Below are 127,015 nucleotides of genomic sequence, written 5' to 3'. Positions count from 1 at the left end.
TGCATATGGCTCCCATTGCATCTTAATCTACAATCAATTGAATTCATGTTGTTAAGCCCTTGTCCTATTGCATCATTGGCGATGTGTTATGACTAATTGCATGGTCTTACACCAGGGATAAATTAGTCAAAATTTTCCCAACTAAATCTTAGGTCCCATTTGGTTCACAGGAATAGGGGTCTGGAATCAGAATCGGAACGGACTATTCCAATTCCAACTGTTTGGTTGGACGGAATCGGAATCCCATTCCCATTCCTGCTAGAATGGCATTTTGAGGGGGAATAGCCATTCCGACCCGTACCCCTCCCTTGGGAATGAAATCTTATTCCTGCTTATTCCAATTCTTATTCTCATTCCTGTCTGAACCAAATAGACTATGTGAATAGGTCATTCCGATTCCGATTCTGAAAGATTGTCACTCCGACTCCGATTCCAACTACGAACCAAACAGACCCTTAAATGTGTTTAGAATTAATTTAAATCTTCTTTTGGATACTTAGAATACTTGAAAAATTGTTATATGGTGTCGTCCCATGTTGCATCCCTACAGTTTTAGCCTTTTGGGAGTCGAGTCATTGGTCTGGTTTTAAAACCAATTTTAAAATGTTAGAATGTGAGCTGAGCTGGCCGAATCTAATTGGCTAACCTAACAAGAGTTTAAAATAGACTTGCTGACCTGGTCTAAAATAGAAATGCCTATGATTTAATTTGAAATAAAAGAAACAGAAGATGAAAAATGAGGGAAATTAGAAAAAAGAGTTGTCCTTTGAACTAGAACAGAGAAGAACTTAGAAAAAACTTTAGAGAAAATAAAGAAACTATCAATGCTGAAAAGTGAAAAAACTTTTGAAGAATAAAAATCTTTCTATTGAAAATCATTTGAAGAAAAACATTAGTTGAAAAATACAAGAAAGATATTCCATTTATGGGTTTGATCTTGAGCTTTGGACTTGCAATCAATTTTAGACCATTCTTTATGGGCTTTTCGATATCTTACTGAACTCAAGGGGTTACTTCTTTAGTTTATGAAGAGATATTTTTAAGAGCTTTCTAAACTATTTGTGTTATAGATTTTAATATTTCTTTCTGGAAATAACCCTAGTGCTTTAATTGAGTTAAAATAATCCGAAGGACCTTGAAAGACTTATGATTGAACGTTGTTCTAATTGTTATATTGATTGAACGTTGTTCTTGCTATTTATTCACATAGCTTTGTGCTTGTATTTTCACTTCCATTTGCACCTGTTAATATATCATCAAGTGGTTTTAAACAAGAGTACTGATGTCGCACAATCTGGATGCTCCCTGTGTATAGTGACTTTGATTCTGACTAGATGTCTATCTGGCTAGGCCAAGCTGTTAGGGCCGAGCTAATGTATACTGCAAGGGGAAGAAGGTGAGAGTGTCTGGGTGTCTTTTACCCAGGGAGGGAACTCCGATGCTTAAGTCAGTAGGTGTTCGAGAGTTCCTTAAGAGATTGAGAGAGATCTAGAATGTTTAGTATGCGTACCTTTTTGAATGGGATTGGGTGCCTTTTATAGGTCCCAGGGCTCAGGGTCTTTTGGGTAACGGTCCTAAGATCCCTATGGGGCCGTTTCCATTTTACCTGGTGCGTTAATGTGTCAGTTATGAGGTCTCCATGGAGGTTACGGTCTGCCTGAATAAAGTCGAGGCGGGCGACACCGTGGACTGTCCTAACAGTCGAGGCATTGGTGCTCTTGGTGGCACATTGCATGGGGTGGTCAACGATTTCTCCCTCGTAGGTCGTTCCGAGTCTCTATAGTTCGCCCAACTCTTAGGACAGCTCTCCATAATCTTGCGGGGTCTGCTAGTTTGGTCTTGCCAAGATGGAGGTCGGCTTGGGTGAGATGGTTCGAGTTAATTTTGCTGAGCTGGTTCATTGATTCAATGCCGAGATATCAACCGGAGGCCTCGTGCTGCTATTTGATTAGGAGGATTAAGTTACCCCTCATCAAGTACCTAAGTCTTTTGAGCTTCTACTCTTTAGTGGATTGGCACTATATCACTAGTCGGGTGTGGCCATCAATTTGTCAAACAACCACTGGTGTGACTACCATTGTATCAACCCGATGAGGTGTAGCTAGCACCGTATCAACCAGCTAAGTGTGGCTTGGCAATCTATCAGCTAGTCAAAGTGGGTTGGTATCGTATCATTTTGATGGAATGTAACTAGAATTGTATCAAACAATCATTGTACAGGTTTGACTAATACAATAAAACTAGTTGGAATTAGTGGATTCAAATTCCTAAGCTGTGCTTGAAGAGTAGATGTAAGCTTGTGATTGATCGAACCACTACAAATCTGTTGGCTTGTGCTCTCTCTATTCAATTGCTTATATTTGATGTGTTTTTAGTTGAATACACTCACATAGCACACACTTGAAACTTGGATAAATAAGCAACAAGTTGATTTAACATACACTTGTTATACAATTCAATAAAGTTGATTTGTAATTGATGTAGGCGCACATGGCCTGGGCCAATAAGCACACCCACACGTGGCAGATAGCGGCACTTGGGACGGACCCAATGAGGGTGTGCACAGAATAGAGGTCAGCGCACGATGCGAGGCCAATAGTGCGGCTGCACGTGGCGGCCTTGGTTGGCCGTGCTCCTTAGGGCCAGACCGCATCTTGACTGTCTGAGCCCACCTATCTCTAGGTGGCCTCAATTATAAATTGGGGGCAACCTTCTCAAGGTAAATACTTAGACTTTGGGCTACTAAGAACTCTCTAGCTTCTCGTGTGGCCTTGTCTGAGCACTCCATAATCAGGCCTCGTTCACCTCCTATTACCCCTATACTAATTTGACTGTCAGAGTCTCTACCTCAGGTTAGCACCCGGGGCCTCTGGCGTCCTCTCTCTCTTCGCAGGTCTACGTACCAGCCCTCGGCCACAACAAACCTTAGACTCTTCAGGTAGTCCTTGGCTTGGAAGTTAAATTACCTTGTTGCCCTCGACCCATCATAGGCAGCAACACTAATTAACTTGAATTAATCAATTGAACCATTATTGTGTGTTGAAAATTCATTAATATATTAATTGAGACTATGGGTAAGTCGGTTGATCAAGTTCCAAACTAAGAGGTTTAAATTTTATATCATTAAGCATCCGGTTAATACATTTTTTTTCTTTTCTTTATTTTTTTTTATAAAACCAATAGGGGCTATACAAGACGGGGGTTAGCACGAACCCACAAATCACACCAGAAAATTGAACCAAGACCCCAAGGGGGATTGCAGTGATTAAAAGAAATATATCCATTGTTAGTTGAATGAGTTTCCCTAGCAATCCAGTCCGCCGCTTGATTCACCTCTCTGAAAACAATATAACAATGTTACTAAGGGTCTAAGGTGGATACATTTGACCCTTAAAGGAAGAAATAACTAAGCTAAGTCCCTTCAATAATAATTGCTTGATCCACAAATTTCGCAGCCAAATTACGGGCCTCCCATGCTACCCATGCTTCAGCAACATTGAGGGTCGAAATACCAAGATTGTAGCCTTTGAAATCCATGATACTGCCCAGGTGATTTCTAACCACCTCTGCAATGGAGCACACACCAAAGCTCGAATACTGAAGTTGATTTTGATTGTACCTGGTTTCGGGGGAAGCCAAGCAACATCCAACCATCTCTTCGCTCTATTAGCACTGAAAACCTACAAACAAATAGAATACTCACTCCAGTTTCTGGAGGCACTATCAACAACTTGGGGAGGGGCAGTAGCATTGAAAAATGTCTTCTGATTTCTGTTTTTCCACAATTGCCACAAGATGTAAATACTCTTTTCTAATACATTATTATTATTCTTCTTATTGGTCTCATACATTATTATTCGGTTAATTTGGTCAAACCTCAAATTAGTACTCAATTTCCTCTAAAGAAAATTAGTAGGCAATTAAGGCTTAAACCCAATTCACCATGCACCTTCTTGGACTAAATAAACTCAGGAAACAGGAGATAGTTGGGAAGTGGAAAGGAAGGAGAGAGAAGGGAGTTAACGGGATGGCTGGTTAGGTGAAAGGGAGGAATGAGAGATGTACTTCAGTAAAAAAAAGTTAGACTTCAATCTTACTCAGAAATATGTCATAATAGAAGCTTTACCTCAATTTTACATCTTTACATACTTGAAAAACTGCTGCCATGATTTTATGAGTTTTTGATAGGGATTTAAGGTTAGAGATATGGGAGATGATTTAAAGAGGTGTGGCTATTTGCGAAGTGGAGTTAAACATGTAGAAGATAATGTATTAACATCTGAATTGTATGATGATTTTGGTTCTTTGTTTTGTGTTGCAGAGGGCCTGGGCATAGCATTCCTTTTGCAGTTTTTTGTGCCTTTTCCCCAATTAGATTGTGGGGATTTTAGATCTCCTGAAAGTAAAAACTCTGACGGTATGGCATCTAACGGCAAATTGAAAATATCTCCCATGTATGTTAAATTCTTGGGAAAAAGTTACATGATTATAAAAATCTGTTGATAAGGCTCGGTTTGAAAAAAGTACAAATACAAATATGTACAGTATAAATATATAAAAAATAATATAAAATACAAGAGCCTAGTTTGGAAGAGTACAAATACAAATATGTACATTGCAAATGTTAGACAGTTTTGTATGCCCTTAGCTTCAATCAGAATGATGTACTTTATGAGTTTATTGTAAATGAATAAAGATACATATTTGATTCATGTTCCATTGTTATGTTTCTGTGTAATACCCTTAAACTGGACACTTAATGAGACTCGTGTTAGTTTAGAATGTTCACAGCCAGTGGGTTGGTCTGGGGAGACCTATCCTGACAAGGCTGACACTGTGGTGCCACCAAGTCGGTTGGGGTGGCCTGTCTCAGCTGCCAGGGTGAGACCCTAGGCACATACAGTGTAGGATTAATTGAATCTTTGAACTGGACCAGATTTCCAGTATTGCCCTGGACCTTGGAGATTGATGGGCAAAACTGGAAAGTTACACTCGACCCCTAGACTCGATTATGATACTGCACTAGGTGTCAGATTGGGCTATCTTTGATGTACCAATCAGTGAGATCCTTAGCGGGGGTCAAAACCTGGGTATGTTGGGACAGTCCGAGAATTCATCTGAGTGGGTGATCATAGTGACAAGATCAGCCCCTTTGTCGGACAAAGGTAATGATCAGGGATGCACTCTCACTGATGGAAACCAAGACTGCCGGCAGCCGATTTCAACCGTTGAGATTTGTTTTGCAAAATATATATTTTATATAAGATATAAAAGTATATATATTATGGTTTCTAAAATGTTTGCAAGAAGGTTTTAATTCCCGGGATCCATATGAGTGGAGAGTGCAACACTGTTCCTTGCAGCCGAGGGAGAGGTCCTCTCTTGTCGGGCAGTGTATGATCATTATGGGCTGAGAGGTTAAGTATAAGACCATTGAGGATAACACCTGATGGGATAATCTTGCATCTGCTCACAGTCCCTGGGTGTTACAAGGTGGCTTGGCCCAGGGACCACTTAGTGTAAGTGTTGGGCCCATAGAGCCCATTTGATGGGTTTCAGGGGGTACACTGTCTTCAGCAGTGCATTCGGCCAGGGCCTTGTAACAAAGGCTGGGCTGAACCCATGTGGCTGATGTGTAGATCAATGCTTGGGTCCCACGCCATACAAGGAAGACCAACTGGGCAGCAGTTTGGAAGGCTTTTTGAGTACATAACCTTAAATGGGCCTTAAGCCCATTTCGAACTGGGCTGATTTGATCAGTCATTTAAATGGGGCGAATTCTGAAGTGGGTCAGCTAAAAGGATTGGGCTTAGACCCTATCCACTCAGAGAGTTCAAGATCTAAATGAGATTTAGATCTGGAAACCTCCTAATTATATTAGGAGATAGCTGATCTGATCTGCAGATAAGATAAGGATTATCCCTTATCACTAAGGGACTTCTAACCCAAATATGATTTGGATTAGCAACTCCTAAGCTGATTAGGAGCTGATCCCTTTGAGAGATTTCCTGCATAATGCGAATTCTCTCCTGCCGCCACCTTCTTGCCATTGCCATTCCTTCAGTTCGATCTCCAGTTCTTGGAAGCAATCAAGATTTGATCTTGATCTCAATCTTTTGGGAAAAGATTGGTTGGAGCTGTACTCACAAGCCGTCCAGTTGATTCTTGCGAAGGGTCAAGTTCTTTTGAAGAACGTTGTTGATTCTGCTCCATCCTTCACTGCGCCATCTTCAGTGGAAGCAGATTTTGGATCCTTCCTTGGGTGTGAACACCTCCATTGGGAGATAGTATTTCTCCGTATCAGGTATAATCCTCTCCCACTCCTTTTGGTTCAGATCTGGTTCAGTTTATGGTTCAAGATTGATACTTGAAAATATGATTTTCTAAATAGGAAATACGATTCCCAGTTGAAGGGAGAGATAAATTTTTTGAAATTCGCCCCTTATTCCGCAATCTTTGAGCGTCCATAGGATGGATCTCTCATCCCTTCAGCAAATACATACAAAATAATACAAAATATATGATTTTAATTACACTCTACATATTTGTGAAGAAATGCATAGAAATTGTAGAGTATGGCACCTAGAGACAAAATTTCTCTATTAATTTCACTTAATCAAGGACGATTAATGCAAAAAGAAGTTGTATTATACTAGTTTTATTTACATTTCTGCTTGATGAAGGGAAATTTGGCCCGACCTCGCGATCGCCCGACACGTGGCAAAAGCAAGCAGCTCGGGACAGTAGAGCACCCAAAACGAACATCGGAAGCAAGTCCAAACTCACTACCGAGCCCGAACTCCAGACCGCTGTACTTGGTCCGAGCTCCTTGATAAAGAGCTATCTCCTTGTCAAAGGTCCGAGCTCCCTAAAACCTGAGCTCCCCAAGTCCGAGCTCGGTATTAGGAACCCGAGCTCCCTGTTAAGAGCGAGCTCCCTGTTAAGGGTCCGAGCTCCCCAAGAACCCGAGCTCCCTAAAAACCGAGCTCCCTATTAAGAACACTCCCTACTGGGAGTCCGAGCTCGCTATTAAGAGCGAACTCCCTACTGAGAACCCGAGCTCCCTGCAAGGAGCACGAACTATACTGGGCCCCAAGCCTCACAAACCTGACCCGAGCTGACCCGTGGCAGCTCGGAATACTCCAAACCGAACTCAAGGCACCTCGCTCGCCACTCCAACACCTCACTTCCAAAGCACCAGGCCAGCCAAACGTACCCGACACCAAGGACGTCTTTACCCAAGGGCGGCGTACTTGACTGATTTGGGATTTGACGCCTGACAGCCGCATTTCAAACGACTTCCTGCCACCGCCACCTGCAACTGTCGTCACTAGCCGCAGAGACGGCTCCGACAAAAGGAACAGTGGCGGTTCTGTCCGACCAGAGGAAATGACACCCTGGCAGGAGTTCAGAAGTAATCATGCCCGACCTGACGGAGGCCTGGAAATGAGTGCGCGAGGTGGTTATAAAAGGCTTCTACCCCCCCCCCCCAAGGGAGGAGGTATGTTAACTTTCGCGCTATCTGGTTATTCTTGCCTTTGAAGGATTCTAACTTGAGCTTCGGAGCCCTTACGCCGGGTTCTCCCCGGAGCTTCTCTTCCCCTCCCGTTTCAGGTCCCTGTTGCTCATTTCAGAGGCAAGAACATCAACAGCTAAGACTGGCCAGATTGTGCATCATCAATTGGCGCCATCTGTGGGAAATACGCTTCAAAAAGCCCCCCTCCAAAACTTTCATACCCTTTCCTTTTTCTCTGAAAAACTCATTATTTATGGCCTCATCTAGCAACGCCGGACGCGGCACAGAGACACACCACCGGGGAACAGCTCCAAGTCCCCGTAGTGTGTGTTGGGCTGTTCACCATCCCCCTCACGGTGGATGGAATCCCCAACCTGACTACGCCACAAACAGTGGCACCTGTAAGCCTGCCCTCCGCAAACATCTCCTTCCCTCTTCCCATCGAGACTACCTTCACTGAACCGATCGCCGTCCCCCTGGCAGCTAGCCAAAATCGGTTGGACGACTTAATGCAATGCATGCGGGCAATGCAAGCCCAGATGCAGCAGTTCCAGCAACACCAGCTTCACCAACACCAAGTGTTGCACAACCTCTCCCAATACCACTATCCGCAGCAATTTCCCCAACTGACACCGGACCAACTACTGCTCCCACCTCGCCACCCTGCCCCGAAGCCAGTAAAGGCCTCTCCGCAGGATGGGCGCCTTCACCAAGGAAAGGCCTGCAGGCCCCAGAATCCCCCAAACAGCCAGGCCTCGTCCCTAGGCCGGAGAGAAAGAAAAGTCATCCCCGCCTCGTGGCTCGCAGGCGGATCAGGAACCTCGCCCGCGAGGTCAGCACCTCGGGTCTCAAAACCGGAGTCCCCACTGGTGGGAAACCGATTCGGCGCACTGGCAACAGTGGACTACCAGAACTCCGAGCCCATCGAGCTCGGCAACACGGAGGCCAGCAGCGCCAGCACAAGGCCCACTCAGCAACGAAGACACCGTCGAAGTCGACGAACCGCCACCCGCGTCTTATCCGAGCTCAGAGGCAAAGGCGAGACGAGCTCGGACGAGGTAGGAGTCGCCCCGATTCTCTCAGTTCCTTCCCCCCTCGCTTCAGAACTCCTGGCAGTCCCCTTGCCTAGAGATTTCAAGCTCCCACCCCTAGACAAGTACGACGGATCCTTCGACCCCAACGACCACGTGGACGCTTTCCAGTCCCAAATGCACCTCGCCAGGGCCAGCGAATCATGCATGTGCATGGCCTTCACCACCACCCTCAAGGGGGTAGCCCGCACTTGGTACAGGAACCTGGCCCCCGGATCGATAAAGTGTTGGGCTCAGTTCGTGCAGGTCTTCACTGCACACTTTGTTACCAGCAAACGGTGCCCCAGAGCAGAGGAAAGCATCTTCGGAGTAGTCCAAAGGGAAGGAGAAGCCATACGGGGCTACATCAAACGATTCAACGAGGCATGCTTGCAGATACCTCGGTTAGACCCCGCGGTACAGCTCGCTGCAGCAAAAAGAGGGGTGACGCACAAGGAATTCAAGTGGCACATGGTAGCTAACCAGCCCGCGACCGTGGCCGAGTTCCTCAAGCTCGCGGACAAGTTCATGAGGACGGAGGAGGAAATCAACCAAAGAACCGAGGGCAGAAACGAGAAAAGAAAGAGGGACGGCAAGCCCTCTAGCTCGGCCGACCGGAAAAACCCGACCCGGGACCCAAAACCAAACCAGTCATTCCGAGCTCCCCTGCCAGCTCGGACGGATTACACGCCACTAAACACAAGGCGGACCGAGATCCTAATGACGATCAAGGACGCCCCCTTCATGAAATGGCCACCTCGCCTAAAGGGAAATCCGAACAAAAGAAACAAGAATTTGTATTGTAGTTTCCATAGGGACCATGGTCATAGTACCGAACTGTGTAATAACCTCCGAGACGAGATAGAGGGGCTCATCCGTCGCGGATACTTAAGAAACTTTGTACAGCACAACAATAATAGCAATAAAGCGGATCAGCCGGGTGAACACTTAAAAGACGCCCCGGAGATTAGCAGCAGGCCTGCCGAACCGATGCAGCGACAGCCTCCGGCAGAAAGGCCAGTTCGGGGAACCATCCATGTAATTGTGGGAGGTTCAGTGGTGGCGGGGTGCACTTCAGTGGCAGCTCGAACCTCAGTTCGCGAAGCGGTCCTCGAGGAGCGGAACCCCCCGAAGAGGCCGAAGACCGAGGAGCCGATCCTCTTCACAGAAGACGACGCGCGGGGAGTTCACTACCCTCACGACGACGCACTCGTCATTAAACTCAGGATCAACGACTTCGAAGTTAGGCGCGTTCTCGTAGATTCAGGCAGCTCGGCGGACATCCTATTCAAGTCGGCATTTGATCGGCTACAACTGCCAAGGAGCGAACTAAAACCTGCAAGCACTCCCCTGGTGGGCTTCAGCGGGGAGGAAGTCAAGCCCCTTGGAAAGATAACGGTACCCGTGGAAGTCGGCACCTGGCCTTGTGCGGTCAGACTCAACCACGATTTTCTGGTGGTCGCGACCCCCTCCCCATACAACGCCATAATAGGACGGCCAATCACGCATATCCTGTGGGCGGTGGTCTCTACCTATTATTTGGCAATGAAGTTCCCTACGGACTTCGGTGTGGGGGTAGTACGGGGCGACCAGCTCGAGTCCCGCAAGTGCTACGTCGCCGCCCTAAAGGGCAAGTCCAAGCCGGCCGGCGACCTCGACCTGGAGCGGCCTACGGAGCAAGGCGAAGAACGAGCCTCGCCGATAGAAGAGACAGTCGCGATCCCGACCTCACCTATGGACCCATCTCACGCACTCCAGATTGGTGCTTCTGTCAAGGAACCCCTACGGACCGAACTGACCCGTTAGACAGAAGAAACGGAACTTAGCCCCGGAGCGCTGGAAAGCGGTCGACGGCAGACTTCATAAGGGAAGTCGAAAAGCTCCTCGCGGCAGACTTAGCCCCGGACCGAACTGACCCGTTAGACAGTCGAAAAGCTCCTCGCGGCAGACTTCATAAGGGAAGTCCATTACCCGAGCGGGGTGGCCAACCCTGTGCTGGTGAAAAAGGCGAACGGCAAGTGGCGCATGTGCGTCGACTACACCGACCTGAACCGAGCTTGCCCGAAAGACTGCTTCCCCCTTCCTAGGATCGACCGCCTAGTGGACGCGACCTCGGGACACGACCTGCTAAGTTTCCTGGATGCCTACTCAGGCTACAACCAAATCCGGATGGACCAGTCCGACGAGGAAAAAACCAGCTTCATAACCGAATTCGGTTTATACTGTTACAAGGTCATGCCCTTCGGGTTAAAAAACGCCGGGGCGACCTTCCAAAGACTTGTAAATAGGCTGTTTCGGCCCTTGATCGGCACAAAGATAGAGTGCTATGTGGACGACATGGTCGTCAAAACACAGTTTTCGCGAGAATTAGTACAAGACTTAGATTCTGTCTTCCAAATCCTGCGTCAGTATAACATGAAATTAAATCCCAACAAATGTGTCTTTGGCATCACCTCGGGCAAGTTCCTGGGCTACGTTGTCAATCGGCGTGGCATCGAGGCCAACCCAGAAAAAATACAAGCCATCCTAGATATGAGACCACCTCGGAAAGTAAAAGAAGTCCAAAGGCTAAACGGCCGCATAGCTGCCCTAAGCCGCTTCATGTCCAAATCGGCAGACCGCTGCCTTCCCTTCTTCAAAGCAATCAAAGGCAAAGGGTTCGAATGGACCCAAGACTGTCAGCTCGCGTTTGACAAGCTAAAAGGCTACCTCACCAAAGTGCCAACCTTAGCTCGGCCCGAGGAAGGCGAAGTCTTAGAGCTATACCTCTCGGCCAGCGATGAGGTGGTCAGTTCGGTACTAGTAAAGGAGGCAGATCAGGTCCAGCGACCCGTATATTATGTTAGTAAAATCTTGCAGGGAGCAGAGACAAGGTACCTGCATATAGAAAAGCTAGCGTATGCCCTGGTGGTAGCAGCACGGAAACTCCGCCCGTACTTCCAGGCCCACACCGTCATCGTCCTGACCGACAAACCTCTGAGGCAAGTTTTACTCAAACCCGAGGTTTCCGGCCGGCTGACGAAGTGGTCCATCGAGCTCAGTGAGTACGATCTCCAGTACAAGCCAAGAACTGCCATCAAGGCCCAAGGCTTGGCAGATTTTATCGCAGAGTGCACATTCAACCCCGAAGCCCCTGAGCCGGTCGAGCCCAAGGTCCCCAGTTCGGGCGAACTCAGAGCTCTCAAGCCAAACGAGTCCGAGCCCCGTGAAGTTGCAACCAGCGTGGCTTCCCTCCTGGTTAGACCAAGCGCAAACTGGGAGGAGGAGCCCTGGATCCTTCACGTAGATGGCTCCTCGAACCAACAAGGCAGCGGGGCTGGAATAGTGCTACGCGGCCCGGGCGGAACAAAACTGGAATACGCACTACGCTTTGAGTTCGCGGCATCCAACAACGAGGCGGAGTACGAGGCACTGATAGCCGGGCTAAACCTAGCGCGCAAGGTCGGGGCAAAGCACATGGTTATCTGCAGTGATTCCCAGCTCGTGGTCAACCAAGTTACAGGCGAGTACGAAGCACGCGAACTCACTATGGTTGCGTACTTAGCAAAAGTAAAGGAAGCTCTGCTCAACTTCCTATCACACTTCATCAAGCAAATCCCGAGATCAGAGAACGCTAAGGCCGACTCCCTGTCCCGACTAGCTAGCACGAGCCACAACGCCAGGAGAACCGTGTACGTAGAAGACTTGCCTCGGCCCTGCATTCTCGGTGGGGCAAGAGAGGTCGCTCCCGTCCCCGAAGCGGAGCAGAGCTAGATCGACCCACTCGCGAGCTTCCTGTTGGACGGAACCCTCCCCGCGGACCGCAGCACAGCCAAGAGGGTGCAGCGGCAGGCAGCCAAATACGTCAGGATAGACGAACGGTTGTACCGACGATCCTACACGCTCCCCTATCTGCGATGCTTGCGCCCAGCCGAAGCCGAGCTAGTACTCCGCGACATCCATGAAGGCTTGTGTGGCGGACACCTGGGGGGCAGAACCCTCGCCCAAAAGGCACTTCGACAAGGATACTACTGGCCAACGATGAAGACAGAGGCAATCGAGCTCGTCAGAAAATGCAGCAAGTGTCAGAAGCATGCCAGCATCCACCACCAGCCCGCTGCCGACCTCAAATACCTCACCAGTCCATGGCCCTTCGCCCAATGGGGCATCGACCTCCTGGGGCCATTCCCACCAGCGACAGGCGGGAGAAAATTCCTAGTGGTGGCAGTAGACTATTTCACAAAGTGGATAGAAGCCGAACCCCTGGCAATAGTTACGGCCCGAAACATACAAAACTTCTTTTGGAAGAACATCGTATGTCGCTTCGGGCTACCTCGGGTACAGATCTCCGACAATGGCAAACAGTTCGAAGACATCAAGTTCCAAGAATGGTGCCGAAGTATGGGAATTAGCCAGAACTTCACATCGGTCGCACACCCGCAGGCAAATGGCCAAACAGAAGTAATGAACAGAGCCATCCTCCGCGGACTAAAAGAGCGATTGGACCGAGCCAAAGGGTTGTGGGCAGACGGACTACCAAGTGTTTTATGGGCACACCGAACCACGGAAAAGACTGCCACAGGTGAGACCCCCTTTAACCTCACATATGGCACCGAAGCAGTGATCCCGGCGGAAATCGAAGTGCCTACGTTACGACTAGAAGCGTACGACGAACGGACAAACGAGGGCGAGCTGCGCACCAACCTCGACCTACTGGACGAAATGAGAGACCTCGCGCACATCCGAACTGCAGCTTACCAACAAAAGGTAGCTCGGTACTACAACGCGCGAGTAAAAAAGAGGAACTTCCGCGTCGGTGACCTGGTTCTCCGTAAGGTCATGGTGCCCGAACCCGGCGTAGGGAAACTTGGACCGAACTGGGAAGGACCCTACAGAGTAATGAAAACACTCGGTGGGGGAGCGTACGAGCTCGGAACCCTAGAAGGGAAACAAGTACCCCGAGCATGGAACGTTGTCAACTTGAGAAGGTACTATCTGTAGGCCACCAAAGCAAGTACGCCGAGGTCATTTCATAAAACGAACTGAGGGACCGAAATGGTCAGTTCGGCAAAAAATATAGCTCGGAGACACCAGTACATGAACAAAAGGACATTTCATTTCAAAACAGATGTGTACATTTCATTTCATTACATCTCACAAGCCCGGGGCTACTTCATCGTCATCAGAAGCCTCTCCGACAACACCCGAAGGACCTGCCTCCCCCTCGGAGTCTGGTTCGGCATCCGCGGCATTAGCCATCTCCGGAGTGATGCGCGAAGGGGATATGGCGCTAGTATCGAGGTCGGGGTACGTATTCCGGATCATCCACCGACTTAGCTTGAAACCCCTACTGTAGGAGTCTACCATCAGGTCATCGAAATCCGGCGAAGCAATGTAATCGCTGACAGCCTTCTTCTTCGCGTCTTCGATGCCTTGAGAGAAGATCTGAGTCCTCTCCCTGATATCCTCCTGAAGATATTCGACCTGGTGCTCCAGGTCCAGCTTCATTTCCGCCATGCGCTGCACCACCACCCCCATGGCCTCGGCATCCCTCTGAGACCTCGCCTGCCTAGACCGCGCACGGCGAGCAGCAGCATCAGTAGCACGAGCATTCTCCTCAGCAGTCCGAGCAGCCTCCTCGGCAGCTCGCGCCTGCCGCGAGCACTTCTCCACCTGGTTTGCCAAGGCGTGAATGGAGGAGTTCACCTATCAAAGGAAAACGAGGTCAGAGAAACGAATGAAAAAATAGAAACCGAGCTCTAAAGAAGGGATCACTTACCACCATGGCATGAGTAACGGCACGGCAGGCCACTTGGTGCAGAGGGAGCTCAGTCCACGCCGCAACTTCCTCAGGAAACATCGCCTCCTTACTCCATTGAAGAGCATGCACAAGCGACAGCACGCTCCTGAAGTCCCCCGGGGCCTCCGGGCCCGACGGACCAGCTCGCGTATGAGCGGACTCGGAATAGGCGGGAGCCCCCGTGTGTGTGGTTTCGGCATAAGGAGCCCCCGCCAGCCCCTGCATAAGAGGAACCATCTCGAGCTCCTCTGCCGGACAATCCGGCACCTCGGGCTCCGCAGCTCGGGACGGCTCGGCGCGAGCTCGCTTGGCCACCCGCTTTCTCCTCTTCATCCCCTCGAACAAGTGCGCACCTCGGGACCCTCGAGAATCCATTGTACCTGCGAAAAGGAGTTCGGCATCAGTAAGACGTAAGCGAAGAGCAAGACAAGATCACTAGGGAAAGAACCTACCCGAACTCAGGCCCGCAGCAATAAGCTTGGCCTCCGTCAGATACCATTGGCAATCTAGCCTAAGCCGCGCCCATTGCCGGAGGCCCCTCGCCGTCTCCTCATCAAGTGTGATGCCGGAATCAAGAGCGGCCACCCCCAGCCGGTCTGAAACGGCCACCCCATCGCACTTCGCACCCCGAAATAGTCCCGCTTCCACGCCGGGACCTTATTGGGGAGTCCGTGTAAGAGCTTGAAGCCCGGGCGAGGGGACAGGTAGTATGCCCGCCTACGCCCAGGAAGGGGACCCACTTGTTTTTTCAACATTAAGATAGAAGAAAAAATCTCCAGATCCAGAGGGAAGTTCTCGTCGCAAAATAAAGAGATCGTTCCCACTAAGTTCCTAATAGAGTTCGGGTGAAGCTGGCCAACCGTCACACCGAAGTGGTTTAGGACCTCGACAAGAAGAGAGTGGAAGGGCAGTCGCAGCCCCGCGGCGAGCTGTTCCCGGAAAATCACCATCTCATCAGGACCGTGTTCCCAAGGAAAGCTCCCCGTATGGATAAAATAACCGTACTCACTGGGCAAATTATAGTAGTCTACGAGGGTTTGAAGTTCCTCAAGCGTCATAGTCGAAGGGCTGAACTGATCTACAACCCGGCCACGGCGGGAGGTGGATGCCGACCTACCCGAAGCACCTCGGTTGGTAGGCCCGACCCCTTCCCTAGGACCTACGTCGGGCTCACTTGAACTACCGTGGGACGCAAACTGGTTCGTAGAACCCACATCAGACCTGCTTGAACAGTCTGAACCCTCCAAACCAGACATCGTGGAACGGAACGGAATTCCAAAGAACACTCACCCGGGAAGAAGACTGAAGCAGATCGCGAGAACTCGAACAAGCAAGAAGCCCTGGAACGCGAGCTGAAAAGCCCTGGGACGCGAGCTGAAAAAGCCTAGACGCGAGCTGAAACTTAAGGCGCGAGCTCAAGATATACAACAACAGCAAGGATGCCCCCCCCCCCCCCGCGCGCTATTTATATCCACAGCGTACGGAGAGCGACGGCCCAGATCGAAGCCAATCCAACGGCCTACAGCCGCGCTAAGCCGCACGTCTTCCAAGACCAATCGGCGCACGTCTTTCCGAAACTGATGGAACGTCGCGCACGTCTTGTTAGAGGACAGGTGTCGGCACGCGTCTTCCCGAAACTGACAGGGTAACGGCGCACGTCTCCTCTCGATAAAAGCGTCTGCAGCGCAACTCCTGAACAACTGCCGTCACGACTCCCAAACGCGCGCCCTTTTTTGAAAATCAAATTAGAGCAAGCGTGCTCAGCACGGACCAAAACCCTCCTGCTACCTCGCAAACTCCCTGCGCCAAGACGGAACCGTTGTCGCAGGGAGTGGGGGGCAATTGATGAAGGGAAATTTGGCCCGACCTCGCGATCGCCCGACACATGGCAAAAGCAAGCAGCTCGGGACAGTAGAGCACCCAAAGCGAACATCGGAAGCAAGTCCAAACTCACTACCGAGCCCGAACTCCAGACCGCTGTACTTGGTCCGAGCTCCTTGATAAAGAGCGAGCTCCCTGTCAAAGGTCCGAGCTCCCTAAAACCTGAGTTCCCCAAGTCCGAGCTCGGTATTAGGAACCCGAGCTCCCTGTTAAGGGTCCGAGCTCCCCAAGAACCCGAGCTCCCTAAAAACCGAGCTCCCTATTAAGAACACTCCCTACTGGGAGTCCGAGCTCGCTATTAAGAGTGAACTCCCTACTGAGAACCCGAGCTCCCTGCAAGGAGCACGAACTATACTGGGCCCCAAGCCTCACAAAGCTGACCCGAGCTGACCCGTGGCAGCTCGGAATACTCCAAACCGAACTCAAGGCACCTCGCTCGCCACTCCAACACCTCACTTCCAAAGCACCAGGCCAGCCAAACATACCCGACACCAAGGACGTCTTTACCCAAGGGCGGCGTACCTGACTGATTTGGGATCTGACGCCTGACAGCCGCATTTCAAACGACTTCCTGCCACCGCCACCTGCAACTGTCGTCACTAGCCGCAGAGACGGCTCCGACGAAAGGAACAGTGGCGGTTCTGTCCGACTAGAGGAAATGACACCCTGGCAGGAGTTCAGAAGTAATCATGCCCGACCTGACGGAGGCCTGGAAATGAGTGCGCGAGGTGGTTATAAAAGGCTTCTACCCCCCCCCCCCCCAGGGAGGAGGTATGTTAACTTTCGCGCTATCTGGTTATTCTTGCCTTTGAAGGATTCTAACTTGAGCTTTGGAGCCCTTACGCCGGGTTCTCCCCGGAGCTTCTCTTCCCCTCCCGTTTCAGGTCCCTGTTGCTCATTTCAGAGGCAAGAACATCAACAGCTAAGACCGGCCAGATTGTGCATCATCACTGCTATTGTTATTTATTCAGTTTTTTTATCTTTTGGTAGTTTATACTTTATACATGCCCAAGTACTTCATCTAATTTACGATATAAAAGAAATAACAAAAGAAACTAAATAACCAGATTCCTGAAAATGTTTCAATCTCTTCTAATTTCACTTATTCAAGGACGATTAATGCAAACAGAAGTTGTATCATACTAGTTTTACTTTCATTTCTGCTATTATTGTTTATTTAATTTTTTGATTTTTTGGTAGTTTAAACTTTATACATATTCAAATACTAAATCTAATTTACGATATAAAAGAAACAACAAAAGAAACTAAAGAACCAGATTCCTGAAAATGTTTCACTCTCTTCTAGCCACACATATTGAAACTCCAGCAAAATTCCAAGGACTGCAACGCAAACGCCAATCCAGATCTTCGATACTCCCTCTGCCCCCGAAATCTGCTCCTTTCTGGCTTCTTGGCGCTGCAAACCGTGATGATGATGGACCATGAGAAGAAGATGAAACGGGAGACATTAGGTATGAAGCATTTGAGTGGCGAGGTGATGCGATTGAATCAGTGTCTGAACTGTAAGACTCCAACTTTTCAACCCAATCAGAGCCTGAAGAATCAGAAATAACTTCTCTTAATACTGTTTGAGTTTTGTTTGGAGGTTGGCTTCTTCTGGTTTTCTTCCAAAACCAGACCTTTGACCATAGCAGTCCCTTGGCCGGTTCAACTGGATCGATGCATGGCCGTCCTAGACCTGCACTCTGAATTGCCGGCGGGGGACTGAGCGGTGGAATTGACTCTGTTTCCGGTTGGCTTTTCGCTTTCCCGGGCTGTACTTCCCATTTGAATGGAATCCCTTCGCCACTCCGGAAATAAATACGTGAAGAGAAGCCATTTGAAGCATCCCTTGAAATGATTCTATTGAAGAACTGCTCGTCTCCTTGAAGTAGAGAAAGGGTGTGACAGCTCTTCTCTGTCGGCTTCTCCATATCAGCTGTCTTCTCTTGATCTTTGCACTCCATTTTTTAAATAAAGAACTTGATCGATATCAGTACAGTTATCTATGGCTGTCTTGGGTTTCTGTTAGGTTCCGAGGTGAGGATACAATAAATAGCTATTCTTGTTATCCGTGTATCCAAGGCCAAAAGGTCATCTTTGAGTCCTGCAAATCTGATGGTTTGGGTTCATTTCTCTGATTGGTTTATTAACTTATATAATCTATATTTCTCGGGTAATCTTCAATTTGAGCAACTTAGTTACCACGTTAATCAAAGGGAGCTGTGCTGACAGGCTTATACATGTGCAATTACCAAATCTATAAGATTCAGTTAACTTCTCTTCCAATTTTCTTCCTTCTATATGAAAAAGGAGATTCAAACAAACCTTGCTGAAAAAGCAGTTCACCTTCTAATACTTTTGCATTTTATACACCATCCATTAGTCTTAAATTGATGTCTTCTTCTGTATTTTAAATATCAGTTGCATTGTTAGTAAGAAAAGGTGCGATTATATTGGTAAGAGAAATAAGAAGTTGTTGAACTACTCAAGGAAAAAACAAATGAACCTCCACTTATTTTACAACCATGATGCATGGAAGCATGACCCCCTCAAAGTCTTTTTTTTTTATTATTATTTTTAAAATTTTATAAGGCTTCTTTAATTTGCAAACCAAGGGCCGGTCTCCATTATAAAACTCAATTCTCCTGTTTCTTCAAGCAAAAGTTCAATTAATTTCAGACTAAACAGCACCAAGTAATACCCTAAATTAGTGTTCGAAGACGGTTGCTATATATAGATGCATGGTTTATAGTGATGCCGTGAGATAGCTGCTGTTTTGTTGTCAGGAGGCACTTTAATTTGTACTATGTTCTAACTACAGCTCTTAATTAATTAAACAAGACTAATAAATCAGTGTTGTCTCTTCACAGAAGTTTGATTACAGCTGAAGTGGCTGAACTGATAAGGTTAAGTCTTATAGTGAATAAGTTTTAAGGAAGTTAATTAATTTTAAGTTTTTTCATGGCTAAAGCTAAAGTTGGGTCACTCTGGGTGGATTATTGTAGGAGCACTTGAATATTTTATTCTATATTATTTTTACAAATAACCAATAGATAAAGAAAGAGAGATTTATTTTTCTGATATCTAGCCACTTGGCACCACTATCCCTTTTACTAAAATCTCACTCCAATTCCCCTCTATTCTCTCCTCCACTTTCCCATGAAAAAGGGTATTGTTTTAAGAAATTGTATCTCCGAAAAAACACACCCAGTATTATCTCCTAAATTATCTCTATTTCTTATTTATCCCCCTCCCCTACTTTTTCATCTATTTCTATCTAAAGAAAGCCTGAAAAACTTAACAATTATTTAAATATTATAAAAAATTATGTAATGACCATAAATTGTTTATTAAAAAACAGAAATAATTATACTAGAACTAAGAATATTTAGATTATTAGTAATTTTATATTTTTAAAAATTCATCATGAAATTATGTAATAACAATATAAATTTTATTTTAGGGAATATTAAAATTAATAACTAAAAATAAAAAACAAATTTTTAAATTTTATTAGAGTAATAAAATCTTAAAAAATTTAAAATATTATTTAAATAGTTCAATAAAAATATTTTAAATAACAGAACACTAAACATAAAAATATTTAATATTATGAAATAATTTTAAAATACTAACATAAATATTTTAATATTAAAATAATATTAAGTAGCCAAATATTTTAAATAATAAAATATTTAACATGAATAAAATTTAAATATCCAAAATAATGAAATTATATAATAAATTTAAAATATTTCTTAAAAATAGAGAAATAAATATAAAAGAATTCATAGTATTTGAATTAATAATAAATTTACATTTTACAAACTTAATAACGAAATTATGTAATAATATTATAAATTATAATTTAAGGATCATTAAATTTCGTAGATATATAATATTTTAAAATTTTAAATAAAAAAATTATTTGACTATTTAAATAACGGTTTAAATAACTAAATTTTTAATATTTTAAATATTAAAAATTTTCATAATTAAATCTTGTTTTAAATATTATTCATATGACAAGAAATAGGTTACATAACGAAATTATGAAATAACTTTAAAAAATTATTTCATAATATTTGATAATAAGAATATATAATAGAAATAATTCAAAAATTTTAAATATTACTGAAATAATGAAAACTGGATTAAATACTTTAGAAGTATTGAAGCTTCCAAATAACAAAAATATGTAATAATTTCAATACAGTTTTAATTAGTATTAAAAATTAGAATAATAATTGAAATTATAATTATAGTAGCAATAAAAATATTATTTCAGTTTTATCAATTACAAAAATATAGAAAACGATTTTCAAAAATATTAATATTTATTAATAATAGTTATATATATATTATATTTATATATACAAATTAATATTTATTGTATTTTAGTAATTATTTATTGTATTTGCTTGATAAATATATTTTCTATAAATATATATGAATATATTTTTGTTTTGTTTTTTAATAGTAAGTTTTCAAAAATTATTAGATATTAAATTATTAGCTTTTATTAAAGATTAGACTATTAATTTAGCTGAAATTAAATATTGTTATTTTTGTATTGTAAAAAATAGTTAAAAGTAGTATATAAAACATAAAAATTATTAATTATTTAAAAGTTAAAATATAAAAAAGTTATCTACTTTTATGTTTTTTTGTTGTTTTCACTTAACAAAACACGTACGTCGCAAGGGTCCCATTAGTTATCTATTAAAATTGGACCACTTGGACAACCCTTGAATTTTTTATTATATAACTATCTAGGGAAAATCTATGGTGAGAAAAAGATATCGTATGGAAAGAGTAATAAGTCTTTCAGTTTAACGGGTTCAACTATGATATCGGAAAGATACAATATCTCAATTTTTTTTGACCAATCAAATGATCACAAAACGTGGTAATCAATTATATATTATTTATCAAAATTCATAGGTGGATTTTGATTGGTCAAAACTCTTTTTATACCATATTTTTCCTGTATCATAAATTTCCCCAGTTTAACCACTCCAGCCGTGATCAAACGGCCCCTACTGACGGTCAACGTCCACCACTCCATCAGCCGTTAGTTTGACAGATTTTCTTGTACTGTTTGTCCATCTAGTATTGCTGTCAATATATTTGTTACGATGTAAACTTCATTGTGTCATATATCGATGTCATCCCTGCATCATACAACTTTATTTTAAATCATTTTCAGTACCAAATTCAAATGAAGCAATGTATAATCATGCATGGTTTTGTGCCAAACCATGTATATATTTTAATACTATAGAATTTACAAAACAGAAAACAAGAAAACAAAGATTCTTGCTTAGCTATTTCAAAATTCTAAAAATGAGTGGATGATTCATTGCCACTTACCTTAAATTCAATAAAGGATCCATAGGTGTACAATCCAGTCTCTGCTCATGAGTTGCCTAGTTTGTAAGTTTTAATTTTCTATATTTTTTTTTTTATTTGGGGTAGTAATACCTAAAGGCGTCAACTTTCAATTACGATAATTGTGTAGCTGTAATTTCAAAAATTAACACTCTTAGTTATTAGCATTTGATTGGTGGTTATCTAGAGCAACATCTTAATTAAAACATTTTAAAATGCGAGAATCATCATTTACATATTTTACTAGTGGGACCTATGTGATGTACGAGATTTTTTAAATTAAAGATAAATAATAGAAACATATAAGAGTATATAATTCTTTTATATAATAATTAATAATTATTTATATTTTATACACTATTTTTAATACTTTTTATAATACAAAAAATAACAATAATTAATTTTTGATACAGTTGCTTATCAAATTTAAGGATGGCAATTTTCCCCACTTCCCCAATCCCCATGGGGATCCGCCTTGAATGGGGCAGGGATGGGGATGATTTTCCCTTGCGGTAACAGAGATGGGGAAATTTTCATCCCTATTGGCGGAGATGGCACGGGGACAAGGAGAGCACTCCTTGCCCCATGAGGACCCCGATCCTTGTCCCATGGGATTCCTGCCAATATATGTATATATGTATACATACCTAACTGGACCTAGAACGTCAACCGGTTCCCAACGTTCAACCATTCGGTCTGGTATGATTTTCAAAACACTGATTTCCTTTTTTCTTTTTCAGTTGGAGAGAGGGTAGTGGTAAAAAAATCCCAAATATCTTTCACACGTTAGAAGGAATTTCTTATAATTTAACTTTTTTTATTGCAAAGATGAAAAAGTCTTTCTAAATAATAATAATAATAATAATAATAATGATGATGATGATGATGTGATAAATATATAATATTAGAAATATGTCTAATTTTTCTATAACTGTTCTGTATTTATCAGCATTGTTATCTATTTTTATATTTTATTATATATTATTTAATTTTAACATAATGAACTAACCCATTTGATCCAGATGGTTAAATCGCGGACCCACCACAATACCACCTGAAGAGAAAAGTGATTTTAACTTCCATTTCCATATCTATAAAATATTGATCCAAATGGTCATTGATTACCATTATTGTTGAAATCTCCATCTGTGGACACTGGTGAGAATGGTCTAGGTTCTAAGAGTGAAAAGTAGAGAAGAAGGTGAAACGGGGAGGAAAAGGACTAGGGTTTGGTGAGCTAAGCTTCTCAAAGTTATCCAAGAATAACAAGATGGGAGATGGACAAAAGATCTGATCCCCTGAGTTCTATCATGGGAAAGGATTCTAGAGTCTTCTTTGGCCCTAGCTTCAAAGGTTATGTTTGGTTTGAAGGAAAAGGTAGAGAAGGGAAGGAAAATGTAGGGAAACTTTTACAAACTTTGTATAGATTTCCCTATCTTTTTCCCTTCCCTTTCCTACCTTTTCCTTCAAACCAAACACAGCCTAAGTTGATCTGAAAAGGGGACACGCATTAGACTGTGGAGTGGGAACCAATTTACGACTTAATTTCCACTCTCACAAGATCCTCTCACATATTGCTTCAGGGTATAAACTATAAAGTCTCAAATCATACAGGCCTGAGTGATTTTCATTTTCTCTTATCACGGTTCCACTCGTGCTTTTGTCTTGGCTCAGAGTTTGGGAATTGCAGTCTTGACTTTCATGAGAAAAGGTAGTCCACGGTGCATTTTGTTGAGAGAGAATCTACATGTCCTCTTTGTTATAGCAAGATAAGTGTCCATGACTGCGGTTGGTTTATCACGAATCAGTGGTGTTATATTAGTTTGTCCCCATATATTAACCCCCTATTCAATAAGGACCTTGCTCATTATTAAACAAAAAATGGGTTTGGTACTTTTGCAAGGAATCAGCCCCCAAAATTTTGAGAAAAATTTTAATAGAAATTAGCTCCCAAAATTTTAAGGAATTTTTGAAAGAAATTAGGCCTCAAAATTCTGAGGAAATTTTAGAAGAAATTAGCCCCCAAAATTCTAAGGAATTTTTAAAAGAAACTATGTGACAAAAATTTTGAAGAATTTTTATAAGTATCTAGCCCCCAAATTTCCGAGGAATTTTTTGAAAGAATAGCCTCCAAAACTCTAAAAAATATTTAAAAGAAATTCGCTACTCAAAATCCCGAGGATTTTTTTTTAAAGAAATTAGCCCCTAAAATTCTAAGGAGTTTTTTTATATAAATTAGCTCCTAAGATTCTAAGGAATTTTTGAAAGAAACTAATTCCCAGAATTATGAGAAATTTTGAAATAAGTTGGCCCCCAGAATTCTAGCAAGCCTTTTGAAGAAATTAGCCCCCAAAATTCTAGCAAACCTCGTTGTATATTCGAAGAGGTTTTCCTCAATATTTTTGGTGGGTTTCACAGGCTAAGGCAAATGTTTGATCCTCGGAGTTTTAGGGAACGTCATAGTTGTGGTTAGGACGATTGTTCCCCCCTTGGAGTGTTGAAAAAGTTTTGCGGGGAGGTAAAGTTGTTCTTCAATCTTTTTATATTCCTAATCCACACAGGCATATTTTTGAATTCTCCACAGAAGAACAACTTCTGTGGAGGATTTTCGGAGAATGTAATGACATCTAGCAGGTGTCATTATATCAACAACAGAGGCACCATTGAATTCTCCACAGAATATATGCTAGCAGCAAACCTAGACCATAACAAGTAGACCTGTTCATGGGCCGGGTAGCCCAATGGCCTGGCCTGGCCCGGCCTGCACCCCGGTCAGGCTTGGTCATATAATTAGGCCCGCAGGCCTGACCTCGGGCCTAATACAGTAAGCCCAACTGTGTTTTGGGCCGGGCTCGGGATTTGTCAAAAAAGCCCGGCCCGACTCAATATTATATATTTTATAAAATACATAATATGTATTTTATATATCATATAAAATATATAAATAATATAATATTTATAATTTAATATATATATATATATATTTTTTTCTTTATAATTTCTCTCTCTCTCTATCTCTATTCAACCACTTCAGCAATAGTAATGCATGGGCTAAATTTCGAGCTCGGGCCTAGGCCCCAGGCTTCAGGCCTTTTATAAAGACCGGGCTCGGACCCAAGTTGTAGGCCCGATGATCGGACCGGACTCGGGCTCGAGCCTTAGAAAAATTTATTAATACAGAGTGAAAACCCGGCCCGAACCCGACCCAACCCGACCCATAAACAAGTCTAATAACAAGCCACTTTACCTCACAACAAAGATTAGGGGATTCCATGTAGGGGAGTTCAATGAATTTGATATCCATACTCAAACTACAATTGATGGGCTTGGCCGATGAGTTAGTAACTGGCCTACCCATGGAATTGACAAATTTAAGTGGAAATATCTCAGCCACTAAAGGTTCCATCGTGCAACCTCTCATAATTAAGTGGAAATATCTCAGCCACTAAAGGTACCATGTTCTCAATAGACCTTTGATACACCATTTTTGCATTGTATTATTCACTTATCATAAATGCATCAAAGCACGACACAATGAGAGAGTAGTGAGAATACCAATAACAAGGGTCCTGTTTCAGAAGTCTGAAAATGCATCCTGACGGTAGATAGAGAGGGCCTAATTTCGTTTTGGTCTTCCAACTTTAAAATATGTCAATTTAATACCTAAATTTCCAAAAGATGCAAATTTAGTTCTTGTCATTAGCATTTATCACGTGATGACATTTACATCTTAAAACTTTTGAAAAAGTCAAAACTACCCAACAAAATAAGACACCATTGAACATATTCTTTCTCGAGAATCTATTGAACAAAAGCAATAATGAACAATCCCAAACCAACCACCAACCTTTTCGGTGAAGAATCATTGTCACGGTTAGGGGCAATATATAAATCATAATTATAAACAAATTTTATATCACATAAGAGTATACATCATAATTACAAAATAAGTGATGCAAAATTTGTATTTAATTCAATTAGCTTTACACAGAACCTCCCTCAGAGTGAAACCACCCACCAAATTTCGTTTCCATTAAACACTAGAGTCACAACGATACTTGCTATATAATTTGTGTTTGTTTTTATGCAGCTTTTGTTAGAAGGACAGTCTTAACAAAACATTGATTAAAGGGAAGATCGTGGTGTGCGATCATATTAGCACAAGAACAGATATATCAGGGGAAAGCATAAGACGGGGTGGCGGTGTAGGGATGATATTCGTTGTCAGCATTCGATTTTTTCTTGGTCTGCCGTCTGAACCCCCAATTTACTTCAGACATCCAATGAAGTCCTTTCAATCTCTCTGAAACACCTAAAATCCCAAAAAACTCGAATCTTGCCCCAAGAGCGCTCAGATCCACTATTAAACCTATCCGATACTAATTCGATGGCCCCGATCAACACCCATTTACACCTCAACCCTTAGATCAGACACCACCATCGGACTCAAGACCTCCCAAAATACTTACCCAACAAACCTCAACTCAAAATTCTTCTGTTTACCCTCTCATCAAGCAAAAATTTCATTTCTATCCCTTTCGTTAGCTTAAAGCACCCACAACCTAGATCCCCTTGATCCAAACACATCTAAGCCAATCAAACCATATGATTAAGTCCTAAACACACCAAAACACTTGTCTTTTTTTTCTTCTTAATTTAGCGGGGGCTGTGTAGTCCCCTCCTCTGCCACTATCTCTCCAACCGAACCGCCGCTGCAACTCCTAGCAGCGGCGGTATTCTTCACTCGATCTCTCTTCTCTCTTACTCTCTCCATTTTCTATTCTCTTGTCATTTTCCCTCACTCTCATATTGATCGAATCCGTCTGCCACAGTAATTTCCACCATCGTTGCTGCATTGCTCACTTCCGATCACAACTGATCTAACCGACTATAGTGGACGCCACTCATATTCGTTCTCTTTTAGTCTCAAGTGAAGCCTAGACCATAGGTGATGGTTTCTGAGTGATCTCAACAAGCTCCTATCCACGAGCATCAACCATTGCAGTAGTTCGAAGAGGGAGAAACCAAGGATAGTATGATACTGAAGTTTCCCCTGCTCCATCGATTTTGTTCAGGCCAACATTCAACCAGGTAAACTCTTCTCTATGTTTCGTTTTTCCTCTTTTATTGTTTTCATGCCGATCGTTATAGGAGATAGGGATTTAGAAGAGAAAGAACTGGCATAGCTGGTTTTCCAAACCGACTCCTTTAAGTTCTCAGTATCGACCCAGTCCAGCCGTGTTTTTCTCCTGTTCTCTTTTTAACCAATGCATAAATTTGATTTGAACTCTTAGATCGAACCTTATTATCTTTGTTCATTTCTTCTCTTAGTTTTTGAAATCGTTTTTAGGTTATAATGGTGGTTTTATATTGTCCTATTTTCATCTAATTTAGGATTGACCTCCATGTGAATAAAAAAAAAGCCATAGTCAGATCTCTGTTCTTTTTTCTTATTCTTCCCATCGATCTGCTAATCAGTTGTTCGCCTTGTTTTCAATCTTTTATAATGATATTAATATGTTTTGCTATATCTTTAGTTAGTGATTAATTAGTAGTTTGAATCATTCTTTATCCTTGTTTAAGTTATCTGTGTTTAATCATAGTTATCTATTTGATTAATAGATAGTTTCATTAAATTCATGCCAAGAAACATGTTTTTTTTTTTTTTTTGTTTATTGCTCATTTTGTCTTGACACTAGAGTCGGAGAGAGTGATCAACCTAAACGCTCCCATGAACAGGTGGATTTTCTACAATAGTCAAGAACAGAAATAAGTAGTAAAGAGAAAATATGTGATGAAAGCATAAATAAATAAATAAGTGGGGTTTGATTTTCTGAGGTTGGTGTATTCTTGTTTTGTCTTTACTTGTTAATGCCTTAGTAGTTTTTTAGCTCCTTTTTTATGTTCATTGTCTACGTGGAATTCTATATGGGCCCTACCTATTGGATTTATGAGAGGGGTGCCGAACTCCTTCCCTCTCCCATTCGAATCTTACATACACGTCCTTGAATTTTCCAAAGAAATACTCTGATAGTTTGAAATCCCAGCACTAAATTAGTGTTGAACAATCACAAGTACTACAAGCATATCTGGCTACTGATAAAGTAAGTAGCCTAATTTGCTCCACTTTCACTGAATGAATTTGGATGAATTGTGAATGACCCTTAAAAAAGTAAAATTACTTTTAATTTAGTTTGGATTTTTGAAAATTATGGCTACGGATAAAGTAAGTAGCCTAATTTGCTCTACTTTCACGGAATGAATTTGGATGAATTGTGAATGACCCTTAAAAAAGTAAAATTACTTTTAATTTAGTTTGGATTTTTGAAAATTATGGAAATTGATTCTCTTTTTGGGCTTAGAATTGATTCTAAGTATTGATTAATTCTTTGTGCTTAACACATCACCTTATAAGATTGGATTCCTCAAATTCGGTATTTTATCCAGCATCAAACCTTCCTTGAAAGCCAACGCCTCTATTTCCTATGTAGAACACGGCCCAAAATCACAAGCTTTACTTGCAATATGCCACACTCTATCATCCCGCACTATCAGTCTATCATCCCACACCCGAGCCAGAAGAATCATCATCTACATTGGATTTCAAAACACCCAATAGGCAGACTCCATGAAATAATACCAGCAAAACCGCTGCATGAACAACTTTCTTTCATTCACCATGTTAGAGAGAGAGAGAGACCTTGTTCAGTGCTACAAGGCTGATGACTTTAATGCCCAACATCATTGCTTTTCTCTATCGGCTTCTAAGAGATTTGGGCATTTGGATGCATGATTGATAAAGAAAATTAGATGACACATGAATGGCATTTGCATCCTTTCACATGCCACTTAACAGCAGTTGATGGTTTTGTACTAAACTAGCACATTTTGGAAGTTTAGGTAATGGATTGACACATTTTGAAGAAGGCTATAACCCTAGTTCCAAAGAATAAGGAAAGTTAGAGGTGTGTTAACACCCAATTTTTCCTCGGTCCTCCATCTAAACCGCCAATTCATCTCCAAACATCTAAACATTCCTTTTCGATCCATTTGAAACTCCAAAAAAGAACCTACAGAGTCCAGGTCTTAACTCAAAATCCTCTAAATCCACCACTGACTTTGCCATGGCCCTAATACCAATCCGACATACTTGATTAAACCTCACTCACACCATGTCTTGTTGGAAGGGTTAGAAATTAAATTATGGAAGGCTGAATCATGCTTGATGGCTGGGCGATTTTCAAAACATTTCTAACTCAACCCGGAAACCAATTTCCTAGTAATTTTGAAATCTAAAATTTCTAATTCGATCTTGCATTGAACAAAACTATATTTGAAATGGTAATCAAAATTGATTATACTTGATATGGAGTCCACAAATCATAGCTTCCAGAGTGGTAGTTCACGCCCAATATCAGTCCCAAAATTGGCCTTCAACTGAAGATGGTGCAGCGGGTATGAGAAGCTGATTTAGCAACACTGTTTTAGCAAAACTGCTATCCAACTTGCTTAGATTGAATGGGATTTGTGAGCCAGATTTTTCCAACGCTTTTCTTGCAAAAACAGAGTGGAAAAACTTATGAAATTCAGTTCTTGCAATGGCTAGGTCATGCTAGGGTTTTTGGGAGAGAAGATGAGAGAATAAGAGAGTGGGGAGAATCAGCTGAATTGGACTCTCCCCTCTTTCTACTTTATATAGAGCATTCTCCTAATCTAACTAGAAGCTAATCCAAATCAAATTTGGATCAGGACTTTATCTTTAATTGATAAGCATTATCCTCTTAAGACGATAGGTGCTCCATATACAGATCCATGCCAATTTTCAACCCAAGTCACATGACAACTTAAGTTGTTATGTGATCACTTAACTAATCATATTAGTAATGGGCCTAAGGCCTATTTTCTCCAATTGATCATGACCCTAAGTGTCACATGGCCACTTTGGGCCTGAATATTGTATGGCGAGGGAACATAGAAAGGTCTCACACAAGTCCATAAGGGTTCAGTCTTACCCTTGAATGAGATTAGGTCAAATTCACTACTAAGAGTACTGAACCCCCTAACTCAATCCGCTTGGCCTCAGTTTGGGCCCAACATTTACAACTAAACAATCATTGGATTTAGCAACCCTATAAAGACCTAAGGATAATTGACTTATGTAAGATAAAACTCATTAGACAATCAGCCCTGTAATGGTCTTTTACACTTAACCTCTCAGCCCATAATCCTCAAAACACTACCCACAGGGAAGGATCTCTCCCCTGATTGCAAGATGTATTGTCACACTCTTTGCTCAGATGAATCCTAGGATTAAAAACTTTTACAAACCATTTTCACAAAATAGTAATATAACATATAAATATATTTTGAAAATCAGATTTCAAATATAGTTGAAATCCACTACTAATTGTTTAAGTTTCCATCAGAGAGTATAAACCATGATATTCACTTTGTTTGACAAAGGAGCCAATCATTTCACTATGATTACTCACTCAGGTGATTTCCCAAACTGTCAAAATACACTCAGGTATTTGATCCTCGATGGATCTCACTGGCTAGCATATCAATGATGACTCAATCTAAAACCTAATTGTCAAAACCCATTTTTTGCTCGGTCCCCTTACCCTACCTCTTCGAACCCTCCTCTTAGACCCTAGAAACTTGGAAACACAACCAGATCAACGTCTGATCAGACATCATCCCTAGACTTGGAAAACTACAACTTAGTTACACATCAATTTTCATAACTAAACTACAAAGATCCACCGTTTATCATGAAAACTTCCTTTCTAATGGCCTCGATCTATGCGATATTCAAAATCCAACTCCTCCAAAATCAAATCTAACATGTCAATCACCTCGAGGTTATTAGGAAATAATCAATTGGCAAATCCTAACACGAATTTACAACCAATCATAAAAACATCAAGATCCCATTCTGTTGGCCTTGAACGATTACCAAGATCAGCCATATCTTTCTTAGATCAGGACCATCCACTTGAGTCCTCACCTTAATCCATGCCTACCTACCAAATTTCATCCCAAAATTCCCCCATTTGACCCTTCATCAAACCAAGATTTTATTTCAATAAATCTTATTAATTAAAGTTTGCCATCCATCATTCCAACTTCATGACCGATTAGACATTACCATTGTATTTGGAAACCCAATAAACCCCAGCACATCAAATTTTATGACTAAATACCTCCATTTGACCGTTGAAAAAGTAATATTTCATTTCCAACCATTTCGTTGATCGGAAAACCATAAGCTAAGACCATGATCTGAACTAAATCAATAAATCTACACCTTTGATCAAAGATCTATCACTTCCATTAGATACAAGATGACAAAAAATGCCTACCTACCAAATTGTAGTTCCAAATTCCCTCGTTTGACCCTTCATCAAACAAAGATTTTATTTTAGCAAATCTCGTTTATCCAAACTTATCAGCCATAAATCTCCATCATTCTGACCCTATTTTTCCGATCAAACCTCACTACAATGTTCAAAGACCAAAAAAAAAACCCCAGTACTTCAAATTTCAGGACCAGATTCATCCATTTAACTATTAAACTAGAAATATACCATTTTGACATAGAGCTTAATAGCTGATGTCAGAAGGTTAATGGCTGATGTCAGACCCATTCTTGACTCATTAGAACACTTGGACCAATGAAATAGAGCTTAATAGACTCAAAAGGCCTAAAAACCCTAAGATATCCCTACTTAAAACTAAGTAAAGACAAAATAGCATTTAATAATTCATCAAATTTACATTTTCTTCCACTAGCAATTCCAAATATGAGACTGCCATGACAGGCATGCTCTGAACTTCCATTGCACACACAAAACCCATGAAAACCACCCCCAAATTGAAGATAATATTTCACCAAAGAGGAAAAGTTGACTGATCACCATTTTTTTTGAAAAATTCCTTGTCCATTCTCTTGTAAAAGTTTTCTTGAAGCCCAAGTCTTGTGATTGGATGAATTTCATACCTCTTCCTCTATAAATACAGACCCAACTCAAGCTTTGAGAAGAGAAAGGAAACCAGAGGGAGGCCCCAAGAGAGAGAGAAAGGAAAAGAGAAAGGGGTAGAAAACCAGAAAGAGAGAGATCTAAAGAGAAGAAGAGGAAAAAATAACATTTTTCCCAACCTCTATAATCCCAAAGTCCTTGAAGATCAAACTTCAAATCCACCTACCTATTTTCAGCTTCGAGATTTGAAACCAAAAAGCGCACCATCCATCACAATATCTCATTCAAGCTTTTTTGAACTTGTTCCTATTGTTGGAAAACTCCCATCAAGGTACGTACGAAAGCTAAGTCTTTCATTTTAACTTTTAAACTTGATTTTGTAATCTCTATTTTTTTGTTTTAGTTTTTTTTTGGTTGCTTGAGGTTTTGAAATGTTGGAGAACTATCGTTTGCAATTTGTTCTTGATTGAGAATAGAGGAAGACAGGCGAAGGTCTTAGGAAAATTAGTACCTAAGACCCGATAACATCACCTCAAAATCAGTCTTAGGAGAAATTGAAAGCATGTTCCTCTAGATTTAAGAAATTCCTGTAACCACTTTTGTTTTTCTCTAAAAGAAATTGAGCCTGAATAACTCCCGTAGTGGGCTGCTACAGCAACTTGGAGATAGGGGTGCCTTCTAACTTCCCTCTCCCAATGCTTGGGACATGAAATCACTCGATTGTATGCCTTTTCCATGGAGAACATAGTCACTCTCAAAGACTTTAATCGATTTTTTCAAATCTGAAAATGATGGCCCATTTCCTCTAAAAAATAGGTGGCGACTCCAACTTTTCGAGCCGACCATGAGCTTCCCGGAGCTCACAGCTGGTGACTCCACTAGGGGCAACTAAAACCTTTATCGAGTGTTGTTCAGACTCAAATTCATTCTACTTGTTTTGTGTTGGTAAGTTTAAGTTTCTGGATCGCGATCTAAAATAACGTCTCAAAAAGGCTAGGCATGACAGACCTTCCCAGCATGGTTTGAAATTAGGTTTCCATGTTGGTTGGCGTGGAAGACCTCTTCCTCATACACTGTAATCGCACCCAAAACCATTCTTGTGACCAAATCGCACCTAAAACTTCACCCAGAACCAGACCTTTGTCGAAATTGTAACAAGAGTCTCACCCAAAATCGCATCTTCACAGAAATCACAACCAAGGTCTCAGAATCACACCTCATTTCATCTCTATCACAACCTAAAAGTCCAAAGTCACAACCTAAAATCGCATTTTCTCAGTTTCATCACACTTTAGATTGACAAGTTGCACCTTCTTAAAGCCTCATTGCAACCCAAAAGTTCAAAATCGTGGCTTATTCCTTTCAATCCCATTGTTGCACAAAAAATCGAAATTAAATCGGAATTCCCTTCAACCTCATTGCAACCCAGAAATCCAAATCACACCTCCTTAGAGCAACGTCTCAACCCAAAAGTCCAAAATCGCACCTTCTCTTAATCCCATCGCAGCCCAGAACTACAAAATCACACTTGAGTTCAGTTCTGTTACAGCCCAGAACATCAAAATCACATCTCTTTTAAAGCGTCATCACAACTCAGAACCCTCCCATCGCAGCTCAAAACCCTCCCATCACAACTCAGAACACTCCCATCGCAACTCAGAACCTTTTCATCGCACCTCATGTTTAACTCATTGCACCCCAGAACCTGTTCATCGCACCTCCTTTCTTGCTCATCGCACTCCAGAACCTATTCATCACACCTCCCTTTTTCCTCATCGCACTCCAAAACCTGTTTATCACACCTCCCTTCTTGCTCATCACACTCCAAAACCTATTTATCGCACCTCCCTTCTTGCTCATCACCCCTTCCTCCCATCTTTAGAAGTAGGATAAAGAAAATGAAGCCTAAACTCTTTCAAACCTTTAAAAAACCAACAAAAAAAAGAAGATTTGATCTTCCATTAAAAGACACTAAAACACCCTAAGGGGGAATTCATTTTCTAGATTTTGAGAGGGGGGAAAATTGGTTAATGGGATTTTGATTCCCATTGGCCAAAAACCCCATGTTCTTTTTTCAGATTTATGTGGGGACCAGGGAAAGTTTATTTTCCTGGGTACCACTTACCTGGGTAAGTGATACCCATCTCCTAGGTGGGTAAATAACTTTCCCACCCTGGGGGAAAGTTGCCAACACTTGAAAGAGACAAAGATGTCCCTTGTAGCAATGGATTTTTGTGGATAAAATGGTCATTGCCTTATTTACATGGGAAATTAAAGAACATGGTTAAATACACTCACTTGGGTAAATCTTTCCTGGGAAATAATTACCTGGGTAAGTGCATTTACCTGGGTAAATAACTTACTAAAATGCAAACAGGGCCTAAAAGTCATTGAAGGCAACACCTAGGCCCAAATTTCCAAATGTTATCCAAGTGATCCCAAGTAATCTAACATATTGAAATCTTGAATCAAAGTTAAATAACAATAATAATGTAAGAAAAAAATTGAAACCAATTAACAAATCAAGATCAAATCTAGAAAATTTCATCTGAGATCCAAACTATGTTAATAAAAAATTAAGGATAAGAAATCTAGGAATTAAGATAAAAATCAAAACTACAATTATCAGAATTTGAAACTCTTATCTAAGATGACCATTTTCTAACTCATGTTTTTGTTTCCTATCTTGGCTAAGTAGATGCATGACTCTATGATCTCAGTTCTTGAGAGGTAGCTTCAAAAGGCCATTTTAACCCCTTTTATTATCTGTCATGTGTCCATTTGTTAGCTAAGTAGTTACCTAACTCTATCAAAACACCATTTTGACCCATTCGAAGTATTTAAACTCTGGGAGGATCTAGTAGATATATATGGTGAAGGGTCTAACCCTCCCTTAACCAATATCAAAGGATGCTTCATTTCCTCAACTGAACTTATGCCAAGTAGATGTTTGGCTCTATGAGTTACTCTCGAGAAATAACATTAAAAGGCCACTTGGACCTTCATACCTTCAAAACTTCGGGATGTCAAGTAGGTACACATATGGTGTAGAGATTGATATTCTCTTATCTAGTATCGAAAAGACATTGTCATGATCCTTCATAAACTTTTGAGTTCAAATATCTTTCTTGCTCTTCTCCAAACTGAGTAGATGTTTGACCCAATGAGTTTGCTCTTGGGGAACAACATAAGAAAGGTTATTGTTTCATAAACATGGTGCATGAACTAATTGCTCTCGGCATTTCCTTCAAGTCTTAACCTTTTCCAAAACCCAAGAGTATTTTCTAAGTTAGAACTTAATCCTAATTACAACACTAGTTGCCGAAGTCCCAAAATTAATAATAAAACGAGGAAAAAGAACAAATATAGTAAATAGCATCAAATCCCAATACATAAATCATAATAAAAATCTATTTCCAGAATAATCCAATATAGAAATCTATCAAGTCAACAAAAACACAATAAAGAAACAACTCATAAAATGAAATGAAATAAAATTGTCAAACCATCAAATTCTATTGTAAGGATTATCAAAATAAAGTTTCTTTATCAATTACTAACTCACATGATAATAATGATGTATGGTCAATTGCAAAATTAACCATCCATAAACTTTAAAAAACATCAAAGTTTATGAATACTCTTTAATCTCATCAAAATCGACAAAGTTAATCAAGTTTGCTCAAACCCCCAAAAGGTTTTTCAAAGTTTCTTTGAACAATGGATTTGTTTTCCAACTTCAAATTCGACCTTGGTTTTCACCATCTAAATGTTTTGCCCAAATTTCGGCAAAGATCCACTAATTTAAGACATTTCCCTTGCATAATCTAGCCTAGTTGCCTATAGATCTCTACACATCCTTGCTAGGTCCTCTTGACCCACTCCAAGGAAGCCATATTATCTAATTACCCAATAGCTTGCCTTCTTAGGAGCCCTCCAATCAATAGCTAGACAACCATCGAATATGATCAATCCCACCCTTTTGACCAACACTTGTGTAGACACTTCAACTCTATCACTTCACACCAAGTTTATTGCCTCAACCTCACCCATAGCATCCTACACCCTCGCAAGTTAGGTTGAACCTTGACCAGTTCTTGCTTAGGATCCAAGATCTAGTTAGCCAAGTCATAGAAACCTCGATAGCTCTAGGCGCATACTAGGGGGTAGGTCGGCTTTGTCATGGTTTTTCGTTGTTTTTGCCCACACTTCATCATTTGCATTAGTATATCGCATGTCATCACATGTTGCATCCCTATAACTAGTCGTTAGCCCACACTAGTCTATTCCCACCTATTAGATGCATACAACCTAGATTGATACCCTCATGCAACCATCAACCTAGACCCTTGAGACAACTAAATTTTAGGCTAGCCTATTTCCAATAGAATAGAACAAAGTGACACAACACCAATCAAACACATTTATGTAATGATGGAACCCTTCTTAGGTCGTGATGGAGTAAGTCTCTCATCAACCTCCCATTGAGCAAGAATTGTCGATTGTACTCTACTAAGAAGAGTTGGCCAAGATGAAGGAAGATATGAAGGACATATGAGTGTCCCAACCAGAAGAGATAATTGAATTCAATGATTTGTGTCCTCATCCTAACCTAAACCTTATTGGAAAAGTTAAAATCCCAAAATTCCACAAGCACGATGGATCTAGTTGTCCTATAGCTCACATCCTTCTTTATTGTATAGACATGTTTCAACTTGGATTTGATAAAAGATTGTTAGACCACCTATTTTCTAAGAGCCTAAAAGGAGCTGCTTTGGATTAGTATACCCAACTCAACCTAGACACTCAAAGGACATGGAGCAAATTGGCGGAACAATTTATCCAGAGTTTTGATTTCCACCCATTACTGATCTAGAACACCTTACTCAAGGACAGGATGAAAACTTCTTTGTATTTGAAATGATGGAAAATTACATCTATCAAAGTGAAGGAACCCTTGCAAGAGTATGATGCGATTAAGATTTTCATCAAGCCACTCAAAGAACCCTTCTATTCATCAATGATAGAACAAGTTTTCCAAGACTTTCATCAATTGCAAAAGGTTGGTGCATGCATTGAATGGGGAATTAAGCACAAGAAAGTCCACCTAGCATCCACGAATCCATTAGTTGAGATCAAAGAACCTACTATCGTTGCCATCATACATCAACCTTCCTCTTCAACACAGAAACATCGAAATTTAACTAGTCCTTTCAAAAGAAGAGTCAAGAGACGATTTACTCCCCTCCCTCTGTAGTCTCAATTACTTCTTCAACTGATCAAGAATGAATATTGTACACCATTGTCACCAAATCCAATTCCCAATCCCCTACTAAAGAGCTTTAAGATGGGCGAGTATTGCTCTTATCACCAAGGACCAGGGCACTCAACAAATAATTGCACAGTTCTCAAAGGCAGCATCCAAGATCTAAGATGGGCGAGTAACTTTTCAACTTCTTCCTCTATGGCCTTCCAATGCTCTGGTGCAAAGTTCCCCTTCTTCTACTGAACTGGCCTAGAGATTGAGTGCACGCTCAGCCAGTTCAGGTAAGCTCTCGGGTGGAAGGTTGGACCCGACGTGGACTGTCTTGTCGGGCTCGTCCTTGTCTAGGGGGACCAAGACGAGGTCCTCGGCTAGCTAGCCTCAGCTCGTTGGCTCCTCCCTAAGGTCGAGCCCCTCTAGTGGCAGAGCTTCTTTATTCTTGCCCTTCAGCGCTGCCACATAGCACTAACGAGCGGCATGCTGGTTCCCACGAACAACTCTGACGACGTGCTCGATGGGGAACTTCAAGGTGAGGTGGTAGGAAGAGATGGCTGCCCGGAGTGCATGAAGAGTTGGTCTCCCCATGATGGCAGAGTAGGGTGAGCCAATCTTCACGACCAGGAACTTTGTCATCCTAGTCACCTACTGGGGCTCTGTTCCTACCGTGACTGGTAGGGAGATCTTGCCCTCTTGTTTGACGATGCTACCGAAGAAGTCGACTAGTGGAGCATCTACTAGTTGGAGGCGCTCAAGAGCTATCTTTTTGGGTTCCCCTGACGGGGGTTCTTCAACTTTTCAGGCCACTTCATAAATTTCTCCTACCCGATTTGCATCAAAATCTATGTGCGGGTGGAGTTGAGTAGCATTTACTGATTGTAAGCCAAGGCCGAGGCTGGTGGCTTCCTATTGTGGTTGTTGTTGCTGCAGCCCTTGTCTCCATTCTTCCTCTTCTTCTCAGGGGCTCCGTCCTAGTGCTCTATGACTCTCTCATGGGCGTCCGTAGCCAAAGCCTCTTCAATGACAATGTATTTTTGGGCCCTTTCTATGAACTCCAGCTTCGTCTTTGGTTGCCTTTTGGCAACGGAGCACTTGAGAGCCAAGCCAGGCAGGAGCCCGCTGATAGCAGCATGTATAAAGACCAGGTGTCGAGGTCATGAACCTCGAGTTCTTTTTTGTAGCGGTCGGTATATGACCACAAACTCTCTCCTCTCTTCTGCTTGACAGTCATCAGCGAGACAATGCTTTTCTAGGGGTGCCGGTTGCTGATGAAGCGGGCGAGGAACATGTTGGAAAACTGCTCCCATGAGGTGATGGATCAAGGTGGGAGGCTGGAAAACCCCCACCAAGCAGCTCCCTTTAAGGTCGCCTAGAAAGTCCGGAATGTCAAGGCATCAGAGTATCCGTACAGGATCATGAGTGCCCTGAAGCTCTCCAGGTGGTCGTCCAGGTCTATGTTCCCATCGTACATCTCCAAGGTGGGAGCCTTGAAGTTTGGGGGTAGAGGCTCGACGACGATATTAGGGGAGAAGGCATCCATTCTCCCAAGGGAATTTCTTTGTCCGACCAAGGTACCAACTTGGCCCTCCATTACTTGATGGAGCTCAGCTTTGGCAGCGCCAAGCTTGGCTCGGAGTTCAGCGAACATGGGGTTGGGCATGGCCCATGCACCGTTCCGATCTTCATGGGCATGATGGCGATCAGCGCGAACTCCGGAGTGCTCAGATTTGAGACCACATGCTTCACGTTTAGAGCGGTGGTCATTCAAGTTGTCTCAGAGGTCCGAGACATGAGGGGAAGAGGCTCGACGCCGGCCCTCAGCCCTAGAGTGGACGCTGGGATGATCACAGCATCTGCCTTCATCCCTCGGCTTGGCCCTTTGATGTCGGTGATGCTGGTCAGAGAGCTAGTGGCTATCCTTTGATTGTTTTAGTTCCTTCTCCCTTCAGCTAGGAGGTCTGAAGTTGTCTTCCCATCAACTGGGAGGTCTAGTGTTTTGGGAGTGCGGATCGGCTGGACGACTCAAAGAGCTCGGTCCACTACGCGTGGCTGAGGTTGGAGACCGATTGGTTGGTGGACCCATCCTGGCCCGGGTGTGTGGGCTCTTCGACGAGGTGGTCACCTTGGGGGCAATCACCTGCCTGGGGGTAGTTCTGCTCAACTCGTTGTGTCAAGTACTCTAGGCGATCAAGCACGACCTGGAACTATTCATTGGTGACAAGATTTTTTGTATTTCTTGTTCTTCGTACCATGTTTGTTGGTTGGAGCTCAGGGACTTGATAGCTTATCAATGTTCTTTTTAGGCAACGTCTTAACAACGCTTCCCACAGACAGCGCTAATTGTTGATGCTCGGATTAGCCGAGGACAACAAAGTAATTTCATCCCTATGCTCCTAAGGCAAACTGAAGGCTTCGAGGGTTCGAAGAGGCTGCTGAAGAGGCCGAGGCGGAGGAGGCTCCGAGCACTATAAAATCCAAAGGTGGGTGGCCAAGATACTGCAAGACAGAATACATCAAAGGCCCCAAGTGAGAACCCAAGGCAGAGTCTCTAATGGTCAAGTTAGTATGGGGTACATAGAGGTGAACCAGGATGTGGTTTGTGAGCCCAGTTCCAAATTCATACTAAAGATTGTATTCGATCCCCTTACCTAGTGGGGGCACCCCTATTTATACTTGAACTGCCTGGAGGTAGGTGGAGATGAACGCCTGAGATGGGTGTCATATGAGGGGAGTTAAAGAGCTCTGCGGGGACGTGTGGGCACCCCGCGATTGGCTTCGTACAAGGGGAGTAGGGTAACCCCTGCTGTAGTGGATCTCATTCCCGAATTTGGCGCTCATGGGCTAGGCCTCCCAACCTCAAATGGGCTGGATTGGATCACCCTACATCATTAACCAATATTTGTGTCCCTATGCTTACTCTCGACAAAACAACAAATTCAACTGGGCCCAATTTATTCTTCTATAGTGTATCTAAATTTAATGATCGAAAACTTGCAACAAGTCTCACATATATGTTCTTGAGAAAAGTTGGTTACTAAGTGGAAATTAAAAACAGAAAATGATCGGAGAAGGGGACAACCCTGGATAGTATAGGCACTAAAGGAAATAGGGCATTAAATCGACTTCGCAGTAGCTACTCCTAAGTCAGTATAAAGGCATCAAAACCAATATCAATTACTCATCGATCAAAGAAATGACTAGAGGCCATTTTCGGTCAATCATTTCCCTCAATCCCTTATCATTCATTCAGACGATAGTCAGCTCATTTGAGTCTTTCATCTAAACCTTTTTTTGAAAAATCCCACAAGTTTCCAAAGATGCTTGAATTAAAAGGGAAAATCAAAGGGCAAAAAAAGATAAAGGAGAAAAAAAGAAAGAAAAAGCCTAAAAAACTACAAAAAGAGCTAGGGGCAAGTTCACTAGAGGACTCCAACATTGTCAAAGAGTAATACTTATCCCTTGAAGGATCAATTGGGGACAAGCTTAACATGTATTTTATTTCATAAGTCATACATACAATCAAGAGATGAAGGGAGGCCATCTATTAATCATTTTATCTTGTCTTTAATCCACTAACCAATCCTTTGAACCTATTCTTTGACTAAACCCTTATGTCAATAGACAGATGTTAAATGTTCGAATGCCCTTACAACAAGTCAAAAAAGGGAATAAAGTCAAAAGGAAAAACTAAGTCAACAAAGTGCAATTTTGAAGAAAAAAAAGAGGAAAAAAATTGGGGCAATTAAGTTAAACATCTATTTTCAATTTCATCCTAACCCCATCTCATTATTCACCCCAACGAAAAGTCCTCCTAAATCAAGAAAGACGTGTGGCTCATGGCATTGAAAGACATGAAAAGCATTTCCCATCCGAAGGGAATAAAAAAAGAAGAAAATTCAAAAAAAAAGTGCCAAAAGCCCTATTCGTTAATTCAAGTATTTGAAACCTATGTCAAAAGAATATTTGAGCCACTTATCTTTTGATTTTGAACCTTGTCTTAAGCCACGTTTCATCCCATCTAATAGGACATCATTGATCTTTAAGACATTAGCAAGCTAGCTTTGGGCACACCTTTATTCGCTAGCAATGACGGAATCAAGTGTAGGCACCCCAAATGAGGAAAAAAAAAGAGAAGTCAGACCTGGAAACACTAAACCAGGGGGAAAAGGGCAAGAAAACAACAAAAAAGAAAAAAAAAAGAGAAGAATACATTCCAAACTCAAGGCAAGAATACCAAAACACAAGAAGTTCGATTCAGTAAGTTGTGATGATTCAATCTTTACATGGAAGGGGCAACCACCTCTTGCTCGAATATTTCTCAAAATGAATTTCTAATTAGCATCTAACATTTTTAAGACACATATCTCTAAAACCAATAGTGCTTCTATCATCAAATCTCATACCCCATTAAGGGTAGGCAGGTTCTTTTGAGTGTCATTGTTTTGTCGAAAGCAAGATCTGACCATCTACTTAATCCTTATTTGATTCGAAAAAAAGACAAGCTCAATCACATCTCTTTTCCTTTCATCCAAACCATCCAAAAATATTTTCTAAAGCATACAAAAATCTTTTCCAAATCATCCAAAAGTTTTCCCGAAAACCCAAAATCATCTAAAAGTCTTTAATCCCAATAATCTAAGAATTTCCTTACAATTTTTTTCATTATCCAAAAATTTGGCATGCACCTAATCCAAAGTTCTTTAAATCATCTATCCAAAACAAAGTTTTACCTAAAAATCTTTTTTTTATAATCCTTTTGTGCAAGTTGCTTTCATCTAAGTTGTCCAAATCCAAAAGTCATTAAACATTCAACTTTCTTTCATCTAAATCATCCAAGACTTGTAAAATCAATCAAAATCTTTAACTTTGTGCAATCTGCCTTCGGGCATAATCAAATACCCATCGAAATTCATCAAAAAAGTTTTGCATCATGCAATCCACCTTTAGGCATAATTGAATACCCATGAAATTCATCAAAATCTCTCGCTTCGTATGATCCGCCTTTGGGCATAATCGAATACCCATCAAAATTCATCAAAATCTTTCACTTTGTGTGATCCTCCTTCTAGCATAATTGAATACCCATTAAAATTATCAAAAATCTTTTGCTTTGTGCGATCTGCCTTCAGGCATAATCGAATACCCATCTAAATTCATCAAAATCCCTCGCTTTGTGCAATCCGCCTTTGGGCATAACCGAATACCCATCGAAATCTTTCACTTCGTGCGATCTGCCTTCAGGCATAATCAAATACCCATCAAAATTCATCAAAATCTTTCATTTCATACGACCCTTGCTTCATGCAATATCCACCTTCGGGCATAACCAAATAGCCATCAAAATTCATTAAAATCTTTCGCTTCGTGCAATTTGCCTTTGGGCATAATCGAATACCCATCAAAATCTCTCACTTCATGTGATCCGCCTTCGGGCATAATCGAATACCCAACAAAATGCCTTGCTTCATGCGATCCGCCTTCAGGCATAATCGAATACCCATCAAAATGTCTAGCTTCGTGCGATCCGCCTTCGGGCATAATCAAATACCCACCAAAATTCATCAAAATCTTTTGGGCATAATCGAATACCCATTGAAATTCATTGAAATCTCTCGCTTCATACGATCCTCCTTCGGGCATAATCAAATACCCATCCAAATTTTCACTTCGTATAACATTTGCTTCATGTGATCTGCCATTGGGCATAATCGAATACCCATCAAAATTCACCAAAATCTCTTGCTTCGTGCGATCCGCCTTCAAGCATAATCAAATACCCATTGAAATTCATTAAAATTTCTCGCTTCGTATGATCTGCCTTCGGGCATAATCAAATACCCATTAAAATTCATCAAACACTTTTGTTTCATGCAACCCATCTTTGGACATAATCGGATACCCACCGAAATCTCTTGCTTTGTGCAATCTGCCTTTGGGCATAATTAAATACCCATCCAAATTCATCAAAAACTTTCATTTCGTACGACCCTCGTTTCATGTGATACACCTTCGTGTTAGACAATGTATGCCCTAAGCTCCAATCAAATTGATGTACTTATTGTCATTTATTGTAAATGAATAAAAGTGCATAATTGATTCATGTGATTTGGTATGTTTCTGTGTAATACCCTTAAACTAGACACTTATGAGACTCGTGTTAGTTTAGAATATTCACAACCGTTGGATAGATCTGGGGAGATTTATCCTACCAAGGCTAACACTAATTTGTCGCCAAGTGGATTTCAAATTGTTAGACAGTTTTGTATGCCCTTAGCTTCAATCAGAATGATGTACTTTATGAGTATTGTAAATGAACAAAAGTGCATATTTGATTCATGTTCCCTAGGTATGTTTCTGTGTAATACCCTTAAACTGAACACTTAATGAGACTCGTGTTAATTTAGAATGTTCATAGCCAGTGGGTCGGTCTGGGGAGACCTATCCTGACAAGGTTGACACTATGGTGTCACCAAGTCAGTTGGGGTGGCCTGTCTCAGCTGCCAGGTTGAGACCCTAGGCACATACAGTGTAGGATTAATTGAATCTATGAACTGGACCAGATTTCCAGTATTGCCCTGGACCTTGGAGATTGATGGGCAAAACTGGAAAGTTACACCCGACCCCTAGACTCGATTGTGATACTACACTAGGTGTTGGATCGGGCTGTCTTTGATGTACCAATCAGTGAGATCCTTAGCGGGGGTCAAAACCTGGGTATGTTGGGACAGTCCGAGAATTCATCTGAGTGGGTGATCACAGTGACGGGATCAGCCCCTTTGTCGGACAAAGGTAATGATCGGGGGTGCACTCTCACTGATGGAAACCAAGACTGCCGGCAGCCGATTTCAACCGTTGAGATTTGTTTTGCAAAGTATATTTTATATGAGATATAAAAGTATATATTATAGTTTCTAAAATGTTTGCAAAAAGGTTTTAATTCCCGGGATCCATATAAGTAGAGAGTGCAACATTGTTCCTTGCAGCCGAGGGAGAGGTCCTCTCTTGTCGAGCAGTGTATGATCATTATGGGCTGAGAGGTTAAGTGTAAGACCACTGAGGATAATACCTGATGGGCTAATCTTGCATCTGCCCACAGTCCCTGGGTGTTACAAGGTGGCTTGGCCCAGGGGCCACTTAGGGTAAGTGTTGGGCCCATAGAACCCATTCGATGGGTTTCAAGGGGTGCATTGTCTTTAACGGTGTATTCGGCCAGGCCTTGTAACAAAGGCTGGGCCGAACCCATGTGGCTGATGTGTAAATCAATGCTTGGGTCCCACGCCATACAAGGAAGCCCAACTCGGCAGGAGTTAGGAAGGTTAAGTGAGCACATAAGCTTAATGGGCCTAAAGCCCATTTCGAATTGGGCTATTCATTTAGTTAATTAAAGGGGCGAATTTTGAGATGGATTAGTAGATAGGATAGGGTCTTAATCTTATCCACTCAGAGAGTCCAGATCTGAATATGATTCAGATCTAGTATCCTCCTAATGAGATTAGGAGAAAGCTAATCTAATCTGCATATAAGATAAGAGTTTATCCCTATCACCTAAAGAGAAGTCTTATCCAAATATGATTTGGATAAGCTGCTCCTAATTGGATTAGGAGCTGATCTTTTAGGTTAACAAAAGAAGGGGGTGGCAGCCTAAGAGACAGATCACCAGATTTCCTTTAGTGCTGAAAACAAGAAGAGAGAATTCTGCACCCTGCGAATACTCTCTTGCCGCCTTCCTGTTCTTGCCGCCCTGTTTGTCAGTTCGATCTCCAGTTGTGGGAGAAGTCAAGATTGGATCTTGACATCAGTTCTTTGAGAAAGGATTGAAAGGAAGTTGTGCTCACGTACCATCCTGCTGATTCTTGCGAAGGATAGAGTTCTTGTCGAAGAATACTGCTGATTCTGCTCCATCCTGCACTGCTTCATCTTCAGTGGGAGCAGTCTTTCGATCCTTCATTGGGCGTGAACACCTCCATTGGGAGATACTACTTCTTTGTATCAGGTATAATTCTCTCCTACTCCTTTTGGTTAAGATCTGGTTCAGTTTAAAGTTCAAGAATGATCCTTGAAAATATGATTTTCTAAATAGGGAATGTGATTCCCAGTTGAAGGGAGAGAAAAATTTTTGAAATTTGCCCCTTATTCCGCAATATTCGGGCGTCCATACGATGGATCTCTCAATCCCTTCAAATGTGTTTGAAATTTGTTTTTGCAAAATATATTTATATAGAGATATACTTATATGTTATGGTTTCACAAAAATGTTTGCAAAAGGTTTTAATTCCCAAGATCCATGTGAGTAGAGAGTGCAACACTGTACTTTGCAGCCAAGGGGGAGGTCCTCTCTTGTCGAGTAGGGTTTGATCATTATAGGCTGAGAGGTTAAGTGTAAGACCATTGAGGGTTGTACCTGAAGGGCTAATCTTGCATCTGCCCACAGTCCTTGGGCCTTCACAAGATGGCTGGACCCAAGGACCATTTAGTGTAAATGTTGGACCTATTAAGAACCCATGGTGATAGACTCGGGGGTTCATTGTGTCCTATAGTGAATTCGGCCAGGCCTTCTAACAAAGGCTGGGCTGAACCCATGTGGCTGATGTGTAGATCAATGCTAGGGTCCCACGCCATACAAAGAGAGCCAAGTTAGCCAGCATATTAAAGGGTAAGTGAGATATGTGACTTAATGGGCCTAAAGCCCATTTTGAACTAGGTTAAGTCAGTTAATTAAAAGCGAATGAAATCTGATTTATAACCTGATTAGGATTAGTTTAAGGATAAGATAAGTTTTATCCATTTAAGAGTCCAGATCCAAATATCAGATTTGGATCAAGAAATTCTCTCCTAATTGGATTACAAGGCTGATCCAAAGTAAGCTATAAATAGGGGGCAAATTCCTTAGTTTACACACACTCAACAACCTGCAGAATTTTCCTCAGTTCTTGTCGCCCCTACCCAGTTCGATTTCCACTTGTGGAGCTGACCAAGAGACGTTCTTGATATTGTTTCTTGCTAGAACAAACAATCTGAAGTCATGCTCACCAGCCCTTGCTCGATTCTTACTGAAGCATTCAAGTTCTTGTTGAAGAACCATCCTGCTGTCCTGCTTCATCATACAATGTGTCATCTTTGGGCATGAACACCTACGTTGGGAGTTACTGTTACTTCGTATCAAGTATATCCCTCTCCCTTCTTTTTGGTTTCAGATCTGGTTCGGCTATGTTTCAAGAACAAACCTTGAAAATGTAGTTTTCTAAATTAGGGAATATGGTTCCCAGATGAGAGAGAAAGAAAATTTTTGAAATTTTGCCCAACCTTCCTGCAAGTTCGGCCATCCATATGATAGATCTTCCATCCCTTCAGTGGTATCAGAGCTAGGTTCACATTCTTGAACCAAAATCAAACCTGATTTGAACCAGTGCAAATAGGCATAATCGGATCTACCCGATTTGCGCTAATACGGGTTTTCTTTTGAAAATTCAATTCTCAGCTATGGGCGAATGATCTGAAATTAATTTTTTATTTATCTACAATAATTATAATGTTTTGTATTTATTTCTTGAATTATGGGCTGTTTGTGTAGTGGAGATCAAAATCTTTTATTGGCGCCAAGAATTTGTGCATCCTGTTGTATCATTCTATTCAATTCGGTCTGTAAACCTGTTAATGACCCAGTTATAAAAAATTAAATGGGTTGGGTTCAACCCAAACCCGCTTTAACCCAATCCAACCCGCCCAAACCCATTAATCTTATATTTATGTACTTAAAACAAAAAACTAACTCCTTTTTAACAAATAAGTTAGTCATAACTTAATGGTAATAGTAGTTGCTGTTTACACAAGTGGTGAATGTTCAAATCACATTAAATGCATGTTATTTTTATACATGCAACAAAGCCATTTAACTATGTTCGGGTTTTGGATTTGACGAACCACATAGGTTCAAACCGGTCAGACCAACTTGAACTATATAACTAGATTGTCTTCGAGGTAATCACATCAAGTTCAAGAGTGGTTGAAACGTTTAGATCCGGATCAGTTCGGTAGGACTAGATCCCGCCCGAACCAGTTCAGTCAGGTCAGACAAAACCCGATCAGACCGGTACCAGTTCAGTTTGATCGGGCCAGACCCCGACTGGGCTGGTTCAATCCAATCGGACTAGACCGGACCAGTTCAGTCAACGGTGGATTGACTTGGGTCGGCTTATATCAGGTTTGTGCACGGGTTTGGGGTTGAACTGATTGGTCCGAAGCGGGTCAAAAGAAGTAAAGAGGATCGGGCTGGACTCGGGTCAGGTTGAACGAATATGAACCAAACTGGACGATCCAAACCAAACAAAGCAAACAGGGTGGTTTAGGGTTTGGACCCCACTCGGTCCGACCCGAGTCAGCTTGTATCGGGTCGAGTCAGGTTGTATGAATAATGGTTGGACCGGATGATCCAAACCGGGCAAATCAAGTGGGATCGAGCCATCTTGTTCGAGGTCTATTTCAAATTCGGGTCGACCTGGATCGGTATATGTTGGACCGGGTCAGATCGCGTTGAACTGGTCCAGACTTAGGTCAAATTGATTTGGATTTATGTTGGGTGAAGTGTGTTGATTTAGGACAAAACGAAATTTAGTCAATAATTAATAGAAGATTAATGCATTAATTATAAATTATTTAAATCAAATGAAGAAAATAAAAAAAAAAGGCTAAGGAATTAATACTAATGTTTGTAATGGTTAACCCAATGGTTATCCACAACCCAACCCAACCCAACCCATTTAAATGGGCGAGTTGGGTGACGGGATGATCACACAACCCGCCAAGTAAATGGGCGGGTTGGGAGGGTTAGATACTGGGTGGGTTGGGTGGGTTCAGCCGGTTGGGTGAAAAATTTCCACCCCTAGTTGCTAGGGCTCTACATGCAAAGGCTTGGTTTTATTTCTGTAGGATCCTAATGGGTGTAGGGGAACCATAGTCAGGTCTGGCTGCCCATATACCTCAAGACAAGTCTTGGGTACATTGCTGAGGCCACACCTTGTCTATCTAGAGCCCTCAACCTTATTCAATAAATTTAATTTGATGCAACTTTCCAAAATGACATGGATTGCTTTTCTACACATGTAATGCTTATGATAGTGTCGATGTATGCTATGTGAAGAAAGAAAGAAAAAAAAATGAAAAATGAAATGCTAGATAGTGAATAGGTGAAGAGAGTGGAGTGCAATGCATCTGCAAATTGTAAGCAATTAACAGTCTTCTAAGAAAGTATTCATCCTCGAATGGTTGGTATGCCAATCCTACCAGACTACTTAAAAGAAATAAAAAAATTTAACAAAAGAAGGAAATGAAATTTAACTAAAAGAAAAGTGAACTAGAATAGTTAAACGCCAAGTCAAAAGAACTATCATACCTCATAAAATGAACACCTTGTTCCTTCATTGATACAACCAACAACCTTCAAATTTTGAATTGACGAATCCAACCTAGGTTGCTGCAATGAATGCGCATCCTTGATCACTCTGTACACCAAGAATAGATCTCCAATTCTGGGTTGAATTCCCAATTATTTGGGAGATCAGAGACACTTGTTATGTAGCCCAAACAATGTAGGATGGTTGTTGTATGACTGTGAATTCTTGTTGCACTATTATTGCTTCAAGAATGCTTTATGCATCTTCTCTTGGATGTATACACAACATTAGGAAATTTCTTGCTCTCAAACTGATATGGGGGAACTCTAGGGACATTGAAGAGTGAGTGGGGATTCTTTGGGACGTGGCTAATGGCAATGTGAGCGTGTTTGCATGGGTTTCTCCCTAGGCTAGAATATGTCTAGGCTAGAATCTCTCCCTAGGTTAGAATGTGTAAAGGGGCGGGTATTTATTGAGTTTTGGGGAGGATTCTAGAAGGGAATGAAGGGCTGAGGTTTGAGATTAGGGAGATCAATAGATGAGATTTAAAGTATTTTTGGAGGAATATTGATTAAGGGAAGGGGCTGCCAAGACAGTTTTGAGAAAGATCCTCTCAATCAATAAAGACAATAAGTGGAACATTTCACCAATTTGCCTAAATTAAACATTACAAGTTTAAGTGATTAGCTTTATTTATTGGAGGCTCCTTAGTGAAATTGAAGTGAAAATGAATCCAAACGGAGGATTCAGATTAAGTCTAGCTTTGGCTCTCAAGATAGAGGCTTAACAATGTCGAAATTGGACAATCTTGGTATCATTGGATTCGTAATTTCAAGATCTATGCATCTTTTGGGTAAAATTTTTTATTTCCTATGAGATGGTTCATGATAAAAAAATGACCCCGATCGGATGATTAGAATTGGTCCTGGCTTTGGATCTTCAGATGGAGTAAATGTTGTCAGATTTGGGTGATCTAGGTGCTGTCAAATTTGAAATTTTGGGCTCTACATACCTATGGTGTTTGATATACAACTTAATGTGAAATGAGGTTCATGATCAAAATGATCCCAATTAGACGACTGGAATTGGTTTCGGCTTCGAGTCTTAACATGGAGGGGTAAACGTAATGCGTTTTAGTGATCTGGGTGTCATCGGATCTGAATTTTTGAGATCTATGTATCTATGGTGTTGGATTTCTGATTTGACATGAGATAAGGTTCATGATCAAAATGATCCCGATCAAACGATTTGAATCGGTTTTGGTTTCGCATCTTAAGATGAATGGGTAAATGGTATTGGATGTCAATGATTTGGATGTCGTCGGATTTGGATTTTTGGACTCTGTGTGCCTATGGTGTTGAATTTTTTTATTTGACATGAGATAAAGTTCAGGATCAAAATGATCATAATTAGACAATTAGAATTGGTTTTGGCTTTGGGTCTTAAGATGAAGGGGTTAACGGTATCAGATGTCGATGATATGGGTGTTGTCGGATTTGGATTTTGTGTGTCTACGTACCTATGGTGTCAGATCCTTGAAGTCCAAACTTTTTTAAAATTCCAAGAATGATCTCGGGTCAGTTGAGAGGATAGTTGAAGCATGTTTGAAGCTCAAAGTGCTGCAAAAAAACTAAAAGGTGCAAAAATGGGGTGTCTACTCCCCCGGTTGTTCTTACTTGCTCTTCTCTTCTTTATTCGTAGCAGTTGGATGTCATAGTTTATCCTTGCTACCTTCTTTCCTTCTTTATTTTTTTCTTCTCCTTTTTTCTTTATTTATTTGTCCCGGTCTTTCATATTCATTTTTTCATTTTTATTTTTTTAAAATAATTGATTAAGATTCATACACATGATTGAATATCTAACATCTACCTCTAAGAAGGGTTTATTTTGAAGGGATGACTATTGGATTAAGCAGATAACAAAGGGTTTAAAGTGGAAGAGATAAAGCAAATGGCTAAATGAGGGCCTCTCATTATTTCCTCATTGGATGCATAACCCATAGGGAAGAACTACATGTTAAGTACAACTTGAGTTTAACCAACTCAAGGATATTTATCTTATTTGACAACTTCAACACTTGGAAATTTTGAGGTAAATCAAATGAGAGTGATCCTACTCTTGGTATTGTATCTCTTTGCTTTCCCTTCCATCATTCTTATTTCTTATTTTCTCATTTTTTTCCTTTTCTCCTCTTCTCCAATTTTCCTTTTCTTTTCTTTTTTTGTTTTTTCTCTTTTTTGTTGTTCTTTTTAAACATTTTCTCTAGCCCTTTGGGAAAAAGAATCCTGGGAATTTGATCAATTTAACAAAGAAGAAGGTACAATGAATCAACTCAATGGGTTAATTAGGGGTGTTAACAATGGCGATGAGTTCTAGGGAATAAGAATGACCGATAATAACCTGCATTCCTTTCCTTGATTAATAAAAAAAGCACTAGGTTGTTATAATGCTTTCATTCCATAATGACTCAAGAAATGTATCCAAAGGAGTGTGCATGTCATCACAATCCAACAAAACCATACTCATACAATCCTCCTAAGGAAAGTGGCAACTCTATCTCTTCCCAAGGTTGAAAAGTCCCCTTTTATTAAAACTTATTTCTTTATTGAAAAGAAAAAAAACAATAAAAAGAAACCTTCAAGTAAAAACTCAAAACACCAAACAAAAAAAAATACTAAACTTATTATAAAAAATGAAAAATCAATAACGAAAAAAGAAACGATGAAATGATGACTTCGCAATGAAGCCTTTATTAAGTAAAACCTAGTAACCCGAAAAATAAGGACTCTTATATTATTATCAAACTTCAAACAACGGGTAACATATGCATGAAGTAGACTAAAGGAAAAAAATAGTAGTGCGCACGTGTGTGTCTATTTTTGTGATATGGCTTTTCAACTTAGCTATGATACTTTATTTTCATTTTATTATCCAAGTCAAACCCAAGTGTTGCTGCCTATGTACCCTTTGTGAGGGATCAGACCAAGTGTAGTTTGGATTATTTGCAACTTTAATTATAAAGCAAGAGAAAAGGAACACAAAACCAAAAGGATCAAAACTCATAGTATGCCATTAAGGAAAAAAGGCTCCACTACCTATAAGATTCTGTACTACGAGCTGGAGAAGAATATACTGATCAGTAGAATGTCCTAGTATTTGAAAATGATCACAGAATGTACTTGATCTGAACCCTCAAAGAAGCAGATTTGCAATGGTCTTGGCCAAAGCGGATTTGCAATTCTTTGGGGTTGTCTGATCTTGATGACATGATATTCTCTAAGTCTGATGTCTTAACCCTTTTAAAACTAGATTCCATGGTCTTGAAGAAACTCCTTTGATTCAAAAATGTGATTGGAAATTTCTCCCTTTTTTGACATTTATTATTTGTTTTTGCACTTCTTTATCATGAATTTTCTTTTATAATTACATCATTTATGTTATTTTTCCTTTTGATTTTATTAAATTATTTGACCAATTGGAGAGAGAGAGAGAAATTGGCTAGGGGTTATGTAGTGGGAGGTTTGATTTAAGGCACTAAGATGAGATGATGCAAAGTGCAGGATTTATGTAAAAACTATGCAATGCCAACAAAGCATCAAGAAAACAATGGTAAAACTGGTCTACCACTAGCTCGAAACTAGGTGGAGTGAAAACTCAGGCAAGTAAAGAAATATGTATGAAGCTGTGAATGGATTCCTAAGAAAAAAGTAGGCTGCTAGGAGCTGACTATCTAATCAAAAAGTTTGGGGGTAGTGATGAATGAACTAACAAGGGTTGGAAGGTAGAGGCAATTTAGGAAAATGGCTCAAGATAGCTCTATGGCTGGAAAAAAGACTATTAATGCTTCTATAGCCAACTAGGCAGAAGGAATGCAAAATGTAGTACAATGTGAACAAGTTAGATCTCTACCATGAAAACATAAAAACTAAGGAAATATTTTCAAACACATCAAAATCAAGGAAAAACTTGATTCAAATTAAAATAATTGTATTAAGCAATTTGTTCGAATTACCACAAGTTTAAGAAAAATCTTAGATTATTCTTTTTATTTTTCACCTTATGGAATTTAAGAAAGAAAAAGAACAAGTTTCATTCAAAAAAAAAGTAGAGAACTTTGTTCTATTCCCAAGCTTAACCAAAGCACTCAAAAGAAATTTCATACTATTTATTATTTTATTTATTTTACCCATTTATATTACCTTTCTTTATTATTTTTCTCTTTTCTTTCTTATTTTTAAATTCATTTTTTGTTTTCATTTTTCTCTTTTTTCCTTTCTATTTTCCTTTGTTATTTTTATTTTCTTGTCTTTACCTTCTTTTTTATTTGATTTTTCATTTTTTCTTATTTATTATATTTTTTCTTTCTTCTTTTTTATTACTTTAGTTTTATTATTTAGAAGGTAGAGAGAGAGAGAGGTGTGAAAGTGGTGTTAGAATTAGATGGTTTACTAATGAGAACCCGTGCGATGGAGGGCTTTTGTTAAGTGAAAGTGAAATAGTAGAAAACCATATTTCTTTATGTAGGAATGACAAATAGGTGGGGTGGAAACGGGGAACCACTCCCATCCACGTCCTACAAAAAAAAAAAAAGAAACCCATCTCCATCCCTCACCTTTTCTTTTATGCTGTCAAATTCATTTTATTTTTATTTTTACTCTTTTCCATTTAAAAAATATCATAATAATTTATGATCCTTTCAAAATATATACAAACATAATCAAATACATTCATACATACTCAACCATATTCTTAAACATATTAATTCAAATTCCTTAACTAATTCATAAGAAAACACAAATACTCAACATAAATCCTAAGTTTTGGGCTTCAAGGCCTTAAACCTAATTTTAAATTAATCAGCATTTTATTTTTATTTAATTCTATTATTCTTTTTATAAATGTTACTAAATTTACTAAATTTTTAGATGATAATCCTTTTACTTATTTTTTTAATTTTAAGTTTTGCATATATTAACTTAGTTTTCCTACTTTATAAATGTAATTAATTGTTATTTTTAGTTGCTACTAAATTTTAATTTTAAATTTTATTATTTTTTTATTTAGTGAATATATACATAATGTTGATATTTTTTTAATATTTATATAGGTTATATAATCTCACATATTAGTTTTATGATAAATTTTGATACTTATATTATTAATAAATACTGGTAATTATATTAAAATATGGGTAGTAATATTAAAATAATGGTAATTACATACTGATAGTTATATTAAAATTAAATTAAATATTAAACAATGCTAATTAATAAATACCATAACTAATTATTTTAACATAATGCTAATTATATTAAAATACAGTAGAATAGTAAATAATGCTAATTAATCAATATTGTAACTAATTATGTTAAAATAATATTAATTAATACCTTAAAGAGTTATGTTAAAATACTGTTAATTACATTAAAATACTGCTAATTGTATCAAAATACAGTTAAATAATAAATGCTGCTAATTAATGAATACGGTAATTAATACTCAAAAAAATGAATACGGTAATTAAGTAAATTAATAAATACTATTAATTAATAAAAATTGTTAATATTTTTAATTAATAGATCAATAATTATCTATTTAGTTATTTAATTATCGTGTTGGTTGCGGACCGGATATGGGTCGGTATCCACTTAGAACCCGGTCCATTTAACTAAGCCACGACAGACGACACATTAGTTAAATGGATCAGGTAAGACTTTACAAACCGACCCGTACCTAACACATTTATCTCATTTTCTTAACCCGTGTATATGAATAGTCTCACTCAACACTATGGACGAAAACCAATGTTGGGGTCCCTTCTCCTTCTCCGGTGACTGTTTCTATTCCGTTTTACCCTATAAACACATTGGAAAATTTTAAGAATGAACGTGTTCTCGTTTTTCCCTTTCCGTGAGCTGGAAAAATCGCACAGAAATTTTCAATCAATACTTGCACATTAGTAACGTCAAATAATTGCAGAAGAACCTGACTCGTCACTTTTCAACATCACCAAACTTCCTGAAACATCCCAATCAATGCCAAATACCCATTCCAACAATTCAAACCATTATTGTTTGTCGGCAACTCCACCAATTCTTCTTGTACTCTACATCAGAAGCTTTAGCCTAATACCAACACTGCTAAGTAAATTCATCTCCATCTTTATGCAACCTATACTTCGAACCATTAAAAAATTAAAACCCTTTAATATAGAAGAGCTGAAGTTTATGAGAGATTGTTGTCATGAGAAGCATTGGCAACGAAAGATGCATTTATTGATAGTAATAATGATGAAAAAGGAAGTGTTTCCGTTAAAAGGGGGTTAAAGAAGAGATGAGGGATTAAAAGATGAAATCTTTGACAAAGTTTGCAATGAATCGGAAATCGGAGAAAACTAAAAGGTAGTGGAGAGAATGGGACGGAGCCCCTGTTTTGATGTATAAAATGAAAGGTTCAAACACTGAGTAGAATGGAGGAAGAAGAAGCCCATGGTGATGTGTTTTGACGTCCAAAAGGAACATTTCAAACAAAAAGAATGGGGGAAGAGATGTGAGGGAGGAATAGAGGTTTCCATAATAAAGGGAAGGTTTTTTTGGATAGTTTCCATCCCGGTCACGATTCTGAAAAGTTGTTTTGGATGGTCTCTATCTCTATCACGATTTTCAATCGTGGTAGAACCTATATTGAATTGGGATTAAAATTATTGAGAGTTTGTTAGGTGGCAATTGCATGGGCTTCTAGAGGGAATCTTGCACCCGCTCTAGAATTGCACCTTGGGGTAAACGGGTAATAGATGAAAAAAGGCCATCTATGTGGCAAGTTCTTATTTTATTATATAAATAGATTAGGATATATTTTTTAGAATGAAGTTTTAGGTGGGAGGAGTTTAGGAGAAATTTGGGAGAGGAGATTATTTAGATTATTGGGAACATATGGAAGAGATAGATAGTGGGAGTCTGGGGAGAGAGAGAGAGAGAGAGAGAGAGAGAGAGAGAGATTTTAGGTAAATAAAAAATTAAAAAAATCAAAAAAGGAGAAAATTCCTAATATGCTTTGTTTTAATCTCTCTCTCTCTATATATATAGATATATATATATATATATATTATTTATTCAATTTAATATTTCATAAAATTAAAATTTATACTATTATTATATAATTTCGTTATTTTAACTATTTTAAATTTAATTATATTAAATATGCCATTTTTTAAAATACATTATTATTTAAATTTTTTAGTTATTTAAATTTTATTTATTTTAAAGTTATTACATAGTATTAAATATTTTGTTATATAATTCTTTGGCTATTTTTAATATTTTGTTATTGAAAATTTTAAAATAATACTTTCATTTTTCTAATTTTTAAATTGTTTTATTTAAATAATGTTCAAATAATTTTTTTATTTAAAATTTTAAAATATTATTAAGTTGAATAATCTGTAAAATTATAATTTATATTGTTATTATATATTTTCGTTATGAATTTTATAAACATATAAAATTATTAATAATTTGAATATTATTAAATTTATTATAATTAATTTTTGTGTTTTTAAAAAATATTTTAAATTCATTACATAATTTGGTTATAATATTTGAATAATTCTTAAAATTTTTAGCCCAAACTTTCTTTAGATAGATATGGATGAAAAGTGAGACACACACACACACACAGAGAGGATAAATAGGAAATAAAAATAACTTGGGAGAGAAAATCTGAGATAAATAAGAACAAGTGGTAATTTAGGAAAAAGTGGGGATTGTGGTGACATGTGGCTAGACATCAAAAAAACAACTCTCTCTTTCTTTATCTATTGGTTACTACCAGGGACCTGTGTGATGCACAAGCTTTGTTAAACGAAAGTTAATCAATAGAAAATCATAATAGTAAACAATTGTTTTATATTTTATTTTTTAAATAATTATAATTATTTATATTTTATATATTACTTTTAATAATATTTTGCAATACAAAAATAGTAATAATTAATTTCAGCTAGGGTTGTTCATCAAACCAAAGAAACCAACCAACCCGAATTAACTCAACCCAAATTTGTTGGTTTTCTAGTATTTTCGGTTGGCTTTGGTTCAACAATTTCCAACCCGACCAAGTTCGGTTAGTTTCAATTTTGTCATTTGTAAAACAACCAAAATTAGATCAACCCGACCATAGCTATATATTAATATTTTATATTTTTAATACGAAAAGTGGGAAAATTCTCACATTTCTTAGTTTAATATATTTTATATTGTAAATTAAAAAAATTAGTTTATTTATTTTAATAATGTCATTGTAATTTTTTAAATTTAAATTAAAATTTTAAGCTTAGATCTTTTAAACCGATTGACCACACCATAAACTGACCCAAAATGATACACCCCAAGTTGGCCAATTTTCACTAATGGTCGGTCGGTTTCGGATGACCAACTCCCCAACCCAACCAAGTTGATTTGGTTGGCCAAGCAATCTTCAACTGAATCGAACTAACCCATGAATACTCCAATAAAAAACAATAGTTTAATCTCCAATAAGTATTGATAATTTATAACGAAAATACACAATTATTGAAAACAAATTTAAAACAAAAATAAATGAAATAAGTAATAAAAAACATTAAATACAATAATTATGAAATGAATACAATAAAATATTTAAAATTTTTCATTATTTAAATTTTATTTATTTGAAATTAATTACATAATATTAAATATTATGTTATAGAATTATTTAGATATTTTTAATAGTTTTATTTAAAATATTTAGTTATTGAAATATTTAAAAAATATTTTAATTTTTTAAAGTTTATTACTGAAACAAATTTTAAATAATCTTGCTATTGAAATTTTTAAAATATTATTTAGTTATTACATAATATTAAACATTTTGTTATATAATTATTTAGCTATTTTTAATATTTTGTTATTTAAAATATTTAGTCATTGAAATACTTAAATATTATTTTAAATTTTTATTTTTTTATTCAAATAAAATTTTGAGAACTTAATTTTGTTATAATATTTAAAAAATTATTAAAATTTTCATTTCAAACTTTATTTAGATAGATATAGATGAAAAGTGTGGGAGAGGGTAAATTAGAATTAGAGATAATTTAGGATAGAAAATTTTTTCTAGATTAAAGATAATTTAGGAGATAAATAGGAATTAGAGATAATCAGAGATGATTTAGGAGAAAATAGGGATAGTGGTGGCACGTGGCTAGATTGAGAGGAATTTTAGGTGGAAGAGATAGTTTAGCAGAAATTTTAAGAGGGGGTTGGCTAAGTGATTAGGAACATGAGAAAAAGGGAGTTGGAGTGGGACTCTAGTGAAGAAGAAAGGGCTAGGGGTGTCAACATTATTCAAAAATCTGATTTCGAATTCGAGATTTGACATAACGAAATCAAATTTGAATCATTCAAATATTTAATCAGTTGAATTCAGATATCCTATCCATATCAAATAGATCAGATATGACCTTATTTGATTCGATAAATATCCAAATTCAATTGATTATTTAATTCTTATATATAATATATAAAATATTTAAATGTTTTTTATAACATATATATAATAATTAAATTATATAAATAATTTACATATTTATATACTTTATATAAATAAAATATTTATTTTTTACATTTATTAATTACCTAAAATAATTAATTATCCAAATTTGAATCAAATTGAATATTTGAATATTTAATCAAATTCAAATTCGAATTTTGATGTTCAATATCCATCGAATATCGAATCAAATTCGGATATTGGATTTTCTAATTGGATTCAAATTCCAACATTGCCTGATTCAATTCGAATTCGATCCACTTACACCCCTAGAGAGGACTGCCACGTGGCTACGTGGATGGAGGGGTTGCGAAGGGGTAAGGGAGGAAGGAGAGAAAGTTAAGGAGAAGCCAAGATTGGGGTAATGAAGTAAGGAGAGGGTTGTTGACATGACCTATATCACCATATAATATAGTACAGATTTGTAAAAATGACATGAAATAAAATAAAATAAAAAATTTATAAAAGGAAAAAAATATATACTTTCAAGATATTAGTTATTTTTTATTTAACTAACATTTAAATAATTTTGTTATTTAATATTATTTAATTATTAAACCGAATAATCTATAAAATTATAACTTATATTGTTATTACATAATTTCATTATGAATTTCATAAAATTATAAAATTATTAATAATCTAAATATTATTAAATTTTTTATAATTATTTTTTATATTTTTAATAAATATTTTAAAGTTACGAAGAGTGTTTTGGCAGCACCCATTTACTAATAACTCGGATGTCGATTGATGATGCTGATGAGTCTGAAGTTGAGTTGGAGAATTCCTACTAGAAGGTGGCTTGGATGCCGAGCAGACTAGGCAGAACCAGGATGTTGTTCGGGTGCCAAACTAGGTAGATAGGCGAGTTATGTAGCTCTTTAAAGAGACCTACAAGGAATCAGTGTCAGAGGACCCGGGTGGCTTACCCGACATGGTTGCTCCGATGCTTAAGTTAGTACTGACTATGTGCGAGCTGGAAGCTTGGGAGTTATGAAAGCTAGTAAGCAGTAAATCGCACGTACCTTCTCCCCCCTATGAGGTTGGAGGTGTGGCCTATATATAGGCGTTGCTTGGTGTGAGCTTTATGCATCGCGTCCAAGATCTCTAGGAGGTCATGCCTAACCAGTCTGAAGTCCTCGGAGGTAGCCATGCACGTAGACCAGTTTTCTCGCCTTATTCGGTTTCCTCCGGAACATTCGGTGCGGGGGCCAACTTCCGAGAAACCCGAGAGTGATGGGATGTGCATGAAGAATGGGTCGGTGAGTATGTCTCGCAGGTCGCCACCTGAACCTCAATCAGTTCGGCAATCCCTCGAAGGAGGCCGCTCCTCACGTCGAGGTCACTTTGGTTGGTGACGAGGTGTCATAGGTCAGCCCTGGATGGGGTGCTACAAGCCGCCCTGAATTGTGGATGAGGTTGCCAGCTCGGTTTTCACCAAGTCGAGGTCGGAGGCATGCACTAGGTTGGCAGCGGAGGTAGGTCGCCAGGTCGGTGGTGGAGGCAAGTCACTAGGTCGGGCTCTATCATTTTGGCTAAGACAAGTCATCGCCTATGTGGTGTCGGGGTGTCATCCAGCTGTTCTGATATGCCATGTGTCATGATGTCAATAGAGGTCCAAATCCGCCCTCATCAATTGCCCCCCATTCTCGAGTTGAGATCAGTTCGGCAAAGGGAGTAGCTTGTTTCTTTGGCCTGGAGTGACTAATTGGTTGAGCTCGTAGCTGTTGGCGTCATTCTAGTTTTGCTCCCCAGGTTGGAAGAGTCTAAGTGTTGAATGTAGCCTTATGCATGATCTCACCGTCTTGATTATCGGGGCACAAGACCGAATTCATCTACTCGAGGAGAGAAGAAACAAGCACTCTAAGGACATCTACCTTACCAGGGATGCAGCCATCAAGAAGTTTTGCAATTCAACCCAATACCTCAAGAGCGAAGTTCGCCATGCCGTCTTCAAGAGGTTCTAACTGCATGACTGCTTCGTCAAGTCGCTCCATCCAGGTAGACTACAACACAATGTCCCTCGAGTCGGTTCTCAAAAGAGTAGCCAGTGAGGTCGATGTGGAGCCTGAAACCGAGGTGGAGGTCGGCTATGAAGAGATCGGCCAAGTTTGCATCTGCCACGGTGCTGAAAGCGAACTATTCTTTCCTTCGTTTCTTTTTCTCTCTCTCTCTTTTTGTTAAGTTGGTAGTGAGATACCGACATCCTTTGAGATTGATTTACACGTGTTGCCGAGCTAGATAAATTGGGGGCTGAACTGCTTAGATCGGTCTACTTGTTGCCATCGTGCTTCGAGGTCGGCTTGAGGTGGCCTTAGCTAAATGTTGTATAGCTTTCCCTTAGGACTCAGTCTGACCAAGTCACCAAGGCAGATAGTCATTCTGTTGTAGTCTTAAATGTGGTTGCTTCTATGTCGTCACTTTGAGATTGGCTTCCCCAGGTAGGTGCTTGCGAGATCATGGCGTACATGTACCATTTGCTCTGGGAACTGTTGGCTGCCCACTCCTATTGGAGTCATGGGAGGCTCACCTTGAGGGGTCGGCTCTGTTGTCTGTAGGTCCCCTACTCTCACGGGAACCACGAAGGGCTCGACCTATGAGGCCGATTTGACATTTAGTTCGCTTCTAACTCTCAGGGGAGCCATGAAGAGCTCGATTAGTAGTGAGGCTTCACAGTTCAGGCTGGAGACATTCTAGGCCAGATCGCTGAAGCTCGCCCGGGATGGTTGTTCATGGCTGTTCTGCTTGTGAGTTTTGTTGATATGTACGCTACACTCTGTGCTGGACGGTAGGTTGATGTCGCGGCTACACTACATCAGCCCTCGAAGGCGCTGGTCGTCTACTCCTACAAGAATCCATAGGGAGCTCGACCTACAGGGGCAGCTCTACTAATTGTAGCTCGCCAACTCGCACGGGAGCCTTGAAAGGCTCGACCCGCAAGGGTGTTTGCATAGTCCGTAGGTCGCTGATTCTCGCGGGAGCTACAAAGGGCTCAACCTGTAGGGGAGACCTCCCGAAGAGGGATGACGAGGCTCGTCCAGGCTGAATTGAGGTCAGCAGATCTACTCGATCTATTGGCCATCAACTTCCCCGAGAGCCACGAAGGGCTCGACTTGCGGGGGCAGCCTTACTCTGAGGTGCCTGTCGCTAGACTGCTAGTTGTTGAGGTCATTATGTTGTTGGTTATTTTGTGAATGCGTCGAACTTCTCCTCCCATGTCCACATCTGGAGATCCATGCTTCAACTCATAAAACTGCCATGCTCCAATCCTGGCGGTACTATTGATGTCTCTACCACGAGGAGAGGGCCGTCCACATAAGGTAGTAGTGTGTTTGCCTGGGATAATAGGAGTGTTGAGTTCAGTGCGGTTGCTACTCCAAGAAGTGCTAGGGGCACTGATCTTGCTTGATTGTCACAGAGGGGTTTTAAAAGGTTATCATGGATGTTCTTGCCCCCCAGTAACTAATACTTTGTTCTTGATGTTGGTGCTACTCAAAAATGTAATTGAATTGACAAAAATGGAAATTAGAAGGTGAAAACTTATCAAACTAGAAGGTGAGATCTTAGCTTTCTTGAAGGTGAGAACTTAGCTTTTTGTTGCATTTCCCATAGACGGTGCCAATTGATGAGGAGTGTTTTGGAAGCACCCCGTTTACTGGTAACTTGGATGCTGATTGATGATGCACGACCTAGCAGCTTCCTAGTGGTTGATGACTCTAAAGTCGAGCTAGAGAATTCCTGGTGGAAGGTGGCTTGGATGCCGAGTGAACTAGGCAGAACCAAGAGGTTGCTCGAGTGCCGAACTAGGTAGATAGGTGAGTTGTGTAGCTCTTTAGAGAGACCTACAAGGAATCAGTGTCAGAAGACCCGGGGTGGTTTACCTAGTGTGGTCGCTTCGATGCTTAAGTTAGTACTGACTGTGTGCGAGGTAGAAGCTTGGGAGTTATGAAAGTTAGTAAGCAGTAAATACCGCATACCTTCTCCCCCCTGTGAGGTTGGATGTGAGGCCTATATATAGGCGTTGCATGGCGTGGGCTTTACGCATCGTGTCCGAGATCTCCGAGAGGTCGTGCTTAACCGGTCCGAAGTCCTCGGAGGTAGTCGTGCATGTAGACCAATCTTCGCGCCTTATTCGGTTTCCTCTAGAACATTCGGTGTGGGGACCAACTTCCGAGAAACCCATGAGTGATGGGATGTGCATACAAAATGGGTCGACGAGCATGTCTCACAGGTTGCCACCTAGACCTCAATCAGGTCAGCAAGACCTCGAAGGAGGTCACTCCTCAAGTCGAGGTCACTTCAACTGGTGATGAGGTGCCCTAGGTTGGTCCTGGACGGGGTGCTATAAGTCGCCCTGAATTGTGGATGAGGTCACTAACTAGGTTTTCACCAAGTCGACATTAGAGGCAAGTTGCCAGGTTGACGGCAGAGGCAGGTCGCCAGGTCGGGTTCTACCATTTTGGCTAAGACTAGTCATCGCCTATGTGGTGTCAGGGTGTCATCCAGCTGTTTTGAGATGCTATGTGTCATGATGTCACTAGAGGGTCAAATCCGCCCTCATCAGTTAATAATTCTTAAATTTTTTAGTTCAAACTTTATGTAGATAGATATGGATGAAAAGTGGGAGAGATGATAAATAGGAATTAAAGATAATTTAAGAGAAAAATAGGAATAACAAATAATTAGAGATAATTTATAAGAAAGTGGGAATACTAGTGAAATGTGGCTAGACATTAGAAAAGTAACTCTTTCTTTATGTATTGGTTATTTGTAAAAGTGACATGAAATAAAATAAAATAAAATAATTAAAAAATGAGAAAAAAGATAGATCAACTTCCTTGTATATATATACACTATTAAAAGTGTGAATGAGAGTGTAGAACTTTTGTTTGATTAAAATACCCCATATTTTAATTTGGTCCATCTCAATTTGTAAGGACAAAAATGTAATTTGAACAACCACTTTTCTCTTCATTCAAATCCCTATCATTAAGTCTTATATTTAAGGTGTTAACCCCTATTAACATTCATTAATCCTATTGTTGACTATAATACTCATGTTTTTTAATTTGATTTCTCTCTAATTTTTAGGCACAAAATGTAATTTGAACTACTACATCTCTCTTCATTCAATTCCCTCCAATTAAGTCTTATATTTAGGGTATTAACTCTCATTATTTCATTGAATCCTATATTAATTTATCATATTAAAAAGACAAGTGTGATAAAAATTAATTGTTTTATTCATAATAGAAATAAAATAAAAATTTAAAACCAACCAAAAGATGGAGTTATTTTTCTATTTGATGGAGAGTCAACAATTCAACCTTTTTAGGTTAAAGTGTGGCAACCTTTGATTTCATAGATAAATAATAATAATAATAATTAAAAAAATGAAAACACACAAAAATATAAAATACAACAAAAAATTGTAGAAAACATTTAGGTACATCTCTAATATCGTATATTTATCATACTGTGACAACTGACAAATAAGGATAATTTTTATAGATGTAGAAATATGAAAAAATTGTAACATATTATTTACTATATCATCGTCATAAAAATTTGTCACATGCAAAGCACATGCATATTTACTATATATATTATATATTGTGGTAACCTCTTATGAGAATCAACAAAAGATGCTCTTTCTATATTTATGGACTGGATAAGATATTTTGTCAAATGTATAACAGAAACTTTTATATGACTTCAGCGACCAATTTATGAATTTTCTAACTATTTATATTTTACCAGCATCCGTTGCAAATCATATGCAACAACTCCAACGAAGTAAATAAACAAAAATTATCAAAGCCAAATCCATTCAGTTTTTTTATAATTAAGCCAAATTCTTTCCTCGGACAAAATATAGATATAAACATAACATCATTTTTGAAAAGGATATAAACATAACATATTAGTAACTACTCTATAGATCTTTTGCATTTATATTTACAAATTTAGCTAAAGTTTATGTTAAATGATCACCAATAATCACCACAAGAGCAACATCCATCTTTGAAGTGGTGATAGATTTTTGAATCCCCCACTATGATCTCTCGGTTAGTAACCTTTGAGATAATTTTTGCAGCATTATGGCAATCCTGACATATTCTGACATTTTTTCTGACAAGGATGGGGGTCCCAATTGTCATGGAGATCAAGCCAAAACAAATAGCCAATCTCACACTGTGAGCCTCCGGTGTGCTTGCCTTTTTCTTTAGTAAATCTAGTGGCCTGAAATTGGAAATGATAGGAGTGTATCTATCTTCCCCTTTATGCGTCAAGATAACATCTAAGACATCATATATGGTGCTGGTCTCAGTATGAGACTTGTCTCCATTGACAAAGCTGAAAATGTTACCATTCAGTGCAATCATGCTGTATGCAATTGTTTTCTGTAACCCTTCTTTCTTCATAAGATATCTCATTCTTTCTACATCTTCCCACCTTCCAGCTTCAGCATACATGTTGATGAGCAAAGTATAGCACCCAGTATTATCTTGTCCCATGGAAAAAATATGCTTAGCTGCAAACTCTGCTAACTGTAAGTTTCCATTGTTTCTACAGGCAGTCAGTAGAGATCCCCATATCCTTGCCGTTGGGTTTAGTGGCATTTCCTCTATGAAACACTTGGTTTGGTCAAGACTTCCTGTGCGACCTAAAAGATCAACCATGCATCCATAGTGCTCTATCCCGGGCTCAATATTGTAGACTTCTTTCATGGAGCTAAAATACTTCCATCCTTCATCAACCATGCCAGCGATGCTACAAGACGATAGCAAAGAAACAAATGTACTCCCATTGGGTTTAATGCCATTTTCTTCCATCTTTGAGAATAGTTCAAGACCAAGTCTCCCATACCCATGAATTGCATATGCCATAATCATAGTGTTCCATGAAATGACATCCTTAAAATGCATTGTGTCAAAAACTTGCCTTGCCATCTGGAGGTCACCACATTTTGCATACATATGTATCAGAGAGTTCAGGATGAAAGTATTCAAATTTAATTCTAATTTTGAAATGTAACCATGGATTTGCTTTCCCTCCATTAGTGAGGCTGATTCAGCATACGAAGGTAGGATGCTTGCAATTGTTACGGCATCTGGTCTGAGGGGCCCTTTCTGAAGGGAAGAAAATTGTGTCAGGGCTTTTAAGCTACATCTATTTTGTGCATAAGCGGCAATCATAGCATTCCATGAAATCAAGCTCCTCTCATTCATTTGATGAAACACACGCTCTGCCAATACCGTCTTCCCACATTTCCCATACATATCAACTAAAGCAGTGTCCAAGATTGAATGAGGTACAAAGCCTTTTCTAACAGCAAAGCAATGGATGGATTTACCCTGTAGAAAAGCTCTTAATTGTGCACAAGCAGGGAGCACATTCACCAACGTGATCACATCAGGACTCAAATTATGAGAATTCTGCATCTCTATCAAGCAAGTGATTGCCTTAATTGGCTCATTGTTCAATGCATACCCACCTATCATTGAGTTCCAAGAAACCAAGCCTCTCAAAGAAATCCTATCAAACAACCTCTCTGCCAAATCTACACTTCCACATTTGCAGTACATGTCAACGAGTGATGTCAGGACCATGATATCAAATCCATACCCACATCTAACTACACGGCAGTGAATTTCCTTCCCATGTTGTTGAGATCTCTCAAGAGAACAAGCAGAAAGAGCACCAATGATCCCGAACCTATCAGGATTAATTCCAAGTCTTAACATTTCTCGAAAATGCGATAATGAATTCACCCCATCCCCAACTGAAACATACCCACCAATTATAGAATTCCAAGAAACCAAGTCTCTCACAGGCATTTCCTCAAATATCCTCTCTCCAAACTCAATATACCCAAGTTTTGAATACATGGCAATGAGAGAATTACAAATGAAGATATCGGAATCCAAGCCAATTTTAATCATCCTTGAATGAACCTTCAATCCTTCTGCAGAAATAGACAATTCAGCACAAGACTTGATTACAAAAGGGAAGGTGAACTTATCAGCTCTCACCCCAATAAAGTTCATCCACTGATAAAATTCAATCGCCTTCCTGTAGAACCCATTATCAGTGTACCCTCTAATCATAACATTCCATAAGAAGGTTTCTGGATTCTCTAAACTCTCGAATAAAGAAAGAGCTTTGTCCATGTGCCCAGAATCCACATAAGAACATAAAGTACGATTAAGTGAGAAATTAGGCAATCCAGTCAGAGCTTTCACAGCCGTTGTTTTACTGCCATTCTTTTGGGCTGAAATAGACTTTCGATTCTTGACTGAGAGATCTATTTGCCTATCTGCCCTTGTTCCATCTACCCTTTGTGTAACATTTTCTCGAGCACTTGAATTGCAGAAATTCTGAGCCAACATTGCTGCCATCGTTGCTGAGTATTGCCGATGGATGCTTAGCAAATAGGGTTCCAGTCACAAATAGAGTGAAACTAAGAACAATGCTAAACATGCAAGAGCTTTGCTATAAGATAAACCATTCATAAATTTATCAATGCAAATGGCCACGGTGTCGAGACTCAGGACTATCCATCCGTGAATTTTCAACCTTATCAACCCTATCAACGCCCATGTCAAATTTATGGTCAAAAGGAAATGGGTGGGTGGGGGGTGGGGGGGCAAATAGTACTATTTTACCCCACTCTCATGGTAACGTGGCATTCTAACAGCATAGTTCCAAACAGCCAAAGACCAAAGTTTTTCGTCCTAGGTCCGTCAAATGACAAAGCCTTAAATATAGATCATACAATTGAGCTCCACACAAATAATTAACCCTATTTAAAAAAAAAGGTCTTTTAAAAAAAAAGTCACTTTCCACGCAAATAATTTATCTATACTACCTATAAAAGAGAATGCCTATTTAAAATTTTTATTGAACATTTTTTATCCCTTGCTTAAAAATATAATGAGGATAAAGAGAGTATGTATGTCCTTTACTCTCATTTCAGAAACTAACTACCTTAGAAACTGTCCATTTATAACTGTTTAAAAATTATCCATGAATTATAAATAGTTGTCTTAGAGATACTACCACGTACAAATGTATGTAAATATTTACTAATAAAAGTAAAAGTGTAAAACAAAATTGATTGGCAAATACCCAAAAAAAAATAAAAGTAAAAGTGAATTATAATTAACTTTTCTTTTATTGGAAAAACAAACAAACAAAACGGCCTAGTCAAAAGCACAAGTCTTAGGGTAGAGGCCCCCTATTGCATCAGCTAGATAAAGAAGATGATAAATCCCCGAAAGTGGCAAATCAAAAAACTTGAATCTATCTTTTAACATCCAAGCTAGATTAGTCAAGAAATTTGTGCATTGATTGTGATTCCTTTGAATCTCCTAGTCCCTTTGGAGAAACTTGATGCTGTTCAATCCGAGGTGTCTTGAACCAAGGAGTTGTTCATTGATTGGGATTCTAATCACCCAAGGAGTTGTTCCCCAGGTAGGCACTTTGACACTCAAGTCAGTAATGTGAGAGATGGGTGGTCGGGCTGAGCAGTTAAGAATAATGTCGGTCCGAGAAGGTGAAGCAGAATAATAGTATGAAGTCCAAAAGTCCCTTAACTTGAGCGGGGGTTACCTATTTATAGTCGAGGATCCGAGTCCTATTCGGATGAGGCTTTCGGGGTTGTCGGGATGAAGTTATCCGCTGAGGTTTTCGGGATAACTCCTCTTCCCCGACGGAGTCGCTTTCCTTATCCTTACGGGACTGCTCTTCTCGATCATGCTTATCCATCCTACATGGTGTCGACGTGGCTAAGGAGATAAGATGGCCACGGAGGCCGTCACGTGGCATGCGGGGCCAGTTCAACCATAACCCAAACACCACTTCCCCAGTTCCGAAGTCAATGAGTGTAGTACTCGGCCACGGTGTGGCATGAAAGACCTCTGCGTTTCTTGGCTGAGGAACTCTTTGGTTGAGTGTACTTTTCCAAGTTGAGTGGCTTGGGGTGTAGATGATTTATTGGGCGAATCGGCTAGTTCAATGCTCGTACCATTTCTGAGATGGATCGGTAGGGGCATCGTTTTATTTCCTTGAGGCTACACGTGTACGAAGGGCGGAGGCATCATTTTGCCTTCTCGAGTTGTTAGAGGGCGGCGTTAAATCGACACTGTTAACTTGCCTTGATTTGGGCCGTTGGGAGTCCTATAAAAGGGGAGTGAAGAGCATTTTCACCTTGTCATTTGCGAAGAGTGTTCTTTGGAGTTCGGCGAGAAGTAGTCCTCAACTAGTGCTTCAGTTTTCCGCGGGCTTCATCTTTACTCTGGTAAGATGTCTTCTTCCTCGTCCCCTGATTCTTCTTGTTCATCTTCTTTGTTTATTTCCAGTAGCGAGTCTGAGCAGGGGTCTCTTGTCAAGGCTACCGTGCTTATGGTTCGTGAGGCCGACGGCCAGGGGGCCGATGTTGACGAATTCGAGGGTGAGGCCGCCGAGCTGGAAGAGGCCACTATTTGGGGGGCCGAGGCCAATGAAGTCGAGGTCAAGGTAGTGTCTAAGGAGCCCAACATCCCTCTGCGGCTAGGCAACCACTTTGGGTCTACTCCATTTCATCTGACTCCCGGGGATCTAGCCCGAATCAAGGCCTTGTACTACATACCCGAGGAGTATGAGATGAGGTGCCTGAGTGATGGTGAACGAGCCACCTCGGCTTGGCCTAGCGAGCTCTGTGTTTATGAGAATATCATGATGGTCGGGCTAAGGTTTCCTTTGAGCAAGGGTATTGCCATAGTGGTGAGGTGGTTCCGCGTCCAGCCGATCTAACTAATGCCCAACTCCTTTAGATACTTAGTCAGTCTCCTCTATTACTGTTCAGTCCACGGTCTAGATGTCACCCTGTCAATGTTTGTCTATTTTTTTTCAACTAAAGAAGCATTAGTAGGGCTACTACTATTTCTCGGCTCGACAGCATAATAAGGTGCTTGTCGGCGAAGTGCTGGAAGGAGAGATTCTTCTTTGTGCACTACCCTAGAGGCTAGTCGTTTCTCGCTAAGCTTCTTAAGCTGAGGACCAAGGTCAAGGTGCCAACCAAGGTTGAGCTTACCGAGGAGGAGTTGGCATATATAAGGCGAATAGAGAGGATAGATGTGACGGAGTACACGTCGCTCTCGATGTTGATTCGCGTCGGACTGATGAGTGGCACGACTGAGCAATACTAGTCCGGTCTGTAGGTCATACTAGGCTATCTTCTTTGTTTCCGAAGTCTATACTTGGTATTGATTTAACGTTGGCTTGTGTAGATATTGAAATGGCTGTCTTTGAGGAGAAGGCTCACGGTATGAGGGTCGTGGTAAAGAGGCGTGGTCAGGCAAGGCTCAGGGTGCGCAGCCACAGTCCGCCGAGCATCAGGTAGGGTTGGCGGAACGTATGCCTTGGATCCCAAAAGAAGTGGTGATTGTCAATCCAGAGGAAGAGGCACCTCAATTCAACCATCCATCGCCACCGAGGGAGAGCGTGCCAGAGCACAACGCGGCAGAAGGCTTAGCGGATGTGTACATGCCGCAAGGGAGTGTCCAATCAGGGGACAGGCTTGAAACGAAGGGGTCTGATGACGGCCATCATCAGGTAGGAGATTGGCGATCTGACCAACGGTTCCTTGGAGAGTGCAGATCTGCATCAGATAGCGGCAATAAGTCTTTTCCCTATCCACTCAAAGAGTCCATATCCACATAAAGATTTGGATCAGGAAACTCCTAATTTGATTAGGAAGGTTGATCTTTATCTGTAGATAAGATAAGGGATTATCCTTATCTCTTAAAGAGAGTCCAGATCCAAATATAACATTTGGACTAGGAAACTCCTAATAGGATTAGAAGAACCTCTCTTTAAGGCTATAAATAGGAGAGCAGGGCGAACCTACAGAGATACAACAGATAGTCTGCTGAATTAAGAGAGAAGACAATATACAATTTGACTGCTTCTATCTTCTGCTCTTGTTCCTTCTCTTGCCACCCTACCCAGTTCGATCTCCACCAATGGGAATGACAATAACAGTTCTTGATATTGCCTTTTGCTAGAAGAGGCAATCTGAAGTCATGCTCACCAGAACTGGGATTGATGGGTATATAGGAGAATTTTGAGCTGAAATTTGATGAATAGTTATTTTAGGATGTCTAAAGTATAATGGAAGTTTCTGATGGACTCAAGGATGTTGAGATCATGAGAGTATAAGTTGTGGGTGCTTAGGCCAATGAGAGAGCTCGGAATAGAATCTTTCTATGAAAGAGGGGTAAATGGGAGAATTTTAAGTTGAAATTTGATGAATAGGTATTTTAGGATGTATGGAGTTTAACAAAAACATATGGCTTCCTGAAATTTTAAGTTGATCTTGGGTTACAAAGTAGGCTAGTATGGCTTCCTGAAATGGAATCTTGAATTGTTTATAAGTCAAATGAGGGAATTTTGCCATGAAATTTTACAGGTTGGTTAAGTATGAGATTTTGGGATCAAAGGTGTAATCAGCGAAATGATATTGGGTAGTTTTTTAGTTTCAGTGATATCATCAAAATTGTTGGAATGGAACCTTTAGTTGATGGCCGATGAAAGTTTAAAGTTTAGGGCTGATATTTGATCATAACAGGTATTTCAAGGTTCTAAGTTAGATGGTTGTTTTGATTTGATGGTCATGGTGTTGGCAGGGTTTGATCAAGGTCATTAGGTTGGGGTTGGACAAGTTCAATAGTGCATTTTAAGCAACTCAGCCATATGGGTCAACTGTGCCAATTCATGATGTTATAATGAAATACAATAACTTTTAAAATAGAAATAAATAAAAAATATAGAAATTTGAGTGCATATTAAATGTTATATAAATATAAATATATACATTAATCATATTAAAAAAATAAGTGTGATAAATAATAATTACTCTTATTTATGTTGGAATGAATGAAATATAAATGTAAAACCAATCCAAAAATAAAAATTATTTTTGTGGTGGTGGATCAACAATTCAACCTTTTGTGTCAACCCATGAAGTCGTAATAAAATTTAAAAAATACATAAAAACACAAAATATATACAAAAATATATAAATTATATAGAAAACAATTGGCCATATCTTTAATATTTTATATTAATGAACCACATTAAAGAAACACAAGTGTAACAAAGAATAATTTCTTTTATTGATGAAAGAAATAAAATACAAATTTAAAATCTGTGGCTACCCGAATCGGAGGGGGACAATGGAGTATGGAGTTGCCACATAAATTTTTGGGAATTAGGAATTTAGGAAAACCAAGGATTTTTCAAAAAAAAAAAAACAAAAGCTTTCTTGGTGACTTGTTTCCCAATGGGATAGAGATTCTTAGGTTCCAAGCAAAGGTACGGTGTAGGAAGGTGTTAGGCCCAACACAAACCTGGTTAAACCGGCCTCTACTTCACCAATGTCCCAAGGATGATTTAAACAATTTTAGGCTTAAACATTAAATTACCACACACTAATATATATATAAAAAAAACCCTCTGACTATTCAATTAACAACTAGGCAAGACAAATCATCGAAGACAAAAAGAAAAATACATAGCTAACTAAAAGAAGAAATTCATATCTAACTGAAACTTCTAAGAAAGATTAACTATTGAAATTAAATATCCCACTAACGATTAACACTTATGATGATCAATGATTAGTGTAACTAAAAAGCTGAAACAATAAATAAATTAAATGACCCATTAGCAAATAACACTTATAATGATCAATGAATTTAATTAAATGAGAATTCATCTAAGTGAAAAAAGAAAAAAGGAAAAAATAAGCTAAGATGATAACAACTAAAAAAAGTAATTAAAATCGATATTTTCTTTCAAAAAAAAGCATGTTAAGGATGTTCAAATAAAAAAGGGGCTCAATGTTGAACAAAAAAAAGTGGAACTTACAAAGTTAAATGTCCTATTATACAAAAAGGGAAAAACACGACAATTTCCTAATCTGATGCGTGTTGATAACTAAAAGCCAACCGCTGAATAACTTGGGCAAAAATTAAAGTGGAGGATGATGTCATTGCAAAGTAAATTTAAATCAAGAAAACGAGTAGAATTGTTTATTGCATCAAGGGCATCAAAGGAGTGATTAAGCTAATGAATAAAGGAAAGTCAAAAGAACACGACTAATTGGACGAAAAACCCTTGAAATGCTCATATAATGCAGTAGAAGAAAACAAGATCAAGAACGTTCAAAAGAAAGAAAGAAAAAAAAAAAAAAAAAGAGAATAGTGGGGCCAACTGCTTGCTAATGGGAATTAAGATAAAACAAACTAATAACTCACAAAAGACAATCTACATAGTTTAAGAAAAAGAAAAGAGAAAATTAGGCCATGTTTGGTTCAACTCTCATTCTTTTTCATTCTTGCTGAAGATGAAAATTTAAAATGGACAAGAATGGGTAAAATTGGTAAAATGAGAAAATATTGCTATAAACCAAACACTTTTTTCCTAAAAAATGAATTCTTTTCAAACTAACGAGTGCCTTACGTTGCTCCAAAGTACTTTTGTAAAAGTGTTCTCATAAAAGTACTTTGTATAATTACTTTTGTAAAATACTTTCATAAAAATGTTTTTTGTAAAAGTACTTTTCATAAAACTATTTTTATAAAAAGTGTTTTTGTAAGAGTGCTTTCATATAAAAAGTACTTTTATAAAAGTGTTCTCATGAAAGTACTTTTGTAAAAATATTTTGCTTTCGTAAAAGTAATTTTCATAAAATTACTTTTGAAAAGGTGCTTTCGAGAAAATGTTTTCATAAAAGTGTTTTTTTAACCACTGGCATAGAGTTTCGTTAAAGAATGAAAATGGGCAAGATGGGGCATGATTACATTTCATGCTGCAGGCTACCCCAATTTTTTTTGTTATGTGCTGATTTTTCATTCTGAAAAGAATGAGGTAGATGGTAAGAATTTTGTAACCAAACGCTTTAATGTTATTCATTCTTGGTCATTCTGAGCAAGAATGAGCAAGAATTAAAAAAAAAATGAGGCCTTGAACAGTGAACCAAACATGGCCTTAGATTCCAAAGAAATAGTAGAAGAATTACAGAACCAAATGAAACAAATCCTAACTACTGATAACATTCATTCAATAAATAAATAAGGGACTCTACAATGCAAATTGATGGTCGGGTGATGGAATGGTTAATCCTACTTGACTACTAAAAAAGAACCTATAACTGACTTTTTTTTGAAAAAGCACTAACCTAGCACTTGTTCTTGCATCTATTTGACATTCATGACAATGACAAGAGTGACCAGAAAAATAATTAAATGGATGTAAGCAAAAAAAATTATGATACATACTTTTGGAGCAAAAGGCGAATGTAGCCACTATTGTTATATTCAACAAAACGGGATTCTTTAGTGAATTGAGGGGTTTGGCTCTAATTGTTGCAATAGTTACACATCTATTTAACATGCATGACCTCTTCTAATGCTCTCCCCAACTATATGAATATGTTTTCAAGGATGTATAAACAAACGTTGTTGGATGTCTACAGTATTTCTGCAACAACTTTAGACTTTAAGAATTCTTTGAAATTCTTCCTTCATAGTTTGCACGACTTGGGGGTTTCTGACTATAATATTGATATAAGGGGACTCTAGGAACGTACATGGAGTATGAATGAGGAAGGTCTTAGACATGGCTAATGGCTGGGTGAGCGTGTTTGCATGGGTTTCCCCTATGTTAGCATGTGTGTCCCTATGTGAAAAAAGCATATGTATTTATAGAATTTTGGGAGGATTTTAGAAGGGAATGGAGGGCTGACATTTGAGTTTTGGGAGATCATTGGTTGAGGTTTAAAATGTTTTTGGAGGGAGATTAAATGTGGGAAATGATTGACATGATAGCTTTGTAAGGGATCTTCTTAACCAATTATCAAGATAATAAGTGGAATGTTTTACAAATTTAACTAAATTGAAAATTTCAAGTTTAAGTGATTGGCTTGATTGATTGGAGACTCCTTAGCTGGTTAAATTTTAAATTTTAAGATAATTTTAGAGGTTGAAAGAAAGATTTGGTCATATCGGGCCCTATGTTTGAAGTTGTAGTGAAAAAGATTCCAAGTGGAGGGTTTGGATCAAGTCTAGCTTTGGGTCTCAAGATGGAGGGGTTAATGGTATTGGAATTGTATAATCTTGGTATTGCAGGACTTGAAATTTTGAGTTTTATGCATCTATAGGGTTGGATTTTTTTTTATTTCATGTGATATATGATTCAGGGTAAAAAATTATCTCAATTGGACAATCAGAATTAGTTTCAATTTTAGGTCTTGATTAGATGAAGGGGTAAACAGTGTTCTTGGATTTCGGTGATCTTGGTATCATCAAATTTGAAATTTTGGGCTCTATGTACCTACAGTGTTGTATTTTTTACTTAACGTGAGATAAGGTTTAATTAGAATCAAAATGACCTTAATTGAATGATCGGAATCGATTCTAACTTTGGGTCTTAAGATGGTGTCAGATTTAGGTGATCTTAGTGTTATCGAATTTTGAATTTTGGGCTCTACGTACTTATGGTGTTGGATTTTTGACTTGAAGTGAGGTGAGGTTCGGGATCAAAATGATCATGATCGGACAACCGGAATTAGTTATGACTTTGGGTCTTTGTGTCATTAGATTTGAAATTTTGGTCTCTACACACCTATGGTATTAGATTTTTGGCTTAATATGAGATAAGGTTCATGATCAAAATGACCCCGATTGGATGATCGAAATTGGTTTTGGCTTTAGGCCTTAAGATGAAGGGGTAAACGTTGTCAAATTTGGGTGATCTTGATGTCGTCGGATTTGGAATTTTGGGCTCTATGAACCTATGGTATTGGATCCTTAAGGTCCAAATTCTTATAAAATTCCAAAAATTCCCCTAGGTTGGCTAAGAGATTAGTTAAAACATGTTTGAATCTCGAAGTGTTGTAGAAAGATTGTAGGGATTAAAAATGGGATGCCTACAAAACCAACTCAAAAATTCAACATTTTGGGTCAAAACCAACTCAAAAATGGAATTGGTTTCCTATTTGGTGGCAAGTCAATAATTCAACATTTTGGGTCAAATGTGTTAACCTTTGATGTCATAATTAAATAATAGTAGTAATTAAAAAATATAAATACACACAAAAATATAAACAAATACAAAAAAGGTTTGTAGAAAGAATTTGGACACATTTCTTAAATAATATATTCATCATATTAAACAAAAAAAAATGGTGTAACAAATAAGAATGTTTTTATAGACATTGAAATATAAAAAAATTGTGGAAAATTTTGGAATCATATTATAGACTAGGAAAAATCTATGATATTGAAAAGACATGGTACAAGAAGAGTTTTGTCCAATTAAAACCCATCCATGAGTTTTGATACCACCTATTGGTTATCACATTTTATGGTACTGGTTGATTGGTCACAAGTTTTTCGAATATCATTATCTTTCCGTTTTTAAAATGGAACCCTATATACTATCATTGTCATCATAAAAATATTGCCACATGCAAAGCACGTACACACACTTACTAGTGGATCCAAATAAGGATAGCAATAGTGCGGGGTTTATAAATTCTAAACCCTACTTGCCTCCCTAAACCTCTCAACCCATACCTGCCCTAAAAGCCATAGTGGGTTGGATTTTGAGAATCTAAACCATTCGTATACATGAAAATACAAAATCTTCCCCGACCCTACCCTTTGGACATTCAAGGTTAGGGGTGGGTTGGGTTTGGAATGCACATCTGATTTCCTATTATTTCTTGTTATATAAAGCAATAAATAAGTAAACTAACATAAATAAACAACAAAGCTTCCAATTATTTGATTAAGACATGTAAAAAAACAGTCTGGATTTCCTACCCACATAACATCACAACCACGCATGAGGAACATCTCATTCTCTTACATGTTATTATGCTTGGGGAGATATTCCCAAGCATAATTGGATAGAATTCTTATGGGCAGGAGATCTAAAGTCGTAAAAAACACATAAACTATTAATTATCCTTTACATAAAATTCAAAATCTATACTACTTTAAAAAATAAGGGCAAATAGGGTGATTTGTTATTCATATTAAATGAGTTGAAAAGAGGTGATTTTAAGATATTCAATGCATTCAATTCCCTCTCATCAAATCCAACATTTAGATCTCATCCACTTTTCGATAAGTTACTTACTTAGGTAAATGCACTTACCCAGGCAAGTGTTTCCAAGCAAAGACTTACCCAAGTAAATGCATTTACCCATGTTCTTTAATTTTCCATGTCAATGACCATTTTAGCCATAAAAATCCATTATTAAAAAGGGCATTTTTTATCCCATTCAAGTGTTGGCAACTTCCCCCCATGTGGGAAAGTTACGTACCCACCTAGGAGATGGGTATCACTTACCCAGGTAAGTGGTACCCAAGAAAATAAGCTTTCTCTAGTCCCCACATAAATCTAATAAAAGAACATGGGTTTCTTGGTAAATAGGAATCAAAATCCCATTGACCAACTTTCCCCCTCTCAAAATCTAAAAAAGGAATGTCCCCTTAAGGTATTAAATTGCATTCACCTTCATTGAATCATATATTTAAGGCATTTTTGTTTCTTCTCATCATTAAATTCTATTAATTAAATCCATACATAATAAATTAATAATTCTAATAACATAAAAACATATACTTTAAAATCTACTTGGAAAAAATAGCATTTTCATCTAGGTGGTGGTAAGAAATTAAACCATTTCGGGCAAAATGGGCTAATCCATTTTACCACAATTAAATAATAAAATTCAAAAATATATAATATGAAAAAATATCAAGGTTTTAAAAATTGACTCCGAAATAGAACCATTTTGGCCATTAGTTTCCGAGTTAGCGGTTCGAACATTTAAATATTTTAACAAGTGATATGTCATCTTACCTATTAGATTGGAATATTAGGGTAAGGTGCATATAAATATAAGAGAAATAAGGTTTGATTGTTTGAGAATGAGAGAAATTTGAGAAGCTATCGATGACTAGAAGAGTTTAGAAGAAGAAGAAGAAGAAGAAGGAAGGAAGGAAGGAAGAGGAGGAGGAGGAGGAGGTCACTTGAAGGCTGCAACGGCGACGACGATGGCGACTTACAGCGGCAATAGTGACAGCGATGGTGGCGAACTAGCGATGAAAGTATCTGAGATTTCTTAGTCTCAGATCTCACTCCCTCTCTCTCTCTCTCTCTCTGATCTATCGTCTAGACTCTAGACTGCTCTGGCAAATCTATCATCTAGAGTCTAGACTGCTCTCCCAGATCTCTAAATGTAAGATCTCTCATATCTCTCTCACTGTCTCACACATCCCTCAACTAATCTCTCTCTAGTAGATCTCATATCCAAGATATCTTCTTCTATTTTCATTCTTCTTCTAACTGAAGTAATAAACCGCAAACCATTCTCTGGGTTGAAAGCTTCAACGGTCAAATCATCTAGGTCAATAGTTCGTTGACTAATTTAATGGTTTTTTACCAAAGACCGAGTTTGGGGTAAAATAGAACCGATCGCCTGAATGGTTTCCGGTCTGAACGGTTCGACATCCGGGTCAACGACAATTCAAAAACATTGAAAATATAGAAATTAAAAAAATGGAAACATTTTTAACACCATATATTTGACATATTAAACAATAATAAGTATGCTAAATAATAAATGTTTTTATTAATGATGACAATGGAATGTAAAATTTAAAATCAATTGGAAATAAAACTAGTTTCTTATTCTCTCTCATTAAATTTCATGTCTAAGGTATATTCACTCATTAAATCTTATATTTAAAATATATTTTTCTTATCATTAAAATCTACAATAATAATTTTAATAGTATAAAAATAAATATTTTGAAAAGTAATATGAAAACAAAACCATTTTCTCCCCTCCCAGTGGTGGGTAAACAATTCAAGCATTCAACTATTTGGGGTCAAATAGGTTAATAAATAATGTCATAATTAAATAATAAAAATAAAATAAATAAAATATTTAATACAAAAAAATAATTGGGCATATTTCTAATGTTCTATATTCATTATACTAAACAAAAATAAGTATGAAATTTAAGAAGTATTTTTATTTATAATGAAAATGGAATGCTAAATTTAAAATCAACTTAGAAATGAAATGATGTCATAGTCAAATAATAAAATTTTTAAAAATAGAAAACACAGAACCACAAAAATAAAAAATAGAGAAAATTTTGGGCACATATCTAATGTTATATATTTATTATACTAAACAAAAATACGTATGAAATTTAAGAAGTATTTTTATTTATTATGAAAATGGAATGCTAAATTTAAAATTAACTTAAAAATGAAATGATGTCATAGTCAAATAATAAAATTTTTAAAAATAGAAAATACAAAGAACCACAAAAATAAAAAATAGAGAAAATTTTGGGCACATATCTAATGTTATATATTTATAAAAAATAAAATATTGGGTACATCTCTAATATTATCAATCCATATATTGCACAAAATAAGTATTATACATAAGAAATAAATTTATCAACGACGGAGATTACAAAATTTAATGTCAACTTAGAAATCAAACTATTTTTCTTTTAGGGTGGTGGTTTAGTGGTTTGGGTCAAATAGATTAATCGATGCTATGATAGTTAAATAATAAATCTTTATAAGAAATAATTTTATCAATGATGGAGATGTAATACAAAATTTAATGTCAACCTATAAATCAAATTATTTTTCTTTTTAGGTGGTGGGTTAGTGGTTTGGGTCAAATATATTAATCAATGATATTATAGATAAATAATAATTTTGTATAAAATAAAAATAGTACAAGTAATCAAAAGAATATAAAAAAAAATCATATATTAATTATGTCAAACAAAAATTAAGTATGAAAAAGTAATTGTTTATATAATCTAGATGAAATATATAATTTAAAACTGATCTAAACGCAAAGATGCTTTATTATCTAGATGATGGGTCAATGATCCAACTTTTCAAAGAAACTCATGATGTCAGAATTGAATAATAAATATTAAAAAAAGATAGAACACAAAAAAATGAAAAAAAATACATAATTTTGTTGAAAACATTTGGGAGCATTTCCAATGTTGTATATTCATCATATTAAATAAAATAAATGTTAAAATTTTCATGAGCAAATACACGTGCTTAATTACTAATATTATTAAATTCAACATCTAGTACATAAAATTAATTTATATGCTTTCCAACAATATACAAGTTAGGGAGAGTTGGATTTAGCATAACACTATACGATAGTACCATACCCATACTTGTGTGGATTGTAGAATCCAAAAACCCATCCTTCAATAAAAAAACCCACCCTATCAAGGCGGGTAATCTCTTGGTAGGGTAGAAATTGCCATCCCTGCATCCACAACAAGCTTTAACTCTCTTAAAGCCTTTTCTCCTCATGGATCAAAAATGTTGTTGGACTATATTTTTGGTCTATCAGAAGTTAACTTGTCTCCTGTTTTCTAGTGGCCAATGTGGAGATGCTATTTCTTTTTTAGTATATAAACGAGGGGATGTCAATAAAAGTTAGTGTCTAGAAGAATCTGGTCGTGGATCATATGATTCTTCTGCCAATGTAATCTTCATGTTTATTTTTTCTAATGAGAGATTGTTCATTGCTTAATCAATGATATCTCTTCCAACAAGACTTGGTGGTATACTTTTTTATGTCTCCACTGAATAAAAATGAACAAAAAATTGTTTGGAATTGGGTAAAAGAAATAGCAAATCACATTGATGGCCATTGGAGAGCCTCATGGGGACTTTAACAATTATATGTCCATTGAAAATAAAAAAAGGAGGGAGAGACCCTCAGCCTAGCCAGATCCAAAAATTTAATGATTTTATTAATTGTTGTAACTTGGAGATGGAGATGAAGGGGAACATGCTTGGATGAACAAAACTATTATGGAGAGAATAGACTAGGTCTTCGTGAATGATCCTTGGAGAAGCTTGTACCCAAAATGCTTCTCTTAACAATTTACCTTTTTTGGCCTCAGATGACTCCCCTTTTTGGCTTCAAACCTCCACACCAAATTAGGGAGGACCCAAACCGTTCAGATTTGACTCTATTTGGTGTATGGATCCGAAAATTCCAGAGGTTGTTAGCAAGGCGTGGGATATTGGTGTCAATGGTTCTAGAGTTGTCCAATTTGTTAAAAAAGGAATAACCTTGTATGAGAGCTGAATGTGTGGAATAAAAATCATTTTGTGACATCTTTGAAAAAAGAAAGATCTATTGGACAAATTAAATCAAACTCAAAAGAATATTACTGAAGATCCATCGAATATTATCCTTATTAATCTAGAAAATGTTCTTCAAAATGAACTAGATAAATTTTAGAACAGAAAAAGTTTATTGGTCTCAAAGATCAAGAATTGACTGGATCAAATTAGGCGATAAAAATAACAATTTTTTCACACTATGGCCACCATTAGGAGATATCAAAATAAAATAGTGAGAGTTAAAATTGAGACCGGAGTATGGCTGAGTGAAGCCACTGACATTAAAAACCACTTCACCGAAACTTATAAACAGAGGTTCAAGTCTTCAGGTACTAGTGGAGTTGAGGAGTTTATAAGTGATCTAGACGAAACTATTACGGATGATCAGAATGCTCTCCTTGTCGAAGAGGTCTCTAATGCTGAAATAAGAGATGTGCTTGAGTCTATCAAGGATCTCAAGGCGTCGGGTCCTGATGGTTTTCAAGAAATTTTGGCCCATAATTGGGGACTATGTATCCAATGTAGTTAAATCTTTCTTCCATAATAGGGGGGGGGGGGAACACGATGGGATATTAATCAAACTTTCATCACTTTGATTCCCAAGAAGAAATACCCGGAAAGTGTAAATGACTATAGGCCAATCAGCCTCTGTAATGTCATTTATAAAATTATTTCAAAAATCCTTGCAAATAGGATTACTAAATTTCTTGACAATATCATCTCTCTTTTTCAAAGTGCTTTTTTGCCTAATAGACAAATTACAAATAATATTCTTATATCTCATGAAATGATCCATTCTATAAAAAAGAAAAAGGGGTCCTCAAGAATCATGGCATGCAAAATCAACATGGAGAAAACTTATGATAAGTTGGAGTGGGATTTTATAGAAAAGGTTCTCAAAAAATTTGGTTTTCATGAAAAATGGATATCTTGGGTCATGGAATGTATAAGAACAATGTCTTATCAAATTTTAATTAATGGAAGCCCAACATATGAGTTCAAGCCAAGTAGAGGAATTAAACAAGGAGATTATCTCTCCCCTTATATGTTTGTACTTTGTGTTGAAGCTCTTTCAAAGAAGCTAGAAAAAGGAAGCAATTGCAAGTACAAAACCAAATTGGTTGTAAGCTTTCTAGAGGAGGGCCAAAGATTCCCATTCTGTAATTTGTAGACGATTGCATTATTTTTGCAAAAATGGCAATTCCTACTTGTTTGAAAATTAAAGAAATCTTGACCAATTTCGCAAAAGCCTTTGGCCAGTGCCCAAATTTTTTGAAACCTTCAGTTTTATTTTCAAAAAATGTTCCATTCAAATTCAAAAAGCCTCTCTCTAAAATGCCCAATCCAAAAAGCTATTTGGGTGCGCCCATAATTGCAACAAGAGTAACTAAGGATACATTTGTCGGTATAAAGGAGAGAATGGCTCAGAGACTGGCAAATTAGAAAAATAACACATTATCTTTAGCGGGGAATGCTGACTTTAATTAATCTACGCTACAAATATGATGCCAAACTTTATTATGAGATCATTTAGAATTCGAAGAAATACCATAGAAGATCTTAACAAACTCCAGAGAGTTTTTTTATGGTCAAACTCAAGTGAGAGAAAACCTGTCCATCTCTTGAATTGGGAAAAAGGCTTGTACCCCAAAAAGATGGGGGGGATTTAGGTTTAAGAAACCTTCATTGGGTAAATGAGGCAATTCTAGCAAAACTTGGATGGAAAATTTCAAGTGAGGGGGAAAACCTATGGGTTAAGTTCATTAAAGATAAATACTTGATGAGAGAAAATTTTTGGGATGTCAAGATTAGAAAGAATGTCTCTTGGGCCTAAAGAGGCATTCTCCTTGCCCAGGATCATATTAAAAAAAAGGATCTCATTGGTTAGTAGGTAATGAAAGATTAATCAAATTTTGGAAAGATAATTGGGTGTTTGGGATACCTCTAACCAAAGAAATAAGCAATGGAAATAATGAGAATAATAATAGGTATGTCTCAGACTTGATTCATTATGAAAGAAAATGTTGGGCTGAAGATAAAGTTGGTAGGATAGTTTCTAAACGGATTTGGTAGATAATAAAACCAATCTTCATCTCCTCAAACTTAGAGGATAAATTAATTTGGGGCTGCAATCCTAAATGTGAATTTACCATCAAATCGGCATATTCTCTAAAATGCTCTTGCATGGTTAAGCAAAATGATTTGAAGAATTGGCTTACTAATGTTTAGAAAATAAATTGCCCTCCAAAAATAAATTTTTTTTGTACATTTTTCTCTAAAACAGACTTCTTACAAAAAATCATCTTAGAAAGAGAGGCTTTGACATAGATGATTCCTATTGTTTTTGTGGGGAAGTTAAGGACACCGACCATATTTTTAGTTACTACAATTTCTCTAAACAGATCTAGGCTATAATCCCTCTATTGAGGGTCCTAGTGAGAATGATCAATCTATAGTGGAGTGGTGGTTTCATATTGGAAAGAACGAAGGGGATGGGAGTGCTCATATAAGAGAAAACTAGCATTTATTTTGTGAGCAATTGGAAAAATAGGAATCAAAGAGTTTTTAATAACAAGTTTGCTCCCCCTCTGATAGTCTTGGAAAGGGCGATAAATCTTTTTTCAGAAAATTTAGGGGGAATCAAAGAATCCACTGGCGAATGCAATGCTAAGCATTGGAAGCCTATAGTATAGAAATCCCTAAATATCAACTATATCAAGATTAATTTCGATGCTTCTCGCAATAGTGACAGGAACTACTCAATAGCAAGTATTGCTCGAGACCACCTTGAAAAGTCTTAGACTTAAAAGCACTTAAGTTAGGGGGTTTCCACCATTAACCAAGCTGAAGCTTGGGTAGCTTGGGAAGCCCATAATATGGCTTGGAATTTCAGAGAGTCTCTTATCATTATTGAAGGCGACTCCAAGCTCATTATTTCATGTCTCAACCAGAAAGCTATCCCTCCTTGGAACATAACTAACATTATTAAAGAATGGGTTCAGATGAAGAGTATGATCAACAAAGGATTAAGGTACAAACACATGTTTTGGGAGGTTAATCAGGCTGCAGATTGGTTGGCTTGTGAGGCACTTTCTTCTTCTTTTACTTCTTTGTTCTTTTAATCTTTCTTCCCTCCCCCTCCTCTTTCTCTCTTATTTGTTTTGCTGATTTCTGGGACATGCTACCCCGTTTTATAAAAAAAGGGGTAAATCTCTTAAACTACCCCTAATGTTCACAAAATTGACAAGCGGTACCCTTATTGTTTAGATGTTGTCTTGCGGTACCCTTAAGTTTTTTGACAATTGTCATTGTTGTTAAATCGGGATGGAAAAGTTGATTTTACATTTTTACCCTTCTGTTAACTCTCACTCAGGTCAAACCCATTTTGCAAATTACTTTCATCGTTTACTAACGTTGTCCATCAATGGTGATCCAGAATTTCTTTTTCTTGATGGCTCCAGTGTCCCATTATCTCACCATCTATGCAGAATCGCTAGAATCCTCTATTAAAGCCCACTTGCGTAGTCTTGAGACGCTTCTTTCGCCCATGCAGGCTGCTCCGCCCAGTATAGCCTGGATAATTTTTAGTTGTACATCTTGTACTCTTGTTATCAGCACCCGTAGTTGTCAAATGCAAAGTCTTATTGCAACTATTTACAAAAGATGATTCAAACTCGTGTTCTGTGCCCCTTGAACGTGTCACACAAAGAGACAAAGTCGAGAGATTTTCCTAGAAGACTCGAACTAGACTCAATAGAGCTAAGAGCAGTGCTATGTAGAAACAAAAGTGTTTGGCTCATTCATTAGAGTTGAAGCTAAGATTAATCTGATTTTCATTTTCGTCCACGATCGTCCTTATTATATTCATATTACAAACAAAACCAAAATGTTGCCTGCAATAATACACGAGAGGTTCTCGCAGGTGCGCAATAGGTTGGTGGTGGTTGCTACTTTTGCTGTTGCGCAATAAGCTGCTAGTGCTTGAAAATGCGTCTTGAGCATACTCCTCCAATTGGCTCTTCGTTGAGGTCAACTACTGGGAGGTTCTCGTAGTTGACAAGTGGTACCCTTAACTGCTGCAAATGACTGAACAGGGGAGGGAAAGCGTGAAGAAGAAAAAAGAAATAACCTGGGGAGAGATTAGGGTGATAGGAGGTTGCCACCAGGTTCAGATTAGGGAGAGAGAGAGAGAGAGAGAGAGAGTAGTTGGAGATGAAAGGGGTTTGCCGCCACCTCTATTCTCGTTGTCGTTTGATGGGTCAAAAATGATAAATAGTGAAGAATCTGATTTTGTTGGTGATGTTGCGAGATCATGTTGGGAGTAATAAAACAACTATGTGGGAGAGCAAAGGGACGGTCAGCTTTCTTGGCCCATGTAGGCTGCTCCGCCCAGTAATAAAACAACTATGCTTCTTCTGAATAGAAGAAGAGAAACCTTACCGGGTATGCTTCTTCGGAGGACTCGTTCTGCGATCCACAGATTACAAAGTAAAGATGCAAGTGGTGGCGATGGCCAATAAAGATCGAAAGTGGTTGGATATAGACGACGACAGTGGTGGCGATGGCAGTGGAGAGACGGGGTGTGAAATGGTTGCAGAGTAGTTTGTTGTAACTCTTGTCGGGGAGAGGGACGAAGGGAAAAATTGAATTTTGAAGAAAATTTATACATCACATTGTGTTATGTGTGTATGAATTTCAACAAAATATTAACGGATATTAATGACAAGTAAAACTAATTAATTGTCACAAAACTTAATAGTGCAGCAAGACAATATCTAAACAGTAAGAGTGCCATTTGTGAATTTTGTAAATAATAGGGATAATTTAAGAGATTTATCAAAAAAAAGATGATTCTTCTGCCGGGTCCCATTCTTCCAAATGAACCGTCTTTTGGAATATCAGGATATTTTCCTTATGGAGGCTAAAAAAACATCATTCCAACACTTCAGTTTGAATTGAAGAAATTTGCGGGAGATGCGAAGTCTGCGTGCGCCGTAAGCGTATTGCGCACCTAAGAGCTGACTCGATTGTTCTTTCCAGCTCCGACACCACCACGTGTAAATGGCAAAAAAATACTCGAGCGTGATATTTTGAGTCGAGTAAGATTACTCTCTCTCTCTACTCCAAAATCTACCTCTTTCTCTCTCTAACATTCTCTCTCCCTAAGCGCTTTCGGTTGGTTTGTAGCTAAAATTCGCTAGACCTTACCAGCAACTTACGCCACTCGTTATATGAAGACCATCAAAAGTTCAAAACTCCTCTCCGTTCAGAACGCTAGGCTCTCCATTTCTTTCCTTTACTTACCTGTCCCTCCTCAGAAATACATACAGTTGTAAAGAATAAAACCCTAATATTATCTCCATTTTTCTTCTCCAAGACTAGGGTACTATTTCATCTGTTGTAGCTCTTTTCTAGTCCATTTTGCATACGTAGGAGTACATACATTTGTGGGTTGAATGGTTTTGGGGAGATTTGTGTTTGGTTTGGTTTCTCTTGTCTGATTTCGTGTTTTTATTTTCTGGATTTGTCTCAGTTTGGGGGGAAATTGTGTTTTTGCAAGTGTTTGCACGTTTTTGGATCATTTGTGTAGATGGGTTGAAGGGAAGCTGAAACCCAGAAGGGATTTAGAAGAAAAAAAAAACGATTACTTTTGGGTGGAGTTGAGAGGAAATATGGAGTGGGATAGTGATTCAGATGGAAGCGGAGATGACGAGGGCTTTTTGTTGAATGATGGGGGACCGCTGTCGTTTACAATTGGGAGCTTGCTTCAGACATCTCCGTGTGGGTTCGTCGTTACGGATGCTTTGGAGCCTGACCATCCTATTATTTATGTCAATACTGGGTTCGAATTAGCTACTGGATATCGAGCGGAGGAGGTCCTTGGACGGAATTGGTAAGTTATCTTCTCATTTGCTTTGTAATATATTTGACTTTTTTTTTTTAATTTTGGTAGATTTGTTTATTATTAGTATAATTATTAGTTTTTGTTGATCTAAGGATATTTATTAATTAATTTTCTGGATTTGGAGATGGAAGTTGATTATATGGTTTTGCTCTTTTGTTTACATTAGATTTAATTATGGATTCCTATCAGGTTATAGTTAGGTTAACTCTAATGTTTCAAGATGATTGACATTTCAGCTTGGCATTTTTTCTTTAGTAGTTGTCAGTTAACTGTTGGTGAATATTTTGGGCATATAAATTGAATAAGCCATTGGCAAAATAGGCGTAACTGCTTTTTATTGCAGGGACTTTACTATTGGGAAAGGTATACATAAACTTGTTAAATAGTAGGTTTCTTTAGATTGAATGTTACCATCAAGGACCTATAATTTATTGTGGGTAATGGAAAGACCTTCATATGACCTAATTGGTTTCTTTGGGTTGCATGTTATCAATAAGGAGCTATACTTGATTGTGCATAGTGGAAGGACCTGCTATAAGTATTCGTTCATCTTCTTTCTAATATCAGATCAATTTAAGTGCCTTTAGCCCTATGGGTTTGATTTTAGGTTAAGACTAATGTTGTAAATTGCGGAGGCGTGAGGCAAGGCACTAGAATCTTCTGATATGTGAGTGGTCTTTTAAAGGCATGCCTCAGGTATGCTTAGTCTCACAGGCTAGGCTCATTTTGTGGGTGTATACCTCTGAACCCAGGTGCGCCTCACCTGGCTTGTTGCTATGTTTTCATGAATTAACTTGAATTTGATGTTGGATTTGTAATTTTGTATATTGTAGATTATGATGCTTAGAGTGTAATCAATTACTCATGAGAGACTTGAACATACAAGGGTACAACCTTTGTGTTAATAACATGTATAATCTAACCAACTGTTTTTTTGAAATATTTTATTTCTTCCAGAATTTAGATTTTCATATTCTTGTGTAGTAAATTTTTATTTTGTTTTTTTTCCTAAAGGTGGTGCCTTGCTTCATTCAGGTGCATGCCTTGCCTTATGCCTCGTGCACTGGATTTTAGGAACTCCTTGTGCTTTAGTAATCCTCATGGCATGGGACTTAAACCTCATGAGATTTCATTATGTCAACAAAAGAATGAACTAATATGATAAATATAGGGCTATTTAAAAAGAGCTATATTTTTATATGAGAAAAATGCATAGATGAATTACTAATTATACAAACAATGACTGCTTTCGTAGAAGTCTTTTTAGACTATCAGGTTTAATGTAAGTCAAAACCAACAAAAACATAAAAATCTTATAATTGGTCTTTAAGTAGTTCTTATGATGAGAATCCTACTTCAACTAATGCATGAAATACATGATATTGGCATAATGCATGTGCACTATTCTTTTAGGTGTGATGCCTCTCTATTCTTTTGTACCTTATTTCTATTCTATTTACCCTTCTCCATTAACATGCCATTGGTGTACTAGACAAACTTAACCTTCATATAACAATATAAAAGTGTATGCGATACTATTTTAGACATAGTTCTCTTTGTGACCTTCTGAACTGTTTGGAAGGAGAGCAATCATAGGATATCTGATAGATTGGAAAATGTTTCCCATGTGTTACCTATAAAAAAGTTTCTCATGTATTTGTGCCAGTGGCCCAGTGCATGTAATTTCTTAAAGATTGAGTCTTGGCTTTTAAAGATTCCAACTATTTTAAAGGAAGGGAGTTTTGTTTTTGTTAGAGTTGGTCGAGTAAGGGTAACTTAATCTTTTCATTATAGTTTAAGTAGTGTAATGATGTGGCAATTCTTTTTTGTTTTTTTTTTATTTCTCTTGTCCCATACTTAAGTAGATGTATATTTGACTTTGTACCCTTATTTTATTATAATAGAGATTATGGTCGACTAGGAGGGTTTAGACTCTCTAGTTCTTCTTTCTCTTTCTCTTTGAACAAGACTTATTTGAACCACTAAAACATGGTATTAGAGCACTAAATAAAAGAGAGGAAGGCTGCGATCTCAAGTTCCTAGACCTGTGATCTCTTCTCTTCTTCTTTTCTCCTTTTCTCTGAGGTGCAATCTCAGTTGCACAGGTAGAAGACTGTGGCACATGCAATAGAAGGCTGTGGCAACCTTTTTTTTGGTGATCCAGGACTGCCGCAATCCCCATTACAGGTGTTAGGAAGGCGTGGCAGCCCTAGGTGAGTAGTTCTCATATTGCTGTCACCATGAGTGATAGCCCTAGTGGTTGTGTGGTGGTGTTTGTTGTGTTACAGACCCTCTACTGAGTAGTTTCAAGGTTTTTTTTTTCTTTGTTTGTGTTTGAATGGTGATGTGAGAAATAGTGTGGTTAACAGTAGTGGTGTGAGAAATCAGTTTTTTTTTGAAGGAGATGGCCGAATGTGTCTGAATGGTGGTATATGTTAGTGTTTTCTTATGGTGGCTGGTTGAGAAAGTGCCGTAAGGTGATGTGCAGATTGCAACAGTGTTGATTGAATAGCAGAAATCCTTTTTGTTGGTTGATAATTCAGAACTAGGAGAAATCTAGTGTATTGAGAACATAATGGCAGCAACTGGAGATGGTGTGGTGATCGGAAATCTAATGTGGTGATCCCCTCAGACTAGACCTGTTCATGGGTCAGGTCAGGCGGGCCGGGCTTTGTATATGTATCAACAGAATACACTCAGGCCCAAGCCCGAGCCCGAGCCCGGCTAGAAATTTGAAAACAAACTTTTTTTCTTCTTTTATTCAATAAAAAAGTGTTTTATTTATATTAAAAACCTTCAAAACTCAAAAATAAAAAAACATCTCACTATGACTTGGAAAAAAAGAGAAGAACAAAGAAAAATTTTTGTATATATATTTTTTTATTAAATAAAATTTATTTTTATTATTTAATATATAGTATCAAGTCGGGCTCAGCTCGGGCTAGGCTTTTTTGTTAAAGCCCGAGCCCGGCCCGCAAAAAGTCGGGCCCAGTGCTTTAGGCTCGAGCTTGAGCCTGCGGACCTAAAATTATGACCAAGCCCGATTTATAACGGGCCGGGCTGGGCCAACCCATTGGGCTACCTGGTTTATCAATAGGTCTACCTCAAACTATTTAGGTGTCCAGATGACATCAATTAAACTTAGTGGTGAAAATTATGTGCCATGGGCCAAGTCGTTGGAGGTTTTTCTCAAAGCCAAGAGGAACGTGAAACATGTGAATGAGATAAACCATCAGCTGACTCTCCAGGGTTTGATGACTGGGAACAAAAGAATGCCCAAATCATGACATGGTTATGGAACAGTATGGAACCCAAGATAAGTGCAAATTTTATGTTCTTAGATACAACTAAGGAAATATGGAATCATGCAACGAAACTTGATTTTGGACAAGACAATACTACAAGAGTATATCAGCTCTATCAGGAGTGCTTTAATTTACAGCAAGGAAATCAAACCCTTGAAGAGTATTATGCCAGTTTGAGGAACCTTAGGAATGAACTTAATGTCTATCACCCCCTCACTTCAGATGTCAAAATTCAGCAACAACAACGGGAGCAACTAGATGTAACCAGGTTTTTAGTAGGGTTGAAATCAAAATATGAACCAGTTAGAGCACAAATATTGGGAGGTTCTGCTCTTCCTACACTTGAGGAAGTATTTACTTGGCTCTGTAGGATTTCCCTAGGACCCATAGAGAGTACTACAACTTCTGACAGATTAGTGTTTGTTGTAGCGAGAAGAGGTGGATGTGGAAATAGAGGGGAAGGACATGCATTTCGAGGAGGCCGTGGTAGTCCCATGTTTGGTCGTGGTAGTGGAAGTGGTGGAGGTCGTGACTCAAGGGGAGGCCGTGGTAGAGGAAAAGGGCGCACTACTAGGAAGTGTACACATTGTGGCATGAAGGGACATTCAATTAATTTCTGTTATCATCTAGATCTACATGGCCCACCTTCCACATAAGCTAACCATGCAATTGTTAGTAGTGGTGATGTGAGTGATAATCAACAGACAGATCAAATACATTCTACATCTACATATGTTTTCAGGAAGGAGATGATGAGTGTACCACGAGATGAGTATGAGAGGTTCCTTCAGGCCATTTCACAATAGAAAACTGCTACCATTGCTCATCTAGGTATGGCTTGTCTGGCATCCAAACCTTCTCATTGGATCATTGGTTCTAGAGCCTCTGATCACATGGTCGGGTCTCCAGGTGTGTTCTCTTCCCTCTCTGAAACTTCCACATCCCAAACTGTTACTCTAGCCAATGGTTCTTCTTCTCCCATTTGTGGTGTTGGTGATGTTGATACTGCATCTCTTTCTTTATCCTCTGTTTTATATGTGCCCAAATTTCCATTCAACCTTATGTCTGTTAGTAAATTAATGAAGGCCCTTCATATTCTATCACTTTTTACCCTTCATCTTGTGTTTTTTAAGATCTCAAGATGGGGAAGAAGATTGGTGGAGGGCATGAAGTCGGTGGATTGTATTATTTTGACGGTGGTGGATCTTCAGTTGCACTTCAGACATTCCTGACTCCTCTCTAATGGCACTGTCGGCTGGGACATCTATCTCTCAAAGCTCTCAAGCTACTAGTTCCTTTTTTGAGTCATTTGTCTTCTTTGCAGTGTGAGTCATGTCAGCATGGGAAACACCATCGGGTTTCCTTTAGTCCTAGGGTTGATAGTAGTATGTTGTGTCATTTTGCTTTAGTCCATTCAGATGTTTGGGGTCTAATTAGAATTGAGTCTTATAATGGTTATAAGTATTTTGTCATTTTCATTGATGATTGTTCAAGGATGACATGGATTTATTTAATGAAAGAAAGAAGTGAATTGTTTTCTATTTTTCAAAAATTTCATGCTGAAATACATACGCAATTTGATGTTCCAATAAAAATTATTCATTCAGATAACAACAGAGAATACTTTCTTACTTCCTTTCAACAATATTTGGAACAACATGGCATCATTCATCAGGCCTTGTGTGCATCCACCCCTCAACAAAATGGGGTGGCTGAACGAAAGAGCCGTCATCTTCTTGAGATTGCTTGGTCTATCCTTCATCATATGAATGTTCCTAAGCATTTTGAGTGATGCATTGCTCACAACTTGTTTCTTCATTAATCGGATGCCCTCATCCATCTTTCATGGTTGGTCTCCTTTTTCTATTTTGTTCCCACTTTATCTCCAATTCCATTAACTCCTCGAGTCTTTGGGTATGTGTGCTTTGTTCACAATCTAGGCACTAGTTTAGACAAGTTGGATGCACATTCTATTAAGTGTATATTTCTTGGTTATTCTCGGACCCAGAAAGGATTTAAGTGTTACAATCCTATCACTCAGAAGTCATTTGTTTGTCCTGATGTCACTTTTTTTTGTGTCGTCGTTTTCTCGGGTCTTGATGTCCTGGCCTCTTCACCATTGATCCCTCTTCCTCTTCCCGTTGGTGATCCCATTCTAGTTGTTCTTGTTATGCCTCTGAGCCTTCACCTCCTCCAGTGCATATTCCTATTGAATGACCACCAATCCGGCATGTGTATACTTATTGATAGACACCAGCATCTCCTCCAGCTTCTACCTCATCTACGGATCTTGTAGTTGCTACTATCCCAGAGCTACCTACCTCTTTCTGACCTAGATCTTCCCATTGCATTGCGGAAAGGTAAATATAATTGTACCTTACATCCCATATCTAAATATGTTTCTGTTTCTCATCTTTTCACTTCACATTGCCAGTTTGTTTCTTTATTGTCCTCTATATTTATATCCAGGGATGTCCAGGAGGCTCTTACTTCAATAGAGTGGCGTCAAGCAATGGAGGAGGAACTCTCTGCTCTTTAACACAATCACACATGGGAGCTCACCACTCTTCCTCCAGGTAAGCATGTTGTAAGTTGTAAATGGGTGTATACTGTTAAATATTTACTAGATGGTAGTGTGGAACGGTTGAAAGCCCAACTGGTTGCTAAGGGTTACTCTCAATTGTATGGGGTGGATTATATGGAGACGTTCTCTCCTGTTGATAAGATTGGTTCAGTTCGTGTCTTGATTTCCTTGGCAGTTATGTATGATTGTCCTTTGTTTCAACTTGACATTAAAAATGCCTTCCTCCACGATGATCTTTTGGAGGAGGTCTACATGGAGCAACCACCAGCGTTTGTTGCTCAAGGGGAGGATGGTAATGTGTATAGACTCAAAAAGGCAATTTGTGGGCTGAAATAGCTTCCTCGTGCCTGGTTTGGGAGGTTTAGTGAAGTGGTGAAAGATTTCGGCATGCAACAATGTCAGGTCGATCACTCAGTGTTCAACTATGATTGTGAAGCTGGAAAGATTTTATTAGTGGTTTATGTGGATGATATAGTCATAACTAGTAGTGACAGACTAGGGATTGACAGGCTAAAGGCCTTTCTGCAAGATCATTTCCAAACAAAAGATCTTGGGAAGTTAAAGTATTTCTTGGGTATAAAAGTTGCCAGGTGGAAACAAGGTATAAATTTATTCCAAAGAAAATATGTTCTTGATCTGTTGGAAGAAACAAGGTTTTTAGGTGCTAAACCAGCTGAAACACCCATGGAACCAAATGTTAAGTTGAGCAGTGATGTAGGTGAAATGTTTGATGATCCTAGAAGATATAGACAGGTTAGTGGGGAAGCTGAACTACCTAACCATTACTAGACCAGACATCTCCTTTGCCGTCAGTGTGGTAAGCCAACTAATGCAAAATCCCCAAATACCTCACTGGGATGCAGTTCTTAGAATTGTACGGTACTTGAAGGGAGCTCCAGGTCGCGGGTTGTTGTACAAACTAGGGAGAAGAGTTGAGATAGTTGGGTATACAGATATAGATTGGGCAGGCTCGGTGTCTGATAGGAGATCCACTACAGGTTATTGCACGTTTCTTGGAGGAAATCTGGTGATGTGGAAGAGTAAGAAGCAAACTGTTGTGGCAAGGAGTAGTATTGAAGCTGAATACAGGGACACGACACACACCGCATATGAATTAGTATGGCTGAAAAATCTTTTGCAAGAAGTTGGATTCTCAATGAGCAAACCTATGAGATTGTACTATGACAACCAAGCTGCAATCCACATCTCATCTAATTCAGTTTTCCATGAAAGGACAAAACACATAGAGATAAGCACAGAACACTTGAGTTCAGGTGATCAATGGGCTGACTTGCTCACAAAAGGTTTGAGTTCAGGGAGAGTGAACTATATATGTAACAAGCTGGGATTATATGACATATATTCTCCAGTTTGAAGGGGAGTGTTACAGTTGGTCGAGTAAGGGTGACTTAGTCTTTTCATTATAGTTTTAGTAGTGTAGTGATGTGGCAATTCTGTTTTTTTTTTTTTGTATTTCTCTTGTCCCATACTTCAATAGGGGTTGACTTTGCACCCTTATTTTATTATAATAGAGATTATGGCCGACTAGGAGGGTTTAGATTCTCTAGTTCGACAACTTTCTCCTTCTTTCTCTTTCTCTTTGAACAGGACTTATCTGAACCACTAAAATAGTTTTCATTCAAAAACTGGTTAGGGTGTATGGTATGATCTAAAGCCTTGTTGGTGTTGTTGATCTCTATTTGTACATTCTTATTATTTTTTTGAAGAGTAAAGTGAAAATTCATTAACAAAAAAAAAGTGAGTTACAATCCAATGGGTAACAAGATGGCACCTCACTAAACACATCAAACAAATTCTAATTAAGAACAAAAACTGATCCAAAATACAACAATTGAATTTCAAGAAAAGTCTTCTGATTTGATCAACATCTGGTAGCACTCAAACCCAACCCACTACTAGCTTTCCAACCAGGGCCACGAGTGTTTCAGTGTTTTTTATTTGTCTTCGAAAAGTCTAATGTTTCTTTCATTCTATAGGACCTAGCATATGGAAAAGGGGATGCAACTCCCCTTATTTGTACATTCTTATTGTGCATATAAAATTTTTGATTACTCATCAGGATTATATTTATATTAAATAGCTAGATAATCCAGTGTATTCAAAATGTTTCCTAGGGGTCAACTAGGCAATTAGTAGGTGTTTTGGAGGCCTATTGCCTAGACAATCAACTAGGAGGGTGGTACGGATATAAACATCTTACTGGGGCAAGTAAGTGGTTTTTTTATCAATAACTCAGGAAATCAATTTCATTAATATTAGAGAAACAGTACAACCAGAAGTTATGAAGGAAGGGCAAATAAGTGATTATGCTCCATTTTATATTGACACGAGTGTCTACAACCTATTTGGGTCATAATGAGTGTACACAACTACACATAGCTAAAAACTAAAGGTCCTTATATTTTCTTTTGATATACATTGTGTTAGGAACCTGCCTAACTCAGGGCTCTTCGAGGGGCCAACCTCCTGAATTCTTGGAAGCAGAGAGAGAGAGAGAGAGCTTAATGCTAAAAGAGTTATTTCCTTATTCCATTTCTGCTCTACTACTTATAGTTTTACAATCTTGATTGTTACAGTTGTTACAAGTGGATGGCAGTTGTTGTTACAAGTGGATGACAGTTGTTACAAGTGGATGGTTAGTTGTGCTGATGTGGCCTTCTCTTGTAAAACTATTAACTGCCTTCTGTTCCTCTTGTAAAACTGATTAACTGCCTTCAGTTGGTCTGTAAAAGCAGTCTTGACAATCCCCCCTTCCTTTAGAGCGACCTTGCCCTCAAGGTCTAATGTAGGAAAATTTGAGTCCATGTGCATGAATATGGGCTGATCTGGATCTCCTCTTTGCTTTGTTAGTGTTGCAAGACTGATGGGCCTTGGGCGCTTGCATGTTTGCCCATGTAGATGGACTGTAGAGTTTCCTGATGTGAAGTCCATGGTAAGACGGGTCCAATCACAGACCATGGGTCCTAGTTGTCTTAACCATTGAATTCCTAGCACCATGTCTGCTCCACTGAGATGGAGAGGATATAGGTCCACCGCAAACTGATGACCCTGAATCTTTAGTGGTAGGCCCATGCAAATGCTATTGCAAGATAGGTTGTTACCGTTGGCCACATGAACCGTAAAGGCCGTTGTTGGTTGAACCGTAAGTCCCATTTTATCCACCAAGACTTGAGTTATGAAGTTAAGGGAGCTGCCACTGTCTATGAAGATTGACACTTGGCGTCCTAGAATCAGCCCTGCAACTCTCATTGTTTGAGGGGACGCAAGTCCCGTAAGGGCTTGTAAAGATATTTCAGGCATGCCATTGGATTGTATTTCCCACCCTGGGTTAGATTCTCCGCAACCGGTGATGTCGTCTTCCTCTTCGGCATCTGTTTGGAGGAGAAACACTTGTTGTTTCCTACAGTGATGGCTCGACTCAAATTTCTCTTCACAGTTGTAACAGAGACCTTTGTCTCTGCAGGCTTGCATCTCTGCCCAGGTCAGCCGTTTGAAAGGAACCAGTGGGCTTGGGCCCAGTACTCCTTCCTCCTTGTCTGGTGTTGCCGTCCTTTCTTGCTCCCTTGCTTCTGGACCCCATGGCCGCTGCACCTTTCTTGCTCGACTGAACTTGTCCTCATACAATCTTGCTAGTGCTGCCGCATTGATGACCGAAGTGGGCTGCATCGCTTTCACTTCCAGTCGTAGTTCTTCTTTTAGGCCGCCGACGAAGCTTCCCACCAATGCCTTCTCCGTCCACCCTTGGACTCTCACGGCTAGCCTTTCGAACTCCATCTGGTATTCTTTTACTGATCCCACCTGCCGCAGCTTTGCCAAATTTTCATCAAGATCTTCAAACCTAGATGATCCAAAATGGACAGTCATGGCGTCCGTGAAGTCTGCCCAGGTTTGACGAGGGTGCCCCCTTCTATACCATTGAAACCAGAGGATAGCTTCCCCTTCAAGATGCGCAGAAGCCAGAGCTACCCTATCTTGCCCCGGTGTTTCATGGTAATCGAAATACCTTTCGGCTCTGAGAATCCAGGGAGTTGGGTTGCCGCCTGAGAAGATGGGGAAGTCAATTTTGGCTATTCTTGTTGCCGCCCCTATTCTGCGGCTGTTTTCATTGCTGCGCTCTTCTTGGCTTCCTTTATCAGTGTTCGCTGCCCCCTGCTCCAGTCGAAGGAGGAGAGCAATTAAGCCTTCCTTCATTTCTTTGAGATCTGAAGACATTCGATGGATCTCTACCTCCATCTGATCCATTCGGGTGTCTATTGACGTGTTTCTTGTGTTGGTCATGCTGGCTCTGATACCAAATTGTTAGGAACCTGCCTAACTCAGGGCTCTTCGAGGGGCCAACCTTTTGAATTCTTGGAAGCAGAGAGAGAGAGAGAGAGAGAGAGAGAGCTTAATGCTAAAAGAGTCATTCCCTTATTCCTTTTCTGCTCTACTACTTATAGTTTTACAATCTTGATTGTTACAGTTGTTACAAGTGGATGGCAGTTGTTGTTACAAGTGGATGGTTAGTTGTGCTGATGTGGCCTCCTCTTGTAAAACTGATTAACTGCCTTCTGTTGGTCTGTTCCAACAGTCTTGACACATTGAACTAGGATGGTTATTCAAAACTTTTGCCATTTTTTTGGAATCAGGTGTAAGGTTTTTTTTTATCAACAACCACAAAGAATAGATTTATTACATTAAAGAAGAATACACAACAAGGAGTTGTTAACAAAAAGCATGTCAAGCATTAGACAAATCCCCCAACCTAAATTACAATTGAGCCTAATACGTAAGCCTCGAATTCCAAATCAGCCCAGAAGAGGAGTGGTGAAGATCAGTAAAGTCAACTACACGTCTACCTTTGAAATTGGGTAGGACAAAAAGGGAGGGAAAGACATCTTTCAAAGGGAACTCACCCACCCACACATCTTTCGAAAATCTAATTTTATTACCGGAAGCTAGATCATACCTTACATGGTTGAGGAAAGGAGGAAGAATGCCATGATAGGGACCACCACCGACTAGTCTCTTCTCAATTCTCTCTACCACTGGACTATCTGGGGTTATCTCCTAGAGGTAAACCTAAGGCTAAGTACCTTAAAGGTCAATCTCCACTCTCATATCCCAATGTTTCAACCAAAGATGTAAGCTCTTCACTTTCTAGGTTAAGCCCTTCCAGTATGCTTCCAATTTACACTCAAGTTAGGCATTCTCTCGAAAAGATTGACCACCAATTTCAAGTTAGCCACACCTCTATTCTCCCTATTACAAAAGACAAAGTATCATCTGCATATTGAAGGTGAGTGACTAGAACATTGCCCCTTCCCACCAACCACCCCTTGAATAACTGCAAACAATTAGCTCTAGATAACAACTTACTAAGGACCTTAGCCACTAGTGTAAAAAGGAATGGGGAAAGAAGATTCCCTTGTCTAAGGCTTTAATCCCCTAAAAAAAATCCACCACTGATCCATTAACAATTATTGAAAAATGAGTTGTTTGCAGGCATCCTTTAGTCCACTTACACCAAAAGTCTCCAAATCCACAACTCCTCAAAATGTTAATGAGGAACCCTCAATCCACTAAATCATATGCTTTTTCCAAATCCAACTTGATTGCAACTCCCTTTTTCCTTGATATCTTTTGAGCCTCAACACATTCATTTGCAATTAATATTTGATCCACAATCTGTCTCTCCTGAAGCAGGTGTAAGTTCTAAGTTGTCATTAAATCATTTACTGATATAATTTGTAGCTTATAGTTTACAATTAACATGTAATTACATAATATGTGTGTACAATTGTATGTATACATTGTCATATATGTTTATGTGACTCAACTTTTGGAATCCAGTGGTGGAAAGGTTTGAGAAGGGATTAGCTGGTTGGAAACACAATTATATTTCTCTAGGTGGGAGAATAACTTTGTTTAAATCCACCTTAGATAACCTTCCTATTTATTATATGTTGGTTTTCAGGATGCCCCAAGTTGTGAAACAAATTGAAAAGATCAGGGCTGTTTTTCTTTTGGTTGGTTGTTCTTGGTGGCTGTTTGAAGGAGAAAGTGCCTTTCTTTTGGGTATCTGTTTGGATTTTGAAGGATTTAAGCTAAACCAAGAGGGTGAAATTTCATATTTGAAGGTTAATGGATAGGGAGTGTAGTAACAAATGTAAGACCACATGATTAATCATCACATATTGTAAGCAAAACAATAAGACAATGGCACAGTATTATGAATGTGATCAATTGTAACTCACTATCAAGATGTGATGAGAACTATGCACGTTGTATCACATTAATATCTTAAACCCTTGACGGAATAACCACCTAGTGTGCCCATGACACATTTGCAAATTGACATCTAATACCATTACACTCAATTTCTCATTACATTCTCACAAAGGATGTAGAAAAGGCTGAGCAACTCACATTCTCACATGTGCACATCGGGAAAGGGCGGGAGCCCGAGTACCAAGGTAACCGTATGAACACGTAGTGAAGCCCCATTTAGTCCAACTGTCCAAATGGTGCAAACCAATCAACTTTGTAGTCTCCAAAAGGAACTTTGCAGAAAAGGAAATGCCCCTCAGGAAAGCTATAAATAGGGATCTCCCAAGGACATCCACACCTTTTACCTCCCAATTTTCATGAGTCTCTGAGAGTACTTTCTTCGTTCTCCAGATACTCCCTTGCCCCATCAGATTTTAGATCTGAGATTTGAAACCCCTTGTGCAGCCCTTCTCAGCCCTCCCCTTCCTTTACAGTGCCATTTGCCATCCTTCAGGCAGATCACTACAGTGCCTGACTCCACCCACCAACAACCATAAGTAAATGTTTGTCCACAAAATTCTGATTCCAGCATGCATATGTGAGGTGCACAGCAGCTATTTGAATAATTGTTCATGAGATTGTCTGACCTTTCAAATTATTTAATACTTCTTTATTTCTGGATTGTTCGTAGCACATGTTGCAGTGGAAGTGTTTGCTGAAATGCTCAAGTGTCTTCAACAGCAAAGTCCCTTATACCGTATACATGTTTAAGAAGTGCCCAAGGGATTACTGATTTTTGTTAAGGGGAAGTCTTAATCTTTGTCTTAGGGTTAAATGTTTTCAAGTTGTTTTTGTGTTGTTATTGGGGTCCTGATGAGTCTCTAGTAATTGTCATATTGGCATTTCCTTTCTTGTTCCTAGACTAGGTTGGTATAAGATGTGAATGTAGCTTCCAACAGGTATCTTTGGTATGCTTAGGATTCTTGCAGTAATCATACATCATACACCAGGTCTTTCTTGTCTTCCCTCCTAGTCTCATTGCTCTCCTTTTCTCCTTTTAGCTTAGGTTTGACTGTACTAAGCATAGCTGATTGGTCGATCCTAAACTGTCTCATCATAGCATTCCTCCTACTCTCCTCTTTAGACACAAGGGCATATGCTTAAGAAAGAGTGACACTTTCTCTAGAAAGGATATGCTGTCTGGAAATATCAAATTCAAGGTTTAGCCCAACAAAGAACTCAAAAATCCTGTTCTTCTCTATCAATTTCTTATAGGTTTTTGCATCCTTAGTACTCTCCAAAATACACAATCTCCTTCCAAAGTGTCAACATAGAGAAATACAAGAGGCCTATCTCTTTGTTTTGTATTAATCACTTGGTTCCTCAACTGGTATGCTCTGTTTACATTTTTCTTATGAGAATAGGTCTCAGTTACCCCATCCTAAATCTCCTTTGTATCAGGTTTCCTCTCCTCTCCAGGAATGTATACTAGTTTTTCACAAGCACCAATACCCATCTTGGCTAATTGTGCCCATTCTAAATAGTTTATACCATCCAATTTAACAGTAGTAATAATTGCAGATCCAAAAGGATCACTGGCACTTCCTATTCCCAGGCTTAGTTCACTAGTTGACTTTTGTTCAACACTACAACTCTCCATCTCAACTCAGTTAGCTTAAAATAAGAAAAGGACTAGGTAGAAACACTTCCAAGATCAGATTGATCTGACAAAAAAAAAGTGGAAAGGTTTTTTGGAGGAAAATACCTGGAGAGAAATCTCCCTACACGAGATCTGAGGGAAAAACATGGTGCTGATCTCTCCAAGAGTCTCAGAAAAGCCAAGAAACTGAACTGCCCCCTATAAAAAACTCCAAGATATCCAAAAAGGTCTGAGCACCCAACAACAAACCAGAAACAAAGAGTCCAACTTGACTAGGACCTTCCTTGCACTCCAGTTCTTCCTGATTTTGATGTTGAACCACAAATCATCTTCTTGATTATTGAAATCTGCTAAAAAATTAAAGAACTAGGCAATTGAAAGCAGACTGATCAGCCCTTTATTCCCTCATGAAGCTGGCTGATCTAGGACTGCATGAATCAACGTTGACGAAGCCCAACTAGGCTCTGATACCAAGTAGGAATCTACAGAAAAAAAGCTAGAGAAAGAAGAGAAAGAGATGAAGAGTTTTGTGTGGAAAGAGAGAATGAAGAAGGAAGAGAAGGCATCTATTCTGGTCATTCTCTTCCATTCGTATTTATACCTTAAGTAAAATGTGTACAATGACAGATATGCCCATAATATGGCAACTGATGCAAACAACTTAAAAGAAACATAAAAAACACTATTTTAACAACTTCTAAATAATGGGTTGTGGTCCCAGCTTACTAGCTAAACAAATGATAAATAAAAAAGCTAAAAAACTATAAAATCCTCAACAAGAATCATTAGAAAAACTATAGTTGCACATTAAAGGCTTGAAATCAATAGCACTAAATTGTATATATCTAATAAGAGAAGATTAAGAGACTTAAATAGGTATTTTTCTCTTTTTCACCCTGTTTTGTATTTTAACTATCTTCTCTTTTTTATGAATGTCATTTACTTGCCATTTTGAATTTTTTTGTTACTATATTTTTTTATTAGATTGAGAATCGTCTTTTGTAGTCTTTTTCTCTTTCTTTTGAATTATAATGACTTAGTAAGTGAATCATATCTAATAGTAGGTTAATCATCTGATCACCGAATCTCCACTTCTTTTAGGAATTTAAAAAATTATGATGAATTTAATCAAATATTAGGAAGTTTCTAATAAAGCTCTAAAATATTGTTTATCATTGAAATCTGAAATATTGTTAAAGTTGGCAAATCAGGACTGTAATCAGTCCAATTCTTGATGTAAATTCAATGAGAAAAAATACCAGAAAAGAAGGAAGAGAGAAGAGAGAGATGAGAGAAAGAGTGTGGGTTGACCTGAGTTGCCGCCCCACTCAACTATTTATATTAACATCAAAATATAAGATTGCAATTACACTAGTGCCCTTACTGCTCTAATTATTGCCCTACATCTCTACTTGGACATCTCTTTAGGTAAGTATGTTTCCAACTTGGTCCTTATAACTGCTTTGGTTAAGAGATCAGCAAGCTGCATATCGAATGCAATATATGGAAGACACTTCTTAAGAGGCAACTCTCTCTGATAAAGTGTCGATCTACCTCAATATGTTTAGTTCTGTCATGCTATACTGGATTAGAGCAATGTTAATGCTGTACTGGATTGTCATAATACAGCATTAGGGGTTTATCATAAGCAATTCCCAGTTCCTCAAACAAAGGACCTCAACCATAATACTTCAGCCACACCATGTGCAATAGATCTGTATTCTGCTTCAGCTCTAGAACGTGCTACAACATTTTGTTTCTTACTCCTCCAAGAGACAAGGTTGCTTCCTACAAAGGCACAATACCCAGAAGTAGACTTCCTATCATCAATATACCCAACCCAATCAGCATCTGTGTAGACTTCTATCTTCATGTGACCATTATTTTTGAAGAGTACACCTCTGTCTGGACATCTCTTTAGGTAAGCAAAAATCCTCTCACTGCAAGGTGAGTGGTTTTGGGGGAATGCATGTATTGGCTAACTACACTGACTGCATAAGAAATGTCTAGTCGTGTAAGGCAAAGATAAAGCAGTATCCCAACCAATCGTTGAAACATAACCTTGTCTTCAAGGGGCTTTCTACCTTCGGTCCTTAGCTCGTGGTTTTGTTCAATGGGTGTGTTAGTAGGTTTAACACCTAGCTTCCCAATTTCTTCCATGTTTGGATTGGGCTACTACAATACCTAAGAAATAACGTAGTTCTTCCAAGTCTTTGACTTCAAATTTTTGTTGAAGCAGTTGTTTAAGAGAGTCAATCTCATAGGTATCATTCCCTCTCACCACAATATCATCCACATAGACAACAAGTAGGGAGGAGTCTGTTTTTGCAAATCACCATTAATGAAGGCATTTTTAACATCCATTTGGAACAGTGGCCATGAGAAATTTGTTGCAATAGACAATAAAACTCTAATAGTATTCATCTTAGCTACTATTGTAAAAGTCTCCAAGCAGTCTATGCCATAAGTCTGTGTAAACCCCTTTGCAACTAATCTGGTCTTATACCTCTCAACAGAGCCATCAACATTATATTTCACTGTAAACACCCATCGGGAATTGGAGGTGCGCTTAAGGATGAGAATGGGTTTGTTTCAACCATGTTTTCAGGCCCAATTGGAGAGGGTGACTCTCTCAGGGCTGAGATCTTTGCAGTTCTGGAAGGAGTCCGAAGAGCTATAAGAAAACCCATCATTGAAGGGGACTCGGAGTCCAAAGAGCTAAAGCAAGGAGTCGAGAGGGAGTTAATGTTTTGGGCACAAGTGTAATTTTTTCCTTTTTCTGTTCTTGGATACTCAAGATCCAGTTGGAAGAACAACAAAGCTTCTCTTTGCGGTTTGCAATTGGAAGATAAAGATCATCCAAAGAAGGAAAAGGCTCATTAATGGGAGGCATCTCATTAGGCTCAGTGATGGGAGGTATCTCATGTGCAGTGGGATGTAAAGGAGTTGTGATGCCTAGATTTGGGTCCGTAGAGGAAACTGCTAAGGACCGAAATCAACCTGTCTTCACTGCTTGTGAAACACCCTCAACTCCCTACACTTATGACAACCCTCCTCACTACACTCCCCTTTAGTGATTAGAACAAGTAATGGAATTTCTGATGTGGATGAACCCATCTCACTACTCTCCTCTTTAAAAGAAACTTCATGATAGTAGGAACATCCTCAAAGAAGGTGACATCCATGGAAACAAAATGTTTCCCATAAGTAGGTTCATAGCAACAATATCCCTTTCAATTTTGTGCATACCCAAGAAAGATGCATTTGGAAGCTTTAGGATCAAACTTGGAACGGTGAGGCCCAAGAATCTGAACAAAACAAGTACATCCAAAAGTTTTAAGGGGAATGGTGAATAAGTCCTTATCATGATATAAAAGGTTGAATGGAATTTTCATATCTAGGACAAGTGAAGGAACCCGGTTGATGGGATACATGGCTGTATGGATAACATCTCTCCAGAAACGTATAGGAACATTGGAGTTTAGCATAATGCTTCTAGTTTCCTCCAATATATGCCTATTTCTTCCTCTCAACAACTCCATTTTGCTGAGGTGTACGGGGACAAGTGCTTTGATGACTAACCCCATGGTCAAGGAAGTATGAGACCAAAGGTTTTGCAAAATACTCTTTGGCATTATCTGATCTAAAAACTTTGATTTTGACTCCAAGCTAGGCCAAAACTATCTGATGGAAGTTCCAAGTCAAGGTAGGGACCTCATATCGAGAGTGCATAAGATAAACCCATGAAAAACGAGTATAGTCATCAACAACAACAAAAAGTATTGGTATCCCCCCATAGCAGTGATATGATATGGTCCTCAAACAACAATCTGCACAATTTCAAAAGGAATAGTATTCTTTTATTGCTCAAAAAATAAGTTGTTCTACAATGCTTTGCAAGCTCACAACTTTCATATTTTAAACTAGACATCTGGATTGACTCAAACAAACTGGGAAACAAACTCCTTAAAGACTTAAAAGACAAATGACTTAATCGATTTTGCCAAAGCATAATCTAACTCAGATTGATAAATAAGAGACCTTCCAACTTCTTTATCTTCCCCATGCAAACACCCTCCAATCAGGTAGATTCCATTCGTTTCACAACCAATCCCAATAACCTTCCTTGTCTCTAGATCTTGAAAAACACATTGATCAAGGAAAAAGGTCATTGAACAGTTTTGATTTTTAGTGATGCTACTAACTAATAGCAGATTAGTACTAAGTTTAGGAACATGCAAAACTGAGGACAAGGAGATGGTATCCGATAGTCTAATGTTTCCCTTCCTAGAGATGGGAACAAAGGATCCATTAGCAATGGATTCTCTGTCTCTGCCAGAGGATAAGCAATAAGTAGTAAACAAAGAAGATAAGCCTGTCATGTGGTCATATGCACCTGAATCTATGACCCAACAAGGTCCATTGTTACTTGGGCCTGAAATATGATATGCTGATGCCCATGCATCTGAATGAGCAAATGCTGAAGTAGGAGTGGCAGTTGTGGACGGGGCTGAGATGAGGGGGCTGAAGTACCAACTTCACTTTCTAACTGAGTCAGAGTAGCTCAGGCAACAACTAAAGTATCTAGGGATGTGGCTCTTGTGCTGGATGAGGATGCACCATCAGTAGTGATAGTCACATTGGCATTCCCCTTTTTTGTTTCCGAGCTTTGCTGGAATTAAATGTGGATATAACTTCCAACAAGTGTCCTTGGTATGCTTCAACTTCTTACAATGGTCACAAATTAACTCCTTATCCACCTTCTTTATGTCCCTTTCCTTATCACCCCCAAATTTTGGTTTCACCTCTACTAGAGCTGATTCCATAGGCTGAAACTGCAACATAACCTTTCTCCTACACTCTTCACTGTACACTTGAGAATAGGCCTGAAATAAGGTCACACTCTCCCTGGTGAGTAGTTGTTGTCTCACAATATCATACTCTGAATTCAGAGTAGCTCAACCTATGGAATCAACTCTATAACAATACTAATTATTGCTCTACATCTCTACAGTTGGCATATTGGAAAATATTGGAGATAATAGGAAAAAAAGATTCTTGGTAAATTACATATCACTACCTAACAAAATGGCGAGGTTTCAAGGAGATTTCACCAAATCTTGTTGATATTGCGAACCATGCTCCAAATAGTGTTGGTATTTTCATTGGGGGAATGGCGAACTGCGTATTGAATGTAGCAAGCATCATGGGAAAATCTAAAGGAAAATGATAAAGTGCTCAAGACAATTGGTGGTAGAATGAAAAGATTCAAAATATAATCAAGTTAAAGCATGTTAGAAAGAAGGGCAAATGACTAAAAATGTAGAAAAATGTGAAAAAAATATAAAACTATAATGTTAAAAAGAAAGTAAGTGAATAAGGGGGTATTGTCACATTGTGGAGAGAGGATTTTGTAGAGGCAAAGGAATTGATAGAAAAATTTTCGGTGTTTGTAAAGTTTAGTTCAATGGAAGATGGCTTCATGTGGGTGTTGACCAATGTGTATGGACCAAATAATTATAGAGAGAGGAATGAGTTTTGGGAAGAATTTTATGGAATCCAAGGGTTATGGGAGGACTCTTGGTGTTTGCGTGGTGATTTCAATGTTTTTCGTTTTATTAATGAGACAAGTTACCCCCAACAACTCATTACAATTAGCATGAGGAAATTTAATGATTTCTTTAATTGTAGTGAGCTAAAGGAGCTTCCTCTTGTGCAAGCCCACTTTTCTCGGTTCAATTTCCAAGAAAGCCCAACTTTATCAAAGTTGGATAGATTCCTCTTTAATGAAAGTTGGAAAAGTCATAAGAGGGGTTATCCAAGGCTCTGCCCAAAGTCACTTCTGACCACTACCCTAGACCTTTCAAATTTGAAAATATGTAGTTGGCACACCTAGATTTTGTGAAAAAGTTCGAGTGGTAGAGTCAAGAGATGGGGGGGTGAAGTGAAAAGGGGTGAGATTCCACAAGAAGTTGAAAAGACTGAGGGTGAAGTTAAGAGAATGGAAATGGGACCATTTTTGGAGAATAGAGGAACTGAAATCCAATTTGATGACCTGGACGAAGGATTTGGACGAGAAGGAATCTCAAAGAATCATGAGTGCTCAAGAAAGGGAAATAATATGGAAGTTGAAAAAGGTATTAGAGGAGATTCTATTGTGAGAAGAAATCTCTTGGAGGCAAAAATCTAGCTACAAATGGATAAAGGAAGGTAATAGGAACACCAAATTTTTTCATGAGGTAACCAATGGAAGGAGGAAAAACTTGGTAACTAAACTCAAAGTGGATGAAGTGGAGTTGGACTCTCAAGAGGAAATAGCCAATGGATAGATCTATTTTGAGGAAACCTCTAGCTAGCAGAGTGGAGTTGGCTACTCTAGAATGTCCCACACTTTTTGAAGAAATTAAAAGTTGGTTGGAAAGGAATTTTGAGGAGGAAATACAACAAGCAATCTTTTCAATGGATAGATCTACGACACCAGAGCTAGATGGCTTCACTATGGCATTCTTTCAAGATTGTTGGAGTATAACTAAAAGAGATTTGTTTGAGGTTTTCAGAGAATTCGAGAAATAGTCCATCATCAGTCGTGGAGTTACTATTACACTTTCCTAGCCCTAGTTCTGAAGAAGAAAGAGGCCAAACATCCCAAAGATTTTACCACAATTGATCAATTTACAAAGTCCCCCTAGGCATCTAAAAGGCTCCCATTAGTCAAGCTCTAGGGGAGATGAGAAGATCAAGTAGGGAAGGATATATTTTTAAATCGGATCTTAAAAGGCCTACGATTTAGGGGAGCTTTTGTTCATGGTAGACAAATATTTGATTAGATCTTAATAACAAATGAATGTGTGGAAGAGATGAGAAAATTGGGTAGGGAAAATGAATGACGGTTTAGCTAAACAAGGGGCAGAAAGGGATTTACTTTTTTGGGCTAAGCTGTAACTATAGTGTGTTTTCTTTCTTTTTTCTCTTTTCTTGAGGTTCTTTGTTGCTCTTGGAAGATAAGCGTGTTTGTCTTCCTATTGTAAATCTTCTTTTGATGAGTTAATGAAAGTGTTATTGATCAAAAAAATAAAAAGAAAAAGAAAATTGGGTAGGGAAGGACTTGTTTGCAAATTGGATCTTAAAAAAGATCTACGATTTAGTGGATTGGAGTTTCTTGATAGAGGTGCTTAGGAAGTGTGGATTCGGGGATAGATGGTGTGAGTGAATAGGTGGTTGTCTCACATCTTGCCATTATTCAGTTCTACTTAATGGGGTAGTAAAGGACTTCTTCCCAATATGTAGGGGCCTAAGACAAGGTGATCCATTGTCCTCTTCCCTATTCACTTTGGTTGCTAATGTGTTCAGTAGACTTTTGTCAAAAGCAGATAGGGTTGGACTAATAAGAGGATGAAGAATAGGAAGAAACCATGTCCTGGTAACCCAAAACCCACCTTCAGTTTGAGATGATATCATAATTTTTTGTGAGGGATGTGACTTGGTGAGGGTAAGGAATCTAATAATTGTCTTTGAGAGTGCCTCTAACTTGAAAATAAATTTCAAAAATAGATGTTTTGTGGGGTTAAATGTGGAGGGAGGGGAGTAAGAGTCTATTGTTGCATGCTTAGAGTGTTCTATTTCTGCTTGGCCCTTGACCTATTTAGGACTCCCCCTAGGTGCTAATGTAAAGGAAAGTAGGTTTTGGAACCCAGTGGTGTAAAAGTTTGAAAAAAGGTTAGCAACTTGGAAAAAGAACTATATCTCTTTGGGGTGCATAATAACTTTAATTAGGACCACACTTGCTAACTTACCCATCTTCTAGGAGCCAGGTGAAGAGAAAAGGAATCATTTGATTAGGTGGGAGGAAGGGGGTTTAGGGTTAGGGAACCTCTTAGTTAATAAGAATGAAGCTCGTTTTAGCAAGTGGTTGTGGAGGTGGCTTTTGGAAAGAGAGGGATTGTGGCTAGTATCCATGGCTGTTATGAATTTGGTTGGGATGCTGGGGGTATCTCAGTGGGCTTTACTCAACATCGTGGAAAGCAATTTTTGGTATCCTCCCTAAATTCCTCAAGTTTGTAAGGTATGATGTCTGCACTGGTAATTTTGTTCTCTTTTGGGAAGTTGTTTAGGTGGACTCTCAACTTCTAAAAGATCTCTTCCCCTCCCTTTATTCTATTTCGCTTTATAAAAAGGAGTTTGTTTCTATGTTTCTCCCCCTCCCCCCCACTTCTCTTGTTGTACCTTGGACAACACTTAGTTTCTACCTTGAGCTCCGACTAAATTGTGGTTCAACCTTCAAAGCTAGCTGATGTGTATCATTTACCTTATACAAACAATGTAGGCTGACTTGATCTTGTATTGGCAGCCTCAAACCATTTATATATCTACTAACATTTTACTGTTCGGTTATTGTCGAATTACTCCAAAGAGTTAGTCTATTAAACTCTTTTATGTACTCCTTTGCACTCCTTTCCCGTTGTTTTAAATTTTGTATCTTTTGGTAAAGAATTTTCTCATAATCTGGTGGTAAAATTGTGATTTCATAACTCTTCTACATTCATTTGCTTCTAATCAAAATAATTTCCATGCTACCCAACCAATGTAGAAACTCTTTAGTTTTCAACTCACCATCAAACTTGTTGATATGAAGCTGAACTCCATGACCTTGATTGGATTGTAAAGTTTGCACTATTTGGTCTTCCCATCGTTGGTTGTTTTTTCTTTCATGCTGATCACCTTCAGGTTGCTTAATGTCTTCTTCACTTGATTCCTCATTAATAATGTCACTAGGTTGCTCATCAACTTTAGGAGTTTGTCTTCTTCTTCCTATCCCCAAATCACTTGCTACATCACCATCCCTAGTAGCATTTTGAGCTACAAGTTCAGCAAGATGTCCAATCTATTCTTGTAGCCCTCTTCAAGTGTACACCAATAAGCACAAAAAAACCAAGCTGAAAACAACAATGGATTTTTAGGGATTTCAGATTTTAACTTGAAGTAAAACTCCTCTTGGAACAGTTCTTCTACAATAACAATGGCATCAAGTAAGCCTCTCGCATGGACACACAGCAATAGAGGGATTGGAAGGTGGCAAAATGAGTTGGATCCTCATAACCTTAGGCTCCCAATACTTGAAAACTCTAGCTAGGACTGAGATATAGCTCAAACAAGAGAAAAAGAACCAAAAGGACCCCTACAGCAACAACCCTCTTCTCTTTTATAAGACTTAATGGCTTTCTGGAGAAGCCAACTAAGATATTTACATATAAGCCCCTAGAATGCCCCCCCTTCACAAACAACTCTTTAAGAACAAAACTAACTTCAGCCCCCAAAAGATAATACTAACTTGAAAACAATAAGTTGAAAGCAACAGGAGAAGAGGAAAAAAAGAGTGGAGAGGAGAAGATTGAGAGCCAAATCGTTATGCTGGTTGTGCCAGCATTGGCATTTATATTAGGACGATCAAAAATAAAGTAAAGCTATAAAAGTGCCCTTGCAGCACTAAAGGTGAACTGTTGACAACCTTTTAAAAGATAACTGTTGTTACAAAAAGACCCAAGTGATCAAAACCCAACACGTGCACCCAACTTCCCCTAACCAGAATATGAATTATGAAAATGGCATAAATACCCCTGGACCCAAGCTACCCAAAAACAACAATTTCAGATCCTACTACAAAAAACATATAAACACAAAATACATTAACATTTCTCTCTATTTTTTTTTCATTTTTTGGGCTCATAAAGTGTGATGAGAAGCTTTGGAGTGAGATTGCGATACTCGGTTGCAATATGCAGTTATGATGTGATACGTGAATGCGAAGTTGTGATACTAGATTTGTGAAAATGTGATATGAGATTTGTGATAGATGGGTGCTTGGGTGTTTGCCTATTGCATATTGCAAGAGGTGTGATGGTTAATTCTATGTTCTCACACTAGCAAGGTAGCAATGATGCTAAGACATCAGAAAATACTAACAAATATCTTTTACCACATGTGAGAATTAACAAACCAAGAACACCATAGTCAATCAAGTAGAAAGTAGCCACAAACAATACCAACATGTGACCTTGAACAATAGAGAAATTAAAAAATTGTCCCCACAAACAATATCAACCAATGTTTTCAACCTGCCTTTGACCTAGTCATTCGAATGGTCACCTGGCCAGGATTCAGGGTCCGGTTCAATCAAGACCCATCAAACGGTCAAAAACCGTTGACTTGGTCAAGAACCGTTCGACCGTTGACCCGTTCGACCCAATGACCGGGTCGTGGGTTGCACACTCAATGCGTGCAAAACTTTCGGAGACCATAGAGGGAGAGGGATTCAAGAGAACTTTTGTGAGAGGAGAAAAATCAGGCATCTGCCCTTTTTCTTAGATGATATGCTTTGCGTAACAACTTTGTTAGAAATAGTATTGCTCTTATTTCATAATCAGATATAAAAATACTTTATATCTGATGGGGTCAGAAATTCTCATGAAATCAAAATGCAAAAAGAAAAAAAAAGAAAAACGGGAAGGAAAACGTAAAAATAAAACCAGCAAGCTACAATGATTTATTATGCACCTATCTCAAGATATAAAGCCTTCCCTTCTATTTTTGCAAAAGCAATATTGTCAGCTTGAAGGAAGGGTTAGGATTCATCATATGGATGGCCGAACCGAACCATGCTAGATGGTTGGGCGAAATTTCAAAAATTTCCTAATCCTTCTGGCTATGTTTGGTTTGAAGGAAAATGTTAGGAAAGGAAGGGAAAGACAGGGAAACCTATACAAGGTTTGTAAAGGTTTTCTCACCATTCTCTTCCTTTCCCTACCTTTTCCTTCAAACCAAATATAGCCTCTGCGAATCGAATTCCTTATGTTTCGAAAAATTGCATTTTTCATGATCGGTCTTGCACTAAACTGGACCAGATTTGAAACCAAACAAAGAGAGAGATGTATACCTGATACGGATGCCACAGACGCAGATCCCAAGGTGGAAGTTCACGCCCAAATCAGTCCTAAAACCAGCCCCCATTGAAGATGGTGCAGTTTATTCCTAAAGTTGGTTCAACAACGCAATTTTCAGCAAAACTGCAATCCTGCTGTTTGGATCGAACTAGAGAGGTGAGCACGAAATTCCTCTAAAATTTTCTAGCAAAAATCGTAAGAAAACTAATCATTATCAGTCCCAAAATAGTTTTGGTCGAACTAGGGTTTCTTGGGAGACAAAAAGAAGAGAACAAAATAGAAAGCAATTCTAGTCTAGTTCGCCCTCTTCTTCTTTTATCTCTTTATGGAGCACTTCTCCTAATAAAATTAAGAGATTATCGAAACCAAACTAATTTGGATCTGGACTCTATTAAGAGATAAGCCTTATCCTCTTAAGAGTATGGGTGCTCCATACCCAATTCCAAATCCAGATTCGCTCCTTGTCACATGACAACTTAAGCTGTCATGTGACAACTTAATTAATCATATTATGGGTCTTAGGCCCATCAACTATAAGGCTCACGACCCAAGGATGTTGCATGGCCAACTTAGGCTTGATTTGTATGGCGTGGGACCCCACAATGACCTCACATAAGTCCACATGAGTCTGACCCAACCTCTGTGAAAAAGCTCGGTCGAATTCACTGCTTAATGTAGTGAACCCCTGAGCATATTACTATGGGCTCAAAATGGGCCCAACATTTACACTTAAGTGATCTTTGAATTTAGCCATCCTATGAAGACCCAAGGATAATAGACTTAAGTAAGATAAAGCCCATCAGGTAATCAGCCCTTAATGGTATCTTACACTTAACCTCTTGGCCCATAATGATTAAACACTGCCCAACAGGGAAGGACCTCTCCCCTGGCTACAAGGTGCAGTGTCACACTCTTTACTAGGATGGATCCCGGGAATTAAAACCTTTTGTAAACTTTTTTTCATAAAACATAATATATATATATATATATATATATATATATATATATATATATATATATATATTTTGCAAAACCAAATCTCAAACACAGTTGAAATACACTGTCGGCAGTTTAGGTTTCCATTAGAGAGAGTGTAAACCATATCATTCACTTTGTTCGACAAAGGGGCCGATCCTATCAATATGATCACCCACTCAGATGAATTCTCAAGACTACCCCAACATACCCAGGTTTTTTAACCTTCAATGAATCTCATTGATTGGCATATCAAAGACAACCCAATCCGACACCCAGTGCAATACCATAATCAAATCTAGGGGTTATGTATAACATACACTGCATGTGCTTTGGGTCTAACCCTAGTAGCTGAGACAAGCTGCCCCAACTTCTTTGGCAGCACATCAGTGTTAGCCTTGGTAGGATAAACTTCCCAAGTCTATCCAACGGCTGAGAACATTCTAAACTAACACGAGTCGCATAAGTGTCCAGTTTAAGGGGTAATTTCACAAAACATGCGAATATCAACATGAAACAATAATGTACTTTTATTCATTTACAATAAATGTATCTGTACATTAATCTAATTGGAGCTAAGGGCATACATTGTCTAACGCAGTTAATTATTGTTCTTTATCATTGTTTTGTTCATATTCGCAATCTGACTTGCAGTGATTTATTATGCACCTTGCCTAAGTCCTAGGTGCAGTACTTTCAAAATTGGTGTGCCTAGGTGTGGACTTGTTAGTTAAAAGCAATTGAAATTATAAAATCATTTTGTGTAGGGATTATGAATTTAAGACTCTAACCTGAACTTGTTTGGGCTTGTCTCAAGGGACTTGGTACAATGACGGCTTGTAGAATTAGGAATGCAAAATGTTTACATCATGTAGGCATCAAACAGTTCATCAGTTCATCAGTCGAACAGACGACAGTAGGGTAGCCGAACAATCATCAAACAGTTCAGCAAACAATAGGCATCCGAACTGACAAGGATGATAGTACCTCTTTTAGTTTCAGATGATAGTCTCCCTTATGGTAAACCATAACTCCTTGACTGTAAACCAGAGCTCCTTTTACGAATCCTCAAACAATAGGCAGCCGAACAGAAGATGAGCAATTTCTAAAGACAGAACACCCTCTACGAACTGCAAACAATAGTCTCTCTACAGTCGAGCTGACAAAAGGAGCAATTTCTGAGCTGGAATACAAAAAGACTCTGTAACTTCTGGGTCGAATTGACTTCACCAGATCAGGAGTTCGATTGGAGACAACACTGGATGCAACAGTAGTTTGCTCGACACCCCCCTTCAGGCCTGGACGACTTGCTCTGATACCATGTTGAGCAAGAGCAAGTGAAGAGAGGGGAGGAGAAGAGAGAAGAGAGATGAGTCGAGTGACTGAAAGCCCTCCAAAACTTAGGGGGCAAAAGAATGATTTTATTATTTATACTAGTACAGTCGAACAATATAAACAAAAGAGAAATTACAACAGTACCCTTATGGTACTAAATCTGAATACATAAACAACTGACAACACTCCCCCTCAAGTTGGAGCATAGATATCAATCATGCCCAACTTGTCACAAAGATCATGATGTCTGGAAAGGTTTAAACCCTTTGTAAAGATGTCTACAAGCTGGTTCTCAGAAGTGACATAGGGGGTACACACTTTGCTTGTGATAACTTTCTCTCTGATAAAATGCTTGTCAACTTCGATGTGCTTTGTTTTATCATGTAGCACCGGATTGGCAGCAATGCTTATAGCTGCTTTGTTATCACAAAATAGAGTTATAGGTTTGGTCACTGAGAAACCCAACTCCCCCAACAAATTCTTTATCCACATGCCTTCAGCAACCCCGTGGGCCATAGCACGATATTCAGCTTCAGCACTGGATCTAGCTACCACATTTTGCTTTTTACTTCTCCATGTAACAAGGTTCCCTCCTATAAACGTTCCCTCCACTGTTCCATCAGCCTTATGCTTGACTGTGAACACCCATTTACATCCAACTGGAACCTTTCCCTTAGGGAGATCAATAAGTTCCTATGTGCCATTTTTGTGAAGGACATTAATTTCTTCCCTCATGGCATTTGTTCATTTAGGAACTGAAAGAGCTTCTGCCACATTCTTAGGGATAGGGACACTGTCAATAGAGGTAAGGAAGGCACGGAATGAGGATGAAATGTTCTTATAGGAGACAAAGTTGGAAATGGGATGTTTAGTGGTGCACAATCTAACACCCTTCTTGTGAGCACTAGGATGGTCAAAATCATTAGCAGTAGAGGAATCATTTTCAATAGATTCAAGGACATCATTGGGAGCCAAAATACCTGAGTGAGTATGATCCTCCCCCGAGGAGTCTGGTGGCACTAGAGGTACAGCTTCCGGATTCTCTGCAGCTCTTGAATTTAGTTGGCCTTTGCGACGATGAGAAAAAAACACAAAAAGGTGGAGGGTCAGGGAGAGAGGGAAGCTTAACCAGTTTCTCATGCCTACACTCCCCCTGAGGAGAAACAGGATAGAAAGGCTCATCTTCAAAGAAAGAAACATCCATGGAGACATAGAATTTACGAGAAACAGGATCAAAACAACGGTATCCCTTTTGAGTGAAGGAGTAACCAAGAAATATGCAAGGGATAGCACGAGAATCTAATTTTCCATGGGTGGGAGACAGATTTTGGACAAAACACCGGCAACCAAAGACACAAGGAGGAATAGAAAGAAGGGGAGCCTTAGGAAAGAGAAGTTGATGTGGGGCTTTGTACTCTAACCGACGAGAGGGCATACGGTTTATAAGGTAAGTGGAACAAAGAACAGCTTCAAGCCAAAACCGTTTGGGAACATTCATATGAAGTAGTAAACCTCGAGCCACTTCAAGGAGATGTTGGTTCTTCCGTTCGGCCACACCATTTTGTTGTGGTGTGCGGGCACAAGAGCTACGGTGAAGGGAACCATGCGAAGCAAAAAATTCTGTGAGGTCACTATGAAAAAATTCTTTTGCATTGTCTGATTGGAAAATTTGGATTTCAGTTTGAAATTGAGTGAAAACCATCCGCTGGAAATCTTGAATGATTTTTGGTACTTCTTCTCTGGTTCGCATCGGGTATACCCAAGTATATCTAGAATAATCATCAAAGAGGGTAATGAAATACTTGTAACCACTCTCAGATGGTAAAGTAACAGGGCCCCACACATCAGAATGAACAATGTGAAACGAAGATTCAGATTTACTATTTCTTTGAAGAAAATGAGTTCTACAAATGCTTACTCAACTGACACGTTTGACAAGAAAAATCAGAAACAGACATTGACTTAAACAGTTCTGGGAATACAACTTTCAAAGACTCAAAAGACAAATGACCAAGACGACAATGCCATAAATAGACTTTTTTCTTACAGGACTGACTCATAAACTGACTCATAGACTCTTTAACATGAAGACCAGCCTTATTCTCCAGCATGTAAAGTCCATCAGCCATACGACCCCTACCAATCGTCCTCCCCGAGGCCAGATCCTGAATCACACAATGAGAAGGGAAAAAGGTCACTGAGCAATTCAAGGAATTAGTAACACTACTAACAGAGAACAAATTAATGGGAAAATTTGGAACATGAAGAACATCAGAAAGGGTAAGGCCAAGAGGAAGAGAGAGAGTTCCTTGACCAGCTATGGAAGAGTATGATCCATCGGCTAGTCTCACCTTGTCTCTTCCAGAAAGAGGGTGATAGGTTTGAAAGTAAGAGGACGTACCAGTCATATGTTTTGATGCTCCATAATCAATGATCCATGGAGAGTCAGGGGTGTGAGAAGCAACATGGAAAGCAGTGGCAAGGTTACCTGAGGTAGATGCAAATGAGGTTGAGGGAGGAGTATCCATTTGACGAATTGCTCTACCATAGAGCTCTAAATGGTCACGGAAGGAATTCATAATGTCCTCCCTCGGGTCAGGTCTAGTGAGATGTGTCTGAGTCACAGTAGAAATGGGGGGCTGATTCTCCCGAGTAGCCATGTTGGCCATGTGATGTTTCTTTGTATTTTGCTGTCCGTACTTATTCACCTCTGAACCTTGCTTAGTCAGATCTTGAGCCCATTTTGGTTTCCCATGAAGATCCCAACAGGTATCTTTGGTGTGTCGGGGTTTCTGGCAATGAGTGCACCACAATTTTTCCTTATCTTCGTTTTTTTTTTTGGAGATCTCCTTTCCGAGAAGAAGATCCCACACCAGTAGATACACCTCCTTTTGCAACTAACACAACAACATCCCCACCAGGGTTGTTCATCAAATTTCTCCTGCTTTCTTCAGATTGTACAAGAGCATAGACTTCTTGAACAAAAGGGAGATCCTTAGAGCTGAGAATCTGAACCCTGATAGATTCATACATAGGATTCAGACCATGTAAGAATGCAAACACCCTTTGCTGGGAGACAAGCTGTTTGTACTTCTTAGCATCCTCATCACACTTCCAATCCACACACTGGTAGTGATCCAACTCCTTCAAGACAGATGTTAAGTCAGAGTAATAGACCGATAAACACCTCTCCCCCTATCTACAAGTAGAAGATGCTGCCTGCAGTTGATAAATTTTGGCATAGTGTTGCAATTCTGAATATGTAGACTTTGCTTGTTTCCAGATTTCATTTGTTGTTTCAGCCCACATGAAATTCTTCTTGATTTGAGGTTGCATGGACACCAAGAGCCAGGACCTAACAATACTGTTCTCCTGATTCCATCTATCATATTCAGCACTCCCGGAGGATGGTTCTTTTATCCTCCCATTAATATAGCCTATCTTCCCCCTTGCAATGATGTATAATTTGATCCCTCTTGACCACTCCAGGTAATTTAAACCATCAAGAGGGACAACAGCCATGGGAAAGGATAGGTCACCCCCACCCATTCCATTCAGCATCGAGGAAACTCCAGATGTGGCTGAATCTTCACTGCCCATGATATCTGAATAAAAAAGTTGAAACAACAACCAAAAAAGGCACAGCCATACAAGACTATTTCAGAGATAGGTCCTTCTGACCACCGGTTTCACTGAGAACAAAAGAAAGAGCACTGCTGTTGTAGTACAAGAACAGGTCCTTCTAACCTACAGCTTCACTGAGAACAAATAACAAACTGAACACTGTAGTTGCAGTACTGAAACAGGTCCTTCTAACCTACGGTTTCACTGAAACAAGTCTGCACACTGCTGTTGCAGTACAAGAGCAGGTCTTTCTGACCTACTTAGTAGGGCTTAATAAGATTGATGTTGAGCAGACAATTAGTCGGCTAAAAACAGACCATCAACAGTTCACAATACCAACAACAAAAAAGTTTGAATACAGCTACTGTGTTAAGGAATACAGTCGCTTAACAGTGGGGCAGTCAAACAATATAAACATAGGAGAAATTACAACAGTACCCTTATGGTACTAAATCTGAATACATAAACAACTGACAACACTCCCCCTCAAGTTGGAGCATAGATATCAATCATGCCCAACTTGTCACAAAGATCATGATGTCTGGAAAGGTTTAAATCCTTTGTAAAGATGTCTGCAAGCTGGTTCTCAGAAGTGACATAGGGGGTACACACTTCACCTGTGATAACTTTCTCTCTAATAAAATGCTTGTCAACTTCGATGTGCTTTGTTCTATCATGTAGCACCGGATTGGTAGCAATGCTTATAGCTGCTTTGTTATCACAAAATAGAGTTATAGGTTTGGTCACTAGGAAACCCAACTCCCCCAACAAATTCTTTATCCACATGCCTTCAGCAACCCCGTGGGCCATAGCACGATATTCAGCTTCAGCACTGGATCTAGCTACCACATTTTGCTTTTTACTTCTCCATGTAACAAGGTTCCCTCCTATAAAGGTGTAGTAGCCACTGATAGACTTTCTGTCACTTTGGGATCCAGCCCAATCTGCATCTGTATAAACTTCAACTTTCAAATGTCCATGCTTTTGAAACAACAAACCAGTACCCGAATACTTTAGATATCGAAGGATTCTCTCTGCTGCTTCAAGATGAGCAAGAGCAACTGACAACACATTTTATATGTTTGTACTAAATCCGAATACATAAACAATTGACAACACATCACATTAGCTATTAGAAGTAATGCAATTGGAAAAAAAGAGATTGAAGGTTTTACATGCTTGAATACATTTTATATGTTTGATTTTATTTTTAACTTTCATTTGAATATGTTTTACATGTTATGTTTATGTATTTTAATTTTAGATAATAGGTTTTTTAAAACACTTGTGTAAAATTTAAGTTTATATTTTTAACTAATTTTATGGTTATTATTTTTTTTTTGCAAATTTGTTTGCATTTTTTGGCATTTTTGCACCTTACTTCGAAAAGGCATGTGCCTTGCACCATGGGTGCAAATTGCTCTTTGCGCTTTGTGCTTTTAAAACACTGCTTACATACAGTATTACATCTATATTGTGGTCTACTAGTCAGTGCTTAGGTACAACTTGTTACTACAACTATTAGTTATCTCCTCACAACATTGATTATATTGGTTAGTAATAAAAAAACTGCATCCATTGTTTTACTTGTCTTATTTTGGATGTAGCCTGGTCCTTTACATATAAACCTATGAAGGAAAGTTGCAAAGTATATCTACTTTAATAATTGAATGACTGTTTATAGAGTGGCTTTGTGGAGTTGAATTGAGATGATATGTTTTGTCTGCATAAAATTTTGTTGAGTTTAATTGATAGTTGAGATGCTTAATGTACTTGCTAGATTACTTGTGAACAGATAGGGACATTCTTGTTGCATGCATGCGTGTCTATATGCTATATGCTGTATCCTCTGATGTCACAGGTTTAACCTCACCGGCTGGATGGTTCAACCAGTGGCTGATGAACCACCAACACTGATTAAACTCTTGTTTACTTTTGAAAACATCCTCTGCAATAACTTTGCTTTCTTTTTTTGATCATGTATTTATCTGTCATTTGTCTATTCTAGGTTCTCTTTCTCTATTGAGTGGTTTTTTTCTTCACTTGCTTGTAGTGTTTTGTCTAGATAAGTTCCTTTTTTGTTCATTTCCACTTGTCAAAGGGATTATATTGATGAAGATCCCTAATGTTAAATTCTAATACTGGGGGATAGTACAGGATATCATAGGGTATAAAAGCTGACAAAGGAAGCCTAAAATGTCTTGTATAGAATCAGAAAGTTCATGTCTACCACAGGGACTCTTGCAAGACATTTGACCAAGGAGTTAGCTTATCTGGGTATCCAATTGAATGAGCTGTTCACGGAGCCTTCTAAGTTCTAACAATTTAGCTTCTCTAATTAAAATCTAAAAGCCCAAGGTCCAAGTAGGTCACCTGACATCCAGCTGATAACAACTGAAACCTAACTTCAATATAGTTCAGTTTAGCTTCTTGGAGAAACCCACCCCCCCCCTCACCATCTAAAATGGTTTCTAAAGACCCCATGAATGCTAGAAGTACCAGAATACCTAAAGCGCATCTATTAGAACCTATTGGTTGAATGACATTTTTGGCAAAAATTTCTATTGCTCATTGGAAACCTATTGGTTTGTGCATTTGTTGCATTTTGGCTTGTATTGACATGTGTGTGTGTGTGTACATATATATGCTCATAACAATATGTTTACTACTAATTATGTGAGTTCTTTTTGCAGCCGTTTCCTTCAATACAGAGGACCATTTGCAAAAAGGAGGCATCCACTTGTAGACTCCACAGTTGTTTCTGAAATCAGGAGATGCCTTGAGGATGGGGTTGAATTCCAAGGTGAACTTTTGAATTTTAGGAAAGATGGTTCTCCCTTGATGAACAGATTGCGGCTGACCCCAATATTTGGTGATGATGATACAATAACACATGTTATTGGTATCCAATTCTTCACAGAAGCAAATCTTGACCTTGGTCCACTGCCTGGATCATCAGCAAAGGAGTCTACCAAAGCATCTGAGAGACTGCATTCTGATCTGTTATGCCGTCCTGTTCCAATTGGGCATGGAAATGTTTGTCGAGAGATCTGTGGTATGTTGCAACTGAGTGATGAAGTCCTTGCTCTGAAGATACTCTCACGTTTGACACCAAGAGATATAGCATCCGTTGGTTCTGTTTGCAAGCGACTTTATCAGTTAACAAAGAATGAAGATCTGTGGAGAATGGTTTGCCAAAATGCATGGGGAAGTGAAACAACCCGTGTGTTAGAGACGGTGCCTGGGGCAAAAAGGCTAGGTTGGGGCCGGCTGGCAAGAGAATTAACCACTCTTGAAGCTGCAGCATGGAGGAAATTAACTGTTGGAGGTGCTGTAGAGCCTTCTCGTTGCAACTTTAGTGCATGTGCTGTTGGAAATCGGGTTGTTCTTTTTGGAGGGGAGGGGGTTAATATGCAACCAATGAACGACACATTTGTATTGGACTTGAATGCTAGTAACCCAGAGTGGCGACATGTCAAAGTGAGCTCCCCACCACCTGGCCGGTGGGGTCACACTCTTTCTTGTGTGAATGGATCTCTTTTGGTTGTATTTGGAGGTTGCGGAAGGCAGGGATTACTTAATGATGTTTTTGTACTGGATCTAGATGCACAGCATCCTACCTGGCGTGAAATCTCTGGATTGGCACCACCACTTCCCAGATCATGGCACAGTTCATGCACCCTTGATGGGTCTAAGTTGGTAGTTTCTGGTGGCTGTGCTGATTCTGGTGTACTTCTCAGTGACACCTTCCTTCTGGATCTTTCAATGGAGAAACCTGTCTGGAGAGAGATTCCAGTATCATGGACTCCTCCCAGTAGGTTAGGTCACACTCTCTCTGTCTATGGTGGCCGGAAAATATTGATGTTTGGTGGTTTGGCGAAGAGTGGTTCACTTAGGTTCCGTTCAAGCGATGTATTCACAATGGATCTGAGTGAAGAGGAACCATGCTGGAGGTGTGTAACTGGGAGTGCAATGCCTGGTACTGGGAATCCTGCTGGTATAGCTCCTCCTCCTCGACTTGATCACGTAGCAGTGAATCTCCCGGGTGGCAGGATTTTGATCTTTGGTGGGTCTGTAGCTGGTCTTCACTCTGCGTCCCAACTTTATCTTTTGGACCCAACTGATGAGAAGCCAACTTGGAGGATATTGAATGTACCTGGCCGACCTCCAAGATTTGCTTGGGGACACAGTACATGCATTGTTGGGGGAACGAGGGCTATTGTTCTTGGAGGGCAAACTGGAGAGGAATGGATGCTTAGTGAGCTTCACGAGCTGTCATTGGCAAGTTCTGTTATGTGATTCAGAAGAAATGCAATGGTAAGTTATTACAAGAACATACTCCATGGTCATTATCATCAATTCGGATAGAGTTGGATGAATGGAAGACTCTTCTTTGTCAAGGACCAAAGAATTGGACTATTTTGAATGCTGAAAAAAGTGGTTTGTTGGATGATTGGTGCTAACATATACCCATTGTTTGTTTGCTAGAACTTCAATTAACAGATAGGACTCTTGTCTGGACTCGTTTATTTATGGTTATCTGTCATGCATTTTACTGTAAAAGGTAATTCTCGTTTAGGACTTGGCAATGATCAGATAAGTGATGGCATAGTTCCACTTTTCTTTCTGAGGTTGTATGTGACACTGCTTTCTGTCACTAAACACTTCGCACTTGGTCCTTACCAGATCAATAGTGCCGTTTAGGTGGATTCTATCATGCATTTGTGTTTCTTGATAAACGTCTGTATATAAGTAATTAGTGTATAATCATATTTATGTAATTTGAACTTCACTAGGTGAGGTTTCATATTTTTCTCTTGATAAATATTTTGTTCTACCTGGATTGATGTTTCCTGTGATTTTTCAACCTTTAAACTGCCGTTGGCCTCATTGATTGTCATGTTTGGAGTGTAAATATGCGTTGTAGCCGAATGACTATCATGGCAATCCTGATGGAGATCTCCTGAGGTCGACACAGAGCAGTTGCTGGTCAGTTGTACGCACTTGTACTGCGGTAAAAAGGATGTCAAGCCTCTTTGATCGAAGAGCAAGGTTCAAATGGCTTCCCGATACGCCTCTCCAGGGGTTGTATCGGGTCAGACACTGGTTCAGAGGGTAGTCAAGCCTTAAACCGATCTCTCTGAACCGGTTTTGAAAAAATAAATAAATAAAACCTAAAAAAGTACCGATACAGGTCTATATGCCCTATCAGCGTATCAGTCTGTCGATACTTTGAACATTTTCGAAGAGCATGCTTTTGATGTACAACATGAAAAATGTATATGTTTCATTGGGTTCATGTATCAGAAAAGCAAGGTATATTGGAATATACATGGATACACTAGAAAACCAAAAAGGAATATGAAACTATCTAATTCGATGCGTTTATTGTATCATCCCTTTCCCAAAGCGGTACATATCGTGGGATATGTTACAAAATTTTAAACGTTGGTTAAACCTCCTCATTCCTAATCTACCTTATAATAAGGTGAGCAGGATTCTACATCGTGATTTAGTCTTTGAATCAATCGGAATCTTTTTCCTGAGTTGAGCCAAATTTTAAAGATTCTTGGTTTGTCTAGACCTGTTGAGCTCCAATCTTTACAATTTATTACTTCGCCTCACATTCCCGTCACACATGAACACATTTTGTTCATAAACATTGTGAGGTTGTGCGCTTCTGTCATCCATTCTCATGGGATATAGAGTAACTCCGCGTACGGCTATAACACTTCAACGTGGCTGACTGGCTGGCTCGTTTTTTCCATGTGAATTCATCCTTCCCCACTTTTAACTGTTAACTGATTTATCTGTTCAATTGTATTGGCTGATACGTTCAATGTATTAGTCTGTTTCATGCCTGTATCGGACTATTGACAATATCCATTCAAATTTGATCAATTCCTATATTAATTTCTACTCTTTTTCAGTAATTCATATAATTAACATTCTCTCTCTCTCTCCATTATTCCCCAATAATTCTATACCATACCTACTACATGTTATAGTTATAAAATGAAAAAAAAAAAAAAACTGTAAAGGGATTCTACAACTATCCTATACTTCGACAACAGGGGAGCCCAACCCCAGTGAAGGTGGGATTCATTCCCAAGTCTCCGCTACGACCAGCATCTTACCTACAAGCCAGCTGGCAGTTTCAACTTGTTATAATTTTACGACCTCTAGATGTTAGCTTACATTTATCTTCTATCAACAATTTTAATAACCAATTGATTATTAAAATCTATATATTTATAAATATTAACAATGATGCATGCATTTCCTAGTTGTTAGCTTATATTTATCTTTGAATTAAGAAATGCATGCATATATTAGGGTCCGTTTGGTTCGCTGGCAGGATCGGAATTAGAATCAGAATTGAAATCCCCCAGAATCGGGATCAGAATCACCTATTCCTGATGCCTGTTTTGTTCAATTAAGAATCGGAATCAGATTCCGATTGTTGATGTTTGGTTCATTGGGAGTTTGAATTGGAATCAATTGAAAATTTTAAATTTTGCTTTAGACTATTTATTATTTTAATATTACTTTATTAATACTTTATGAATATATAATTATCATTTTATTAGTACTTTGTTATTATTACTGTATTAATATCTTAGTATTTATATTAATTTATGATATTTTATTGTTATTCTTTTTAGTTTATTAATTTCTACTATTTTTGTTTATTATTTTCAAATTAATTTATTATTATTTAATAAATAATATATTTGATTTTTATTATTAATTTATTAATATTTTGTTATAGTATTATTATTTTATGAATAGTTTACTAATATTTTGTTATTATTTTAACTGTTAATATACTCATATTTTATTATTACTTTAATTATATTGTATTAATATTTGATTTATACTTTATTATTAATTAATATCTTTATTTGTTATTATTAATTTATTAATATTTTATTATAGTACTATTATTTTATTGCTATTTACTAATATTTTGTTAATAATTTATTATTTTATTATTAATATATTATTATTTTTTATTATTCATTTAATAATATTTTATTATTTTATTAATGTTACGGTTTGAGGGGCTTTTTTTTCTTGAGCTTTTTACTTCTTGACAGACTCTAGAATGGGAATCTCATTCCCTAGGGGGCCTGGAATGGCCATTCCCTCATATGGGGGAATGGGGAATCGGAATCCCATTCCTGCCAAATGAAAAGTAGGAATTGGAATGGGCCATTTCGATTCTGATTCCAAGCACCTATTCTAGAAACCAAACAGAGCCTTAGTTATTTTATCATTTTCAACAATTCTTAATTGTTTCCTAGCTAAACTACTGAAGTGTGTTTTCTTAATTTATAATCACCTTCGACCTAAATTTAATGTTGTTGATTTAACTTCTTAAACTTATTTGAGTTTCTCCAATGTATTCATGTTTGTCCAAGCATGTCTTAACTTTTCCACATTATCCATGCATATCCAAAGTGCATGTTGATAAATATTTTAACATTGCATTTTGGACACTTTAAATCTTGTTTACACCTTATTCACCATTTTCTGGGAGGTTTTCTGTTAATTTTGTTATTGCCATCGAGCACTTTAGATATGCTTGTAACTGAAAAACATAGAAAATTAGTAATGATATATCGTAAAATAAAAAGAAAAAAGTTATTATTGAATCAAACAAAACCCCAATACAAAATCCAAAGTTGCAGGTCAAAATACATCACCAAATGTGCAAAATAAGTTTGTCTTTGTAGGTCACATCATCATCCAAGCCTTATCCCCACTTTGTGGAGTTGGCTACATGAAACCTGTTTCACCATTTAGTTCTATTTAATGATATATTTATTATTAAATTATCAACACTTAAACAATTTCTTACTACTTCAACTCATGTCCGTTTTGGTCTGCCCATACCCCTTATAGGCTCCTAGCTCCTTTCAACATGCAATAGATCACTTCTTATCAGTGCTGTCAAAGGTCTTCATTGACCAAATCATTATACTCTACTTTCTCTCATTTTATTACCTATCGGAGCTATTCATAGGATCCTTTGAATGACTTCTTTTGACACTATCTTTCTAATTTTTCCACTTATCTATTTTAATGTATTTCTTCCACATTCATTCTTTGGACATGTTTCTTTGGCTGAGCACACTCTAATCCATACAACATAGCTGGCCTTACAACTATGTTTTAGAACATTCTTTTTAATTTAAATGGTATTTGCCTATCACATAAGATTTTGAATGCATCCCTCTATTTAATCAATCCTTCTCTAATTCTATGAGCGACATCCACTTCAATCTCTCCCTTGTTATGGATTATCTAACAAACATTCTAGAAAATGTCACATTGAGTTATCTCATGGTCTCCAATCTTAAGTTTATCTTGATTACCACTCCTATTAATATGTAATTTACAAATCATATATTCTCGGTCATTCTTACTTTAAAACCTCTCATTTATAAGGATTTTGTCCATAAATGTAATCTTGCATTTAGTCCTATATTAGTTTCATCAATTAAAAAATGTTGTTAGGAAACAACATGCACCATGGGATATCCACCTAAATATGTTTAATCAATTCATTTATGACCAATGCAATGCAATTATACAAGGGCTAAGTAATGGACTATGGTGAAGACTGTTTGTAATTGAAAAATTTAATGTTTCTTCCACATGTTTCCTAAGTTGCTTGTTATGTCCTCTTAGATATCTTTAATTAGGTTTGTATATCTATTTGGAACCCCTTTCTTTACCAAAACATCGAAAGTGAAATAATAGCAAACTAAATCAATCAATTTCATAATTTACCTAAGATTTCCATGGAATCTGACTATTTTAATTTTTCTTTTAATTCATACTTGTAAATTGCTAATCCCCACATTTTAAGATAAAGAACAATTTGAAATTCTCCCTTGAATGCATCAACCCAATCAACCCAAGTTATTCCACTCAATATGCAACTCTTACAACTCTTTAGTCCGGATCTATTGGGCACTAGAAGTTGCAGTTTAACTTCCACTCTTGAGGGTTCGATTGACTTACTCTAGGCTTTGGAATAATTACAATTCTAGAGCTCCCTGTCTTATATAAGGAGGCAATAATATTAAGGGGATGTGGGAACATTTTATTACCTACATAGCCTAACAAATGGTGGGGGGAGGTAAATTGGGTTCTACAATGTAAAGTGCAGTATATGAAAACATTGCAAGTTTAAGTATGAAAGACAACAAGAATTATCAAGAGCAAAGGCAAGAATAATAGAATGCACACATACACACATAGAGTTTATAGAGGTTTGACCAAACCCAGCCTATGTCCATTCCTCGGGCACACCACCTGAGAATTTCTACTATACTAGTTGGACTTCTGAGTGCCAACAAAACCTTACACCAGTTGGACTTCTAGGTGCTAACAAAACCTTTTATAATAGTCAGACTTATAGGTACTAACAAGATATATTCACTGGACAGACTTGCAAGTGCTATCCAAACCTTCACAGCTAGCAAACTACTAACTATACAAGCATAGATAAAATATGAACAACGAATGTTAGCTCCGAGAAGCTCATGACTGGTTCAAAATAAGGAGTTTCCACCCATTTAATTTTAAGAGGAAATAGGTCCTCTATAAGCTTTGAAAAGTTGATTTTATTTTGAATATAGTGACTTCATTTCTCCACCTATGAAGCACACTCAACCAAGAGTTTTTAAATTCACTTGGATTGAGAAAGGGAAGGTGTTAGGTACCCCTCTCTCCAAGCGGCAAATGATAGCTCATCCTTAGATCTATCTAGGCTTACAACTTCACAGACTAAAAAAAGATTGAAATCCAAAATCTTGTAAAAAAAATACTTTCTAGCATCTTTTAGTCTTAGTTTTGAGGAGATGATATCAGGAATTAGGTGCAAGTTTTCTTAAAACCTAAGAATCTTCTATATTTAGCCTTGATAGATCTTGATAGAAGTTATTTCAGAGATCGAGAACAATACTTTTTGATGTTTTAGACCAAGTGAATGATTTGTAGTTGCTCCTTGATGCAAAAGAATGAATACTTGTGAGGGTTTTTCCTCTTTTTTAAGGTTAGAGAGTGAATACGAAGAGAAATGAAGCAATTTTTGGTAAGTTCTTACCCTAAATTTAGAGTTTCTTCTCAAGCTCTTGTTGGAAATGGTTGGGGATTCGAATGGGGATTTCTCTTTTGTTTCTAAAAAATCACCTCATAGAGCTTGATTTATAGAGAGGAAAGGTTGGGGAAGGTCTGGAACTCGTCCACCACATGTGCTAGGGTTTAAGGAAAACCTAAACATGCAAGAAAACTTAAGAA

At 38.7% G+C, this 127,015-nt stretch overlaps 2 protein-coding genes across 6 annotated transcripts; one reads left to right on the top strand and one right to left on the bottom strand.

Moving 5' to 3' along the window:
- The first annotated feature begins 26,324 nt into the window (after positions 1–26,324).
- On the top strand, positions 26,325–121,526 carry LOC104603169 (adagio protein 1). 5 transcript variants are annotated; one of them, XM_088892883.1, is made up of 4 exons: positions 26,325–26,731; positions 85,640–85,999; positions 119,395–119,504; positions 119,622–121,526. In XM_088892883.1, exons 1-4 carry the CDS (start codon positions 26,676–26,678, stop codon positions 120,998–121,000), a joined length of 1,905 nt encoding a protein of 634 aa, XP_088749009.1. In that variant the 5' UTR covers positions 26,325–26,675; the 3' UTR covers positions 121,001–121,526. The 5 variants fall into 5 exon arrangements, with proteins under 5 accessions (XP_088749009.1, XP_010265437.1, XP_010265441.1 ...); XM_088892885.1 differs by lacking the exon at positions 26,325–26,731 and adding an exon at positions 86,619–86,763 and having other exon boundaries at positions 85,876–85,999; XM_010267139.2 differs by lacking the exon at positions 26,325–26,731 and adding an exon at positions 91,786–91,892 and having other exon boundaries at positions 85,234–85,999; positions 119,395–121,526.
- LOC104603214 (Tetratricopeptide repeat (TPR)-like superfamily protein) lies at positions 63,486–66,491 on the bottom strand. The gene has a single exon (XM_010267192.3). It carries the CDS (start codon positions 66,243–66,245, stop codon positions 63,834–63,836), a length of 2,412 nt encoding a protein of 803 aa, XP_010265494.1. The 5' UTR covers positions 66,246–66,491; the 3' UTR covers positions 63,486–63,833.
- Positions 121,527–127,015: the final 5,489 nt, after the last annotated feature.

Source organism: Nelumbo nucifera, chromosome 8 (genome assembly GCF_055504915.1).
Source record: "Nelumbo nucifera cultivar China Antique chromosome 8, China Antique-T2T, whole genome shotgun sequence".
NCBI classification, from domain to species: Eukaryota; Viridiplantae; Streptophyta; class Magnoliopsida; order Proteales; family Nelumbonaceae; genus Nelumbo; species Nelumbo nucifera.
This window is presented reverse-complemented; position numbering and strand designations above follow the sequence as displayed.

Excerpts from the sequence above, each read along its gene's own strand:
- LOC104603169 (XM_088892883.1), top strand. The coding sequence starts at position 26,676 with ATGATACTGAAGTTTCCCCTGCTCCATCGATTTTGTTCAGGCCAACAT. Across the intron at positions 86,000-119,394 it reads GAGGTCCTTGGACGGAATTG|CCGTTTCCTTCAATACAGAG; the intron begins GTAAGTTATCTT and ends TTCTTTTTGCAG. Across the intron at positions 119,505-119,621 it reads GGATGGGGTTGAATTCCAAG|AAGCAAATCTTGACCTTGGT; the intron begins GTGAACTTTTGA and ends AATTCTTCACAG.
- LOC104603214 (XM_010267192.3), bottom strand. The coding sequence starts at position 66,245 with ATGGCAGCAATGTTGGCTCAGAATTTCTGCAATTCAAGTGCTCGAGAA.